The sequence below is a fragment of the Manis pentadactyla genome, chromosome 13 (assembly GCF_030020395.1).
Source record: "Manis pentadactyla isolate mManPen7 chromosome 13, mManPen7.hap1, whole genome shotgun sequence".
Taxonomy (NCBI): domain Eukaryota; kingdom Metazoa; phylum Chordata; class Mammalia; order Pholidota; family Manidae; genus Manis; species Manis pentadactyla.
In genome coordinates this window covers 10,739,425-10,870,795 of record NC_080031.1, presented here as the reverse complement: position 1 = coordinate 10,870,795, position 131,371 = coordinate 10,739,425, and the positions used below count along the sequence as shown (strand labels likewise).

Sequence of the window (131,371 nt, the reverse complement as noted above, 5' to 3'; positions counted from 1 at the left end):
AAAGAAGAGTTATATGCTCAGTCTTAGACCAGAGGGGCCCAGGTGGACAGCCAACTTGGCGACAGCAGCCATCAGTGAGGTGACTTTAGAGGAAGCTGGCTCTAGTGGATCAGAGTCAGGCATTATGGTCCTGCTACTCTGTTCCATCTGGAGATTCTCTTTCCACTGATAACCTTGGAGGGGTTTATTTTCATTTAAAAAAGTTGGAAGTCTCTTTCCCTGAGTGGTCTGATATGGTTGATCCTAATTCCCTTGAGGAAGTTTCTGTGTTAATGACTTCTGCCTATCAAGCCAAACCAGTGGCCTGTTGGGTGGATGAAGATTAGCCTGCCACTGTCATTATATGGACGCAATACAGATCAGCCATCTGGGTGGAGATGGTTTTACTAACAATCGTCTTCCACTGAATTTCCATATGAGCTTCTGTGAGGACAGTAAATGTTAGTATGGGAAGGTTTCTTTCCCTTAGACTTCAAAAAGGAAGGAGACATTGACAGAATTGTCCTGGTGGACTGTGATCCAATTTGGCCAAGACGTAGGTGAGTGGGTATTAGAACTAAGCCACTGTAGGGTCTGGGTAGCAGGCCATCTGCAAGAGAACACTTCCTCAAGGGCACCACCCCACATGAAGGACATGTCTTCTACCCCTGGGGTTGGATCATGACCCAGGAATTTGGTCCTTTGGTCAAATGTCTTTCCCTAGGTAACAATGGGAATAGTTCTGTCCAGATTAACCCGGATTATAGCCTTGGGAAGCGATGTTTCTTCTGTTTGACTTTCATCCCCTTTCTGGTCAGAGTGAAGTCCTGGAAAGTAAAGGATTATTAACGACAAGCTATTGTTATTGTGTGGTTTGGGTGGAACGTTTAAGATTAATGAGGTAAACCCTGATAGTTATTTGGATTGATAGACTTGTGTTTTTTGCTTTGCCTACTGTGGGACTGTGTGTTGGAGAGGAGTGAGGGTGGGGAGCTGTTTTTGGATTGGGTTGTCTGTGGAAATGCTCCTGCTGCTCGGAGCAAAGGCATGCTGGATAAAACCACTGTGTTCTTTTGACCCCGCAGCCTTAAGGGATTTACATAGTCTTTCTACAGGTGCTCCGTGTTCACAGGCACTGAGAAGACAGAGACAAAGGAGACACAATCTTATGTAGTAGATGTTCCTCAGAAGTGAAAGAATATAAAGCTTGGCCCTTAAAGAGAGGGAGCTCTTTCTGTTCTATTAGGCACAGGATGGTGGAGCTAAGCTGTGTTACGATTTGCTAAATATATATCAGATGATAACAACAAGAATGTCCCACATTTGGCTACGTTAGGATGTGCAGATCTTAATAAAACCATCATGGCAGACATTATTGCTTATCTAGCCAATATCCATGCATTCCCCCTTCTGGTTTGCTAACAGAGCTACAATTTTGCTGGAGCGGGCACAGGTCTGGGCCTGATGAAGTGTCACAGTCAGTCTAAGCCTGTTTCTACTTTCTGTTTTTATGACAGCTAGGGCTGGTCGTTAAGACCCAGATATGGCCAATGAAATGCAAGCAGATTTCTGCTGAGAAATCTTCTGGGAAAGCTTTTGCTTTCCAGATAGGAGGAGGCAGATGCCGTCGGTGCCCCTATCCCCCGTCTTTCTGCCTTGAATACAGACTTGAAATCTACAACTGCATCAGCTACCTTTCGCCATGTTGTCAAATGCTAAAATCATTAGGGAAAATCTATATATTTAAGTGGTTATCATTCAGGCTTTCCTTAAGATTTCCACAAATGAGTCCCTAACATGCCCTAATAATACACGAGATATTTGAGCACATCAGATCAGTGTACCTATCATTTTGACATGATGGGGACTGTGTGAGCAAGTTATTTCCAGGGATTCTTTGATGACAGACCCTGAAAGTTCTAAATTGGAACAGCTAGTAATTCACCCAATCCCGTGATTCATGAGTTTATGCAATCCCATGCAGCTTGACTTCCTAATTGGTTGCCCTAGATTGGCTCTGCTTAATTGAAGGAACCATTGTAGGATTCTAAGCAACCACTTATAGTTCCTGTCATCACGCTCAAAACCATTGTGCCCTGGTCTCTCTCAGCATTTCTATCACATCAACCTCTCCCAGTGGTCCCATGTCTGGTGTGTGGGCTTGGTATAATTAGAAACACTGCTGATTAAAGAAAATTCCTTTAAGACAGAGACGAGAACCCAAAGTTACCTGAGGACAGGATGAGTATTTTATCTCCAGCCAGGTGGCTGCTCTGTATTGCTTTTAAAAAGTGATGGGTAGTTGGCCCTCAGTTCCTTACAAATGGCAGCAGCAGGCCTGTCTTCATCCACCCAGCAGCCCACTGGGTGGCTTGGTAGGGAGAAGTCATTTACGTAGAAACTTACTGAAGGGAATTCAGATCAACCAACCATATCAGATCACCCAATGAAGCAACTTCCTATCTCTTTTAATAGAAATAAAACTCTCAAAGGTTAACACTGGGAAAAGATGCAAGACAGAGCAGATATTTATCCTCCTGTCTGTGCTGCCTTTAGAGTTTTCAGGGCCTGACATTTCTGCAGACAATACGGTGGTCCACATGCATTTGCCAGTCTGGTTGTGCTGATATTCTGAGGGGTTAATTAGATATCCTTAGGACAATATTCTCTACCAGTTGTTTGGCTAAAGTAGGCTTGTTCCCTTTAAAATGGGCATCACTTTTAACTCCTACATGGGAAGGCTTGTCCCTCTAAGCAGAAACCTCTGGGGCACTGGTAGGGAACTCATTATTATTATAATAAACCAATACCTATGTACAAGAACTTTTGAATTTTCCTTAAAGATTTTTATAAGTCTGGAAGGTCTCAAGCCATTTTCCTGGGAGCACTTCCTGTGCCAAATATTACGAGCATTTATTATGTGCTATCAGCTTTGTACTAAGGGCCTCACATGCTGTATTGATCCAGACCCTTAGCATAAACATCAGTTCTCTGCAAGGGCAGAGGCAGAGCTTCAGGAACGAGCAGCTCCACCAATACAGTCTCGTCAAGACTCTTCTCCCCTTTTTATCTCGTCTCTGCTTCCTTCTACATAATACTGCCATTCTCATAATCTTGGAACTGTGGCCGCAGGCAGCTCTGGACTGGGGAACAAAGAGGAAATGTCACTCAGCTATCCAGACTTCATTAATGATAATTTAAAATTTCCCAGGAGAGGTCTCTGATAAACCAGACTTGGGCAGCATGCCCGTCCCTGCACCAACCCCTGCGGCTAGGAGGATGAGCCTACGGCACAACCATGCGGTCAGCTGGATTTTATGGTTGGCAGTGCCCTCCAGAACCATTTGGTTAGAGCGGGGGAAAGGGCAGTTCCGTGAAAGAGAGGCGGTTGTTCCAGGCTGTGCTGACTGATATAATACACGTCCATCTCAGCACATCATGCCATGAAGTGCTCACATAGTCCGATGAAGCAAATGCTATTGCCCGTGTTTTACAGGCAAGAAACCTGAGGGGGAACAGACAAGCTAAGTAGCTTGAACAAGGCCACATGGCTGGTAGGCAGCAGAGCTTCCAATCAAATCTGTTTAACTCCAAAGCTACTCCATTATCTGCCTACCTCTCCAGCCTAGATGAGTTTCTTCTCAACTGATGTATCTTAGAGTCGAGCTGCCTTAAGACAAATTTTGCACATTAGGCAACCACCTTCTACCTCCCTGATCCCCTCCAGGATCTTGGTACCGAGGGCTCTTTGAAGACCTCTGCTGCATTCTGGAGTTATGAGCTTCAACAAAAGCAAGGATGTACAGGGCCATGTAACTGGGTTGGCGCGGCTCGTCCGGGGGCTTAGGACGGTGCTGGCAGGCCTCTTTCCCTCCCCATCTTTCAGCAGTGCTTCCTCAGTCTCTGTGTGTGATTTACCCTCAGACTGGTGAGAAGGCTGCCGACAGGCCCAAAATCATGAAAGAAAAATTGATCATCTCTATGTACCTGTATGCCAAATTTTGTAAAAGGGTTCTGCACAGTCCTTCCTGGGGAGCTGGCAGTCAGAAATGCGCCCGTGCCACACCTAAAAAGGTGGACTGAAATCAGGAGTTTCAGTCAGTCCCTCCTGCGCACTCCCGCAGCACACTGTGTGTACTTTACTAGCAGTTATCACCCTGCTGAGTAATTGTTTCCATTCTCTCTTCCTCACTAGGCTGGCATCTATCATCTTGACATTTCAGCATCTGGCTTGGTGCCTGACACATAGTAGGCATTCAATAAACATGTATTGAATGAATGAATACAATCTAACGCTGTGGTTTGCAATGCTATGCTTAAGAAAAGCATTCTCCAGAGGTCTGGCATGCACACATTCATAAAAGCCACCACTTAGATGCCATTGCATAATCTACCAAGTAAATGATAACTACTTTGCTGAACAATTTTATATATGCATCTCATTTAAACCTAAACAGGATGAAAATGAATGTACTACTTCTCATAAGCTTTGCATTTAGCTGGGTGTAGAGGAAGTGGGGAGGGAGTTTACAGAAGCAGAGGATGCGATAGGTAAGGAGACTTTGGTCTTGTGGAGAGGCAAGATCACTAAGACCACTAGAAAACCCCTCCCAAGACAGAGCACAGTAAGTTCTTCCATTCAGATTTGTATGCTGGTGTCGCATGGCAAAGGTCCAGCATCTGTTCAGGTTCCAAGGAGGAACTTGGGGATATATGCAGAGCAGGGTCACAAGAGTGAGGAGGAGATGAGCTAAAATACACGACCCGTGTGGAACGGTTAAAGGAACTGGAATGACTCAGGGTGGAGAAGAGAAGGCCGATAGGAAACTGAATCATTTTCTTCAAGACAAAGAAGGGCTCTCTGGCTGGGGGATGGTGACCAGCTGTCCTCCTTTGCCTCTGTATGCAGAGCAAGGGGAGCCGGGCTTAGACCGAAGGCAGGGCTAAGATTAGAGAGAAGGAAGAACTTGGCAGTGAGGGATGTTGTATAACTTACTTTTCGAGACACTCGGGGACTGAGGAGACTCCCACACTCCTGGTCCCGGCCCAGTGGACATGTATTTGGGGATGGTCTGGGAGGCTGGCTGGGGGCGGAGGAGGGGGTCCTGCAGGCCCTTGGAACATGGCCTGATCTTTCTCTGTGTCCTCAATTTCCCATTGGAAGTCGGGTTCCCAAATTTTGGAGCTGGCAAGGCAGCACCTCCCCCCCGCCACCACGCACTGCACCAGTGTTCCGGGCTGGGTAATAATGCCTGTCATTTCCTTTCCCGGGGGAGTGGGGCTGCAACCGCCCTGACAGCCCCGAGGGATTGAAGGCAACTAAAAATAGGGCATTAAATATAATCTGTTGAGGGGCACATTTGCATTGCTTCTCTTTCCCCCTCGCCTGTCTCCTCAGCTTTCCAGACGGGCCAGGCCTGGGTCTAGCTCTGGGCACTGAGAAGCAGGATCTAGGCTCCAGCTGCTCTCCTGTGGCAGAAGCATTGTCTACACAAGAGATCAGAGGGAATAAATCCATAAAGTTGAACTGAGGGTCCTCCAGGGTGTCCCCTGCTACTCCTCCTCACTCTGTCCTGGGTCCTCAGCCCTTCAGGGCCTGAAGGGATGGCAGGAGAACCTGGAAGTGGGGAGAGACGGTGCTGAAAAGGAGAGCCAGCTCGGGCTTTGTTCTCCCATCAGCCGCTTCCGTCTGCTACGCAGTCTCTAGGAGGTTAAATATTAATTAAGAGCAGAACGACAGCGAGAGAGCTGAGCAGTGTCACTTTCTGTCCCACCACAAATGCTAATCTCCTTCCTGGTTTAAAGTGACTTTGGAGTGGGACTGGCAGTCCAGGGAGGGAAGCTGAGGATGGAGAAGGAGAGGGGATGAGGATAGATGGGCAGCCCTGCCTCAGAACCACTAAGCGGATGAGGCAAGGGAGGTATTGGCGCTGGAAGTCGGAGGGAAGTAGAGGGGTCGCCAGGCTGCAGAGGACATGGTCACCGTACAATCCTAGGCTTTCCCCGCTTGAATAATGATCTAAGACTTGGGGCAGAGTGGACTCTCCCCACATCTCTAAGGGGTACTTGACCTGGGGTCCATGCATTGATTTCAGGGATCATCAAACCCTGAAAATTGTTTGCAAAACCATGTGTGTGTGTGTGTGTGTGTGTGTGTGTGTGTGTGTGCACATAAACAGCTTTTTGGGGAGAGTTGTGAATTTCCATCAGAGCTAGTGTGATGTCACACGGTGGACTCCTCAGCATGTGGTACCATCTTTGAGGCCATCTCATGGTTCAAGGTGGCTATGAAAGCCTTGGCCGAACACCCGTCTCCTAGGAAGAGGAGAAAGGTGGAGTGGGGGAGGGGGGCAAAATAATCTCCACTGCAGGTTTCTGTCCTCCTATTAATGAAGGTGTTCCAGAAAGCCACTGCCATCTTACTGTCCACACCCACCTGTGAGAGAGGCTGGGAAATAATGGTCTTTCAGAGGACCGTATTGTGTCTCCATATAAAATCTGTGCTTCTGTTAATAAGCAAATAGGAGAGACAGCAGACAACTAGGAATTTCTGCTGCAGTCTTGGTCTTATTGAAGGTCAAGAAGTTCACATTTGCAGGAGGAGATGTTCCATCTGTCTGGAGTTTTATGCCCACTGCACAGACAAAGCTGACTGAAGAGAGGCCAGGCATCCAACTGCCTACTTTGTTTCTGAGTCCCATCAGCTGCTCTGGAGTTCACAGTTGGTCTTCAGAGGTGGCCCCTCCCTAGTGAGGTTTAGCCTCTCACAATGGGGGCTATTTGAAAGGAGGCTAAGTAAATGGGTGTCTGCTCCTTTGAGGAAAGCGGAGTCAGAGGAGGCTTTATGGTGTGTGTCTAGGAATGGCTTTGTGGTCTCTCATGATTATCTTCTTCCTGGCAGAACTTGCTCCCCCACAGCCTGGAATAGGGGGCTGAGGAAGGGAAGACATTTTGACTTCCTAAGGAAAGACACAAATGGGGATGCATCTTGGAGTGGGTGTCAGAGAGGTGAACTGGGCCAGGGTGAGATTCTGCTTATTAAGGACCCGGATGCTGTACTCAGTTTGATCCATTTCTCTTAGGTCTCTGTGACTTTGCAGAAGCCTGTCCATCTGATTGGAGTGCTTAGCCCACAGTGGACTGTTCATCCATCTTCAAGTGTCGGATCCAGGGAACGGTCCTAATTTCTCTTGCTCATATTCTGCCTACCACCACTCCTGCCCCAAGGAACTGCAGTCCTGAATATATCTTCATTACAACATTCACTGTTGTTTAAAATGGTTTCCCTGGAGGAGAAAGACAAATACCATATGATCTCACTTATTTGAGGAATATAAAAACAAAGCAAAACAGAAGGAATGAAACAGCAGTAGACTCATAGACACTGAGAAGTGACCAGTGGTTACCAAGGGGGAAGGGCTGGGGCAGGTGTGGGGGAGGGTGAAGGGGTTAAAAAGGCACAATAATTCACAATCACAATGTAAGTTCATCATGGGGACAGTAGTATAGCATAGAGAATATAGTCAATGATTCTGTAATAGCTTTCTGCGTTGATAGAGAGTACTGCACTAGAGGAGGTGAGGATTTAATACTATGGGTAACTGTTGAACCATTGTGTTGTATATTTGAAACCAACATAAGATTGCATATCAATGATACTTCGATTGAAAAAAAAATGGTTTCCTTGTCTGGTCTTCCTCCACTGGTCTAAGAGCTCCTTAATGATAGAGCATGTTTTTTGATTATGTGTGGTATACAACTCTTGCTAGGGCTCAATGCATGTTTGATAAAATAAACAAATTTAGAAAGAGTTGATGGGCATCTACTGTGAGCAAAATATTCTAGAGGCAAGAGGGGACTAAAAAGTAAAAACTGCCTGGACACTGGCTTCTAGGAGTTCACAGTCTAGTGGGGGAGACAGACAGTATCTTACCCTCCTGAAGCAAAGGCAATGGAGATAAGCTTCAGGTATTGTTAGCATTGGGAGGGAGAGATGAACTTACCACTGCAGGATCTGGGGAGTAACATTCGTCTGTACAAGGCCTTGGAGGAAAAGCCAAGCCCCCACCTTTAAGGCAGAGCCTGGGAGAGAAGTTGAGGGGAGGAAGGAGGGCTATGAGGAGACCTGGTGTTCTGGCAGGGTTGGAGAAGCCCCATGGGGACCCACAAGTGTTTCTATTTCCTTGTTTGTTTTAATAAGGGGAAACTGGTGCTCTGTGTGTTAGGTTGAGCATAAGCCTTACCTTTATCTGGAAGAAGGCTGTGTTTTGTTCCCATGTGGAACAAAGGTGCTTATGAAGGGGTTGGGCGTGGGAGGCAGTGCAATTCAGGGAAGAGGAGTCAAAAGGGCCTTTGGGGTTGGGGCCTGGGGCAGGTGCTGCCTGTGCTGTTCTGCATGTTTTGGAGGCCTTTGGAAGGAGGTCCCATACTAGGTCTTCCCCTCACCCTTCCCTTTTCTGTCTTTCTTAAAATACCCTGTGTTCCTGCAGCAGTGCGGCTGCAAATCTAAAATAAAAACAGCAGGAAATGCAAATGGTCAGGTTCTCCTAGCAACAGGCGCCAACCCACGCAGGGCATGTGGAGCAGAGGAAAACTGTCCCAAGGCTCAGATGTGGTGGCTAGGCGGCAAACGAGCCTCTTCTTACAGCTTTGCCTCTCTGACTTCAGGGAGGGACTGTCTCGTGGGCAGCCTGCTGTGCAGAAGAAAGGCTCCACAAAGGGCCTGGAGTAAAAGGCTGAGGGCTGGGGAGAGGGTGCAAGGGCAGGGGACACAGCAGCCCTCAGCTAAGCCATCTCCTGATAGCAGTGGTTGGGATGATGCCTCTCAGAACCTGACACTAGGGATCTAACAAGGTGCATGTTTAGGAAAGTCCTGAATCTGTGTGTTTGTGTCTACTTGTCTGTTTGATTCCACCCTCTGAGCCTTGCTATTCCTAAGGTTATGAAATAAAGGATGTACAGGTTTCCCTCGATATCTAAAAGTATAGTGAAACCTTTCCTAAGCCAAAATGGCAGGATGCAAAGAAGCAATTGCCATTAATTTGTATGGAAATCTTTTTTGAACGTTCCCAGACCCCAAAAATAACCTCCTTTAGGCTTTTCTGATACCTTAGCACACATCTTGCTAACGGATGCACAAAATAAATTGAGATAAACCGCAGATGCTCACAGACACAGTTCTTCAAAGTTATGGCAGCTTGAGACTGAGATACGAGTGTGGTTCCTGGGGAAGGAGCCTGGCGGGGCCATCCTCACGCTGCCGCCATAGCGGCTCAGCTTGCCACAAAACAAATGCTGAAGCTATTTTTGCTTTTCACCTTTGTAAAAGTGAAAATCCTTTTCAGATTTCTTTCGGTTAGCGAAAACAGGTACTAACGTAGGTCTTTTGTATGAGCAAAGTGGCACAATTTGAACTTATGAAAAGTGGGTATTAGGAGAGGGTACTGGTATAGGACGGCTCAGATTTCTAGGTAAGGGGATCAAAATCAGGAAACTGCAGACTCTTGGAGACATCTGGTTCAATCCCCTTCTGTTACAAATGAAGAAACGGAGGTCCAGAGTTGTTAGTGACTTTTGAGGACACAAATCTCCTTAGTGGCAGAGGTGGAACTAGAAAAATGGATATTCAGGCCAAGACTCATTCCATTTTAAGCTGGAGTTGCTGTTGGCCGCCTCTATATGTTACAGCTAGACGGTTAGAAGCCATGATAACCTTACTGGGCCCCTGGAGAAAACCAGTGGTTTTTAGGTACAATAAGTAGGTTTGAAGACATTTGAAAGACCAATGGGTGCCCCAATCTCTATGGAACGCCATAAACAAGTGAGCATCTGAAGTGGAGAAAGGCACTGACTGGGGGTTTGAAACAAAAGGATGTCACTCGGAGTGCCACATGGCTCCTGGGGAAGAAGTGCATCACCCTGTCAAGGCTGCATGGGAGGACACTGGAGAAGGTGGTGGTGACTTGCTCAAGGGGACAGATCCCAGTGTGTAGAAGTGAGAACAGAACCCTGAAATCCTGGCTTGATGGCCCGCAGAGAAGTCCGTGTGCCCTAGACAGTGTGGTTTCCTGTTATATAAGCAACTCTTTTATTACTCACACTCTGGCTTCCTCCTGCAAGTCTCCTACAGTATCTTCCCAGAAAACACAGTGGAAGAAAAGGGTTCTTAGTTCCAGCAGATCTCAGTGACCTAAGTACCTGCTCACTCAGGAGGATTCTGGGCAGGTGGCAGGGGATTATAGCAACAAGCTGTGTCGGGGTAAACAGCTGGTGTAGTCGATATTGACTGCAGAACCACTGACCTAGGAATGATCTGTACATCTGCCTGCTTCCCTTCCCCGTGGCCCTGGGGCACTCTCCGTCCTCACCTTTCCAAGCTTCCCCACCCTTCTGGGCCAATGTCCAAACCGAGGTAGTCAGTTGATGAATAGAGGGAAGAATATGGGCTTTGGTGTCAGCAGTCTGGGCTAAAATTCTAGCTTACTAGCTAGCTAACTGTACGACCTTAGGCAATTTACCTAGCTTCTGAGACTGGATTCTTTATTTGCAAAATGAGAGCATTTGTGTCTGTCTCATGGAGTTATAGCTCATAGATGCATGTGAAATGCTAGCACAGCCAGACATCCAGTAGGCACTCAACAAATATGGGATTCAGCACTTCTTGCTTGTGGTTGCAGTTGCTCAGGGACCAGGTGGGAGTTTCAACTGCTACTGCCAAAGCAGGGGATGCTATTTTCCAGGTAGTCCAAGATGGGGCTCAGAATGTAATTCTCCCACACATACAAATTAGTTTGCCTTTATTGTCGATGAAATAGGTCTTTATGGACTGATCTGGGAATGTAACCTCTGTGTGTGGTTTTCACTGTGGTGTCCCCAGCATCTGGTACAGGAGGCACTCAATGAGCAATTGCTGAGTGAATAAAAAATGTGTTGTTTATGTGAGAAAAGGCATTTTAAGTGAAAGAAAACCAGCTTACAAAAGAATATTTGCAATATAAGGAGTTTGTAGGTTTAGTCTGCTTACAGGATGTCTTTAAAGCCAGGCGCAGAGAAGACAGGTCAGGGTCCAGGGTGGGTACCTGATCTGCTAGTGGGTCTTCCAAGCCATGACCTAAGCCCTGCTCTGGACGGCTTCCCGGCTCAGGTAAGACAGTAAGCTGCAGTAATTCATAGGAATGGGTTTTCAGGGGGAGGGTCTTCCCAGGAGACCTCTGAGGGGCTGTTGGGGCAGTAAAGTGGACAATCAGTCCTGAGCAACTCCATCTCCTACTCCACTTGCCCTGCAGGTCGGGGGCATATTCAATGGAGGTCTCCTCCAAGGAGAGGTGGCTGTTCCCTCTTATTTATGAATCTTCCCCCACCTCACCCCACCATCATCTGTCTCTGTTTCTCTCTCTCTCTCCCACATACACACACATACATGTATATTTGGATATTGATTCTACCATTTTAACTCCAAATTCTGTTTTAAATATGTGGATATTTCGGCTGCTTCATTGTTTCCTTGTGACTGGAGTTGCTGTAAAAATCACTTTACGTTACTGAGAGAGCAGTCCCCTGTGTCTCTTGGGGACTCAGCAGGGACGATGTGCTCCCCATTGGACCTCTGGGAAATCACAGAGGCTGTTAAAGCTGCGGCTGAGCATGTGAGGTCCCAAGGGAATGAAAGCACCCTCCGGGGAAGAACGCACCTGCCGGGGTTTATTTGCAACCTCCTTGAGTCCCAGGCTCATTGAAGTGTTCAGATCCTCTTCTTCTTGCTTCTTACACCGAACACATTATAGACCCACAGGAGGAATCAGAATTCCAGAATCCCGAAGCGAGAGGCAAGGTGTTTGGCTTTAGCATTTTCTTTTCTGAAATAAGGGTCTTCACTCCCTGGAGTCAGGTTGCCCGATAATCACAATTGGTGAAACTGGTGAAGAGTGAGAAAATCGTATTTCTCCCCACGAGTGGGAAATCAGGTCATCCTCTCCAAAGGTATAAAATACACCCCCAGGGACTGTGGAGAGCAGGTTCTGGTTTCTACCCAGAAAAACTACAGAGGAAAACTGTGGCTGCCTACTACTGAGTATCAGGGGAAAAAGCAGAGATATTTTTAACATACGGAATATCAGTGAACAGAATGCTAGGGAACTAGGAAACTTATTCCAATAAATATGAAGCATATGCTCTGCCGAAAGCAAACCCAGCTTTTGCTATATACAAATTTCAGGAAGGAAAAAAATGTCGGAAATGGCAGAAATATCTGGCCGTAAGTGGGCCACAACCATTTGCTGCAGTAGGCCTGGAAGGGCTGCCCAAATGGCGCAGGGAAAGTGCCTTGCTGGCCAGGGGTGCGAGGGTCCTTGGCCATCTTGTCATGCAGGTCTGGGGACTGTCCGGAGCCCTCTGGAGTCCTGGGAGCAAATGGTCCAGATGGACATTCCCACACGCACAACCCCAGTTTGTAATGTCAGGGTGTGCGTCACCGACAGCCGGCGGCCGTCTCCAGCTTCCCCACCCTGAGTGCTTGAACATGGAAAAGGCCCGTCGCTGTGGCAGAGATTCCAGCGAAAAAATGGCACTTTGGGTTTTATGCGACAGGTTCTTTTTCCTTTTGCAACCAGGAGAGGCAATCTGTATCCATCTCATTAGTGAGGTTCTAGTAATTGGGGATATTAATTGTATTGCTAAACCTGACAAATATTTTACTCTCTCCTGTAGCGGCTAATTGCGTCCCCAAAAGCTTCTCCTTTTGTGCTGCCAGATGGAAAGGATGTGCGTTTGCCATTTTCATTAACACAATTAGTACCTAGCATCGCGCCTGCCCCCTCCCTGGGATGCGGGGCAAAGCGGGAGGCCTGCCTGGGGGGCCTGGGCCTGGGAGGCGGTGGAGGGAGGCCAAGGGCTGCCGAGCGCTGAACTACCGCAGTAACACCACCACCGCTAACCAACGTGTGCTCGAGAAGCAGCAAATCGTCACGCTGCTGTAAACTCCGCCTGCGTCACGGGCCCAGAGCAGCTCCACGCACAAAGGGCACCGCCGCCAGCGTGGGCGCGCCGTCCGCCCTCCGTCCCCGGCAGCCCGGCTGTGACACCCAGCCGCTCCGCCTCCAGGTGACCCCACGCTTCGGGACTCGCGCTGCTCCAGTGCCGCAGCTCCTGCGAGGTGCGGAAGGCTCCTCAGGGAACTCGGAGAGCTGCATTTTCACAGACAGGCACTTGGAACCGGTGCCTTCCCTCCGGAGCAGAAGAAAGAAGGCGCAGACTGCCTGGGCCTCCATACTGCTCTCTGCACCATTCCCTACTCCATACCCATTCTGAAAACGGCTAATTTTGCAGATATTTACTGTGCTCTCGGCCCACCTCCCAGCGCTCAGTGGACTCTGAAGCACAGCTGCTGGCTTCTGATACATTTCCCTTCTGGGTGCATGTTGGCATTCAGACACGGTGGGGGCGGGGGTGAGGGTGGGGGGCGCGGATGGACTTCAGCCTGCCTCTCAAGATTCCTTTCTGCTGGTCTCACAAATGAGATGCATGATTCACTGATTTCCACGGCTCGTGCCTTTGCCCGGCTGTCAGAGCGATGGGTGCATGCTGCCACTTATTGCCAACCCAGCTAAAGCCAGAGGGAAGGCCAGATGATACAGGGCACCCTTTCCCACTCTTCCCACTTCCTCTGGCTGATTCGGAGACTCTTAGGGAAAAGTCCCAGAGAGAAGCCACCTCTAGGACAGTATATTCTGCTCCTAGGAAGGGGTCTGCCTTTAAAGGATTGTGGTTGTTATAGAATGGAATACAATTTTTAAAAATCATCCTCGGATAGCCACCCTGCCCAAATCAATCTAGAGCTTCATGCAACCCCCATCAAAATACCAATGGCATTTTTCAATGAACTATAGCAAAGAATCCTAAAATTGATATGGAACCACAAATGAACCTGAATAGCAACAACAATTTTGAGAAAGAATAAACCTGGGGGTATCATGCTCCCTGATTTCAAGCTATACTACAAAACTACAGTTATTGAAACTGTATGGTGCTAGAAAAAAATAGATACACAGATCAGTGGAACAGAATAGAGAGCCCAGCTATAAACCCACATGTGTGTGGTCAATTAATATAAGACAAAGGAGGCAAGAATATACAATGGGGAAAGACAGTTTCCTCAGTAAGTGGTGTTGGAAAACTGGACAGATACATGCAAGAGAATGAAACTAGATCACTGTCTTACACCATACACAAAAATAAACCCTATGTGACTTAAAGACCTAAATGTAAGACATGACACCATAAACCTCTTAGAAGAAAACATAGGCAAGGATCTTGTGAACATTAGCATGAGTAAGTTTTTCTGAATATGTGTCCTCAGGCAAGAGAAACAAAAACAAAAATAAACAAGTGGGACTACATCAAACTAAAAATCTGCACAGCAAAGGAAACCATTAACAAACAAAAAGGCAACCTTCTGAATGGGAGAATACAAATTGGCAAATGGTATATCCAATAAGAGGATAATATCCAAAATGTATAAAGAATTCATACAGCTCAAAATCAGAAAAACAAATAATCCAATTTAAAAATGGCACAGGACCTGAATAGCTACTTTTTCAAAGAAGACATAGAGATAACCAACAGGCACATGAAAAGATGCTCCACATGGCTATTCATCAGGGAAATGCAAATCAAAACCACAATGATGGTGTGATCACCTCACACCAGTCAGAATGGCCACTATCCAAAAGACAAGGAAAAACAAGTGTTGGTGAGGATGTAGAGAAAAGGGAACCCTCTTGTACTGTTGGTAGGAGTGTAAAATGGTACAACCATTATGGAAAGCAGTATGGAGGTTCCTCAAACAACTAAAAATAGGAATATCATTATTGCTATTATCCAGTGGATCCAGTAATTCCACTACTAGGAATTTACCCAAAGAAAATAAAATCACTAATTTGAAAAAATATATCCACACCTATGTTTATTGCAACATTATTTACAATAGCCAAGATATGGAAACAGCCCAAGTGCCCACTGATAGATGAATGGATAAAGGAGATGTGGTATGTATACACAATGGAATATTGCCCAGTCATAAAAAAGGGAAATCTTGCTGTCTGTGACAACATGGATGGATCTAGAGGGTATCATGCTCAAAGAAATAAGTCAGACAGAGAATGACAAATATCATATGATTTCACTTGTATGTGGAATCTGAAAGACAGACAAAAAAGAAATAGACCCATAAATACTCAAAGCAGTCTGTGTTTATTAGAGGTGATGGGGTTTGGAGGATTGGTTAAATAGGTGAAAGGGATAAAGAGGTACAAGCTTCAAATTATAAAATAAATTAGTTATTAGAACAGAAGCACAACCATAGAGAATATAACCAGTAATATTGTAATATTTTGGTATGGTAACAAGGGATAACTGTGCTTACTGTGGTGAGCATTTAGTAATGCATATAATTACTGAGTCACTATGTCGTACATCTGAAATCAATATAATATTGTATATCAACTATATCCAAATAAAAAAATTGTCTTTGGATGTATCAGGCAAGAGTGGCCACAGCCACTATACTGTGCAGATTTACCCAGAGATATCACATTCTTTTCCCCCCATTTTGGGTCAAATCCTGATGTCATCTTAAGATGGCATTGATGGCAAATACTTTAAAACAGTCAAAACTATTTCTTTGGGTTTTAGAAGAACGTGGATAGAGAGGCAAGTCCACAATCACCAACCCTGTTACGTCATCAGAGGATACTCTGAGCTTCATGTGACCTTTCTAACTTAAGAATGATACTTTTTCCTGAGATTGACTCTTGAAACAAAGTTAAATGGAAATACTGGAGCCTTTTAGCTGTTTTCCCTGACTGTGGTGGACTTACCCTTCCTTTCCAACATACGATCCCATACCTCTCCTTCCCTCAAGAAGCTTTCTTTGGCCACAGCTGTACAAAATACTCCTCATGGAGAATGTACTACCTGCCCCATTCACTTACCACTGATCAGTGTTGTCCTGTACAATTAAAAGTGGCAGGATAGCTTGCTCAGCAACCTGCTGCAAAGTCTTTTCTTGTTTAGGCCTCAGTCAAAACTGACAGCCTTATTATGAGTTACCTGATAAATGGGAAGGAATAACACACTCATAGTGGTATATGTTGCTTCTAAAATCCAGAGAGTCCTGCCAAGCATCATGCCTCATTTTTTTTGTGTGGGTAGACACAACCAATTGTCTTTTACTTTACAGAGTGTATCCTGACATGAACTAAACCACTAGATCCTTAGGAACTTCACTAATGTGGCAAGTCTTTGAGCTTTCTGTCATAGTACTAATGTAACAGACCAGCATGATGCGCTACAGGGCATCAGGACAATCCAGGTTTCTCCAGACTGTGTTATGACAAAGAGCAGGAGCATTAGTAGTAGTAAGTGTATACAGTTGTAAAAGTCATCAAATTATCTTTGGTGATAGGAACGGGAGTGGGAGATTTTATTAGGCTAATATCTGCCTACCAGCTTCCAAGAGCTCTGTTGTTTTGCTTCAGCAAAGTCATTACATCCAGAATCAGCTGCCAGTGGTACTGCTGATTAAGTGTATGATAATCTGCAGCCACCTTCCAAGACCATCTGGACTTTGCAAGAGCCAGGAAGAAAGTTAAATGGGGATGTGGCTGGAATAACACCGCTGCCTCTTTCAAGTCTGCGGTGGTGGCACTAACTCTGTAATTCCTCCAAGATGGTGGGTTTGCTTTTGGGTTACTCTCTAGGGAGGGGAGAGTGGGTTGGGGTAGGGCATTTCGAGGGCCTTCTACTTGGCCCTCCCTTCTGACCATAATAGCTGTCAATCACTCTGTGGGTCAGGGAGGCTCTATGAATACTCTTCCAGTTACTAAGTATATCTACTCTAAATATACCTTCTGAGACCTGAGAACTATGAGACAGACCCATGGTCCCACTGGGTTTGGGCAAAACTCCATCTTTTGCTGGACTTTCATGAGCACAATCTGACTAGTAAACCAAGGTGTCATTTCAAGTCTTAGGATTAGGGTCAGTTCAATTAATTTCTTTTTTTTTTAATTATTTAAATTTTATTTCCTTGTAACTTTCCTTTTTTTAAATTAGAGTATCATTGATCTACCATCTTATGAAGGTTTCACACGCACAACGTTGTGGTTTCACATTCACCCATGTTATCAAGTCCTCACCTCCCACCCCATTCAATTCATTTCTTAATATCCTGAAAAACAGACTGTCCTCTGGGATCTCCTGAGGGAATATGGCTAGGGGGTGGCTGGGCAGGTGGCATATAATTGATCCATTTTTGCATTCTCATGTTCTTTAGCATTTAGACTTCTTCCTCTATCTATAGTATGCCAGGGAAGTTTTGGCTTTTTGGCCTTACTGGCAGCAGCTTACTGTTGAGACAGGCCAGCCTAGTTGACAATTGATGCCATTTCTCAAGTGCTCAAACCATGACATGAAATCCTAATTCCCAAATGTGCACTAATTAAAAAAATTTAGCTAATCAAGCCTCAGGTTAGGTTCTTTTTGGTCTAATAACCTTAGAATCCTCTTAAATACATGCTCCCCAGACTCCTGTTGATACAAGTTAATGAAGTCCTGCAACTCTTTCAGCATATTGTTGACCTCCTTTAGGCCCAGATTTTATACTTTACAATCTGTACTATGCTTCCATTTAACTCTTCTTGAGGATCTGTAAGTGATGAGGGTAGTGGAGGTGGGTCCTGAGTAAATCAAATTTCCTTGGTGCAGTCATTGGAAGGTTTTTGCTCAGTGGAAACGGGTTGCAGGACACTCAGGGAGGTTTAGGAGGAGGTGCACATTTAAGTTCTCAGTCTCCTCCATGTCTGCACAAAAGTCTCTCTCCCCTACCTTGGGGTCTCACTTCTTTTCCATCAGTACCCTCAGCTTATTGTAAGAGGTTGAAACTGAAGGATTTGCATATTTAATTGGGTTTGCAATTCTGCGGCCATTAAAATAATTTTCTAGACTCGGTCCTAATCTGTATCAGTCCAGAGACAATAGGAGAAGGAGTCCCGTTAGAGACACTTTATGAGTTTTCCACCTGGTTCTGAGCTGGGTATTAGAGATTTTCAATAGAAAACCTGTCTTTTCCCTGTTTACTGTTTTTGGAGCCATTAGAAACATCCAGCTGAATCCACACTCTTTATAATCACTGTTGTCACCATGGTGACTAAGTACCGCAGTCACTGTACTTCTGTTGCCTTTTACCTTCCACCTCCAATGATAAGCTGAGGGGCCACCAAACGCCACAGATTACCAGTATCCCATTTCCTCCTAGTGAGGAGATGAGTCGTGTGCTTCTTAAATACAAGAGCAATAGAATATCAGAATCCTGTTTTGGGGGGCTGTTTTCTAGGGCCCTTCCTGGTATCTATTCTTATATCAGTGTAGAGCCTGAAAGGCGACACATGACACACTCGAGTAACATAACTGAGGTGCATTTATTAAGGGGACTATTTATAAAGATGAAGGCAGGGTTGGTAGGTTGAATAGTTGAGTTCGATTCTTCATCCCTACCTTTATTCACACCCTTTCATATCCTCAAGAAAGGAGTATATTTCCTTGCCTCCCATCTTTGGGTTGGTCCTAGAACTTTTGGCTAATGTCATGTGGGTGGAAGTGAGAGCGTGCCAGTTCCAAGGTTCGGCCTTAAGGGAAATCATATGCTTTTGTTTGCTCTAATGAGCCTCTGCCATCACCAGGAGAGAAACACACCTGCTGGTCCAAGGAGGATGAGAGATGTGTGTGTACTCCACACCGCGTAGGTCTACAGCGTGGGGCATAACTGCTCTTGCTATCAAAGCATGATGTAAAGATGTGCAATGAGCCCAGGCTAAATCAGCCAAGTTCTAGCTGATGAGTTCTCTAGGGGTGAGAACAAACTGACTGTTTTAATGCATTATTAGGCTTTGGAGTAGTGGAGATGCAGCATAAGTTTAACAGTAGCCATCTGACATACTAGAATAAATAAAAACCAATAGGAGATGGGGCAAAACCTCAGAGATTTGATGGTAGGCTTAAAGGACCAAGAGAAAGAAGAAGTTACTAGGGCCTGGAGAGAGCAACTATAGGTGATGATGTTGGAGAAGAGCTACGGCCTTTGGTAAAGGAATGTGGGCAATCCATAGAAACCAAGGAGGGAAGTGAGAGGAATGATATCATCCCCTTGCTCTCCTGCACTCTCACCTCCTGCTGGTGCCTCTTATCATCACCCTTGGAAGGCAAGGGAGCCCACTGACACAAGCCATTTAAACTGCCCAAGGCAGGATGGTCTGCAAGGGAAAATGGAAAATATCCAACACACTTTGCATGTCTGAAAATGTCTTTGTTTTATCCTCATTTGTACGATAGTGTAGCTATTGAGAGGTTTGATTCTTCTCATCTCTTACTTCATGTGTGACCTGTTGCTTCTTTCTCTTTCTTGAAATTAATAGAATCTTCTTATCATCCCCAAATATTCAAACACATTTTCTCCATGTGCCTTGCATTGGCTTTAACTTTTATCCAAAAGATCGTAGATACTCAAAAGATCTTTTGAATTTCGAAATTTACATCCTTCAGTTCTGGAAATGTTTCTAGTATTACTTCATTGGTAATTTACCATATTCCATTTTCCTACTCTTTCCCTGAATTTCCTATTTTCTTCTGTGTTCCATCTTCATATTTTTTCCCTTTTTTTTTTTTCTGGGAGATTTCCTCAACTTTTCCTTTCAATCCTTCTATTGAGTTTTATTTCAGTAACATTTAAAAAATTGAGATAGGTCTCATTTAACATGTAATTCACCACTTTAAAGTGTACACTTGAGGGATTTTAGTATATTGACTATGTTGTACAATCCCCACCACTATCAAATCCCAGAATGTTTCCAACATCCCCCCCAAAAAACTTGTCCCTATTACCTACTAGTTAATCCCAATTCCCTCCTACTCCTATTCCCTGGAAATCACTAATCTATTTTATGTCTTTATGGATTTACCCGTTCTGGACATTTCATATAAATTGAAGCATATGCTATGTGGCTTTTTGCGTTTGCCTTATTTCACTTAGCGTAGTGTTTTTAAAGTTCATCTATGTTCTAGTATCTAACAATACTTTATTCTTTTTATGGCAGAATAATATCCATTGTATGAATATACCACATTTGTTTATCCATTAGTAATGAACAGTTAGGTTGCTTCTATTTTGGCTAATATAATAATCATATTAATATGAATAGTGCTGCTATGAACATTCATGCCCAGATTGTTATGTTAACATAATATATCTGTATGTGGGAAATAGTCTTACTATTTCTGAGCTATATTAGTTACTGATCACAGTCCCATCTGAACATTCTGTTTCTAAACACTGTCTTTTGATTCTCGTCTTTGTCTTTAGTTTTCCTCAGTTGGTTCAGAATTTAGGTTGGGAAGAGGAGGGGTGTTATATTCTGACCTTGAGCACTAACAGGTATGCTTTTCGTCAAGTTTATTAGCAATTGTGCCAGTTTACAATTATTCCCAAGAGCAATATGAATTCCAGTTGTTCCAAATCATTCATTTAGTATTGTCAGACTTAAATTTTGTCAATTTATAAATGAGAATTTGTATCTCACGATGTTTAATTTACATTTCCCTTATTGGGGAGACTGAATGTCTTTTTTCCAGTGTTTATTGGACTTAGGTTTCCTCTTCTGCTCATATTTTTTGCCCATTTTTCTACTTTTTTCTTCTTAATGATTTGCAGGAATTCATAAAAATCTTTTTTTTTGAAAACATATTCGAAACATACAAGAATAGAGGCTAATATAAAAATATTCATGTTCCTATCACCCAAATTACCTTGTCTTCATTCATTGTCTTCTCAGCTTCAAGTTTATGCTCTTCCATCCCCCCAACAATAATCACTATGGTGAACTTAGTGTTTACCTTTCCCATGCAAAGCTTTTTTTTTTTTTTTTATTTTTTATTTTTAATAATTATTTTTTATTGAAGGGTAGTTGACACACAGTATTACATTACATGAGTTTCAAGTGTACAACACAGTGGTAGAACATTTATATACATAATTCTAGATTCCAGCTATCACCCTACCAGGCTGTTACAATATCTTGACTATATTCCTTATGCTATACATTACATCCTGGTTACTAATTTATTTTACCATTGGAAGTCTGTCCTTTTTTTTTTTTTTTTTTTTTTTTGTGAGGGCATCTCTCATATTTATTGATCAAATGCTTGTTAACGACAATAAAATTCTGTATAGGGGAGTCAATGCTCAATGCACAATCATTATTCCACCCCAAGCCTAATTTTTGTCAGTCTCCAATCTTCTGAGGCATAACAAACAAGTTTTTACATGTAGAACAAATTCTTACATAATGAATAAGTTACATAGTGAACAGTACAAGGGCAGTCATCACAGAAACTTTCGGTTTTGCTCATGCATTATGAACTATAAACAGTCAGTTCAAATATGAATACTGATTTGGTTTTTATACTTGATTTATATGTGGATACCACATTTCTCTCTTTATTATTATTATTTTTAATAAAATGCTGAAGTGGTAGGTAGATACAAGATAAAGGTAGAAAACATAGTTTAGTGTTGTAAGAGAGCACATGTAGATGATCAGGTGTGTGCCTGTAGACTATGTGTTAATCCAAGCTAGACAAGGGCAATAAAACATCCAAGTATGCAGAAGATTTCTCTCAGAACGGGGGGGTGAGGTTCTAAGCCTCACCTCTGTTGATCCCCAATTTCTCACCTGATGGCCCCCCTGCGACTGTGCCTGTCTTAGGTTGTTCCTCCCTTGAGGAATCTTACCCGTCTCTGGCTAACCAGTCATCTTCCGGGGCCATACAGGGAAATGTGAAGTTGGTAAGTGAGAGAGAAGCCTTATTGTTTGAAAAAGTTAGCTTTTTACTTCTTTGCATATTTATGCCCTGTGGCTTCTATGCCCAGCATTTGTCTTGAGGTATCTTTACCACTTGGAAGAATTATGATACTCGGTAAATTTGATATGAGGCACGAATTCTATTTAAGGGTTGTAATTAGGAAGGAAGAAGAAAAGCTATAGAAGTAGCAGGCGGAAGAAAACATGGGAAGATTGATTATTTCTTTGATATATCTTCTTGTAGAGTAACTTCAGCATGTATAGGTTTTAAGCTACTACTTAAATTGCACACACACATTAACATAATAGGAGTATAGTTACATAACCAAAGCATATCTGTAATTACCAGCCATCTGCAGTGAAACCAAGAAAACCAGTTAGGCACCTTAGGCATTTGTGAAAACTTATCTATGATATGGTGGATATTGTCCAAATGAACTTGAACAGTCTGAGAGAAATCAGACAAATTAAAACAACCCATTCCTGGGGACTGTTCACATGCCATATGTTCTTTTAACAGTAAATAGTTTGTAGTTGTAAGACTTTGGAGCGCTACAATTTGCACTTCTCCAAATTCTTGGTTGAGTTCCAACAGTATAGATCCAGTCCAATTTTGTTGTTTTACTGTATGCACAGGCCAGCTTAGATATCTCCTTCCTCATTCCCATGGCAAGTCCAGGAACGGGTGGGATGAGTGCATCTACAACTGTAGCAGTGCGTGGATCATTGTTGGGGTTTTTTGATGATCATCTTCTGGCATGAGTCTTCCAGAGGGTGCAGATGTTGGAAGTTCTTTTTCATATCGTATCTTAGTTCATTTTCGGGGTAGCCCAATTAGGCTTTGATCCTCTGTATAAACACAAACAGACCCTTTGCCTACACTTTTATATGCCCTTTATACCCTTGTGTAGAACTCGTTGGAGGTTACCACACAGGAACTGCCCTTTTTTTTTTTTTTTTTTTGCTATCACTAATCTACACTTACATGACGAATATTATGTTTACTAGGCTCTCCCCTATACCAGGTCTCCCCTATAAACCCCTTTACAGTCACTGTCCATCAGCATAGCAAAATGTTGTAGAATCACTACTTGCCTTCTCTGTGTTGTACAGCCCTCCCTTTTCTCCTACCCCCCCATGCATGTTAATCTTAATACCCCCCTACTTCTCCCCCCCTTATCCCTCCCTACCCACCCCTCCTCCCCAGTCCCTTTCCCTTTGGTACCTGTTAGTCCATTCTTGAGTTCTGTGATTCTGCTGCTGTTTTGTTCCTTCAGTTTTTCCTTTGTTCTTATATTCCACAGATAAGTGAAATCATTTGGTATTTCTCTTTCTCCGCTTGGCTTGTTTCACTGAGCATAATACCCTCCAGCTCCATCCATGTTGCTGCAAATGATTGGATTTGCCCTTTTCTTATAGCTGAGTAGTATTCCATTGTGTATATGTACCACATCTTCTTTATCCATTCATCTACTGATGGACATTTAGGTTGCTTCCAATTCTTGGCTATTGTAAATAGTGCTGCAATAAACATAGGGGTGCATCTGTCTTTCTCAAACTTGATTGCTGCGTTCTTAGGGTAAATTCCTAGGAGTGGAATTCCTGGGTCAAATGGTAAGTCTGTTTTGAGCATTTTGATGTACCTCCATACTGCTTTCCACAATGGTTGAACTAACTTACATTCCCACCAGCAGTGTAGGAGGGTTCCCCTTTCTCCACAGCCTCGCCAACATTTGTTGTTGTTTGTCTTTTGGATGGCAGCCATCCTTACTGGTGTGAGGTGATACCTCATTGTAGTTTTAATTTGCATTTCTCTGATAATTAGCGATGTGGAGCATCTTTTCATGTGTCTGTTGGCCATCTGTATTTCTTTTTTGGAGAACTGTCTGTTCAGTTCCTCTGCCCATTTTTTAATTGGGTTATTTGTTTTTTGTTTGTTGAGGCGTGAGAGCTCCTTATATATTCTGGACGTCAAGCCTTTATCGGATGTGTCATTTTCAAATATATTCTCCCATACTGTAGGGATCCTTCTTGTTCTATTGATGGTGTCTTTTGCTGTACAGAAGCTTTTCAGCTTAATATAGTCCCACTTACTCATTTTTGCTGTTGTTTTCCTTGCCTGGGGAGATATGTTCAAGAAGAGGTCACTCACGTTTACGTCTAAGAGGTTTTCGCCTATGTTTTCTTCCAGGAGTTTAATGGTTTCATGGCTTACATTCAGGTCTTTGATCCATTTTGAGTTTACTTTTGTATATGGGGTTAGACAATGGTCCAGTTTCATTCTCCTACATGTAGCTGTCCAGTTTTGCCAGCACCACCTGTTGAAGAGACTGTCATTTCGCCATTGTATGTCCATGGCTCCTTTATCAAATATTAATTGACCATATATGTCTGGGTTAATGTCTGGATTCTCTAGTCTGTTCCATTGGTCTGTGGCTCTGCTCTTGTGCCAGTACCAAATTGTCTTGATTACTATGGCTTTATAGTAGAGCTTGAAGTTGGGGAGTGAGATCCCCCCTACTTTATTCTTCTTTCTCAGGATTGCTTTGGCTATTCGGGGTCTTTGGTGTTTCCATATGAATTTTTGAATTATTTGTTCCAGTTCATTGAAGAATGTTGCTGGTAGTTTCATAGGGATTGCATCAAATCTGTATATTGCTTTGGGCAGGATGGCCATTTTAACGATATTAATTCTTCCTAGCCACGAGCATGGAATGAGTTTCCATCTGTTAGTGTCCCCTTTAATTTCTCTTAAGAGTGACTTGTAGTTTTCAGAGTATAAGTCTTTCACTTCTTTGGTTAGGTTTATTCCTAGGTATTTTATTTTTTTTGATACAATTGTGAATGGAGTTGTTTTCCTGATTTCTCTCTCTGTTGGTTCATTGTTAGTATATAGGAAAGCCACAGATTTCTGTGTGTTGATTTTGTATCCTGCAACTTTGCTGTATTCCGATATCAGTTCTAGTAGTTTTGGGGTGGAGTCTTTAGGGTTTTTTATGTACAGTATCATGTCATCTGCAAATAGTGACAGTTTAACTTCTTCTTTACCAATCTGGATTCCTTGTATTTCTTTATTTTGTCTGATTGCCGTGGCTAGGGCATCCAGTACTATGTTAAATAACAGTGGAGAGAGTGGGCATCCCTGTCTAGTTCCCGATCTCAGAGGAAATGCTTTCAGCTTCTCGCTGTTCAATATAATGTTGGCTGTGGGTTTTTCATAGATGGCCTTTATTATGTTGAGGTACTTGCCCTCTATTCCCATTTTGCTGAGAGTTTTTAACATGAATGGATGTTGAACTTTGTCAAATGCTTTTTCAGCCTCTATGGAGATGATCATGTGGTTTTTGTCTTTCTTTTTGTTGATGTGGTGGATGATGTTGATGGACTTTCGAATGTTGTACCATCCTTGCATCCCTGGAATGAATCCCACTTGGTCATGGTGTATGATCCTTTTGATGTATTTTTGAATTCGGTTTGCTAATATTTTGTTGAGTATTTTTGCATCTACGTTCATCAGGGATATTGGTCTGTAGTTTTCTTTTTTGGTGGTGTCTTTGCCTGGTTTTGGTATTAGGGTGATGTTAGCTTCATAGAATGAGTTTGGGAGTATCTGTTCCTCCTCTATTTTTTGGAAAACTTTAAGGAGAATTGGTATTATGTCTTCCCTGTATGTCTGATAAAATTACGAGGTAAATCCATCTGGCCCGGGGGTTTTGTTCTTTGGTAGTTTTTTGATTACCTCTTCAATTTCGTTGCTGGTAATTGGTCTGTTTAGATTTTCTGTTTCTTCCTGGGTCAATCTTGGAAGGTTATATTTTTCTAGGAAGTTGTCCATTTCTCCTAGGTTTCCCAGCTTGTTAGCATATAGGTTTTCATAGTATTCTCCAATAATTCTTTGCATTTCCGTGGGGTCCGTCGTGATTTTTCCTTTCTCGTTTCTGATACTGTTGATTTGTGTTGACTCTCTTTTCTTCTTAATAAGTCTGGCTAGAGGCTTATCTATTTTGTTTATTTTCTCGAAGAACCAGCTCTTGGTTTCATTGATTTTTGCTATTGTTTTATTCTTCTCAATTTTATTTATTTCTTCTCTGATCTTTATTATGTCCCTCCTTTTGCTGACCTTAGGCCTCATCTGTTCTTCTTTTTCCAATTTCGATAATTGTGACATTAGACCATTCATTTGGGATTGTTCTTCCTTTTTTAAATATGCTTGGATTGCTATATACTTTCCTCTTAAGACTGCTTTTGCTGTGTCCCACAGAAGTTGGGGCTTAGTGTTGTTGTTGTCATTTGTTTCCATATATTGCTGGATCTCCATTTTGATTTGGTCATTGATCCATTGATTATTTAGGAGCGTGTTGTTAAGCCTCCATGTGTTCGTGAGCCTCTTTGCTTTCTTTGTACAGTTTATTTCTAGTTTTATGCCTTTGTGGTCTGAAAAGTTGGTTGGTAGGATTTCAATCTTTTGGAATTTTCTGAGGCTCTTTTTGTGGCCTAGTATGTGGTCTATTCTGGAGAATGTTCCATGTGCACTTGAGAAGAATGTATATCCCGCTGCTTTTGGATGTAGAGTTCTATAGATGTCTATTAGGTCCATCTGCTCTACTGTGTTGTTCAGTGCTTCCGTGTCCTTACTTATTTTCTGCCCAGTGGTTCTATCCTTTGGGGTGAGTGGTGTGTTGAAGTCTCCTAGAATGAATGCATTGCAGTCTATATCCCCCTTTAGTTCTGTTAGTATTTGTTTCACATATGCTGGTGCTCCTGTGTTGGGTGCATATATATTTAGAATGGTTATATCCTCTTGTTGGACTGAGCCCTTTATCATTATGTAGCGTCCTTCTTTATCTCTTGTTACTTTCTTTGTTTTGAAGTCTATTTTGTCTGATATTAGTACTGCAACCCCTGCTTTCTTCTCACTGTTGTTTGCTTGAAATATGTTTTTCCATCCCTTGACTTTTAGTCTGTACATGTCTTTGGGTTTGAGGTGAGTTTCTTGTAAGCAGCATATAGATGGGTCTTGCTTTTTTATCCATTCTGTTACTCTGTGTCTTTTGATTGGTGCATTCAACCCATTAACATTTAGGGTGACTATTGAAAGATATGTACTTATTGCCATTGCAGGCTTTAAATTCGTGGTTACCAAAGGTTCAAGGTTAGCCTCTTTAGTATCTTACTGCCTAACTTAGCTCGCTTATTGAGCTGTTATATCCACTGTCTGGAGATTCTTTTCTTCTCTCCCTTCTTGTTCCTCCTCCTCGATTCTTCATATGTTGGGTGTTTTGTGCTGTGCTCTTTCTAGGAGTGCTCCCATCTAGAGCAGTCCCTGTAAGATGTTCTGTAGAGGTGGTTTGTGGAAAGCAAATTCCCTCAGCTTTTGTTTGTCTGGGAATTGTTTAATCCCACCGTCATATTTGAATGATAGTCGTGCTGGATACAGTATCCTTGGTTCAAGGCCCTTCTGTTTCATTGTATTAAATATATCATGCCATTCTCTTCTGGCCTGTAGGGTTTCTGTTGAGAAATCTGACGTTAGCCTGATGGGTTTCCCTTTATAGGTGACCTTTTTCTCTCTAGCTGCGTTTAACACTCTTTCCTTGTCCTTGATCTTTGCCATTTTAATTATTATGTGTCTTGGTGTTGCCCTTCTTGGATCCTTTCTGTTGGGGGTTCTGTGTATTTCCATGGTCTGTTTGATTACTTCCTCCCCCAGTGTGGGGAAGTTTTCAGCAATTATTTCTTCTAAGATACTTTCCATCTCTTTTCCTCTCTCTTCTTCTTCTGGGACCCCTATAATACGGATATTGCTCCTTTTAGATTGGTCACACAGTTCTCTTAATATTGTTTCATTCCTGGAGATCCTTTTGTCTCTCTCTATGTCAGCTTCCTTGCGTTCCTGTTCTCTGATTTCAATTCCATCAATGGCCTCTTGCATTCTATCCATTCTGCTTATAAACCCTTCCAGAGTTTGTTTCATTTCTGCAATCTCCTTTCTGGCATTTGTGATCTCCTTCCGGACTTCATCCCATTTTTCTTGCGTATTTCTCTGCATCTCTGTCAGCATGTTTATGATTCTTATTTTGAATTCTTTGTCAGGAAGACTCGTTAGGTCTGTCTCCTTCTCTGGTGTTGTCTCTGTGATCTTTGTCTGCCTGTAGCTTTGCCTTTTCATGGTGATAGGAATAGTCTGCAGAACTGGGACGAGTGACGGCTGGAAGGACTTCCTTTCTTGTTGGTTTGTGGCCCTCCTCTCCTGGGAGAACAGCGGCCTCTAGTGGCTTGTGCTGCGCAGCTGCGCGCAGACAGGGTTTCTGCTTCCTGCCCTGCTGCTATGGAGTTAATCTCCGCTGTTGCTGTGGGCGTGGCCTGGCTCGGGCAGCTACTCCAAAATGGTGGAGTCGCGTTGGAGCAGGAGCTGCTGGGAGGCTATTTATCTCCGTAAGGGGCCTCCCTGCTCCCTGCAGCCCAGGGGTTAGGGTGCCCAGAGATCCCGGATTCCCTACCTCTGGATTAAGTGGCCCGCCCTGCCCCTTTAAGACTTCCAAAAAGCACCCGCCAAAACAAAACAACGACCACAAAAAAAAACAAGAAAAAAAATTTTTTTAATTAAAAAAAAAAAAAATTTTTAATTAAAAAAAAAAAGGTTGTCGTTCGTTTTTCTTTATTCTCCGGTGCCAGCCTCAGGCCTCTGCTCACCGGTCTTTCTGCCCTGTTTCCCTAATATTGGGGTCCCTGTCCCTTTAAGACTTCCAAAAAGCGCTCACCAAAACAAAGCAGCAAAAAACCAAAAAAAAAAAAATGGTCGCGCGCTTTTCTTATGTCCTCTGTCGCCCAGCCTCCAGTGCCCGCTCACTGTTCTTGCTGCCCTGTTTTCCTAGTATCGAGCGCCCTGCACTCTGGCCCGGATGGCGGGGGCTGGGTGTTCGGCAGCCCTGGGCTCCGTCTCCCTCCCGCTCTGCCTGCTCTTCTCCCGCCGGGAGCTGGGGGGATGGGCGCTCGGCTCCCGCGGGGCCGGGGCTTGTATCTTACCCCCTTCGCGAGGCGCTGGGTTCTCTCAGGTGTGGATGTGGTCTGGATATTGTCCTGTGTCCTCTGGTCTTTATTCTAGGAAGGGTTGTCTTTGTTATATTTTCATAGATATATGTTGTTTTGGGAGGAGATTTCCGCTGCTCTACTCACGCCGCCATCTTCCGCCCCACTCGCAAAGCTTTTATATCGGGTAAAAGTTATATTCTGGATACTAATCCTTTGTTAATTTTATGCATTTTGAATTGCAAATATCTCCTCTCATTCTGTGCTGTGTTTTTCACTTTGCTTATGGTGCTTTTGATATATGGAAGTTTTAAATTATAATGTGATCATATTCATCAGATGTTTATTTTATGGTTTGTGCTTTTTGTGTTATATTTTAAGAATCCTTTTTCTGTCTTTTCTGTACTCTTTTTGTGAATATATGTGTTATCTCCTTGATGAGTATCTATGCTCCCTTGAGGAAAGGATCATGATTTATATCCTTTCATCCTCTACAACGTTAATTCCAGTGACTCCCCATTGGCAGGTCCAGAAAGACTCCCCTGGTGGACCCTGGCTTGTCGTCTCACTCTGCACACCTCGGTCTAGCTGCTGCCCCTTTTCGTCACAACCTTGTGTCCTTTCCTCTCTTTTACTTTTTCTTCACATTTATATTTCTCCTTGCCATAATTTTATGTAAGACTTACAAGTTTAGAAGAATATCAGTTACATCTGAAGACTATTAAAAAATAAAGGGGATTAATCAGTTTAAATAAGTGGAAAGTAGGTGGACTTCAGCTTTGAGTCAGCAGGTCATTGCTATGATCACTGAAAGAACAGACACGGTGTCTACCTTTCAGCCCTACTTCCTGCTATGTCAGTTTTATTCTAAAGCTTGTTCTCTTTTGCAGCTACATGATATTTGTATGCCTAATACAGGGTTCCTCAACCTTGACACTAGTGACATTTGGGCTGGATAATTTTTTGGTTTTGTTTGCAGGAGCGGTCTTTCCTGAGCATTGTAGGATGTGAAGAAACACCCCTGTTCTACCCATTAGATGCCAATAGCATTCCCTTTCCCCACCCTGAGGTGTGACAACCAAAAATGTCTCCTGGGCAGTGAAATCACCCCTGGCTGAGAGCTTCTATCCTAATGAGATGTGCCGAAATCACATGTCTGGTTCTGTAACAATGAAGCCTTGTTGAGGGATGAAAGGTATTCGTTGGCTGAAGCCAAACTGGACTTACCTGCAGAGCTGGTTCAACTTTGGTCTGTATTAACGAAGTGTAGAAACATAAAGAAAATCTTGGTACTAGTAAAAAGCGGGAACGTGGAAATGAAGCTGGTTAGACAAGAAATGGCCACCCACAGAAAAATGTGGTATGTGGTCCAGAGTAGCAGCTAAGTGACTATTGCAAGTCTTTTCTCATTTTAATATCCAGTAATCAACCAATCCTAAACCCTCACCTTTAGTACTTCCATTCTAAAGAGAAAAAGAGATATTGAGGGGCAGAGAGGGAAGGGGAGAAGTATTCTGGTGTTTCTACTTACAAGGGCACTAATTCCAACATGAGGACCACGTCATCATGACCTCTTCCAGACCCAGTTTTCTCCCAGAGGTCCCATGTCCAAATACCGTCACAATGTAGGTGAGGCTTCAACGTATGAATTTTGGAAGGGAGACCGTTCAGTACTTAGTATTACTACTTGGAATTTTGGTAATTGTAATGCATTTAAAAAGGACATAAAAATGTATATTTTTCTGTTGTTAATTAGCCGCCAATGAGCAGGTATGCCCACTGGTGAATTTTTGTGCAGATAACAGTAGAGGAAGCAAAGACCTTTTAAATGTACAGGAATGTCAAAGATTCTCCACTTCTCCATCATGGACAGGTTCCCTGGGAATGGTTTTTGAGACCAGTGTTTCTCAATGTTTCTGTGAGTTTGAGCAGAGGTTGGGTTTATTGGAGAATGCATTCAGACAAGGCTGTAAAGATGGTATGGAAGCAGGATGAGACAGAGGATGAAATTGAACTGTGATCAAGTCGCAAGAGAGGCTCGGCCAATCCTAGCAGAGAGCTGGGATGGCCCGCAGAGCTGTCTCACTTTGAGGCAAGAGGTCAATCCCTTGTTCCACTGCAGTGACTCAGCATTAGATGCAAGATGCCTCCTGGGAGGGGTGCAACCTAGGGTGAAGCAGCCCCTAATGCTGAAGGTAAGCCTAGAAAGAAATAGCCTTCATTCCTGAGCACGTGGGGTTGGGGTGGGGGCTGGCCTGGAAAGCACAGCACAGCCTTCATTTCGTTACTCAAGCAACTGAAAGCAGGTGACTCTAGGCTCATTATTAGGATGGCACTGCAGTGATGGTTTTCCTACTAATTGCTTCAGTCTCCAGGCAAGCATGTTTCAAGGATTTCAAAAACAAGTTTTTCTGATAGCTTCCAAAATCAGTTTAATGCCCAGTTTATCAAATTGAGCCCTACTTCTTAGTAATGTAATTTCAATAAAGTAAGATGCCTTAGGACTTGGTCAGATGCCTCTGAGACAGGTGTCTTCAGGAAGGCAGACTTTCACACCTTCTCCGTTATATCTGAGCCTGTTGGGATAGTATGTTTATATAACTGCCATGGTGATCTTGGTCTTGGAGTGTTGACCATCGTTTGCCAAGTTGCTCAGTGATGAGTGTAGTAGCTCTTGAGATTTTAGTTATAATAACATCACAACCCAGCAGGCTCTTCGTTTTTGGCTCTACACAATAGAGACTGCTTACTTCCAAGCACATTTCATTCACAAACAGTTTCGCTTTCCAAAATACTGTATTTTGTGTGTTCTGTCTCTGCTGAGAGCCTCACAGGCATAAATAATCATCACTTTCAGTAGCTATAGTTGTACAAAGCACTTCAGATAGGTAATGAGTCGATCAACATCATAAATTGATAGAAAATGGGTCATTACAGATATATGGGAGAGGGAAAACAGGGCTAAAATTGAAGAACCGAAGTCTTAACCTCCTCTTGAAGAATATCCTCAGGGCAAGAGAGCTGCATGTAGGAAATTAGTACCTGGCTCCTGTATTACCTCCCCTCTAGCCCATAAAACAAGAACATGGGAATAATCTCATAGGAGAAAACCCACAGTTTGAGGGAAAATGTGGTACCAGCTGAAATGTTTCCAAATGTTAGAAAATTCAAGGTGTTTTGAGGTATAGAAGAAACTAATTCAATAAGAAGTTGGGGAAGTCACAGTTTAGTGACTTACAACAAGAGTGAATGATGTCATATGTTCAGAGCAGAATGATAACAAGTCAGGTTCTCGGGCTCATCTCTCACTCACTGAGACACTGACTGAGCTCTGTACCACAGTGCAACAGAGAGCAGCTCTCTCCAGATGACGCTGGACTTACATTCATTAAAAGGACTGATGATCTTGACAGAAGACTCTTTTCTGTAGGTAAGAAGGTTTAATGAAAAGTTCATGTTCACAAGTTCTCACCTTATTTTCTCACAGATAAAATTTTTGCATATATTTTAAAATCATTTTAAGTTCTTTCTCTCTCATGATTTTTTCATATCTTCCTAAATTCCAAAGCACCTTCTTTTGGGAGATTTCCCTGTTGACATTGCACAAGTCCAAGGAGCATCATTAACATTGCAATTTATGGGGCAAGGTACTCAGATCTCTACATTCCCATGTTTGTTAACCCTTCATTTGCTGATTTAAGGTTTTCCTTTCATTCTTGATATTTCTCTTGCCTTTGGTTTTGACAAATAATAAACAGTGCAGTGTAGTGAGAAGGCATATGGTGATTAAAGCATTGTGTTGGGTGTTTGTTGGGTGCCTGCCCAGCATCCGCTAACCCTCCCTCCTGACAACATTACTGCATTTCCTACAAGGGACTTCAAATTTCCTGGACTTTCAGCCAGGGTTTTTTGGTGGAACTGGCCCGCTCTACTCCAGGGGTGGGTTCTGATTTTGTTTAGTATAAGCCAATTAGCATGTTCTTTTCCCCTGTCCTCAGTGGTTCACTCAGGGAGGCATGTATAAACCAGTCAAAACTAACCTGATGGAAGAAGGTATTTGTTAGGGCTTCTCATACCTCTGTACAAGCCACTAGAAATTATTCACTCTTTCCTGCTGCATGGGAAAAAGGCACTAGGCAGTGAACAAAATAGCAAATCTCTATCCTTATGGAGCATACATTCTAGTAGGAGGAAGCAGGCAGAAAATAAGATTTATTAGATGGTGTTTGGAACAAAGGAGAAAAATTAAAAAGATGAGGAGAAGGGGTTATTGAGATAACAGGGGGCAAGATCCACACAGAACTGTCTCGACCATTAGGAAGAATTTAGTTTTCATTCTGAGTGAGATGAGGGTTTTAAGCAGAGGAATGATGTGATATGAATTAAAATATGATATTGGCTGCTGTGTTTAAAGGGGAAAATGGTGGATGCAGGGATACTAGACAGTTATGAGGCTTTAGTATATTGAAGTATTAGTTCCAATTCTTTACTCTTCTTAATGGAATTAAGTTGAGAGAGGGGGAAGCATATTTTGAAAGAACATGTGAATGCAGCTTTTGGCACATGGGATTGGCTGGAGTCAAACACAGAAAACTCACAGAGTTTTTAAGAAAAGTCAATTGACAAAAGCACTCCCAACAATGAAAAAAGTCTGAGGATGTGCAAGATCTAAGCAGAGCTTTGGACTCTCACTTCTCTACAGGCAGGAATCAGGCTGAGAACTCACTTATCTACCAAGAAGGACATATTTTCTAATGTCCTTTCCAAGTGACTAGGGGAAGTGATGGAAAAAGAATGATTTCTTGGACTGTAGACCCAGGAGTTACGGAGGCCAGGCTGGAGAGTCATTCTTAGGGAGCAGAAGCAGCGCCTAATCATGGAATCATGTTGTCCCGTTCCCCAAACTGAGGGGCCTGACGACCTTCACTCTGTGGGAGTTTGTAAGTTATGGATCAGAGACTGCTATTTGCTTCCATTACTCCCCTTTCTGAATGACAGTGATTTTTTTTTTGTAGTTATATTTTCTCTGCCCATCATTTGTTGTATGTTAGGTATATGAGAAGATACCTGTTCTTTTGATACATGGTCTCTACAGGAAGAGCCGTATCAGACCTGATGCAGATCCTGGATTTCAAGGATTTGATGGGCTTTTTAGGGGCTTGGAATAGGAGTGGATTATTTTTGCATGCGAAAGTTATAACCAAGAGAGCAGACTGTGGTAGATTGAACTGCTGGTTCTTCACAAGTCTTCCCCACCAAGTCTTACACACACACGTGGCCTCTGCTGTGGTCGCTTTGTAAGCAGGGTGCTTCCTCACCTCTGGAATTCGGGTTTGCTCAGATGATTTCCTTTGGTCAGTGGGATGTCAGTGGAAGTGATATGAGCAAAAGTGTAAAATATTCTTCCATGCTGGCTTTTCCTGCTTGTGCTCCTGTGAGAACCATGAGAAGAGCACCCCTGGGAGGCGTTTTCAGCATGAGCTCTGAATAGGACACACGGAGCAGAGGCGCTACAGTTGACCCCTGGGCTCACTGTCTGAAGCCGACCTTGCCCAGCAGCCCACAGACCTTCAGCTTAGAGCAGACCTGAACTTAATATCAAGCCTGGAGTCCAGCCAACCTCAGCTCAAGTGCTACTGATCCACAGACCCACGAGAAAAAAATAACTTTTAAATTGTTGACTTTAGGATGGGTTGTGCAGCATCAAGGCGGCAATGACTGACCTATACAGAGATAATTGAGATAAGAGAGAGATGATGAGAATGAGGCAGGTGACAGGGGGACGCAGGCAGATAAAGTTCAGGACCCTTGTAAGTTTCAAAAAAAAAACCCCAGGCCAACTCAGCCACTTAGTTAGATAGACCTCAGCTGCTCTGACTGGTTACGCCCGGTGAAAATGAAGCATTGTGCTCTCAGCCAGTGAGTTGTGATGTCATTAGCTCGGTTCTCTATTAGGTCCAGGGGATGGGGTGGGACTTCCTCCTCTCAGGAGGCAATATGAACCCTGGACACCACAGCCTGACAGCATCCTTCCTCGGAGCCCCTGCCGAGTAGCAGGAGCTCTCTTTTCACTCATTAAGAGAGCTTTGCTGGTTGCTCCATACGCTTGTCTGCTGGCTTCCTTCTTCGTCACCTGAGACATGATCCTGGGGAAAAAACACCATTCCAGCCAGTAACAACAATAGAAGTGGTCAGATTCTGGACATATTTTATAGGTAGAGCCCACAGCTTTTGCTGATTGTAAAAGGGGTGTGAAAGAGAGGAATTGAGGATGAATTATAGGTTTTTGCTTGAGCAAATAGAAGAACGGAATGAGAAAAACGGAGTCAATTGAAAATTTGAAGGGTAATATAAAGAGCTGTTATCAGGAGCAATAACATGTTATTGGACATGTTAGGTATGAGTTGCCTATAGCCATCCAAATAAGGATGTTAAGTAGGCAGTTGAATATACAAGTGTGGAGTTGGAGTGGAGAAAGGACCAATGTATGCAGTATACATCTGGGACTAATCAGTATATGGATGACTTTTAAAGCCATGAGATGGGATGAGATCGACAAGTGTGATCACTTGAAAAATGGTCCAAGGATTGAGCCCGGGGCCACTTTAGCACTCAGCGGTCGGGAAGTTGAAGAGTATCAGCAAAAGAGATTGAGAAGGTAGCAGCCAGAGAGAGCAGAGGAAAGCCAGGTGATGGGAAGACAAGGTAAGTGGTAATGAAGTGTTACGCGTATGGGTTGTTATAATATCACACCCAGTCCTCCCTACCTCCGCCCCTTCCTTTTCCTCTTTCACCAGAACTATCATGGCCGCTAAATAGGTGTGTGTGTGCACTGACTACATGGAACACATACTGTTACTTTACATGTATAGCGAATTACTGACAAAAGTTGACTGGTATCTTTTTTTTTTTTTTTTTTTTTAATAACTATTTTTTATTGAAGGGTAGTTGACACACAGTATTGCATTACATGAGTTTCAAGTGTACAACACAGTGGTAGAACATTTATATACATAATTCTAGGTTCCAGCTATCACCCTACCAGGCTGTTACAATATCTTGACTATATTCCTTATGCTATACATTACATCCCGGTTACTAATTTATTTTACCATTGGAAGTCTGTCCTTCTTTTTTTTTTTTTTTTTTTTTTTGTGAGGGCATCTCTCATATTTATTGATCAAATGGTTGTTAACGACAATAAAATTCTGTATAGGGGAGTCAGTGCTCAATGCACAATCATTAATCCACCCCAAGCCTAATTTTTGTCAGTCTCCAATCTTCTGAGGCATAACAAACAAGTTCTTACATGTAGAACAAATTCTTACATAATGAATAAGTTACATAGTGAACAGTACAAGGGCAGTCATCACAGAAACTTTCGGTTTTGCTCATGCATTATGAACTCTAAACAGTCAGTTCAAATATGAATACTCATTTGGTTTTTATACTTGATTTATATGTGGATACCACATTTCTCTCTTTATTATTATTATTTTTAATAAAATGCTGAAGTGGTAGGTAGATACAAGATAAAGGTAGAAAACATAGTTTAGTGTTGTAAGAGAGCACATGTAGATGATCAGGTGTGTGCCTGTAGACTATGTGTTAATCCAAGCTAGACCAGGTCAATAAAACATCCACGTATGCAGAAGATTTCTCTCAGAACGGGGGGGTGAGGTTCTAAGCCTCACCTCTGTTGATCCCCAATTTCTCACCTGATGGCCCCCCTGCGACTGTGCCTGTCTTAGGTTGTTCCTCCCTTGAGGAATCTTACCCGTCTCTGGCTAACCAGTCATCTTCCGGGGACATACAGGGAAATGTGAAGTTGGTAAGTGAGAGAGAAGCCTTATTGTTTGAAAAAGTTAGCTTTTTACTTCTTTGCATATTTATGCCCTGTGGCTTCTATGCCCAGCATTTGTCTTGAGGTATCTTTACCACTTGGAAGAATTATGATACTCGGTAAATTAGATATGAGGCACGAATTCTATTTAAGGGTTGTAATTAGGAAGGAAGAAGAAAAGCTATAGAAGTAGCAGGCAGAAGAAAACATGGGAAGATTGATTATTTCTTTGACATATCTTCTTGTAGAGTAACTTCAGCATGTATAGGTTTTAAGCTACTACTTAAATTGCGCACACACATTAACATAATAGGTGTATAGTTACATAACCAAAGCATACCTGTAATTACCAGCCATCTGCAGTGAAACCAAGAAAACCAGTTAGGCCCCTTAGGCATTTGTGAAAACTTATCTATGATATGGTGGATATTGTCCAACTGAACTTGAACAGTCTGAGAGAAATCAGACAAATTAAAACAACCCATTCCTGGGGACTGTTCACATGCCATATGTTCTTTTAACAGTAAATAGTTTGTAGTTGTAAGACTTTGGAGCGCTACAATTTGCACTTCTCCAAATTCTTGGTTGAGTTCCAACAGTATAGATCCAGTCCAATTTTGTTGTTTTACTGTATGCACAGGCCAGCTTAGATATCTCCTTCCTCATTCCCATGGCAAGTCCAGGAACTGGTGGGATGAGTGCATCTACAGCTGTAGCAGTGCGTGGATCTTTGTTGGGGTTTTTTGATGATCATCTTCTGGCATGAGTCTTCCAGAGAGTGCAGATGATGGAAGTTCTTTTTCATATCGTATCTTAGTTCATTTTCGGGGTAGCCCAATTAGGCTTTGATCCTCTGTATAAACACAAACAGACCCTTTGCCTACACTTTTATATGCCCTTTATACCCTTGTGTAGAACTCGTTGGAGGTTACCACACAGGAACTGCCCTTTTTTTTTTTTTTTTTTTTTTTTTTGCTATCACTAATCTACACTTACATGACGAATATTATGTTTACTAGGCTCTCCCCTATACCAGGTCTCCCCTATAAACCCCTTTACAGTCACTGTCCATCAGCATAGCAAAATGTTGTAGAATCACTACTTGCCTTCTCTGTGTTGTACAGCCCTCCCTTTTCTCCTACCCCCCCATGCATGTTAATCTTAATACCCCCCTACTTCTCCCCCCCTTATCCCTCCCTACCCACCCCTCCTCCCCAGTCCCTTTCCCTTTGGTACCTGTTAGTCCATTCTTGAGTTCTGTGATTCTGCTGCTGTTTTGTTCCTTCAGTTTTTCCTTTGTTCTTATATTCCACAGATAAGTGAAATCATTTGGTATTTCTCTTTCTCCGCTTGGCTTGTTTCACTGAGCATAATACCCTCCAGCTCCATCCATGTTGCTGCAAATGATTGGATTTGCCCTTTTCTTATAGCTGAGTAGTATTCCATTGTGTATATGTACCACATCTTCTTTATCCATTCATCTATTGATGGACATTTAGGTTGCTTCCAATTCTTGGCTATTGTAAATAGTGCTGCAATAAACATAGGGGTGCATCTGTCTTTCTCAAACTTGATTGCTGCGTTCTTAGGGTAAATTCCTAGGAGTGGAATTCCTGGGTCAAATGGTAAGTCTGTTTTGAGCATTTTGATGTACCTCCATACTGCTTTCCACAATGGTTGAACTAACTTACATTCCCACCAGCAGTGTAGGAGGGTTCCCCTTTCTCCACAGCCTCGCCAACATTTGTTGTTGTTTGTCTTTTGGATGGCAGCCATCCTTACTGGTGTGAGGTGATACCTCATTGTAGTTTTAATTTGCATTTCTCTGATAATTAGCGATGTGGAGCATCTTTTCATGTGTCTGTTGGCCATCTGTATTTCTTTTTTGGAGAACTGTCTGTTCAGTTCCTCTGCCCATTTTTTAATTGGGTTATTTGTTTTTTGTTTGTTGAGGCGTGAGAGCTCCTTATATATTCTGGACGTCAAGCCTTTATCGGATGTGTCATTTTCAAATATATTCTCCCATACTGTAGGGATCCTTCTTGTTCTATTGATGGTGTCTTTTGCTGTACAGAAGCTTTTCAGCTTAATATAGTCCCACTTACTCATTTTTGCTGTTGTTTTCCTTGCCCGGGGAGATATGTTCAAGAAGAGGTCGCTCATGTTTATGTCTAAGAGGTTTGTGCCTATGTTTTCTTCCAAGAGTTTAATGGTTTCATGGCTTACATTCAGGTCTTTGATCCATTTTGAGTTTACTTTTGTATATGGGGTTAGACAATGGTCCAGTTTCATTCTCCTACATGTAGCTGTCCAGTTTTGCCAGCACCACCTGTTGAAGAGACTGTCATTTCGCCATTGTATGTCCATGGCTCCTTTATCAAATATTAATTGACCATATATGTCTGGGTTAATGTCTGGATTCTCTAGTCTGTTCCATTGGTCTGTGGCTCTGCTCTTGTGCCAGTACCAAATTGTCTTGATTACTATGGCTTTATAGTAGAGCTTGAAGTTGGGGAGTGAGATCCCCCCTACTTTATTCTTCTTTCTCAGGATTGCTTTGGCTATTCGGGGTCTTTGGTGTTTCCATATGAATTTTTGAATTATTTGTTCCAGTTCATTGAAGAATGTTGCTGGTAGTTTCATAGGGATTGCATCAAATCTGTATATTGCTTTGGGCAGGATGGCCATTTTGACGATATTAATTCTTCCTAGCCACGAGCATGGGATGAGTTTCCATCTGTTAGTGTCCCCTTTAATTTCTCTTAAGAGTGACTTGTAGTTTTCAGAGTATAAGTCTTTCACTTCTTTGGTTAGGTTTATTCCTAGGTATTTTATTTTTTTTGATGCAATTGTGAATGGAGTTGTTTTCCTGATTTCTCTTTCTGTTGGTTCATTGTTAGTATATAGGAAAGCCACAGATTTCTGTGTGTTGATTTTGTATCCTGCAACTTTGCTGTATTCCGATATCAGTTCTAGTAGTTTTGGGGTGGAGTCTTTAGGGTTTTTTATGTACAGTATCATGTCATCTGCAAATAGTGACAGTTTAACTTCTTCTTTACCAATCTGGATTCCTTGTATTTCTTTATTTTGTCTGATTGCCGTGGCTAGGGCATCCAGTACTATGTTAAATAACAGTGGAGAGAGTGGGCATCCCTGTCTAGTTCCCGATCTCAGAGGAAATGCTTTCAGCTTCTCGCTGTTCAATATAATGTTGGCTGTGGGTTTATCATAGATGGCCTTTATTATGTTGAGGTACTTGCCCTCTATTCCCATTTTGCTGAGAGTTTTTAACATGAATGGATGTTGAACTTTGTCAAATGCTTTTTCAGCATCTATGGAGATGATCATGTGGTTTTTGTCTTTCTTTTTGTTGATGTGGTGGATGATGTTGATGGACTTTCGAATGTTGTACCATCCTTGCATCCCTGGAATGAATCCCACTTGGTCATAGTGTATGATCCTTTTGATGTATTTTTGAATTCGGTTTGCTAATATTTTGTTGAGTATTTTTGCATCTACGTTCATCAGGGATATTGGTCTGTAGTTTTCTTTTTTGGTGGGGTCTTTGCCTGGTTTTGGTATTAGGGTGATGTTAGCTTCATAGAATGAGTTTGGGAGTATCCCCTCCTCCTCTATTTTTTGGAAAACTTTAAAGAGAATGGGTATTATGTCTTCCCTGTATGTCTGATAAAATTCCGAGGTAAATCCATCTGGCCCGGGGGTTTTGTTCTTTGGTAGTTTTTTGATTACCTCTTCAATTTCGTTGCTGGTAATTGGTCTGTTTAGATTTTCTGTTTCTTCCTGGGTCAATCTTGGAAGGTTATATTTTTCTAGGAAGTTGTCCATTTCTCCTAGGTTTCCCAGCTTGTTAGCATATAGGTTTTCATAGTATTCTCCAATAATTCTTTGCATTTCCGTGGGGTCCGTCGTGATTTTTCCTTTCTCGTTTCTGATACTGTTGATTTGTTTTGACTCTCTTTTCTTCTTAATAAGTCTGGCTAGAGGCTTATCTATTTTGTTTATTTTCTCGAAGAACCAGCTCTTGGTTTCATTGATTTTTGCTATTGTTTTATTCTTCTCAATTTTATTTATTTCTTCTCTGATCTTTATTATGTCCCTCCTTCTGCTGACCTTAGGCCTCATCTGTTCTTCTTTTTCCAATTTCGATAATTGTGACATTAGACCATTCATTTGGGATTGCTCTTCCTTTTTTAAATATGCTTGGATTGCTATATACTTTCCTCTTATGACTGCTTTTGCTGTGTCCCACAGAAGTTGGGGCTTAGTGTTGTTGTTGTCATTTGTTTCCATATATTGCTGGATCTCCATTTTGATTTGGTCATTGATCCATTGATTATTTAGGAGCGTGTTGTTAAGCCTCCATGTGTTTGTGAACCTCTTTGCTTTCTTTGTACAGTTTATTTCTAGTTTTATGCCTTTGTGGTCTGAAAAGTTGGTTGGTAGGATTTCAATCTTTTGGAATTTTCTGAGGCTCTTTTTGTGGCCTAGTATGTGGTCTATTCTGGAGAATGTTCCATGTGCACTTGAGAAGAATGTATATCCCGCTGCTTTTGGATGTAGAGTTCTATAGATGTCTATTAGGTCCATCTGCTCTACTGTGTTGTTCAGTGCTTCCGTGTCCTTACTTATTTTCTGCCCAGTGGATCTATCCTTTGGGGTGAGTGGTGTGTTGAAGTCTCCTAGAATGAATGCATTGCAGTCTATATCCCCCTTTAGTTCTGTTAGTATTTGTTTCACATATGCTGGTGCTCCTGTGTTGGGTGCATATATATTTAGAATGGTTATATCCTCTTGTTTGACTGAACCCTTTATCATTATGTAGTGTCCTTCTTTATCTCTTGTTACTTTCTTTGTTTTGAAGTCTATTTTGTCTGATATTAGTACTGCAACCCCTGCTTTCTTCTCACTGTTGTTTGCTTGAAATATGTTTTTCCATCCCTTGACTTTTAGTCTGTACATGTCTTTGGGTTTGAGGTGAGTTTCTTGTAAGCAGCATATAGATGGGTCTTGCTTTTTTATCCATTCTGTTACTCTGTGTCTTTTGATTGGTGCATTCAACCCATTAACATTTAGGGTGACTATTGAAAGATATGTACTTATTGCCATTGCAGGCTTTAAATTCGTGGTTACCAAAGGTTCAAGGTTAGCCTCCTTAGTATCTTACTGCCTAACTTAGCTCGCTTATTGAGCTGTTATATACACTATCTGGAGATTCTTTTCTTCTCTCCCTTCTTGTTCCTCCTCCTCGATTCTTCATATGTTGGGTGTTTTGTGCTGTGCTCTTTCTAGGAGTGCTCCCATCTAGAGCAGTCCATGTAGGATGTTCTGTAGAGGTGGTTTGTGGAAAGCAAATTCCCTCAGCTTTTGTTTGTCTGGGAATTGTTTAATCCCACCGTCATATTTGAATGATAGTCGTGCTGGATACAGTATCCTTGGTTCAAGGCCCTTCTGTTTCATTGTATTAAATATATCATGCCATTCTCTTCTGGCCTGTAGGGTTTCTGTTGAGAAATCTGACCTTAGCCTGATGGGTTTCCCTTTATAGGTGACCTTTTTCTCTCTAGCTGCCTTTAACACTCTTTCCTTGTCCTTGATCTTTGCCATTTTAATTATTATGTGTCTTGGTGTTGCCCTTCTTGGATCCTTTCTGTTGGGGGTTCTGTGTATTTCCGTGGTCTGTTTGATTACTTCCTCCCCCAGTGTGGGGAAGTTTTCAGCAATTATTTCTTCTAAGATACTTTCCATCTCTTTTCCTCTCTCTTCTTCTTCTGGGACCCCTATAATACGGATATTGTTCCTTTTGGATTGGTCACACAGTTCTCTTAATATTGTTTCATTCCTGGAGATCCTTTTGTCTCTCTCTATGTCAGCTTCTATGCGTTCCTGTTCTCTGATTTCAAGTCCATCAATGGCCTCTTGCATTCTATCCATTCTGCTTATAAACCCTTCCAGAGTTTGTTTCATTTCTGCGATCTCCTTTCTGGCATCTGTGATCTCTTTCCGGACTTCATCCCATTTTTCTTGCGTATTTCTCTGCATCTCTGTCAGCATGTTTATGATTCTTATTTTGAATTCTTTGTCAGGAAGACTGGTTAGGTCTGTCTCCTTCTCTGGTGTTGTCTCTGTGATCTTTGTCAGCCTGTAGCTTTGCCTTTTCATGGTGATAGGAATAGTCTGCAGAACTGGGACGAGTGACGGCTGGAAGGACTTCCTTTCTTGTTGGTTTGTGGCCCTCCTCTCCTGGGAGAACAGCGGCCTCTAGTGGCTTGTGCTGCGCAGCTGCGCGCAGACAGGGTTTCTGCTTCCTGCCCGGCTGCTATGGAGTTAATCTCCGCTGTTGCTGTGGGCGTGGCCTGGCTCGGGCAGCTACTCCAAAATGGTGGAGTCGCGCTGGAGCAGGAGCTGCTGGGAGGCTATTTATCTCCGTAAGGGGCCTCCCTGCTCCCTGCAGCCCAGGGGTTAGGGTGCCCAGAGATCCCGGATTCCCTACCTCTGGATTAAGTGACCCGCCCTGCCCCTTTAAGACTTCCAAAAAGCACCCGCCAAAACAAAACAACGACCACAAAAAAAAACAAGAAAAAAAATTTTTTTAATTAAAAAAAAATATTTTTTTTAATTAAAAAAAAAAGGTGGTCGTTCGTTTTTCTTTATTCTCTGGTGCCAGCCTCAGGCCTCTGCTCACCGGTCTTTCTGCCCTGTTTCCCTAGTATTGGGGTCCCTGTCCCTTTAAGACTTCCAAAAAGCGCTCGCCAAAACAAAGCAGCAAAAAAGCAAAAAAAAAAAAAAAATGGTCGCGCGCTTTTCTTATGTCCTCTGTCGCCCAGCCTCCAGTGCCTGCTCACTGTTCTTGCTGCCCTGTTTTCCCAGTATCGAGGGCCCTGCGCTCTGGCCCGGATGGCTGGGGCTGGGTGTTCGGCAGCCCTGGGCTCCGTCTCCCTCCCGCTCTGCCTGCTCTTCTCCCGCCGGGAGCTGGGGGGAGGGGCGCTCGGCTCCCGCGGGGCCGGGGCTTGTATCTTACCCCCTTCGCGAGGCGCTGGGTTCTCTCAGGTGTGGATGTGGTCTGGATATTGTCCTGTGTCCTCTGGTCTTTATTCTAGGAAGGGTTGTCTTTGTTATATTTTCATAGATATATGTTGTTTTGGGAGGAGATTTCCGCTGCTCTACTCACGCCGCCATCTTCTGCCCCTCTACCTGACTGGTATCTTTCTACCCCATCCCCTGCTATACAAGGGGGAAAAAATCTCTTTATCTCTTTTCTCTTCTGGTCTTCTCTCCAGGACAAGGAAGCTAAGTCTTTGCATTAATTCAGGGTCCCCCTGATAATCCCTCAAGCAGGATGGCTTGTTCGAGAAGAAAACCAGTTGGAAGCTGGTGCTTTGAATGGAATAGGGGAGTGAGCAGTTGGAATCCCGGGGAAGAGTTGACTTTTTTTTTCTCTGAGTCTGGAAGAGGGGAGTTAAAGATGGGAGGAAAGGGTCCACTGCATAGTAGAGACTTGCGTTTAGCTAGCGTGCAGCTCTCTGGGGGCAGCAAGAGCTCGGAAGGGTGACAGCGCCTGGGGGTGAGTAGAGATTAGAAAATGAATGCTGGAACCTTGAGAGCATTGGCTGAAGTGGAGGATATCATGTGGGTGACTTAGGTTGTAGAGTCTGATAAAGGCTCAGAGACAGGGGAAGGGCAATGGGCATCTGAAATAAAATTGCTTTGCAGAAAGAGAATGTCTGAGCTTAAGGACAAGGATCTAAGTGTTTACAGGAGAGCATTTATGCATAACATATGGCTGGTTTTAGAGGCTTTTCAAGACGGAGCCACCCAGCCATGCTACTGACCTTTCAAGAACAATGGCTGTGTGACTGTGGACTAAGGGAGGTGTAATCCTAGAATGAAAGCTTGGGACACCCACTGTGGTGCAGACAGGAATCTGAACAGGCCAGGACCTCCGTCTACTGGGCTCTGCTACATCATTGTGGTAGAAGGCAACAGCATTAATTAAATGGTAAGACTCCACTTTCTCTCCATTTTGTATTAGGAAGGGGAACTGCATCTTTTGGTTTGAGATACGAACCCTCAAACCAAAGAAACCCTGAGTTTCTTGGATATTCAAGTGTGGGGAGGCCTTAAAAAGGAGAAAAGGAGGGAGTGAACTTTCTAAAATTAAGGCACTGGGGGCTTCAGTGGTTTGCGGAAGAAAATAAAAGACCTAAGGCCTCTGAGTGATACAGGTATTATTTCTACACTAAAGAAACTGGGAAATTTTAGCTCAAGGAAAGAGTATTTATAAATTTAAATATGATGTATTAGTCTTACTCCATGTGGTTTTGGAGAGGAAGACAAAGAAACTGTCAGCTACACGAGTGTAAGAACAGATATTGACTAGTAAACCCTACCACATGTATTGTGCTTAATACATTTTTCAATAAATACCTGAATGCAAGCATGACAAATGAAAAGCAATGGGTGAAATTTATAGGGAGGCAGATTTTTGACTTAGCTTATCTTTCTTATAATCCAAATTATTAAAACATTAAATGGACTATCCTTGGAAGATACTGAAATTATCACTAGGAATAAAACAGGAGCAAAAAGGACTATTTTTCAGGGATGTGATAGAAAGGATTTATTCATTAGATAATGGTTAGGCTACAAGCTCTTTGAGGTCTCTGAAAACACAGATACCCTAGTTCTATAACCCTAAAGTCCGATCTCTATACATAGACTTGGGAGAAGTATAAATAAGACTCAGGATCTCAGAGAAATCTTCAAGAGGCATGTGTTCAATGGCATGTTTATTAAACAAACGCTCATGACAGATTTTCACAACAGCAACAAATGTTATTTCGCTACATCAAATCTCCCTCCCCAAAGAAAGGAAATGCCAATCACAGCAAGATTGATGGATTTGGATTATTTTTCATGTTTTCTGGGGGTAAAGCCAATTCTCTCACTTGTTTTCTCCTATATTCTCTTCTTGATGATCAGTTGATTTCATTTTCTTCACCTGCTTTCTGGCTAAGTGCCCCCGGAAGGCTGCTTGGATTTTGACAGCAGCATTCTCCTCTTCATCCTTTTCTTCTTCAAAAGATTCCTTTATGAGAAGGAGAAAAAGTAAGAGACTCGTTAAACATCCCATATTTCTATGCCATAAAAATAAGTGCATAAATTTAATCAATTTAGGGATGCAACAAACAAGACCTGTTGCTTCCTAAGGGGATTTTACATACTGTCTCATTGTATAGGTACCAAAATAGCAGGCGTTTTGGGGTCATTCTTTAATATGTCTCTGCAATAAATGATCATTGCCAACATTTTTTTGCCCCCCAAATAGCTCCTATTTGACAGTTTCCCAAGCAATCACATTCTGTATGTGTCGGGGGATGGGGGGGTGGATAAGTGGAACCTTTGAAACATGGTAAAAATATCAAGAATAGCAAATGTGCTGTTTCAAAATAATCATGATTACATAAAATGAATTAGACTGTTAACTTCTTAATTTCTCAATGATTGGCTAATCTAAACCATACATTTAAAGTAGAATAACAAAGAGAAATTCATTTAGTCCAATAATGTCAGTTTTAACATGGTTGGTTGAACTTCCCTATATAGCTTTTTAAAACAATTTAGGTATAACTTACAGGCAGTGAAATGGACAACCTTAAGTGTACAAGTCAATAGATATGTAGCTTTTAACATATCTTTTAAATTATAAAAGTGATACATATATGTTTAAAAACTTAAAATGTCACTGGTAATGAAAGTTTTCTCCCCCTTTCCAAATCCTACTCCTAAGAGCTAAACATTATTATGGGTTGAATATATATATATACTTCCAAAAGGAAGTATATACACATATATATTGAATATATATATCCTTCTCTATATACAAAATATTCATATGGGTATGTATATGCCTTTTTATTTTAAAAATGAGATCATGCTAATCATGCTTTTCTGAAACTACTATTTCAATATAACAATATATCTTGGTTCTCTTTTTCTATATTATGCAGTATATAATTCTCCCTTTTTTTATGACACCACTGTATTACACTAGTGTACTCTTAATTATTTACTCTGTGTCCTACTGATGGAGCTTTGGGTTGTTCATGTCCCCCTCCCCTGCCCCATTACAAACAACAAAGCAAATCTAGCTCAAATTTTAATGCAAACAGAATGGCATAAAATCCTCTGAGATGATGCCCCAATAGGGGCAAATGAATTTTGCTGAAGTTGGAAATCAATGGGATCTCAACTCAAACTCAAGAAAATCTGTGTAAAAGCAACTATTAAAGATGTAAGGAAATGCAAATCTCTTCCTCTTTCCCTGACCTCCCACTGCATCTAATGCCAATGTTAGGCTGATTGAGTTGTATTGATACAATTCTGGAATAATTTATAAAGATTATAGGGACAAATTATGCCCCACTGGGTAGAAAGTAAGGTATTACTTGAGTGGAATGTCCATTTTGGGTGTCAATTTTTGGGTAACTAACTGGGCCATTAAGACACGAAGAGGAGCTCAGAAGTTTGGCCTTTAACATTGCAGACAGTGGGTTCTTTCTCACTAGGCCTGGACCTCTTGAGTGTGGGCTGTGAAGAATACGGACAGTGATATGTTTAAAAACTGGCTCTCCAGATAATAAACGCTGATTTGTGGTACTTGCCATAATCTTAATACTCATACCATGGCTGATTTCAAGCTACCAAAGTGGCATTACTGAATTCAGGGTATTGTGGAGATGTGCACAGTTGACCCTCGAGAGCTGAATACAGGTATCTTTGAGGGTGGACCCTGCCCAGGTCTTTATTGCTTAGATGTAGGCTGTCAGGCAGGAAGGCAGTTTTATAGAGGGCAATACATGGAATGTAAGACAAACTGTCTAAAGCCATTTAATTTGGTTGTATGTAATTCCCTGTGAGTTTTCTTTTATCTCTGAACCTCTGCCATTGTGCGTTGATCACAGCATCAATTAGTGAAACATTCCCGAAGTGGAAAATGAATCTGAAAGATCAAGACTGTGAGTGTGAGTTCTGTCTATTCTTCCCCTTGGGGAGATTTTCCCATCCATTGACAACCTTAGAAAATAAGATTTTATTTTTAAAGGAAAGAACAAGTTTTCCTTTATAGGAGGCATAGCTAAAGATGATCCACCAGTTAGTTTATCACAGATATTAATTATCTAGAAAGCAAAATCCTAACTTTAGCAGTATGGATAACAGACTATATTCACATTTGGAGGACAATTTTAAATTGAATGATATAGTTTGTAGGAATCCACTAATGTATGGAAAATTTAACTTACTAGGGCTGTGACTGGTGTCTCCTCTTTCACCAGTGAGTTTTTCCCAGGCTCACATTTCTCAGGTGTTTCTTGCTCCTGGAGAGGGGAGAGGGTCAAATAGACAATGTTCCAAAACAGAAAAGTCTTGGATCAAACGCTTAAAGGTAACTATGTATTCCTTTAAGTTACTGAGAAGTAGTGGGAATTAAATACATACTGAGTTTTTAACAAGGAAAGTAGTCTAGAAAAATAAATAAATGAATATTACCAGGGGAATATGAATACATATTCACACAAAGGAATTGTAAAAACATTTAATCTTTTGCTTTTGGAATGTGTGTGATGTTGTTTTATATTAAAAACAGACCATTGGCTTATACTATAAGTTTATAAGATGTTGTAATGAATCCTAACAAAGTATAAAAAAGAGGGGCCAATGGTTTCTAAACTAGGAACAAAATAAATGCCGTTATATTCCATAGTATGAGGTCAAGTGGATTTAAAAATTTTTTTATTAAGGTATGATTGATATACACTCTTATGAAGGTTTCACATGAAAAAACAATGTGGTTACTACATTTACCCATATTATCAAGTCCCCACCCATACCCCAATGCAGTCACTGTCCATCAGTGCAGCAAGTTGCCAGAGATTCAAGTGGATTTTTTAATGAAGATTAGGAACTAAGTCAAAACAATAAGTTTTGCTGTTGGGAATGACTGATTATTAACTAATCAATTTATTATTTATTATTTGAAGTGTCATTGACATATAATTTTATCCTGGTTTCAGGTATACAACATAGTGATTTAACAATTATACATATTGCAATCATACTGTAGAAAAATTAATTATACACATTGCAAAGTGCTCACCTATTATAAGTGCAAGTAGTTAACAACTGTTGCCATACAAAGATATTACAATATTATTGACTATATTCCCTATTCTATATTTTTCATCCCCATGACTTGGTCATTTTATAATTGTAAGTTTGTCCCTCTTTATCCCCTTCACCTTTCTCACCCATCCCCCTACCTCCTACTTCATGACAACAACCAGTTTGTTTTATGTGCTTCTGTGGTATTTGTCTTTCTCTGTCTGACTTATTTCACTTAGCATAATACCCTCTAGGTCCATCTATATTGTCACAAATGGCAAGATTTCATTCTTTCTTAAGGCTGAGTAATATGCCATGTATGTGTGTGTGTGTGTGTGTGTACACACCACATCTTCTTTATCCATTCAACTACCAGTGGACTCTTAGGTTGCTTCCATGTCTTGGCTATTGTAAATAATGCTTCAGTAAACATGGATGTGCATATATCTTTTTGAATTAGTGATTTTATTTTCTTCCAGGTAAATTCCTGGAAGTGGAATTACTGGGTCATATGGTATTGCTATTTTTAGTTTTTTTGAGGAACCTCCATACTGATTGCATAGTGGCTACACCAATTTACATTCCAACCAACAGTGCAAGAGGGTTCTCTTTTCTTCACATCCTTGTCAACACTTGTTATTTCTTGTCTTTTGGATAGTGGCCATTCTGACTGGTGTGAGGTGATACCTCATTATGGTTCTGACTCACATTTCCCTGATGATTAGTTGATGTGGAGCATCTTTTCATGTGCCTGTTGGCCATTTATATGTCTTTTTTTGGAAAAGTGTCTATTCAGGTCCTCTGCCCATATTTAAATTGGGTTATTTGTTTTTTCGCTGTTGAGTTGTATGAATTCTTTATACATCTTGGATATTAGCCCCTTATCGGATATACCACTTGCAAATACAGTCTCTCATTCAGGAGGCTGCCTTTTTCTTTTGTTGGTTTCCTCTGCTATGCAGAGGCTTTTCAGTTTGATGTAGTCCCACTTGTTTATTTTGCTTATGGTTCCCTGGCCTATGGATACCTGTAGTAGAAAAAAACTACCAGTGCTGACTTTCAAGAGTTTACTGCCTTTGTTTTTTTTTTTTAAGGAGTTTTATGGTTTCAGGTGCTATATTGAGGTCTTTAATCCATTTTGAGTTTATTTTTGTATATGGTGTAAGACAGTGATCCAGTTTCATCCTTTTGCATGTAGTTGTCCATTGTTCCCAATGCCATTTATTGAAGCAACTGTCTGTCCCCCTTATATATTCTTGCCCCTTCTGTTTTACACTAATTGACCGTGTAAGCATGGGTTTATTTCTGGACTCTCAATTCTGTTCCATTGACCTATATGTCTATTTTTTGTGACAGTACTACATTGTTTTGATTACTATAGCTTTGTTCCATAGCTTGAAATCAGGGAACCTGATACCTCTAGCTTTGTCTTCTTTCTCAAGATTTCTTTGAATATTTGGGGCATTTTGTAGTTCCATACAAATTTTAGGATTATTTACTCTAGTTCTGTGAAAAATGCCACTGGTATTTTTATAGGGATTGTATTGAATCTATAGACTGCTTTGCAAAGTATGGCCATTTTAACAATACTAATTCTTCCTATTCATGAGCATAGAATATCTTTTCATTCATTTATGTCATCTTTAATTTCTTTTATCAGTGTCTTATCACTTTCAGTATACAGGTCTTTCACCTTCTTGGTTAAATTTATCTGTAGGTCCCATTTGCAACAACATGGATGAAGGGAGCTAGAGGGTATTATGCTCAGTGAAATAAGCCAGGTGGAGAAAGACAAGTATCAAATGATTTCACTCATATGTGGAGTATAAGAACAAAGAAAAACTGAAGGAACAAAACAGCAGCAGAATCACAGAACCCAAGAATGGACTAACAGTTACCAAAGGGAAAGGGACTGGGGAGGATGGGTGGGAAGGGAAGAATAAGGGCAGGGAAAAAGAAAGAGGGCATTACGATTAGCATGTATAGTGTGTGTGGGGCACAGGGAGGGCTGTGCAACACAGAGAAGACAAGTAGTGATTTTACAGCATCTTACTACACAGATGGTCAGTGACTGTGAAGGGGGGAGCCTAGTAAACATAATGTTCTTCATGTAATTGTAGATTAATGATACCAAAAAAAAATTTATCTGTAGGTCTTTTGTTTTTTTGATGCAATTGTAAATGAGATTGTTTTCTTCTTTCTACTAGTTTGCTATTAATATATAGAAACAACAGATTTCTGCATATTGATTTTGTATCCTGTGACTTTACAGAGTTCATTTATTAGTTCTAATAGTTTTTGGTGGAGTATTTATGTATATATATATACACATACGTAGACACACACATACATATATATATATATTCATGTCTTTTCTATATAATATCATTAGTAAATAGTGACAATTTTACTTCTTCCTTACAAATTTGAATGCCTTTTATTTCTTTTCTTGTCTGATTGCTGTGGCCAGGACTTCCAGTACTGTGTTGAGTAAAAGTGGTGAGAGTGGGCATCCTTATCTTGCTCTTGATCTTAGAGGATGTTTCAGCTTTTCACCATTGAATATGATGTTACCTGTGGGTCTGTTGCATAAAGCCTTTATTATACTGAAGTATGTTCCTTCTACACCCATGTTGTTGAGAGTTTTTATCATGAATGGATGTTAAATTTTCCCAGATGCTTTTTTGTATCTTTTGAGATGATCATACAGGTTTTATCCTTCTTTTTGTTAATGTAGTTTCACATTGATTGATTTAGAGATATTAAACATTCTTTGTCCCTGGGATAAATCCCACTTGGTCATGGCGAATGATCCTTTTCATGTATTTTTAAATTCAGTTTGCTACTATTTTGTGGAGGATTTTTGCATCTACATTCATGAGGGATATTGGTAATTTTTTTGTAGTCTTTGATTTTGGTATCAGGGTGATGCTGGCCTTGTAGAAGGAATTTGGGAAGCTTTTCTTCTCTTCAGTTTTTTGGAATAGTTTGAGAAAGATAGGTATAAACTCCTCTTTAAATATTTGAAGAATTCACCTGTGAAGCATCTGGCCTTAGGATTTTGTTTTTCGGGAGTTTTTTGGTTACTGATTCTACACTGTTACTAGTAATTGGTCTGTTTTTGGGAGATTGTATATTTCTAGGAATTTATCCATTTCTTCTAGGTTGTCCAGTTTGTTAGCATACATTTTTCATAGTAATCTCTTATAATCCTTTGTATTTCTGCAATTGTAACTTCTGTTGTTAACTACTCCTCTTTCATTTCTTTGTCTTCTTTTTTTCCTGATGAATCTAGCCAAACATTTATCAATTTTGTTCATCTTTTCAAACTAAGGTTTACTGATCTTTTCCATTGCTTTTTTAGTCTCAATTTCATTTGTTTCCACTCTACCCTTTATTATTTCCTTCCTTCTACTAACTTTGGGCTTTGTTTGTTCTTCTTTTCCTAGTTGTCATAGGTGTAGGGTTAGATTGTATTAGAGCTTTCTTTCTTGTTACTTGGTAGACTTACATTGCTATAAACTTCCCTGTTAGAATTGTTGTTGGTTTTTAAAAGATTTTGAACCATTGTGTTTCTATTTCATTAGTCTCAAAGTAGTTTTTGATTTCCTCATTTATTTTTTTATTGACCCATTGGTTGTTTAGAAACATGTTTTATAGTATCCATGTGCTTGTGTTTTTTACTGTTTTTTTTTCTTGTTATTGATTTTCAAATTCATACCATGTGGTCAGAAAAGATATGATTTCAATCTTTTTATATGTAATGAGACTTATTTTGTGGCCTAACATGGGATCTATCTTGGAGAATGTTTTATGTGTACATGAATATGTATTCTGCTGTTTTTGAATGGAATATTCTGCCTGTAACTATTAAGTCCATCTGGTCTAATGTGTCTGAAAGTTGCTTATTTTCCTTAGTGGTTTTCTGCCTCACTGGTCTGTCTATTGATGTAAGTAGGGTATTAAAATCCCCTACTACTATTATGTTACTGTCAGTTTCTCCCTTTATGTTTGTTAATGTTTATTTTACATATTTATGTGCTCCCTTGTTGGTTCTGTAGATATTTATGATTGTGTTTATATCTTCTTGCTGGATTGAACCTTTTATCATTACATAACGTTGTTCTTTGACTCTTATTACAGCCTTTGTTTTAAAGTCTATTTTGTGTTCTACCCCAGATTTTCTTTATTTCCATTTGCATGAAATATCTTTCACCATCCCTTCAGTGTCAGTCTGTGTGTTTCTTTAGGTCTGAAGTGAGTCTCTTGTAGGTAACATACAGATGGGTCCTGTTTTTTCATCCATTCAGTCACCCTGTCTTGATTAGAGCATGTGGTCTTGTTTACTTTTAGAGTAATTATTGATACATATGTATTTATTGCTATTTTGTTATATGTTTCCTGGTTGATTTTGTAGTTCTCTGATTTTCTTCCTCTCTTGCTCTCTTCCCTTGTGCATGATGATTTTCTTTAATGTTATGCTTAGATTCCTCTTAATTTAATTTTTCATATATTTATTATAGACTTTTAGTTTGTGGTTACCATGAGTTTCATATATAACATTCTATTATATAACAGTATACTATATATGTTTCAGTTGATGATCACTTAGGGTTGAATACATTCTAATAGCACTACACTTTTTATTTCTCCTCTTCCACATTTTATGAGTATGACATCTTAATTTACACTTTCTTATTTAGTGATTCCTTTAATTTTTTAGAAATAATTGATTTTTACTATTTTTGTCTTTTAACCTTCCTACTAGCTTTTAAATGATTGATCTACCTTTATTATATCTTTGCTTTAACCAGTGAAAAGTTTCCCCTTCATGATTTTCTTGTCTCTACTTTGGCCCTTTCTTTTCCTCTTAAGAAGTCCCTGTAACATTTCTTGTAGGGCCAATTTAGTAGTAGTAAACTCTTTAAACTTGGGTTTACCTGGAAAACTTTTTATTGCTCCTTCAATTCTGAATGATAACCTTGCCATGTAGAGTATTCTTGGTTGTAGGTTTTTTTCCTTTTAGCATATTGAATATATCATGCCAATTCCTTCTGGCCTGTAGAGTTTTGGCTGAAAACTTAGTTCATAGCCTTTTGGGGTTTCCCTTGAATGTGATTATTTGTTTTTCTTTTGCTGTTTTTAAGATTCTCTCTTTATTTTTAATCTCTGACATTTAAATTTTTTTGTGTGTCTTGGTATGGATCTCCTTGGGTTCATCTTGTTAGGGGCTCTCTGTGCTTCCTGGTAAAGGTTAGGCAAGTTTTCAGCTATTATTTCTTCAAATAACTTTTCCACCCCTTTCTCTTTCTCTCCTCCTTCAGGGACTCCTATAAAGGCAATTGTGTGTTGATGCTGTCTCAGAAGTCCCTTAACCTATCTTCATTTCTTTTTATTCTTTTTCTCTTTCTGTTGTTCATCTTGAGTGCTTTCTATTACTCTATCTTCCAAAGCACTGATCCATTCTTCTGCATCCTCTGATCTACTATTAATTTCCTCTAGTATATTCTTCATTTCATTTACTGTACTTTTCAACTCTGATTCTTTTTATATTTTCTATCTCTTTGTTGAAGTCTTACTTGAGTTCAACCATTCTTTTCCCAAGTCTGGAGAACATGTTTATAACTGTTACATTGAACCCTTTATCAGATAGATTGTTTAACTCCATTTCATTTAGTTCTTTTTGGGGGTTTTGCCTTGTTCTTTTGTTTGGAACATACTCCTCTGCCTCCTCATTTTGTTTGACTTCCTGTGTTTGTTACTATGAATTAGGTGACATGGCTATCGGTCTTGAAGAAGTGGACTTGTGTAGGGACAACTTATGGGTAGACGGGGGGTACTTGGTGGTTTTGGCTAGCTGGCTGGAGGCCCTGTGGGTACGGGCTAGGGGTGTCCCAGTGACTTCCAGCCAGGGGTATGTGCCAGATTGTCCAGGGACCAAGGGGGTTTGGTCCAGGGAAGTCCTGGTGAGTGCTAGCTGGGTAGCATACAGCTGGGGATGAGGGGCATGGTCCAGGGGGTACCCTGGTGTGCTGATGGTGACTGTTAGGGGTAGAAGGGTTGCAGGCAGATGTAGTCCAAGCATGTGCCACATTGGTACTACCATGGTAGGACTGCTGGATCTCAGGCAGGTGCTTTTGGGTACAGATGGGGATGGAAGACCATCTTGGGATATGCCTGGAGCTGCTGAGTGCTCCCAGACCCTGCTACCATGAGTGCTATCAATGTTGGGGGGAACATAAACAATGGTGCTCTGATTCCAGAGAGAGTTCTAGATGTTGCTTGGTAGGTGCTCTAGTTCTGAAGCTTAGCTTCCTTCACTTACAGTGTAGTTGCCCTTTAAACCACACTCTATTTTCTGTGCCCCAGGGCAGATGAACCTGAGCTCAGATCCCTCAGTGGTATCGATCTCTACTGCAAGTTGTAGTACTGGAGGTGGGGTTGGCACTGTCACTGTGTCTTTGTCTCTCCTACCTTTGTAAAATGTGGGCTCTATCCCTTATTGTGCAGAGCTGTTCACTCAGCCCTCGGTTCTTCCTCAGGAAGGAATTTCTCTATGTGTAGGGGAAGATTCAGTGTGTATGTGGGAGGATGTAGATTCAGGCTCTTTCTACACCACTATCTTGGACCCCTCCTCTTGGGAATGATTTAAATAGAAAAAGGGAAACCAGCTCTGCTTATTTTGACATGGTTATTTTAATCTTCCTCCAAAATAGTAGCATTGTTAATTTACAACTTATTGGAAGAACTTCTTTAATTTATAAAACAAACATTTAAGGACATATAAACTAATCAAATAAAGCCTTCAGAATTCAAAAGAGAAGGAAAAAACACCTGAATATTGCTATGTGACATAAGGATCTAAAGATTTTCAACATTATTCCTTTTATTTCAATAAAATATGAACACAGAAATCTAGTTAGATGGAAAATACACACCTCCATATCTGGCAGACACAAATGGATGGAACTTCACTTTGAATTCATGGAACAAGTGACAGATATTTCCCCAGGAAATTCCCCAAGTCTACTGTGGAATACCACCAAAACTTGAACTTTATTAATTCCTTTTAATTCAAGTATCTGATGGTTTTTTATGGCTAATGTATTATCCCAGTTGTCTAGAGTAGTACTTTTCAGACTTAAATGTATCTACAAATTTGGGGATCGGTTAAAGTACAACTTCCGATCTGCAGATGTGGGGCAGGGCCTGAGGCTGAATTTCCACCAAGCTCCCACTTGATGCCAGTGATGCTGAACCACACACAGCCCTTTTCAATCAGTGTTCCTTATCTGGACCACAGAACACAGAATGTTTTGAGTATGATTGCTTCTCAATTCTCACAAGGATGGTACATAAGTAGAATCATTCTAGATAAAAAGGAGACATTGATTCCTTAGATGCAGTGGCTGCCTTCAGCTTAGGGCTTATTTTAAGGGAACTTGGTTGAGAAAGGTTGGTTCTGAGAATGCCACTAAAGAGAAGACAGGTTCAGTCTCTGAACAGATTGGTTTTATAGAGAAAACTCTATACTATTGCCATCTTCAATTCTAATCAGTCTTTGTGCAATGTCAATGATAATGAAATCATCGGATGAATAGTGTTTTATGAAATGACATTCATTAATTTAAAAATATTTATCGAGTATATGCTTGATAAGCACTGTGAAACTCAACAAAATTTGAATATATGAGAGTAGTTATTCTATAATTTTCAATTACATTCTTGTTGATCATCTTTAAATTTAAGCTAAGTAACTGTACATGATTCAGATGATCTGCTTTAGAAAAGAATTTTTCATCAAAGAGAATAGCAAGATTAAGAATGTTTAATATAATATCTGTGATGCCTCTCACAATTTTCAAGATTCTGGGAAGATCCCAACAATCTCTGTTTTGATGAGAAGAAGAAATAATGAAATCCAGTAGCTCCACAGGGCCATACCTTGAATGCATGGTTGTTATAGAAGCGGTCGTCTAATTTACTTCCCCATTCCGCTGGATCAAAGTTGGTTTCTAAATAATAAAAATGTAATAATTTCAGACTTATTTTGAGTTCATTAAAGTAAATCTAGAATTATAACCCAAAACACATGCTCTTTTATGCCACATATCACAGGCTCTTTACTGCCAGTTGTAAATCTTATTGACATTGTACATAGCTTAGTGCTGCAGACACAATCAGTGATCATTAAATACATGACAATGAATTCTGCATTAAGTGAGCCCTTGGGGATATTTATAAAGGCAGTAAAAAAACATAATTGCTCCTTTCATAGAATTTATAATAAAATTGGGAGAGAGATATAACAAATGTTATTACTTAAATATAAGTATAGGAACTTACACACATATTAGCAAACACAGGAAAATGTGTAAAAATAAATGTGAAATAGTAAGGAAGTATCGAAAAGTGAAGGATGGAAGATGTTTTTAAAAAATGAGACATATAGTTGGTTGACAGAGACAGGAAGAAGTATTTATATTTAGACAGAATTTGAAATTTTTCATTATGAAGAATTTCAAACTTAGAAAGTAGAGATAATAGTATAACAAATTCCCATGTGCACATTACTCAGATTCAACAGTCATAAACTTATAACTTATCTTATTTTACCTCTAACTTCACTTTTCTGCCCTTTCTTCTGATTATTTTCAAGCCAGTCTTAGTCATTCTGTTATTTTATCTATAAATATTTATTTCAGTATGCATCTCTAAGGTATAAAGCCACAATAACATTATCATACTTAAAAATACAATAATTCCTTAATAACATCAACTATCCAAATTTCTCCCAATGTCTAATATATTATTATATGTATTTTTACTGTTGGTTTGTTCAAAGCAGGACCCAAACAATAGGCACACAGAGCCTTTTGTTATGTCTTTTAAATCTCTTTTAATTGAAAGCTCTCTACCTCCCACCCTGCATTTTTTTCCTTGCAATTTATTTGTTGAGGAAATTAGGTCATTTTTCCTTTGGAAATTTCCACAGTTTAGATATTTCTGATTCCATTCCCGTGATGATTTTTAACAGGTTCCTCTGCCTTTGAATTTCCTGTAGCCTGCTAGTTAGAGTCATAGATTCAATCTGATTCAGGTTTGATTTTATTTTTTGCAAGAATACTTATAGATAGTGCAGTATACTTCTGTTGGGAGATATATAATATCTGATTGTTTCTTTTTATTATTTTTAGGGCCCATTTGATGATGATTTCTTAGATAATTTTCTTAGGGGTTGCAAAATGGTAATGCTTTAATTTGATCATTACTTCTTTATTTCTGGAATACTCAGTAGAGAAAAATTCTCCCTCATCAACTATTTGGCCATCTTGAAATATAGTTCTTGAAGAAAAGGAAGGTTAAAGGTTTGATTCTTTCCCTTCATTCATCAGTTTTCAGAATAATCCATTGGTTCCTTAAAATCCTTTTAAGTGTTTCTTTAAAAATCATTATGATGAACTCAAGAATATTTAACAAACTGGATGAATTTCAATCCATTGCATTTATTCTTATTGATGCTCTAGTTATCCAAAATTGACTAGTAGGAGCTTACTCACGTGCTCAGATGCTTCTGAGTTCTTTGGAAACAATTTTAGTAATATTTGACAGTTTTCTTGTTCTCTGGTATGGCAAGATGTTCAGATTCATCTTGCATGTTTCCTGCCCAACTCATGAAATTAGCTAGTTCACCAAGAAGCCCTGGTTCCTGGGTACTGTTATTTAGATGCCACAGTCTAGGAGCTAGGTGCTCATTGGTACTGGGTTGGTCATTTTTTTCAGGCCTTTAAAAAATGTGAAGAGCTACAGAACACTTCTTCGATTTTTTAAAGAGAAAATATGTCATGAGGTCATACTGATATTTTTCAGTTACAAATTTTGGATTGCAGGGTTTTAACTTCTTTCATTTTTATATTTCTATGTCATTTTTCTTACACTAAAAATCTTATTCTGATTGACAATAGAATAGTTACTTATTTGCTATGCCCTACATATACATATATATATATATATATAATAATTTCAGAGTAACTATACCATATTATTACTAATAATTATTACTGAAAACAATTTAAGGTTTTTTTAACTTCATTTTGTTTTGGGGCTGTATACACTATGGATGTATAGTCAAATCACTGTATTATAAAGTCACTTAAAATAATTCCTTCTGTGTGGTTATGTTACCCATTCACTACTAGTTAGGTTTGTTTATTTTTACCTTGCTTCTACATTTTAGAAATTGCATTACAATGTTCTAATTTAATTATATTTTATAACTATGTTAAACATCTGTGATTTTGAATTCAAGACATATTCAGAGAAGTCTAGCTTCTGTTCCTTCCACTCTGTTCCTTCTACTCCTAGAGGTAAATGTTACTTATAAAAGATTTATTCTTCCATTGAATAAATATAAATGAACAGTTATGTATTCATATCAGTACCCCTTTGTTAGATAATTGGTAGCATACTAAGCACACTTTTTCACCTTACTTTTTTCATTTAGTATATCCAGAGAACCACTCCATAGCATCATACAGAGATCTTACTCATTCTATTTATTTCTTTTACAGCTATATAGTATTCCATTGTGTGGATGTATTTATTTATTCAGTAAATCCCCTATAATGGATATTTGGTTCCTTCCTCAAATAAAGCAATGAAAAGCAAAGTAGAATTTCTGGGTCAAAGGTTAAAAATGTATATAATTTTGGTAGTTATTGTCAAGTTCCCCTCCTTGGGGCGATATCGCTCTGTATTTCCTCCAGCAAGGTATATGAGTGCTTATCTTCCCCCTCACCTTGCCTAGAATAAATTGGCAAACTTTTGGCTTTTTGCCGATCTTATGGGGTAGGTGGTGGTGGTTGGAATTGGTAGCTCAGTGTGGCTTTGATAAGGCTTGTGTATGGGTTAGTTTGAGTGTGTCATGTATTAAGAGCCATTTGCATTTATTTTTAGGTGAATCGTTTGCTCTTATCTCATACCTATTTTTTAAAATAGGGCCAATCGTTTTTTCTTTATTATTTTTATAAACTCTCTATTTATTAGGTTTATTACCCATTGTGATATAAACTGCAAATATTTTTTCTCTGTATTTGTAGTTTTATTTTCCTTATGGTGGTTTTTGCCATGTTAAAGTTTACTTTTATGTTGTTTTTGATTACTTGTGGATTTTTAAAGTAATTATAGTAACTTAGCCAGCAAATTTTTCCCTCTTTTATGTTACAGAGAAATTCATAGATGTGTTCTTCTAGTATTTGTATGGTTTCATTTAAAAAATATCTAAATCTCCAATCATTTTGGAATTTATCCTGATAAATGATGTAAGAAATAGGTCCAATTTTATCTTTTTTTTCCATCTTTATCTCAACACCATTTAATAAAAAGTCAACCTTTTCCCTAGGGATATGAGATACCACTTGTATATAATATACTAATGTATTTGTGTCACAAAAATAAAAATTAATAATTACCAGTGAGGCACCCTGGCAAACAAATTCTTGCATTGTGTGAGAGACTGGGCTAGTGGACTTTTTATTCCCTTTTGTAGAGACAAAATTCTGATACTCTTATCTGTTGGATAATTCACCTTTGGTTTACATCAGCAGAAATGGGTGTGGTGCTTAAATTTTTTCCAGTAGTTGTACCCATTTTTTATTAGCTAGGATTCTGAGACCATTAATCTGAATCATCAAATGCTTTAATTATCATGATTTGGTAACAATGACTCAAACCCATTTTTTTAATGGGATGTTTCTGAGGTCTAAAATTAAATAAATGACTAAGGACTTTTTACTCATGAGTTTGTTAAATTAATGTTATAATAACAAATTAATGTTCACTCCAATTCACCTCTTACCCTAAAAGATTTCTCTTAATGGCTTCCTACTGGCATTTAAGTTTCAGCTTGTGTAACAAATACTCACACTGACTGGATATGGAAAAGACCAGCAGCATTCAGGAAACTGACAGAGATTTTGAGCTTTGCCAGGGTAGAGCAAAGAAGACAAGGGGGTGGAAATGTGCAGTGTATATTGGAGTTGTTACAATTTAAACCTTGTGGTAGGTTTCCTCCCTCTGTAAAATGATTTAAAATGGAATGTTTATTTGCCTGTTGCTATTTCTAGTCACCTTTACCACCCTGTTGGAGTACTGTAATCATAAGTAATGATGGTAACAACTGATGCAAAATGGTTGCTCTAACAGAGGATAAGTTTTTAATAGAAACATATAGCTGTAATATTTCCCATTTTGACCACTGGGTCAGTCACGAACCTTCAAGCCTGGGAATTTGGAACCTTTATTTATGGAAGTAAAGAAACCCTACCAGAGTCACTATTAGCACGAATCTTTGTGGGCAGGATGGGACCTTGGGGGTACAGAGAAAGAATATAAATTACCTTCCCAAGCTGGAAGTTTACTTTTCAGAGTAGCTTTTCTCTGTGCCTTTATTGCAGAACTGCTTCCTATACTCCAGCAAATACCAGCTTATTTAATCTATGGAGTGTAGAACTATTTTTTACAATACTTATAATATGTTCAGGTAAGAAGTCAAAATGTAAAGAAAACCACAAACTGTCCTCCCAGGATGAACAGATAACTGCCTGGCATGCATAGGAACAGCCTGCTGGAAAATGGAGAGCTAGACTGGGTGATGGCTTGAGGTCCCCTTCTATCCAGTGTGTCCATAGGAAATACAGTGTAGAAGGTCTGGGTAATAAACTGGTAATCTTCAGTAATGTGAAATCATGTTATTTAAGAGAACCTGCCAAAAAGGCACGTTTCAAACAGCAAGAACAGTTATTTGAATTGCCTGCCTCATAAAAGCTTTGTGTGGAATTGGGACAGTCTTAAGCAAGTTGCACCATAACCAAATGCTTAGTCTCTTATTTAAAAAAAAAATCCTATTTTTACAAAGCTTACTCTCTCTCTTCTCTAGCAGATTTTCAAAATAGGCTGCTGCAAAAGCTGGTATATTGTCCGGTTGCTCCCTCAGAATTTCACATGTCAGCCTTTCAAGAAGATTCCCAAATCCTTGTGGAATTCGGCAGTGGGTGTTGGAGAATGGAATCGACATCTCCTTGGAAGGAACCGGCCTGTGGTACCTATAGATTCATTAAAGAGTACCGTCTTTAAATTTGTCTGATTGTGTTTGTGTAACCACAACTAGGATAACAAATTACTTCTGAGGCCAAAATTTTCTGGACTTCAATTCTTTCACCCCCAATGCAACCCAAGGCCACCTATTTTCTTCCAGAATTTTGAATTCTCCATTATCAGTTAGAATATTACAAATACAGACCCATTTGATAGGCTGTCATTTTTTAAAAATTACAAAACACACAGATTTTTTACTATTACACTAACTATTTTTCTCTCTGTCATTTTATCTTTCTGTCCTTAAAAGGAGGGGTTAATTTTTGCCATCCCATAGGCTTTTAGAGCGAATGACTTATTAAAACTTCATAAATTACCAAAAAAGTCCTTTAGGGTCTAAAATTAAAAAAAAAATCAAGTAAGAACTAGTCCTGGTTCTAGAATTATTCTAATTTGTTTGAAGTCTTTTTTGTAGTCTAATTTGCAGTCTTTCCCTTAGCTTCCACGACTGCAGCGTGCCCTACAAGGCCCCGAAGCATACTCTGCTAGGGGTGGCAGGGGAGGGTAGGGTAGGGGCAAGGTCATGATTTTGCAATCCTAGATTAACGACCCCTGCCCAGCGGCGGGTTGGCCCACTGGGCATGCAAGCAACACTCAGGAACCTGGCCTGTTTCTAAGTGTCAATGTCTAGTAAGGCCGCACGCCGTGGTGAGGCAGTCAGGGACTAGACGTCTTAATGAGTCCCAATCTGTGAAAGGTTTTTTTTTAGGGAACAGGAGATGAGGTATAAAATCATTCGAGGGTTGTGAAAAGGACTGGTGAGACCCTGGAGCCATCCCGGGGCTGGAGGGTGGCCGGAGGTGGGCACACAGGTCCAGTCGGGGCGGGACGCCGAGGATGTGAGACCTCAGACCCTCGCAGAATGGCCGCCTTGGCTCCTGATTAACCCGAGGGCTCCCGGAATGTGTCAGGGATCCTGAGAGAACACGAAAGGCGAAGGGACAAGCCGAGGTGTCGGTTTTGGAGAGGAAGTGGGGTAAACCGCCTCACCTCCACTCAGCGATGGTGCCGAGGCTTCTAGTTGATTTTCCTCGTTGCTGGGTAACCGTTTATTTCCCCCCTCCCCCCGGGTCCCCCTTAAATCAACTACGGCGGCCGAAAAGGGGAGGTGCACGGCCTCGCCCGCGGCAGCGGACAGCTTCGAGGGCGGAATGGCCGGGGAAGGGTGGGGTCGGGCCGGCCCCGCCCCGCGCAGGCCCCGCCCCGCGCAGGCCCCGCCCCGCGCAGGCCCCCGCCCCCGCCTGGATTCCGCGTCCCGAGTCTCGCTCGCCCAGAGGCGACGGATCTTCGCAGACATGGTGGGGCCGCGACTGGTGTCTGTATGGGTGTTGCCATTAATCCTGCGGGCCGGCGCAAGTGCAGGTGAGGCGGCCGGGCGCGGCCCGACCCCTGCCCGCCAGCCTGCCCCGGCTGCGAGGTCCACGGTCGTCCACCCAGGCCTCCGTTGCAGGTGTCTGCTGGCCCGAGCCCCGACCTCCCTCTCCCTCTACACCCTTCCGCCGTCCTGGTGATGCAGCGTGGTGGGCAGAGGAAGAGGAATTGTCGGAATCGGGAGGCCCAACTGTATCCAACCGAAGCCCTCAGAGTCTTTGAATAACTGCAGGCGAACTCGAAGGGGAGGGGGCGAAGCTAGTTAGATAATATTTGGAAACAGGTGCCTGAGTCATCCAAACATTTCACTGCTGCCCCCTCAGTGGTACCCCTTGGGGAGGCTGGGTTCCTTGGGGGAATTAAATTTCACTAGTTTAAGTGGTGATTAGGGCTAAGAAATACAACCCCCTCACTAGCTCAGAATATTTAAGCCTCAGCTTTGATTCTCTTGCAGCTTACAGATGCTGCGGGTGGGTTAATATGCGTGGCTCTGGGGAGGAGGGTGACTCACTCTGACTCTTGTCCAGGCCAGAGCCTGTCGTTTGAATTCCCCAAACCGGACAGGGTCACACCCATGGAGGAAGCGAAAGGTGAAATCTGTCTGCTAATGTGAAGTAAGGTGAGAAGGCTGGACCTTTATTTTCCCTCCAAACTACTCATATCGTGGGCAGAAATATCCCTGTTAAGTAATGAAACTTGAGGTGGGAGAATGGACAGAGTACAGAGAAATGACTGCTGCTCTACTGCCGAACCCAAAATGTACCCAGATTCAGACAAACTGTCAGCCCGTAAGTGGATTTTCAGGATTTAAAAATGTAAACTAGCAGCACTTGGGTATCATTTCCTGACTCATCCCCACTCCATGACCTTTGACTCCAGCACACGATGTGGGGAGAAGATAAAGAGAGTAGGGCCATTATTTGACTGGTTTTCCTGTTTCAGGCTAGCCTTTGGGTCATCTCATCACATCACTTTGATTAACAATGACTATATTTTTCATTCATTAATGCTTTAAATTCCCCCCCTCCCCGCCTCTGATTTGGTTGCATATCTTGACCTCTTTCCTTCAGATCGTTCCCTCTCTGCCCATGTTTATCTTGTAGTGTTTGCGATGTATGGAAATACATGTAGTAGCAGTGAAACAATAAGATGCACACCCATGGGCACTTCAACTTAAGAACTAGGACATTGCCAGTTTCATTGGGAATCCTGTATGTTCCTCCATCCACCGGTTCCTCTCCAGAGGAACCACTGTGCTAATTCTGTCCACTTTTAATGACTACTTTTAACTTTCTCAGAACGCTAATTCCTGTTTTTCTACTCTTAACACCCATATGAAGGAAAAATTGTGAAGACCTCAAACAGTAATTCAAATGCCTGGTGTTTGACAAAATCACTTCCAGTGCTGCCTGATTTCTTGTTCCTGTTTTGTTCATTGCTTAATTCCTTGGTAATGTTCCACTGTCTACTCTTATCAGCTCGGAATGTGAGCTTTATAAGGTCAGGGAATGTGACTTTTCATTCATTTACCACCAGTATCTTACTGTACCAGAGTGGAAGTTGCAGTAACTTTGGAATCGGGTGGCTTTGTTTCTAGTTCTGTCCCAAACTACGTATGTGATTTGAGGCCAGTGATAAAAATTTAATGTCTGCAGCGTGTTGAGCGCTGAGCCTACCGCAAGGAAACTCCCCAGTAGAATGTAAGCTCCTGACTGCTGGCAAGGATTTTTGTGTTTTCTTCTTCTCTTTTTCTTTCTTTCACTGTTACATCCTCAGTGCTTAAAATGGTGTCTGGCATGTAGTAGGTATCAATAAGTATTTGTTGAATTAATTAATATGCAAGCTATTTAAAAAAATTACTTAATCTACTTGGATCGCAATCTGTTGATCAGTGAATAACATGATTATACCTGAGGTTGTGGAAGATACTTTCCACTGCTAAAATTCTCGAACTCCTAATAGAGCCTTGCACAAAGAGCTTCTGTAACTATGTGTTGGCAAAAACAGACTGACTTGGACAGGTATTTCCCCCAGCCTGGAAGACTGGCTGCACATCTAGAGGCTTTCATTTGCACAGGCTCATAGGCAAGTCCAGGCAGTTTTCTTCACTGCAACCCCCCATCCCCACCCTCCCATTCATCTCCCCCACCCCCTACCCCCCTGCTTAGCTCTTAGGCCTCTGGTTTTCAGTTTTTGTTCCAAATGAAGCACCTACCCAAGACTAGGCCCTCCCACCCACGTGCCTCTCTCCTCTTTGCACCAGCAGGCTGCCAACATCCTTATGCAATTCTGGGATGTCAGTCTTAGGGGATTGTGCTTGTGGTAGCTCTGTGACTCCAGCCCAGTGGGCCTTTTGGAGGAGCTTTATTGTCATGTAGGTTTTATGAAGAAACTAACTCATAAGAGACTGCTGAGGGTGTTTAGGGGCTGGGCTGTTATTCAGAGCGTGGGACAAACAGGTCACCAAGTCTGCGTAGGAGACTCAATTAGCTATGCTGCCCTGATAAGTAGAGCCTAAGGGGACATAATCATTTGCAGCTTCCAGGGAGGAAAATGTCAGTCTTGTTAGTTCTGATTCTCTTTCTTGTCTATTATTTTTGTTTAAAACCCTTTAAAAAGGTCATAATTTTGTTAATTATTTTCTATGGATTTTTATCTGTTTTCTTCAGACAAATTGCAATGCAACTTACGTTTTTTTCCCTTGTTAAGTTTTGATGAGAACTCACTGAGGCAATTTGGATAGATGCTTGTTATTAATAAAATGCTTCGATATAGGCTGGATGTTAAAAATAGGAATGATCTCGTTAAAGTGAGTTCTTATTCTGTCTTGTTAGTGACTCTAGAATAGAATCCACAGTTTCCTATGCTCTTCCTCTTGTTCTTTTTTGTATAATTTAGCTTGTGAAATGGGTAAACCTGAGAAAAAAGGCCTTCGTTCAGACATTTTGACCTTCTCTTACCCACCTTATTTTTTGCATCTTTATCTGAATTTGCCCTAGAGGGAAGCAGACTTGTCGCAGATACTTATAAATGCTTACTTAGAATTAGTGGGTTGCCAAAAAAATAAAACAACACAGTAAGGGGACTGTTTGGGGGATACTGACAGTGCAAGGCTGGCAAGGGAAGTGAAGAGGGGGGGACGTTAGGGGAGGTGTGCTGGAGAGTTGCAGGCTTCTTCATTCCCAGCCGGGAGGAGTGGGTGTGGTAATGGGCTAAGGGACAGGAAGTGGCTTGTTTTTCTCATAAATACCATCTGTGGGGTGCCCAGAAGGAGCATTTTAGTGACTTGGAGGGAGAAAGTCAAGCATCAGGGCAAAGCCTGAGAGCAAAGGAAGGTCAGGGGTTCTAAAGGGAGGAGGCTGTGGCATGCTGGTTGCCTAAGCTCTCTGAGCTTTCCTTATCGCTCCGTCTTTATGTGTCTCATGTGATGCCCATTGTTGGAAACTGTTCTTGTTATGTTGCTCATCTAATTAGGAGGAATAAGACCTACTTGTAGGACATTTAAAGGACTGGGTATGTTCAAATTCTCTTGCATAAAGACTGTATGTTCCTTGCTGTTAAACCAGATTCAGTCAGTGATGAATCTCCCCAATGATGCTCTTCTAAGCGTTTGCTCAATTTTTTAGATGTCGGTTTTCGCTTTGCTTCATACATGGATAATTACATGGTGCTGCAGAAAGAGCCTGCAGGAGCTGTGATCTGGGGCTATGGCATATCTGGAGCCACAGTGACAGTGACTCTGTGCCAAGATCAGGAAACCATCATGAAGAAAGTGACCAGTGTGAAAGGTAAGGCAGCCCAACCTCTGTTCAGCTTTTGTCTTCTTCTGCCACCTGCTGGATTACCTGAGAATGAATGCCAGTGCTCCCTCTCAGGTCAGCCCGCCAGGGGCCAGCCAGTCAGCCATTAAAGGTATTTGAGTATTTACCTTGTGCTAGGCCCCGAGGATACAAAGAAAAATGAAACAAGTCAAAGACTGTCCTCAAGGAGCTCATGGAATAATGGGAATAGACACCAAGCCATACAGTGCAGTGCAATCAATGCTGTGCTCTGAGGAAAGTGTATATGGTATCATGGGTACAGAGGAAAAACATCTCTTTTGTACCATGTAAGGGAAGGTGCCCATAGCAGGTGACATTTGAAGAGGCAGTATGGAGGAGTGGTTAGAATCCAGGCTCTGGAATTCACTGTCTGGGTGCAGATCCTCACTCTCACTTAATGGCTGTAAAACCTTGAATGTGTTATTTAACATCTTTGCATCACAATTTCTTTATTTGTAAAGGAGCTAATATTTAGGATTATCATGAGGATTAAATGAATTAACACATGTAAAGTATTTAGAACAGTGCCTGGCATACAATAAGTATTGAATAAGTGTTAGCTGCCATTATTATTATTATATTTATTATATTTAGTCAGTCTCTTATATTTATCATGTGCCTACTATGTGCCAGATACTGTGTTAGGTACTGGTGATACAGTGTTGAATGAAATAGATATGGTCTCTCCCCTCAGGAGGCTTATAGGTGTGGGGAGGGGACAGAAAGATAATAAGCAGTTACAGTTTAGGGTGATAAGTGCACAATGGGGAGGTACAGGGTGCTGTGAGAGTGCTTGGAGGGATAATTAACTTATCTGGAAAGGTGAGTAGGGCAAACCAGGTGGAGGGAATGGCGGGGCAAAGGCAGGGAGGCGCGAGTGAGCCAGGGCCCTTGGAGAAATGGCAAGCAGCTTCTGGAACACTGGGGTACATGACTTGTGGTGGATGACAGGAGAGCAGGTTGGGAATGTAGGGAGGAGGCTTGTTTGTCATTGCTGAGGAGCATATGCTCTATTTTGGATCAATGGATTCTAAGCAGTAAAATAACACAGTCAGAATTGTATTTCAGAAAGATTACTCCGGCAGAACTGAGGAAGAAGGATTGGAAATCAAGAAGACTAGAGGTAGTGGGACCTGCTGGCAGGCTGCAGTGATACTCAGGCAGTAGACCAGGGAGGCTGGACCCAAGATAGTAGCTGTGAGGATGTTCAAGAAGATGAGAATTAGCAGCTTTCATGAACAGAGAGGTCCTACAAAGGAGTCTCTGCCTAGAAGAGATAAAGATGCACAAGTGTGTGTGGAAGAGCAAATCTAGAAGCTACTAGATGCCAGAAGGCATGCTCAGGCTGGTCGAGAGGAGACGCCATTGTATCTCAGTTACACGTAGCCATGTAGCTATGGAATGTTGAGACTGGAGTCAGACAAGTGAGGAGGCTTCTCTGGGGGGCATGTGGAGGTAATATGGGAGTTCGTAGTTGGAACAGTGACTTGAATATGTGTGTGACAGGGACGCTTGTAGAGATTTTTTTGGCCCCTGAAAACAAGGATTGCCTTATTAGTTTTGTCAGTATATAGCCCTGATACCCAATTCAGAGTGATCCACACCCTGGGGCAGGCTCTCCATAATTCATTTCCATTCAGCACATATTTTATAATATGATGTTCCAGGCATAGATGCAGGGTAAGTGCTTCTTGTTCGTGGATTTTAAGACTTTTTAAGGTAAAAATGTTACTGGGTGAAACTAAGAGGCCTGAAAGGGCAGCCAAAGCTGAGAAGTTGTTTTCCGTTAGGTCTAAGCACCGTTGGTGACTCGGAGGGTGCGCTGGGAATGAAGAATCCCGGAGCTGGCAGGACTCGCTCTGCATTCTGTCCATGCTGAGATGAGCGGCACAGAGTACGAACAGTGGTATTCTCAGTGAATGATGTTGATTTAGGGATCCAGAGAACCACTGTAGCTCAAAAAAGAGGAACAGGATTTCCTTGGTGTTAACAGTTAACATTAGCAACACATATTTAGGAGGCAGATGACACAGTACTGTAGGTATAGATATAGAAAGGACAGAATACATGCATTTCATCTGTTAAAAATGTTCTGATGTATTTTTTTTTTAGCTTTTTCCCCCTTCATGGCTGTTTCAGGCTGGACCAATATTTAGAGTGGCCAGAGATGAGGCGAGAGGATAGGTAATGATTAGAAGGTGAGCCTCTTTTTTTCCTTTACAGTGAAACTGAATGTGCTCACTTATCCTAAGTTCGATTCTATAAACATCAGTCAAAGGCTTATTATGTATGAAACACTGAGCTAGAAACCCTGGAAAATTCATGCAAGAACACAAATAGTGCCCACTCTCTCATGCTGTCCTTCCACATTTAGTAGTTGAGGTTCAAGTAATGCTTCAGCTGCAAAGCGATGTGTTCCTCGGAGTCAAAATATTCAACGGCAACTTAAGGGAACCAAGTGATTGATGGACTATTGATAATTTCGCAGGAAAAGGGGTTGATGTTATTGGGGGGGGTAGATCAATTTATTAGGTTCTCTGCATTTGCTTGGCAGAGAAGAAAGGTATTTTAGTTTACATAGATCCACAAACCTACTTCAGTGAGCATCTTGCTCTGTCTTGCCCACAAAACAAAATGGATACAGTGTTATTTGGAGTAAAGGGTGTAAGCCTGGAAGAAATTTCATATAGCAAAAAAGAAAACCTTTCTCAAAGGAGACATTACAGGGTACATTGAAGGGTTGACTTCTATTTACATTTTGATGAGGACTCTGGGATTTTCAGCCAGACTACTTCACTTTGCCATTCTATCTCATTTAATATCAACATTATTTATAATCCCCTAGGTGCCTACAACGAATGGAATATGGAATATAACAACATAAAGGTTCTGTCCAGCAGACTTACTCTGTAAGCACTGGGGACATTAAAACCTGAGGGATGACTGGGAGTATGGTCAGGTACTGGGCTCAAAACATGGTATCAAATGCTGCATGATGATTTTTTCAGACACAGGGAATAAACTGGAGGAGAATAGGGTGTATCCTCTCACTTTGACACACATGGAGGGTGCATATGTAGATGATAAAATGTGGTGTGTTTGCCTGAATTTGTCGTCATGATTTTGAAGTAAATATTTTATTTTATAAATAAATATATTTTTTCTCTAACTTAGAAAAATACAAAAAAACTAAACCCCTTAAAGAAAACGAAAAAGAAAAAGCTCCTGGTTGTAGTGCTAGCATGCATACTAGTTTTCTATGCTACCTAATAAATTACCACAAACTGAGGTAGTTAAAACTACACGCTTTTATACTAGATCTGAAGCCGGGCCGTAGCATAGCTGGGTTCTCTGCTCAGGGTCTCACAAGGCTGGAATCAAGGTGTTGGCAGGGCTTCGTTCCCTTCTGGAGGCTCCACCAGCGAATGATCTGCTTCTGAGCTCCCTTAGGGTGCTGGCAGACTCATTTCCTTGTCCCTGTAGAATTGGCAGCATTTCTGCTGCTTCTAATCTCTGACCTCTAGACCTTCTTTTAAAGGGCTTGGTTTATTAGGTCAGACCCATTTAGGATAATCTCCCTTTGTATTCAGACTTAAAGTCAGTTGATTAGGGACTTAAATTACATCTCCAAAACCCCTTTATCTTTTCCATAAAACATAACCTGATCATGAGAATGACATCTCATCCCCTCTGCCATTTTCTGTTAGTTGGAAGCAAATCACAGATTCTGCCTGCACTTGAGGGGGGTGAATTATGCAAAGGTGTGGCTTACTGGCAGTCACCTTAGGGTGTGTCTGCTGTGGACACATACCATGCTATGGTTTAAGTACCTTGCAGAAACAGTTTTGATAGAAGAATATTTAAGCTTTATTTTTTGACATTCGTTCTTGGTGGTGCTGGAGATGAACTTTATGCAGAAAAATGCAGGTCAGGAAGGGACAGTTTAGGCAGCAAGGCCTTCTTTACCTTCAAGTCACTTGCACAAATCATTGAACCAGTTTGCAACTGGTTAAGTGCCAGGGTTCTGTGGGGCAAGAAGTGACGTGGGCTGCTGCCTCCAGCTCTAGCTTTTTCCTCTTGGGAAGCGAAAGGCATGGGTAAGGCTCCTATTTCTCTTCTTGGCATCTGAGATTTGGCACAATAACCTGAAAAATAATTAACATCTGATGTGAATAGCAAAAAAGAAAGAAGCATGAAAGCACTTTATGACTAATCATGTCTCCAGGCAAATTATCTCAGTTTTTTCCCTTTGTTTTTTCTTTCCATTTTGAGGTGGGGTTGGTTGGGGAGATGGAGAGAAAATGGAGAATTCTTGACCTAGGCCGTTGGCTGGAGTAGGAAGAGAATAGGGACAGTAAGAAATAGGCCACCAGATACGCTAACCATTAGGCACAATAACACGAGGGCCTTATGGGTTTGCACGGCTTTCTTGTCAGTGTAACTCCGGGCTGGGGTTTACTCTCTCCCATTTACTTGGGGAGCCCTCCCTAAGCAGCTGTTAAGGAAGGAAGGAAATGAATTTTCCTAAATGGGAGAAGAAGGAATGGGAGGAAGCAGAGATTTGAAGAAACAAAAAAGGATAATTTACAGAAACCTGGGCCCAGACTGGAAAGAGAGGTTACAAGATGGTGATTAGAGGCCAGAAGAAGGAACCGCAGCAGCTGTTGCTCGGAAAGCCAGCTGGATGGGGAGCTTCAACCCTAAAGGATCGGTGACTCAGTTTTATTACTCGGACTCAACCCAGTGGACTTGGTGGGTCCACACAGTTTCTAAAAACTGTAACTGACTTCACCAGCCTGTGGCGAGCTCCACTTTAACCTGCCCGTCCTGCACGGAGCAGCCATGGACTAATCCCACCGCTTTACCTCTGTCTGCCTTTAGTCTCAGATTAATGAAGGCTGTCTAAGCAACAGTCTTCCCAGGAGCCTCTCTGCTGTGTAAGTACTTGCAGGATAGCAGTTCTTGGGAATAAGGCTCAGGGCGTGAGGTCTAGTGTTCTTCAGACTGTGGGCCCCAGTGGGGGCCCATCCTCTGGCTATGGTAGGATACTATTGCTGTGTTTGCCCAAATGTCTCCCCATTCCCCTTATTTGCCTGTATTGCTCAGCAGCACAACTTCTCCGAAGCTCTGGTGAAGGTCGTTTTCCTCACCAGCCATAGTGCCTGGAGTGAGGCTTAAGTGTAAATACCTGAGGAACAGTAGGGACTAGGAATAGATTGCACAGTAGTAGAAGCTGAAAGATAGTTCTGCCCTCGGTTTTCTGGGGCTTGACCTCATCATCATAAATAAGTAAAGTTGATTGCAGAAGGACAGAGCTCCATTAAGATATGTTGAGTGCAAGAAGCCTGGAAAGACCTTGGCAAGACTGTAGTTGGGACAGATTGGAGCGTCTGCCTGCTCAGAAGTGTGAGCCATATGGAGCACATCACACCTGTGCCACACAATCTGTACTAGCTGCCCACTGTTTCCAAAACAGTGATTTTTTTTGCTTTAGGTGAATTCTACATTTAATATGTTGATGTCTGGCTATTGGTGGTATAAAAACAATAGTGAACGTTTGGTTCTGGGCATAACTGACCTCTTAGGGATGGGAGTATCAAGCTCAATCGGCTTTGCTTTGGAGAGGAGCCAGCATGTGTTCTCTGGCTGATGCCTTGAAGATTTTGGACATTTCTCCCAAGACTGAGCAATCCTTTGTGGTTTGAGCTGGCGCTGGTCTCCTCTCATGCATCTGGACTTTTCATGCTTCTGCTTAGCTCTTGCTGGTTAGAATTTAGCACAGTGTCTAGCACATAGTATGCACTTGGTCAGTAGTTTATGTTAGGCTGGAGAAAGGAAAAACAAGGACATGCAAACAGAACAGAGAGATGCCATAGGGAGAGAACAGACCAGACCCCAAATTCCGTGCCGTATATGGAAAGGGGACAGCTCTCCCTGAATTCCATCCTGATGTGCCAACTAAGACCCGGATGTCAGCCTCCTCCCTCTTGGAAGGAAAAAAGTTTCTAGTTGTCTATTATGTCACCTTTAGCCAATCATACCTCTCAACACCCCCCTAAGATAGCTTGCCCACTCCTCCCCCTCCTAATCCCTTATAAGCGCCCCACCTCCCTAACCGGGCATCACTTCTCCGGCTTGTAGTACCCAGGCCATGAGAACATCACCCGGGGGTATTTAAATAAATTACCTGGCCCTTTGTTGCCTCTCTTTGCCTGCTTATTCTGGCTAGAATTTATCTTACAGTTTATAATTATTATTTTTGGCAAGTGGGCATAATAATTTCAGGATGCTCCATTTCCAGCTCTTACTATTCTTTCCTTTTGAATCTACATTGATTTGATGGGCACAAATTATAAATCAGTTTGTATCCTTTGGCATTACACCAAGAATATTTATCTATTTCATGTATTTCCTCACTTTCATTCCTTCAACTTTGTTCATGTTGTTTGGTTCTCCTAGGCATCATTGGTGATTTTGAAGAGATTTTCCTTAAGTTTCTGAGTATGATGTTTGCAGTGGTGGTGGTGTAAGTGGGTGAGAGGTAGGAAGGGCGTGGTTCCTAAGAATATGTTATGAATTTCTGAAATAGAGTCTTGGGTAGCTTTTCATCTCCCCAATTAAGTCCAGAAACCTTAGATCTTGTAAATAAATGTGAAAATAATTAATTGGGCAATTTTAAATATCTTCTTCACCAACATATTAATCTATGTGCCTCCTGTAACTTCTTTGTGTCAGTTTCTCTACTCATCCATTAATCTGTTGCTTGGAGAACCCAGAACCACTGGTAGCAGTAATCCTTGGGAGCAACATGGGGAGTAGGTGGGGAAATTAATAACAAGGATGATACCATCAAATAAGGGGAAGTTCCATATTATAAATGGTTTTCTTTAACTTGCGTTCGCATCTGAGTGGGTAATTACATGTTTGTGGTGCTCTGTATATCCATTAGATCGTGATTATGTTCATACTGGTAGTTGGATAGTACAATAAGAACTTCCATTTTATGTTTTTTTATTAAATACCTTGAATTTTAATCTCTGTGTATGTTTGTCTGTCCTCATTTAGGATTATAACTGGGTAATTTATTTTTCTTATAAATGCTTCAGTTACAAGTAAGGAGGGAATGGTACAGAGTAAGGATGACAATGCTGCTGCTTTTGTTATTTCTATTCATTTGTCTGAAGTTTGGCCAACCTTCATAGCTTTGAATTCAGTTCATCACAGTGGCTGGGAACAGCCACAGATGAGTATGATGCATGACAGGATTGGGTTTTAATTTCATTTTAATTGATCAGTTAATTCCTCGGAGCCTTGTTATTATTTCAGCACACTCTAATAGCTGGATGGTGGTACTGGACCCCATGAAGCCTGGTGGGCCTTATGAAGTGATGGCACAACAGACTTTGGGGAGAACAAACATCACCCTGAGAGTTCATGATGTCCTGTTTGGAGACGTCTGGCTTTGCAGTGGGCAAAGTAACATGCAGATGACAGTTTCACAGGTAATTTACAGTCTCAGGGATAATAAATATGTTGATGATGAAGAAGAAAAAGGAGGAGGAGGGAGGAGAAGAGGAGGTAGAAGCCTTCTTTTTCACCATGTGCCAGGTTCTGTTCTAAGTATTAATTAGTAAATCAATGGAATTTTGCATTATTATAGAATTTTCATTTAACAAGTTTATGAGGTAAGTACTATCATTCACATCTCATGGATAAGGAAACTGGCCCACTGAGGTTACACTTAATAGTGGAGCCAGGATATGAGGGAAATTGACGCCAGACCCTGCTTTCTTAATGATGGGTGGTGTACTGTACGTGTGCCGGGCGCTGTTCCCTCACCTTCCGGGGCTAAGGTCAGAAGCTGATGGTAATGGGCATTTCCTGTCCAATTGAAGACGAAGTAGATTACTCTTCTTTTTTGATTGGTTTTAGAAGATGAGCTTCTGGAGAGAGAGCCTAGGAGATAAAAGCAATTAGATTTTGTTTTAATGCTGAGCAGCTCACATCCTATGTGTCTTTTGTTGTTGTGGAGGCTAAAAAGTTAAGACTGAATGTTGGCGTTGCCTTTTACTAGTTGTATGACTTGGAGCACATCTCTTGGTGTTTCTGAGACTTTGCTTTTAAAACATGCTTTACAAAGTTGTGGTTAAAATGAACATAGCATTATCTTTACCATTTTAACCACTGGTAAGTGTACATTTGAGGGACATTAAATATATTCACAATGCTGAGTGTACCTATGACCACTATCTATGCTCAAAACTTTTTCATCGCCCCTGATATAAACTCTGTACTCATTAAACAATAGCTCTCTCTTTCCCCTCTTCCTCCAGCTCCTATAACCCCTATTCTGCTTTCTGTCTATGAAATTGCTTGGTCTAGGTACTTCATGTAAGTGGAATCATAAAATTGTCTTTCTCTGACATTTTATGAAGCATAATGTTTCCACGGTCCATCCATGCTGTAGCATATATCAAAACTGTATCCCTTTTTATGGCTGAAATTGTATTTCATTGTGTATTCCACATTTTGTTTATCCATTCATCTGATGGTGGGCACCTGGGCTATTTCCACTTTTTGGGGATTGTGAATGATGCTGCTCTGAATATTGGTGTGCAGATATCTGTCACAATCCCCGCTTTCAGTTCTTTTGGGTATATACCTGTGAGTGGAGTTGCTGGGTGAAAATAGACATCCTCGTCTTGGTCCTGGTCTTAGGCAAAAAGCTTTCAGTCTTTCACCATGAAGTATGATGTTATCTGTGGGTTTTTTTATAAATCCCCTTTATCATGTTGAGGAATTTTCCCTCTATTTCTTGTTGTCTGAGAGTTTTTATCATGAAAGTATACTGAATTTTTTTAAATGTCTGAAGCTTAGTTGTCATAACTATAGTACAACAATGATTCTATCTGACCTCATTAATTTATAGGGCCATTATAAAGATTAAATTATTTTGCCAGCTTCTAAAAGGCTCTTATAAAGAGAAAACTGCTGTTTAAATATAAGACGTCATTATTTTTCAACTTTTATTATAAAAAACTTCAAACACACACAAAAGTTAAGAGACTTATAAACACCTATATATCCATCACCTAGACTGATAGTTGTTAATATTTTGCCATATTTGGTTTACCTTTTTTTTTGGTGGACTATCTCAAGGTAGACAGCAGATATCTTGATACTTTAATTAGGTATCATATAGAAAATTGATATGTATGTTCATATTAATATTTCTTTATATGTTTTCCTTTACAGAAAGAAGAAATAGTAGGCTAGTGATGACTTTTTATGCTTTTCTTAGCCTAGGATTTCTTTGTTAATTTTTTCCCTCTGTTTCAGTCATGGCCTTTGAAGATGAACTATTCTTAAATTTTGAGACCTAGCATTTTTTTTCTTTATTATAACTATATAAAGGTCTCACTGGCTCTGTTTGCCCTGCTACAGTGTTGGGGGGAAGAGCACTATGTAGGCTCCCAAGGAGGTACACAGGACGTGAGGAATCAGATGGGACCGTACAAGGGCACGCTGACTTAGCGATGTGGTCAGTGATGAAACTGCCCTTGAAGTGTTCCTGTCTCCACTGCTAACTAGAGAAGGGCCACGATGAACTATGAGCGAGGTCTCGTAAGTAAAGCTGGGTAAAAAGGACATTGAAAATGTTACCAGGGAAAGCAAACCCTAATACATCATTTGACTGGTGTCCCAGTGAGGCACCTGCGGTAGGACTGAAGTCCTGATGCTACATGTCTTTAGCCCCCAGATTTCTTTTTGGGGTCAACTTTGCTTTCTGATTAAACACAAAAACCATTTAGAATAGAGTGGATTTCTGGATGAGGTGTGATGGGGTTAGTGTTTTGGGCCTCGCAATTGTCATCGCCTACGTTTGTCTAGTGGAAGCTATCTGATTTAAAATTAAAAGTAAGGGAGACCATTGTTGTTTCATTTAAATTAAGATCAGGGCTGGACTGTGTAATAGCAAATTAATAGACATATTTAAGCCATATCAGCTTAAAATATTGCTGAAAAGCTAGTAAAAATATTTTACTCAGTTTCAGAGCTCCAGAGAAATTTCAAATTCAGAGTGATTTTCCTGCTTATCTGTATTTTCTGATTTTTCTATAATGAGCATAAAAAAACTATACTTTTTAAAAGGTTATAAAATTGATATTGACTTAACTAATCTCTTAAATATCTATCAAAGGCTCAGTTTACAAAAAGATGGTACATTTATATAAATAATATCTTATAAATTCTTAGTTATTGTTTGGCACTAATATGTTCTGTATACTCTAATTTTCTTTAATAGGTTGAGAACTTGGAAAGATTATTGTCTTCACTAGCTCTTCTTCTAAAACTCAGTTTCTTCTCCAAGTTGTTTTTTATTTTCCTGCTTTTCTTTCATTATCCTCTTCTCCATCTTTGAGAAATATTTAGAGATTCAAAAATCACTACAACAAGACCATGATCTCAATTCATTTCCTTAAAAAAATAAAATAAAATTGAGTCCTTTCACATACTTTATAATTTCTTGTGTTGCTTCTATAGTTTCTACCCTGCATAGTTACTTCTTTTTTGGGGTTAACGTATTACTAGATGATGCTACTAAAAAGATCCTGCTCTGGACATAGCTACTTCATTTTATTATTAGTTTTCTAAATCAAAATCTAAATTATTGGATTTATGTCTTCCTAGTCAATATTTTATTTACTCTTGCTTTCTGTCCTCCTTAAATATAAGGAAACCTTTTGAATTTAAATGTTTATTAAATTGAACTTTAACTCTGGGCTCCCTTTTAGCATAAGGGAAAGAAGGCAAAATTGAAGTTCAATCTCTTGATAGACAGCATGGTTTATATAGAAGTGGGAATGCTGTTAGCTCATTAAGGAAAACAGAACTTTCCTTAATGCTTTAATTGCAGTTCCCTGTTTGCACAGAAAGGCATGGAGTGGATCTGTTTGTATCTGTACAGTAAGGTTCTCAACAGCAGGCTATGCCAGGGGATCTCATCCCATTTTCTGTCAAGCTAACTCAGATTTTGATTGTTAAGGGTGAACATATTCTTTCTGCCTAGAATTTATTCTTAAGCACCTTCTCTATTGAACTAAGGCTATAAGCTCTGAGGTACAGAGACACAGAAAAACGTTCCATCTGAAGCAACCAATTGTTAATTTTTTATTCTTTTGTTTTAAATCATGCACTGAGTTTGCAAGATAACATTTTATGTACTGACACTACCAAGAGCTGTTTACTAGTCTCTTAACTAACACACTGTAGAACTTTACTATTTGATCAAAAGGATGCTCAATGTGACTCCTTTATTCCTTTTGCTCCTTTTCTCCTAAAGACTCAGAACATACACACACACCCCACATAGTGTCTGTCTATCTCCTTCCTTGCCTCTATGTGATTTTGCTAAGGAGGTAAGATTTCCACCGTAACCTACCATTCTTCACATTTAAATGCAGGAAATGGCAGATTGTATGCCCATCTTGTTAGGGTAAAGTGGAATTTTAAAATTGAATGTTATTTATAACAGTGAGTGAGATGTTTATAAATGGAGAAAAGTCTAAATGTTCATCTGTTGCCTCCGAAGTCAGGGTAGGGCTTAAGCCTTGGATATTTCTGGTTAGGCCCAGAAGAAGATGGCCAATCTTCTTAGGCAGGAAACTCATTTTTCAATATCTCTGCAATCCCCACATTCCTACTTCACAAGAAGAGAAATTAAAATCCGGAAGAGAAAGGCTGGTAACCTACAAGAAAAGATTCACAGGAGTTATGATGGCTGGCTTATTTATAGTGATTCCCTCAACTTTAAAACTGCTATATTGTACTGTAAAATAACTCACAGAACTCCAATTCTTTTAACTTTTCCTGTGTCCTTTAGTGTGCACATGTGCACACACACACACACACACACACACACACACACACATACTCACACACTTGTCTTGCTCCCCTGTGCAGACCCCACGCCAAGATTCTCTGAGGAAATAGATTCTTGCTGTTTCCTCATTAATTCAAGAATGTGGCATAAAGGTTACAAAATGAACACCAGTGAGCAGCTGCTTTGATGGTGAACTGCCAGTCCCTAGAGAGGCACTGGGTCTCTCTCTCAGCCGCAGCAGCCTTAATGACTTCAAATACCTTGGTATTCATTTACATCCTCATTTAAATACTTGGTAGAAAAATAATTACACTGAGGTGTTTGATGAGATGAAATGTGATCTCAGCAGATGGAGTAAGGCTTCCCCTTTCATCAGCAGGGAAACCGAGTGTCATTTAAATGAAAATCTTCCTGAAATCTCTTTATTCCTAAATTTGCTGCCAATATCCCTGAGGAAAATGCTCCCATCAAAAAGGCTGGGTGATATTGGGAAAGGATACCAATTTCAAAAGTCACTGTCATCAGGTACCACAAGAATTTCCCCCCACCCCCATTTTCAACAGTTTCTGTGGCTTTCAAGCGTTGGCTTGATATAATTGCTATAATACACAAATGGGAGTTTGCAAATGGCAATTTTTTTCTAGTCAGTGTTTTGGATCCAGTTCTGTGTGCTGGTAACAATCTGGGAGAACGTGAATCTGTTGGCCTTGCAGTAGTACTCCGCAGCGTTAGCAACGGGTCTAAAAGACAGGGAGCATGTTCACGCACATTGGCTCCCTGAGCTGGCATCTCTCTGTGCTGAGCCACTTGAGTTCCCAGCCAGTGCGGAAGCTAGTGTGGGTGGAGAGAGTGAGAGCGGTTTCATCCACTGTTTCCATGGAAGCAACATACGTTCCTCAGCGTCTAGGGCAGAACTGAGTTTCAGCGGAGGAGACTTTTTCTCAGGTACTTGCTGCTGAAAAATGATTTCCCTGCCAGAATCTACTGTGAGTGCGTCAGCCTGTTCTTACTATTTAATGTTTACTTTACACCAAAATTGCCAGGCAAGATCCTGAACAAACAGGTCGGGATTGCCTATGGAATTTTCCCGAGACCGTATGCAGTCTCAGTTCTGATAGTGGGAAGACCAGTAACGCTGACGGCTAGGGGTGCTGTTACCAGGAGCATTTCAGGCTGTGGCTCCCATTGTGACCTACGGAGTCATTTTATTCACATCAGGCCATCTTATTGGCCGCAGCAGGCTCAGCGGCAAGTCAAAAGGCGATTCACGGGGCAGCTTCTTTCAATGAAATGCTCTGTGGGGGCCCTCCGGCTGCCCCATCATTTCTCTTGCACTGTGGGCTGGAGGGCCAGCTGTATTCTCGGTGGCGGGTGGGAGGGAAAGCGAACCAGCTGCACACCCTGTGGCCAGCGGCCAATGGAAAGTGTCCCAGCCTCCTGTGCGTCTCGCCGTGGCAGTCCTGCCTCAGCTGGAGCTCTTGTTCCCTGAGGCCAGTGATGACGCTTCCCGATGCTCCTGTTAGCCCTTTGTTTTGGGAAAACCTGACGAGTCCAGGAGGATAGAGAGAAGACAAGAAAAGACAAACACATAAATGAAAAAGCAAAACAATATATTTATGATACATTCTTCTTAAAAGAAAAAATAACTAAAAAAATCAGGGTTAAAGGAAGTGGGACTGAACGGGTTAGCTTGCAGAGGAATGATGCTTAATAGGACTACCAAAGAAACTACCCTCTATACCACACACATTCTTGTCCAGAAAGAAACCTAACCCGTCCCTGCCATCCCTTGGCAACTGATGAGGTTTCGCAAAGTGATTTGGGAAAATGCGATGGGTCTTTGGAGGGACGCTTTTCTTTCTTTGTCTGCTTTCTTGGGACTGTTCTCTGCAGTCAACCTGAACACCACTTTGCAAACTGTCTCCTATGACCAAGATGAGAATGTGAGCACTTTGAGACTGATTTTAGAATGTTTCAGTAGCTCAAAAATCATTTCTCAGGTGTGTTTCTTTTAAATACACTTCTCCTATGGGTGTGGATTATACAAATTTATGTCTCCATGGCCTTTTGGGCTGCATTTTGAGAAGAAGTTATTGTTATGTCTTTATGTTATCAGATACTTTGTCTGAATAGAAGTATTTTAGTTTCAAGTGGTCTAATTAATAGTTGATCTTTAGCCTAAACCACTCCATAGCTCCTGCCTTCTAAATCAGACTTGCTCCTTAAGATCTCAGATTTCATTGTATTCCCACCTGTCTAGGGGCATAATTCTTCATGGTGTCTGTGGTCAAGGTGGGTGAGGGTGACTCAGACCAGCCCATCATTGATTTTGGTCATTCCTTTGACTTTGGTATATTGAAGGCTCACTTGCTCAGAGGGTTGGTAGTGTTTACTAGGAGGCATTAGGATAGTTGACCACCCACTCGGTTGGTATAATATGTGACATTCGTATTTCTTTTCTAGATATTCAATGCTACAAGGGAGCTGTCCAACACTGCTGCCTATCAGTCTGTCCGCATTCTCTCTGTGTCCCTTGTCCAGGCAGAGCAGGAGCTGGAGGACCTCAGTGGCGTTGACTTGCCGTGGTCTAAGCCCACCTCGGGTGAGTGACCCCTGGAGCATGCGCCATCTCCTACAGGGTGGGTCAGTGCCCTGGAGGGAATCTGCACACCTGTGTTTGGCTCTGATCTGTGGATTATGACTCCTCTTATTCATTTCTTACTGACTCTCCACCCCATTCCTGATGGTAGCCATTTCATACGTTTCTTCCAAAGACTCCACCAGAGAATCGTCCCCTTGCTATGAGCAGATGACTCTTCTTTCAGCTTCACTGAACACAGTGAGGCCATTCAGCACGAGTTCTGCCAGGGTCTCTCTCCAGCACCTCAGTGCTTCATTTTCCTCTTCTCTTTCTTTGTTATGGTGTCTGAACACAGCTGACTGATTGCTGTCCTTCCAGAGCTCTCTCTGATGTGGGCTCTTACCTCCTCCAGGCCCTTCTTTTATTCCGCAGGCCCTGCTCTTCCTCTCCATTGTCCATTCGGCAGGGAACCTTTATTTCATGGCTGCTGTGAGCCAGGCTCTGTGCTGGGCCCCAAGGAACCAGCATTGAGCGAGACTGACCCGGTTCCTTTTTTTTCATTCTAACAGAACAAAGCAAATCCCAACATCACAAGCACCCTTCCTGTGATGCCTCACCTCTCTCCTTTACTTTCTAGCATGCCTTTTGTTTTCGTTCTTGACCCTGCGTTTCTGTGATGGCTCCTTAGCCTTCTATAGTCTGGCTTCTGCTCCCCCTCAACACCTGCTCACCTTGAGGGTCACTGCTCTCTTAGTGATGCATGCGCCCCAGGCTCTCCGGAGCATTCAACTGCTGCTTTAGAAGCTGTGTGGTCCCCCGAGCTGGCATGGTGCTGCCTTCCCCGGGTCCTCCTCGGTGCTCGCCCTCCCTGCTGCTTTGCCTTCTTCAGTCCCTTTCTCCAGATGTGGTGCCTTGTGCTCCTTGCAGTCCCTTTTCTTTTTGTTTGTGTGTGCTTTACCTTGGTAACCTCACTTGCTCCTACATTTTCACTGTCAGTTCATTCAGGGAATACTTGAGTGCCTACTGTGCACTTGGCACTGTCGTATGTGCTGGGGGGATTGCGGGAATGCAACGGGCCGGAACCCTTGAGCTCATGGAGCTTGCATTCCAGTGCACTGGATACAGAAAGTGAATAATAAAATTGGTACATTTCATACAGAGTATCTGATACCATTCAGTATCACAATATCTGAACTCTCCCTGGAAGAACTCAAATTTTTGGATGAATCTTGGCCTATGAACGCTCACGACATGTTCTCTCAAACTCAGGAATCAATTAGATTTGGATAATGTACATACCTTGCTATCAGCTCCCTTTCACTCTCTGAACTCAGACTGAATACGGTTTTGGGTCTTACAGGATAGGTGAGATGGTGATCCATTCTAATGAGACAAAAACAAATAATACAGCATGGAAGGAAGTGCAATGGCTGTTGGGCTGGGATGGGGTTGTGGTTTCCAAGTTGGGGTGGCCACGGAAGTCCCAGCTGAGAAAGGCAATGTTTCAGGCAATGAAGGAGGTGGGGCCACGCAGGCATGTGGAGGAGCGCAGAGTAGGCCCAGTCCCTCTCACATTTGCAAGTCTCTCCTGTCTCTTCTACTGTTGTCACATCTCTGACTGCAGCAGGGAAGGTTCTTGATTTTAAGGACACCTGTAATTAGATGGGCCCCACCTGGGTCATTCAGCAGTCTCCCCGCCTCGAGGTCCCTAACCCCAGTCGCATCCACAAAAGCCCTTTAGCCATGTAAGGTAATATATTCACAGGTCTGGGCATTAGGGTGGGCATCTTTGGGGGCTATTCTGCCCACGCCACGTTCTCACTCAACTATTTTCCAGTGGCTTTCCATCTTCTTTATGCCAAGATGGGGCTCCTGCCTCCTCTCCAGTTGTGTCTTGCACTGTGCTCCTTGCCAGTCAAATACTTGCAAAATTTTCCCTCTTCTGTGTGCCTTTTGACGTGTTGTTTCTTCTGCCTGGAATGGCAGATCTGATCACCATCTCCTGTTTATCCTTCAGGGCTTCCCACCTCTCTTCCCTTCCCTATTTACCTTTTCCCTCTACCAACCCATCAATAAATTCCCCTTCGTACCAGCTGCCCACAGCCCCCCGATGCCAGCGAATGAACATTTACTGACTCTTTATTAGATCCTAGACACTGAGGACAGGGAGGTGGGTAAGATGAGGTCCCCGCCTCCGAGCAGCTGGTGGTTCAGTGGGGTGGAGGAGACACTGCGTAGAGTATTATGAAGCTTGGGGAGGGGTCAGTCTTTATTAGGCTTTTCATGGTCTGCCTTTCATTTGCAGGTCTTTCTCTTGCTGGTAAAACCCCTTAATACTCGTTTGTACCACTTAACCATATTTTGCCATATATTTTATTCGGCTGAATATTTGTCTTAGCCTGTAGAATATAAGACTATGAGGAGAGGTTCCATGTCTTTCCATATCTCTTTATTGACTGTATCCCAGCCCTCTAGAAGTGCCTGGCACCTGGTAGTAACTCGATTTTAATTGATTTGAACTTGATTTGGATTCCCACTGTCACACCATCAGCTTTCTGAGTGCCAGCGCCGTGTGGATTTGGATTTTCCGCAGTGCCAAGCCAGTGGCTTATACATCACAGTCTTCACTGAATGTTAGGCTGAGCTGACCCATCAGTTGGGTATGGGTACATGTTCATCAGCTTTTGTTTGACGTGGAAATCGCCCTAGTTTTGTCTGTGTTGAGTACTGGGCTCTATGAACAAATGAGCTAGACTGCGCTGTAAATTTAAACACTGGTCTGGTTTCTGTTGCTCTCCCTTTTGGCCCAGCTTCCCATCGCCTGCTTGTCCATGTTTGTATTACTATAGCTATAAATTGGGTATAAATCCATTTCCAAGGGGGAGCCTACCTGCCTGGCTGGAGAGCTTTGGCCCTCTCCTGTTGAGACAGCTGTCTCTCCGTCTCCCTACTTTTAGAAAGTCTTAGAAGGAACGAAATGATGGCCTATAATCATTCTTCTCACCTAGACCCACCTAGAAGCTACAGTTTGTATCCATCTACTTTTTCCCTGACTCTTTCTCTTTAACTCTTTCTCTGAACAGAAAATTTAGGCCATGGAAGTTTCACCTACATGTCAGCGGTGTGTTGGCTTTTTGGGCGCTACCTGTATGACACCGTGCGGTACCCCATTGGGCTGATCTCCTCCTCGTGGGGTGGGACACCCATTGAAGCCTGGTCCTCTGGAAGGTCTCTGAAAGCCTGTGGGGTGCCTAGGCACGGGTAAGGCAGCATCTTGCGGTCTGGGAGAGAGCCTTCCAGGGAACTCTCAGAGAGGAAGGTCATGGGGCCTTGGAGAGTCAAGTATGTGTTGACTGTCCAAGGGGTGATATGTATCGAATGTATGGAACCTATTCCATGAACAGGTAAGGTGCATTTCTCACTGCCATCACCACTGCCATCATCTGGGCATACGTCAAGAAGCAATTATCCTTTTCTTTAAGAATAGTAATAGCTAATGCGCACTGACAGCTTCCTATATGCCAGATACTGTTGTAAGGTCTTTATATCTATTAATTCACTTAATACTCATACCGACCTCTTGAAGTGTAGTACTAGTAACATACTATGGATAAAGCCACCAAGTCTGAGAGGGGTTAGGTAACTTGCTCATGGATACAGCTAGTAAGTGACAGAGTCTGGCTTCAGTGCCTACACTCTCAACCCCTGTGCTATACTGCCTGTAAGAATAAACAGCTAGCAGGAAGGGCAAATATACACGCAATCAAAGAAATATTTAGTATACTGGTTATGAAAGCACACTCAGGAAAAGCTGGATTGGGAAGAATATTTGGGGTTCAGGGAAAAAGGTCCAGTTTACAAAATCCTGATACTGATACTAATATTAACAGAGATTAACAACAGGTGAACCACATTCAGACATTGTTTCATTAATTCTGGGAGGGCATCTGGGGAGGGGATGGGCTTGGTCACTTCGGTAAAGGCATGCCTGTGGGGGAGGGAAGACATTCAACCTTGGAACCAAAAGAATGGCCTGTGGTAGAGTAGGAGGGATCTCAAGCCAGGCTTCCAGATCTCTGGGAACATGGAAGGAACAATATACCAAGGGTGTGGGGAACTGGGTTTTCCCATACACAGCTGATATAAGTATAACTCATGTAAGTGTTCTACAGAGAAATTACAGAACATGTTCAAATCCTTAAAAAAATATGCCTTTGACCTAGCAATTTCATTTCTGAGAATTTATCTTTAGGAAATAATTAAGAGTGTATACAATATATAGCTATAAGGAAGCTAATCATGGCATTGCTTATAAAATCAATAAGCTCAGAACAATCTAAGTATCCATCTACTGAGTACTACTTAAATTAATACCTGTGTGAGAGACTCACAATAAAACACTCCTCCTTTCTGGTGTCAGTGATCTTATCTGGAACCTGGGATGGCTTACTCTGAACTCACAGAAAGCTGATGATGCATTTATCCTAGTAAGAATGTGAAGGTGAAAATTCAGAGACTGTTTACATGTTTTCCTGTTAAATAGAGTGATTCAATTTAATTGTGTGTTGCTTTCATCAGTTTACCCTAAGTGCATATACACCCATCATGTGATCAACCACTAGCTCTCTCATGACACTGCATCTTATTGATTTCAGGTTCATTCCATCTGATTCTGTAACGGGTCCCAGTGAGTACTCTGTTCTCTGGAATGCCATGATCCACCCACTACATAATATGACTCTGAAAGGGGTGATATGGTACCAGGGTGAGTGCTTGATTTGCTGTTTTTCCACTGTATCAGTTAGCATTTGCTGCATAACAAACCACCCCAGAATTTAATGACTTAAAACAATAATAATTTTATCTAGATCACTATTTCATGCATTAGCAGGCAGTTTTTCTGTCTGGACTGCTTCAGCTATTTTCTGCTGGGATCTTGCATGTGTCTTTGGCCATCTGGCAGGGTATGTGGGGCTGGATGACCTAGGGTGGCCTCTCCCTCATGGCTGTTGACTGGAGCCTGTCTATGTGCTGGGGCACCATGGTCCTCACATGACCTCCCTCCTTCAGCAAGTTAGTTGAGACTTATTTATAATACCTAGCAGTCTTAGGGTTCCATGTGTATTAGGAGAGAGCAAACCCCAAAGTCAAGGTGCTTTTTAAGCCTTTGCTCACATCATGTTTGCTGATGCCGCATTGGCCAGAGCAAGTCACAAGGCCAGTCCAGAGAGACTGTAGGAAGGACACCTACCTGAGGGCATGGGTAGAGCTTGGGAGCAATGTGTGGCTGTTCAGTGCATCTACTCCAGACTGCTCTTACAATGTGGGTTGTTTACAGGGGAGGCTAATGCAAATTTTAACAGAGACCTGTACAATTGCACATTCCCTGCACTCATTGAAGACTGGCGCCAAACCTTCCACCGAGGCTCCCAGGGGCAGACGGAGCACTTCTTCCCATTTGGATTTGTCCAGGTATGTGCGGAGAGGAGGAGGGTCTGGGGCACTGGTGTGGGCATGTGCTGTGGAATGCTCTTTCCTGGAATATGTATTCCTTTCTTTGCCTTCACAGTCTGCTGTTCAAGAACAGGATGTAAGAGTTCATCTCAGTTCAGTGACAGGACAATTAAGTCTTTAAAACAAGTTAAATGTAACTTTCTTCTTACTAAAAAAGCAATATATGTTCATTAAAGAAATACTGAAATGAGAAGGAAAAAAGTGAAAACAATAATTTCACAATCTAGAAATAAGCAGACCTTTTCTGTTCATGTATTTTTGAATAGGGTCCACACCATTACACTGTACCGTAGCCTGTCTTTTCTTTTCATGTCATATTGTGAACATTTTTTCATGCCAATAAATATTACTCTTCAGCACAATTTATGATGATTGCATAGTATTCTGAAATATGGTTGTATTGTAATTTATTTAACTAGTCCTCAATAGCTGGGCACTTAGGTGCTTTGAAAATTTTGCTTTTATAAGCAGTGGTATGTTTATTTCTTTGCAGCTATATCACTGCATACATGCTTAATTATTTTCATTAAGACAAATTCCCAGAAATTAAATTGCTGGATTAAATTGAACATGTCTCCAGATTTTTATGTAGAAGTTTATGAATTTGTATAAATTTATACTCTTAGCAATGATGTGTGAGAATATCCACTTCCCCACACCCTCTCTGTCTTGGTGCTATCCCTCCCACCCCCAAGAATGCATCTTGCCTTCTCACTCCCAGCCCACCACACATGTTCTTTGCCTGGAATGGTCTTTCTCTCCCATACATTCCTAGCTAACTTGTTCCAGCCTGGATATCAGTTAGGAACCTTCCATGACTATCAAAGTCTGGGGAGAGGTACCTCCTTTCCCCAGATAGGTGGCTTTTTAGCTCTCTCTCCTTCCCCTTTTTACTTCATGTAGGTTACACACATGACCATATTTTCCTGGAGCACATATACCCAGACCTAGTTGTCAGCAATCATTAAATATGGCCTGACACCCGAATAAAAAAATACATCAAGAGAAACCATACTTACAATGAGCAGTGACTAGTCAGAAAGATTCTGTCAGCCTTGCCTAAAAGGAGTAAACATATTTTAACCAAGCTCATAACAGCATTGCCTCACCTGTTTATATGACCACTCCAAGACCTAGACCTATTAGCAGGGTGGTAGTTGACTTTTCTGGAACATAGGAAATTAAATAGTTAAGGTATTATAAAAATAAGGCCTGGCCCACAGTATAATAATGGAATAGGCTTAAGTGTTTGAATTGCATGTCCCACAGATACCTTCTCACCATCATCCCATCTCCTCTACTGTGTCCTCTTTCACCATATTCTTTTTGGAAAGAGATTTTTATAAAACTTCTTTCCACTTATAATTTGTTTATAACCATTTTATTTTTTATATTTGTTTTGACTTTGGAACTAGATTATTCTGCTCATTATTATCAAAATAGCAACTCCTGCCACCAGTTCTGTATCACTGTTGTTGGAAACTACATTTGGGCTTTGGAGGTTCATTTTTGGTTTCTCAGCCTGTGTACATGTTGATCTGAGTATGACTTCAGCCAATTGAAACAAAAAATATGTGTCGAATGCTTATATGCCATGAACTATGTGAGGTGCTAGAAGTATAGCATTAATCAGAGGGACCTAGTTCTTGGCCCTTGTGCTGTACAATACAGTACAAGTTCCTAGCCTCTGGGCTTTAACTTTATCGTCATCAGCAAAGATATGCTGGTCACTTGTAGAACAGGGAATATAAAGCAGAAAACAGGGAATATAAAAATAGAAAACAGTTCAGAGCATAATCTGCCTGGATTCAAATCCCAGCTCTGACACTTCCTTAGCTGTGTGATAGTGAATGAGCTGTGAGATAATGAACAGAGCAATTGTTATTTTAAGTATTTTTATTATCCTCTTTATTACTTTAAGCATTAAGTGAGTTAATCCATGTAAAGCCTGGCATATACCAGATAATGTTAGTATTTGTCATTTTTAATGAGAGAAATCAGCAGATCTGAGGGGCACTTGGTCTCTAAGGCACGAGGAGCTGGCTTTGTAGGAGTGCCTCTTTTGAAATGATGGTTGCAGTAACCTGAGCACATTAGAGATGTAGGACTCGAGCTCAGTGGCTCAGGGCTAGAGACATGTAGCAGAGTCATTGTAAAGAGGTGACCTGAAGCATGGGAGACAAAGAAAAGCAGGAAGCTGGGGCATGGAGTACCTAGGTGTCTGCTTTTTCAAAAAGGCCTTTGGAGGAACAGTGGAACCAACTGCAGACTACAGCATGTTATTGTAAAGTCCTGTGAATGTGGCACTTTCATATTCTTTGGCTATTACATGCCTTCATTAGCCGCAGTATTGCTACAGAGCACTGTGGGAGACTGAACGGTTCCCTACTGTACCTCAGATTAGGAAAAACAGGAAATTCACTTGGGAATGGGTGTGCTGGTGCCCCCATGTGGCTGGTATATGGTAGTGCAGGCAGTGAATTGCATTTCTCAGCAAACTGCCATTTTGAGACAATGTCTTTGGCTTGAGTGGCTGTTAATAGCATTTCTTCCTGTTGTTCTTCAGGCTAGACTTACCTGCTCTTTCTGGTCATTTGCTGCCATGCTCCTTATCATGACTCTGGCTGGTGAACGGGGTTCCATTTTCAGTTTTCTTCTGGGTGTTGTGTGGGAAGAGGTAGGGTTAGTCACTCTGGGTCTTTTTATTCCCATGTTCTAGTTTTCAGGACATTCCATTGTGAAGCTTCAGCACCTTTTATCATTTTATATCTTACAACTATTTGCATAAGAGATTTTAATAAGAAGTGGAAATGTCCCCTTAGTTCCTCTCTGTTACTATTGCAGCCTCTCTAGTGTTTCCCTAAATTTTCTGGTCTTTCTGGAACAACTCAAGAAGCAGAAAACCTCCTCCATTCAAGGCTCTGTTTGGCCACAAATGTAGGCTTATCTCAGGCATTTCCTGGGCTATGAGTGACAAGGGTGTCGGGAGGAACAGTCTATTCATATTGCAGTTTCTCTGATGGGGACAGATCTCTTTTGAAGTCGAGTCCAAAGGCAACGTGCTTGCTTGTCCAGCTATGTCCCAGGTTGCAGTTTGACTGACTGTTAGATCATGGTTTGTAAAGGAGAGATTCTAAGTAGTTCTGAGAGCTTGATGCCACTCATTGGCTGGAACTGGAGCTAAGATAAGGTGCTATCTATTTCAGAGAACAGGGTGATATAAGTATCAGAGAAGTAGGCATGAAGAACTACTGGGGACCACATGCATCATAATAGTAAAGAATTTTTCTGGGAGCCTCTGCTTTGCAGGGGTAGAAGTCTATGAACTTCCAGTGGAGAGGGAAGCAAATCCTATTCTCAGTATGGGCGCAGAATCTGACCACCTCTCACTACCCTTACTGCTTCCACGCTAGTCTAAGCCACCATCGTCTCTTCCTAGAATTGTTGTCTCCTTCCTGGTCTTCCTCCTCTACCCTGTCATCCCCTTTAGGACATTCTCAATTTATCAGTTAAATGCTCCTTTGAAATATGTGTCATATCAGAAGGCTCCAGTGGTTCCTCCTATTACTGTTGTCAACAAGGCCGTACCTGGTCTGCCCCTCCCTCCATTACCTCTCTGACCGCATCTCCTAATTCTTTGCTTTGCTTACTCATCTCAGGCTGCGCTGCCTGCCTGACTTTCTGAAGCACACTAGGCACACTCCTACTCTAGGGACTGCCATTTTCTTTACCTTCTGCCTGGTAAGTCCTTTCCCTAGTATATTAGTTTTCTGTTGCTGCATTTTCAGCAGCTTCCAGCACTACCACACACATTGTTGTCTCTCAGTTTCTAGGGGTGAGGAGTCTGGGCATGCATGGTTGGCCGAGTCCCCTGCTCAGGGCTGCAGTGAAGGTGTTGCACAGAGCTGGGGTTCTCATCTGAGGCTTGGGATTTTCCTCTCAGCTCATGTGGCATTTGACAGAATCCATTTCCTTTAAAGTTGTAGAACAACTGACTTCTTGAAGGCCAGCAGAAGAGAATTTCTGACTTCCAGACCCTCTCTTAAAGGCTTTACCTGACTGGTTCGAGCTCCCATGAGACTCTTCCTTTTGGTTATTTCGAAGTTAACTGGTAAGAGACTTTACCTACATCTGCAAACTCCCAAGTGGATAATTCAGATGTTACAGATTCTGAGGGATGGACGTTATCCTCTGTCTTGTGTCCCATATCTGGTTGGTTGCTAGGTTCTGTCAGTGTGACTTTTAGACTGTTTTATTTCCACTCATCCTATTCCCATTACTATCCTCGGTTACACCTTTGTCTTTTGTGTCTAGAATATTATAGTAGCTTCTTCACTAATCTGTCTCCTTGCTTTCAGTCTTTTTTCTCACATTAATGTGATCCCTAGATGAATCTTTTGAAACAGTCCATTTATCAGGTCACTAATCACAGTGGCTAATTTTAAATGGAGGTGAAATTCACATACTGTAAAATTAGCCATTTTAAGGTGTTCAGTTCAGTGGCATTTAGTAGATTCACAATGCTCAGCAACCATTACCTTGACAGTGGTTCCCTGTTGCTTAGCAAACAAGGTATAAACTCTGTGCAAACACTTGCCTCATTGTCTTTCCAGCCTTCTTTCCTACATAAATCCTCCTGTCCAGCCAGGTTGCTCTCAGATTCAAAATCGCCTTGCTCCTTCTTACCTTTGTAACTTACAAGGTTCTAACATGGGAAATATGAGCAGTCCTACTGTAGCGACTTCTCACATATTCTGTGCCCATCCAAATTTTTTTTACATATTATGAGGTCATGTTTTCTTATAATAATGTACTTTTTCTGTTCTAAATGTAGATCACTTGTTGTCTGTGCCACCAATGTAGCATTTAATCCACATTATTTTATACTATTGTTCATTAACATTTCTTATGTGTAGGCCTGTCCCCACAAGAAAGCTGTGAGGTGCTTGTACTGGTCAGCTACTGCTATGTAACAAATCACCTCAAAGCTCCATGGCTGAAAATACTATTCTTAGAGCTCACATGTCTGGGTAGCTGGGGGTCTGGTTGATCTTGGCTGAGCTCCAGTGGGTTCTTCTGTATCTCTGGTCAGCTGTGGGGGCTCTGCTCCAGCCTGGGGTTGGCTGGAGTGGGTTAAGGTGCGAAGAATTGGGGTCTTTGGTGCAATTTACCACATGTTCGGGGGGAGATTCCTCTCTGCTTCTCTGCAGAGCCTAGCCCTGTGTTGTATGCAGATGTGTCAGTTACATATTGCTTTTTAGTTACCTAAACTACCCCAAAGCTTAGTGGCCTAAAACGTCTGCCATTGTATTTGCTCGTGATTCCAGGGATTGGCCAGGCAGGGCTCAACTGGGGTGGTTCATCTCTGCTCCATGTGATTGTCTGCTGAGCTTACTACTCACATGGCTGCAATTTGAACTGAAGGTTCTAGAATTCACATGACTGGCCCGTTGACTGGATTGCTGGGACATTAAATGCCTCTTTTTCCTAATGATCTTACAATTTTCAAGGCCCTTCTCTCTGCATAATGTCTCCAGTAGAGAAGCTAGACTTTATCTGGCTATCTCAGGGTTCCAGGGGAATGGAACCAGGAGGCAAACACTCAGAAGCTACACAGCATCACTTCTGCTGTGTTGTTGGTCAGAGAAAAGACAGGTTTAGCACAGATCGGTGGGAGGAGACAGGGACGCTGCCTCTTGAGAGGGGTGGCAGTTACCTTGCAGCATGTGCGATGAAAGTTATTCAGCCATGACGGTAAGGAGCTCAGGAAATACTTGTGGAATGAACATTTGAACAAAGGAGAGAAGCAGAAGCAGGGTCTGCTCGTGAAAAAGACTCAGTGTAGGATTCTGATGCAATAAGTTCTGATGCAACCATCTCTACTTTCTAGTTATCTTCATATTTGTCTGGTGCAACTTCAGACGATCAATTTCCCCAGATCCGGTGGCATCAAACAGCAGACTTTGGCAATGTCCCCAACCTCAGGATGCCCAATACTTTCATGGCTGTAGCTATGGATCTTGGTGATAGGAACTCGCCTTTTGGCAGGTATGAGTCCTTCTCAGGCTTTGCTTGAGCAGTAATATGTTTTTTGCTTTGGCTTCCACTCTGATGCTCACCTGTGAGGGGCCAGAGTGGGTGGGCTAAGGATTGGACCTTAGAAGCACTGTCTAGCAACCATTTATGTTCGGATGTGCTGCAGTAACAAAAAGCTCTCAACATCTCAGTGCCTTGACGCAACCAAAAATTATTTCTTGTTCACACTGCATGTCCAGAGAAGGTGAGCAGAGAGGCTGTGCTCATCACAGCCATTCACAGGTCCAGAGTGACAGAGGCTCCGTGTTGATCTGTGCTTCCAGTCACCGTGAAGTCTCACCCTGGCAATCAATGCTTCTACCTGGAAGCAACACAAGCCACTTCTGCTCACATCACATCAGCCAAAGCCAGTCATACGGCCATGCCTAGCTTCAGGGAGAGCAGGAAATGGGACTCTCTGTGGACTCAGAGGAGGCGTAATGGAGTATTTTTGAATAGCCGTGGTGACCACCACACAGTAGCTATAGGATCTGCGGGGATTTCAAATGTAAAATGGGGCCCTACACATAGTATCTGGATCACGTTAGGAGCATAAATAGATATTTGTTTTTGAATGAGTGAATATTCACCGAATGAACAAATAAAGCCTGGAGTGGCCAAGTAAGGAACAGCTGACTCAGATGAAACCCAGGACTTTCAGCGGTTGGAATGGTTTCATGAGTTGGCTCTCCGAGGGCTGCTGCAATTCCTTCCCTCCTCCCTCTCCTGCTTCCACCCTCTCTCCCTTTATTCCTTCCTCCCAAGTCCTCTGTTATTTCAAGGTTCACGACTTACGGATGGCCCAGAGCCCCGCCCATGGTCACCATTCACCATTTCTCTTAAGCTGACAAGCCACTGAACCCTGGCTATTAGTTGACTCTATTCTCACCTTCTGAAAAGGTGCTTTGCTTAAATTATTATATATTATTTTAAAGTGTGGTGTTGAAACCAAACCCCAAATTCTCTTTTTCTTCACCCCGTAGCATCCACCCTCGTGATAAGCAGACTGTGGCCTATCGGCTGCACTTAGGGGCCCGTGCTGTGGCTTATGGTGAGAAGTTGATCTTCCAAGGACCATTGCCTGAGAAGATCGAACTCTTGGCTGACAAGGGGCTGCTCAACCTCACATATTCCCAGCAAGTCCAGGTGCAGAGGCAGGACGACAAGATATTTGAGGTGAGAAGAGTAGCACGACGGGGGTCCATCCTGAATTGGGAGGAGGCTTCCTCCACAGAGAGGCACATCTCTTTATTTGTAACATTTCTATGAGGCAGGTTTTAGCTTGTGGGAGCTGGGTTTATCTCAGAGGGGCAAATCAGCAGCTATAAACTCATTTGGTCAGAGACAATTCTGATAGGACAATCAAGGGAGGGAAAATGCGTCCATAGTCAAACGATGCTCCTCTTGTGTCTCCCTCCCAGAGCAACCACCTGTGCTTCTGGGAAGGACCTGCAGCTTTGTAGGTCACCTAGTGAAAGGATCCTTGCTCCAGCTGGGGTCAGCTCAGCATTTAACCTCTGGATACTGGATGTTCCCTTCACTGGATGGCTTTTGCCTTGGGCAAGGCTTCTTATCCAGTGTTCCTCTGTGCGCCTCCATTCCTCAGCTCCTCTGGGGGTGACAAGGAGTAGGAGAGCAGCTGCATTGCTTCACTCAGCTCCTGCCTGCTGTGCGTGTGCAGGGAGGGATCCTAACGGAATGTGCAGGGGAGCCTTCTTTATCATTATGCTGGTCTCCCTCAGTAATTTAATGTTTTACTTATTTATCTATCACATGAACATTTATTATCAACCTGTGGCTGTGCTGATCAGACCCCACTTGGACTGAGGTTTGCTGTGGTTATTGTAGGAAATGGGTCCTTGGCTAAGAAGGGCTCCTTCTCTCCCTTCTAGTCCATCTGAAAGAGCAGTTCCCAGGCTCTTGGAACATTCTTCTAACTGGCCTAACCACTCTTACTTTATGCCTCTCTTATTAGGTCTCATGCTGCAGCGACCATGAGTGCAAGTGGCTTCCAGCTCCCATGAGCATTTCCTCCACTCAGACCCTGGCCCTGAATATCCGTTCTTGTCGTGGTGCTCTGGGTGCTGTTCGCTACGCCTGGACCACGTGGCCTTGTGAATACAAAGAGTGTCCCCTCTACCACCCCAGCAGCACCCTGCCGGCACCTCCCTTCACTGCTCTCACTACAAACCGCATCCCTGGTTAGCACAGCAAGTTGCTAAGTGACTTAGTTGCAGTATGATCAGATTTTAAGACACAAGAGTGGATCCTTTAGCTTTGGGCATTTAGGAGTTTAACCTCTGTGACAACTATTGCTTTTAAAGTAAATTAACAGAAAAGCCTCATTGGACAGCTCCCAGGAACATTTGGCTGTTTCTATATTCTGATGGGCCAGGGCTGGTGGGCAAACAGCATACTTGCCTTTTGTCCCCTAGTTAGTCCAGGTGTCTGTATTGGACTAATTCCTAAGTACAAACTGAACCTCAGTGCCCTTCACTTCCCCTGTTGTCAGGAGTTCAATGTCTAACACTTTTGTCTCCTTATATCCAGAATTGTGGAGACTCAGGGTTGGAAGACATTTCAAGGTCATGTAGGTCAGATAATATTTATGTGTTCTTCACAAAATCTGACAAGTGGTTATTGAATCTCTGTATGAAGTCTCCGTTCTAGACTTCCCAAGTTTTTCCTTATGTGGAACTGAAATCTCTTCCACTATACAGCAGTGTTTCAGATGCCTGAACATAACTGTGTTCTTTCTAAGCCAGAAACAATTTTATTCCTTCAGTCTAAATTATGATAATATGAATGGGAAAACAAACCCGACCCTGTGGAGGGTGTGGGGAGGGGCTAAGCTGCCCTAAGGAAGGGAGAGGCAGTGGCCCAGGAGGGGGCCACAGGCTTGGGAAAACGTCAGTAGAGGTCACTGAGAGGCAATGGGGTAGAGTTAAATGTAAGTCTCAGGCTCCTTAAAGATAAGAGATTTAAATATAAAAAGGATAATCCAGATGGAAGGAAAAAGTGAGGCTGAAAGCAAAGCTACATGATAAGCATCTAGAAAAATAATCCAGATGGGACTGTGTGAAAGAGGACTTTTGTGTGTACTGTTAAGATCAATGCCGTTGGCTGATTAAAAACAGCTAACACCACTTGATAACTGTGCTATCTATTATAGCAGTTGGAAATAAAAGTATAATCATTAGTGATATGTATACATTTACATCCAGTCAAAACTGGGTTAGGAACAGGCTTCTGAATTATTATTGGAAGCATGAGAAAGGAGTACAACAGATCTCTGAGCAGCTCCCATCCCGTGATGTGAAACGACTACCAAAGCTCTACGCACCACTCTGTCCCTGCTGCCCCGAGTCCTGGTGCGGCTGTCGACAGCATGGAGAACTGTCAGTGCCAGGATTTTGTTTAGCAAAACACTACAACTATGTGCAAGGAGCTTTGGTTCATCTGAGGACTTCCTAGTGTACAATTAACTCTTAACACCCATGCTTTGACCTCTTATGCACCTGATCTAATGGGAACTACGAACCTAGTACGAGACAGACTCCTGAAAAAACTAATTCTACCTGTGCCCCTCCCTCCCCCACTGCACTTACACCCACGGGCCGGTCTAACTTGGAGGCAGTGAGGGAAGCCAGGTTCCCTTCACCCCACCAGGAACCAAATGTGCACGGGGTGAAAAATGAGGTTTAGGTAGTGGAGATATTGATGAAAAGTCATGTGGAAGTTAATTTATTTTTAATGGTTGAATGATTTAAAACATTCTGTGGGAATTCAGTTTATTTCCCATATGAAAGTAACTATATTGTTTGAAAAATGAAATTCATAATTCTTATAGATTTGGACACTAACAATAAGTATAAACAAACAAAAATCACCCCCAAATTCATTGTTTGGAAACAGTATTTTGGTGAACATTGACTTGTTTGCATTATATTTTAGACATTACATGCTATATTATTTTGTAATGTTTTTGACTTATTCTAGTAAAATTAATTTTCCCATGTAAGTTGAATATAGTTAGTGTTTCAATCTGTGGGAGCCCCACACCTTATTTAACCAATATCCCATTAGTGGACATATAGGTTTTTTTCCTGATTTTTCACTAGTAAACTGTGATAAATATTGCATGTGAACATCATATCACACTTCTTTAGGGTCCTTAATGTAGACTAACAGATTTAAGGAAAAAACATTTACCAATTCTGATACCTATAGCTTAACCTTCTCAGAGGATTCAACAGCTTACATTTCCACCAACGTATATCCCATTTCTCCCTCATTCTCACTGACACTGTGTATATCCAAATTAAAAAAAATCTTTAAATAGCCAGTAGATGAAAAGGTATTTTAAGTATACTAGGGCAGTGTTTTTCAAGTTTTTAAAACAATGATCCATAGTAAAAACATTTTATGACATTCCATGCATCCCCGTATATGTGTATGCATGTGAGGTATTTATATACATACATACCTATACACTACAGTTGAAACAAAAGTTTCAATTTTCAACATGCAATGCATTCAAATGTTCTAATTGTTTTAATTTTAAAAGATGCAAGTCTTAATTCCTAAGTTTAAGAACAACGGATGGGTTGAGATTTGTAGTCGGCAAAACACTGCTCTAGCAAAGCTACAAAGTGAATACTCATTAAACAGTGCACTAAATTTCTTTTAATGTCTTCTTTAAAATTAGGCCTCTCTCATTTTACTCAGACTGTAATAGAATGGAAAGATATTTGCTGTATGATAAAAGCAGCATATATCAATCCTGTGTAAATACAAATATGTTCAGGCAACTTATGCAGAGAAAGACAAAAACATTAAAACTAACAACTTTGATAATCCCCTTTTAATTCCTGATTTGCTATTATCCAAATTTTATGAATTTATTTTTGTATTGCAAAAGCTATATAAACTTATAAAAAGACTGCAATTGTCATAAAATCAATACTACTCCCTCTAGTGTCTGATCCACAGAGCGGCCAGTGGTGCGCTTAAAGGGCCCGGCCAGATTTCTCCTCATCCCGTCTGTGATGGCCCCGGTTAGCAGTTACGAGCTGGGCACAGTAACAACCCCGTTCTCACCAGCCCTTCCCCCCGATTCTTGAATCCTGGGTCCTCTTGCTCCGCTCCGTTCCTGCCAGCCCTGGCACCTGGCCGGGAGGGCAGTGAGGGCATCCCGTAGGGCAGGGGGGGTGGTACTGGTCTGGATTAGGTGATGTGATACACCTCCACCTTCATGCCATAAGCAGGGTCCAAATATTTCAGTTGCACAGCATATGGAGATCTGTTGTTCCACGGTTAAAGAAATGATGGGTGCGTCTTAGGGAGGGTGGGAGCCAATCCCCAATCATGTTCTATCTACATTTGTTTTACTATGTCATCTCAATGTATTTAGCTAAAAGCACATTCTCCCACAGGAACCACAAAGGTTAATAAGGAACCAAGAAGGGCTAAAGAGGACTTCTGGATTTCCTATGAGTGGTCTTGGCCTAAACCCTCCAGCGAGGGGATTAGCAGGATCTGGGTCTGAGGATGCTTCAGGGAAGTAAAGCAGCAGCTTTGGTTTCAGGGGCTGGGACTTCACATTCCGTGAAATAGGATCAGAATCAAGGGTAGACGGTTGTCAGAATCTTACTATGTCCCTTGTGAGTCAGCAGCCATCTCCTTCGTTTATAAAAAACTTAAACTTAAGTTTACTCTGCCTCAGGCAGAGCTAAATGAAAAAGATACTCTGATTACAAGATGAAAATCAGCAGAATTGTCAAGAGAACTTTATTACTAAAAATAAAACAGCTGAAGTTTTTCCCAGGGAAAACTGTCACCATGGGAACCTCCATAACAAAATGTGTTAATTAATTTTCTTCTTCACTCTTTAACTGCTGCCTTCTTCCATATATTCTAAGTTTTTAGCTTAAGTTAAAAAATTCATTATGATGAAAACGATGTGCTGACCCCTTCTTGTTCATTCTGAAGACTGAGTTGGGCTACACTGTGACGGAGAGCTCAGGTGCCGTAGGTGAGAACCTACCAAGGGTGTGTGCGTCAAGAACATGGGCGGGTACGAAGACACAAAGGCTGCCGGCTGAAGCTCTGGGAGATCCAAAGATCCTGGAGAAAAAACTTAAGTTCCACTCTTGCCTGGGAATCTCAGGAAACTGATCAGGCATATATATGGCCTTTCAATTCCTTAACACCCTTGCATCTGTCAGTCCAATTTTGCCTTTGTTTGGTAAGACAGGACAGATACTTACCTTTACAATGAAGAAATCTGTGGCTGAAGCAGATTAAGTAACTTGCCTAACGTTATACAGGATATTCAGAAAGACTAAGAATTTTAATTCTATTTTCTTATTTCTAGTCTGGAGTTCTCCTATATGACCCAATTCCAGATTCCCTGCCGCTCCACTCATGTGTGAGGGAATCCATGGAACACAGGCAGGACAGAGGCCATAATCTCATTTGAAATTTTAAGTCCTACACAGGAAACCTGCCCCTGGAGTCCTGCTTAGGTCTTACTTATGTTACAAAATGAGAAAGCCTAGTTTCCCAGTGGGCCCTGCCTTACCGGGATGGCAGCCTCTCTGTGACTTCTGCAAGGACTGCCAGGGAGCTATGCAGGGCAGTAGAGCCTCCCGACTCAGGACTCCCCACACTGGGGCAGTTACAGCTTGTATCACTGCCCAGATATTTGGGGTACTCAGCTATGAATGAAGAGGGGAGGTGAGTGTACAAATGGCCAATTTTCAAAACAGAAAGATAAAATTAAGAGATACCATGTGGAACGGGATCATTATGATCTTCATCAAAGGTTTGTCTCTGAAAGGCTTCAAAACTTATAGCTCCATCGTTCTCCGGCAGTCCCTGGGGTAGCTGCCCATCTCCAGGTTTGCACACATCAAATCTCACCCACTGGTAACTGTAGGTTCAAAGGGAATCGTTATTGAGAGCTGTCTGTTAGCCACGAACCATTCTCACTTCCAAAGGGATCAGGTATTTTTTTCTGTAGATCTCTTCCGTATAAAGCTACAGAACATATTAACTAACAAAAAGGCTAAAAAGATAGAAAGGCATTTTAGGTGACACATTATTCTGCGGGACTTCCCAACCAGTTGGTTGTCACACGGTGCACACAGAAAATGACAATAATTAGAGTACAGTGGGGTCCTGGCTTCTGCTTACCTGTCAGGAGGGCTAAGAGGACCAATACTGGGCGCACTGGTTGAGGACCCAGCATGCCTTACACACAGAAGCAGCTCAGTAAGTCTGAATGAGCAAAGCAGTAACTGATGGTTGAGGTCCCTGGCCCACCAATCATGGTCCTTCTCTCTGGCACCATGGATTTGACCACACTTACTTGACACATTTTCGAGCTCCTGGACAACTCTGGATCAGGTTGTGGATGGCTGGATGAGAAAACCCAAAGAAATCAGCTCCAGATGGAAGGAGGTTGGGCATTTGTTTTCCCCTAAATAGGAGAAGTAGCGTTTTAGTTTGAGAGTTTAAAAAGGAAGAGAGAATGAGTTTAGGAATGGAATGTGGCTATGAACACAGAGAATAAGCTTTCTTGACTTGGATACACTGGAGACTCTAGCTGCCAAGACATCCAAAGGATGCAGGATTACTGTCTATAAAACGAGGGATCTCCATTCACTAAAAGCAACAGAACAGATCTCGCTGTACCAGAAGTGACCTTTTTAGACTGTTCTCAACCTGTTGATGAACTTACATAGTAGCACTTATGGTCTTGAGCAGTTCTGCATGACAGGCGTCTACGGAGGAGCTCACAATGGTATTCTCGGGGTCATCCTCAGGAACAATTTCAAACTGAGAAGGATAAAGAAGCAATCAGATCAATCTTTGAGGAGGAGGTAGTGGAGAGAAAGTCACACACTCCTGTAACTACTTCACTCTGAAACGTGAAGCTGCCTTGAAGCACACTAGGAAGGGGGAACAACTTCCTAGAGTCCTGTTAAGAATCCAAACAAATCCAAGAAAACAAAGTCCTCTGACTATTTCAATTCTGTATACCTTGCTGGATTCTTCTTCAGAGGACAACAATTATTTGCATTATTACACACCTTTCCAGACCCTTTCCTATCCACTTACATCTGTAAGTACAAATACAAATGTCATTTTAAAAACAAATGAGATCACCATGTAATTTTAGGTTCACTTTATATACCTAGGAGAACAAGCCATTGTGCCTGCAAACCGTTATTTCACTTCATTTTGTTTTTGAATTGCGAAGTATCTTGAATATCTATAAAAATAAATTGTAATACTGAGGAATTTTTGCAAAGTATTTTTGTAATAAACATTAAATGGTCAATTCCATGACCAGTTTTCTAGAAAGTTTAGTGAATATTTGCAAGTAAAAATATTTCTGTAACAAGTTCTATTTAGCAATTAAATTCCTTAGCTAGTTTTCTATAAGTTCAGTTAAACAGTTTCCAGTTTTTCAATGTTTAACCGAATTATTCCAAACAGGTTTCATATGTATTTTTTTTTTAACAGTAATGTGCATTATTCATCTTTTTAAAAATTTTATACTGAGTCCAGTTTTTATCACTGTTAGTTTTCTCTTGTGGTTTTTCTTTCTTTTGATTCAGTTTTAGTGTGTCAAATTTTGGAGATCTTCTAATTTTGTCAATAATAATGTTGTGAGTAGTTTTACTCAGTGGTGGTTTTTTACTTCAACCAATGACGTGTGCTCCAAGTTTAAGATATTGACAGTTTGCATTTATTTCTCAGCTAATTCATGAAAAAACTGAGTAATATTCATCAAATATTCCAGGGCTGCTCTGTTATTTGGTGTTGCTCAAGCCAACTCCAATCTTCTATATTGTGGGCAGACCATCTTATTTGAGCAGAGCAATTAAGTGCCAAAATGTCTTATTTTGGGCTTGGAGATGTTTCCCTGTTAGAATGTATAAATCTAAATCATTTTTGTAACTGGTATATTATTACAAAGGTGGATATATCCTAATTTTTGGCCATTTTCCTATTGATAGGTATTTCAAATTTGCACATTTCTTTAGGAAATACTAGAATGCCTAGAAGTATTCTGGGTCAAAGGATACACGTTAGAATTATTGGTATTTCAACCAAGCTGCTGTGCAAAGACTACAAATCTCCACTCCTAACGCATAATTGTTTTTCCTACACCTTGGCCAACACTGGATATTATCAATCTCTCTGATGTACGCCTATGAGCAAAGTAAGATCTTTTTTTTTTGCATTTCCCTAGTTACTAGAGAGATCCACTCTTAGCCATCTGCACTGTTTCTGTGAAATGCCAGTTTTATATGATTTATTTCTTAGACCACAGGAGCACTTTATCTAGGTATTAATCCACTGTTGGATATTTCCTTCCTGTTTGTTGTTTGAATTTTACTTTGATTACAGTACCTTTTGCCATTCGGAAGTGTTTAAATTTTTACTAGTCAAATTTGTTAACTACTCCCCTTTAAAACATCTACATTTCATGTCTTAGTATAGAAAACCTTTTCACCTCACTCTAAGATTAAAAATATTCTTCTATATTTTAACATATTTATATTATAGACAAATGGATGAAATAGACCATCTGGACACATATTCAAGCATTGTATATGTTTAGTATATACTAAGGTCACTTGATGTTATTTGGAAAAAAAATTTTTTAAACTCACATTGTACTTGAAGATAATGTCTACATGGTAAGTTAATGAGACAAAAAAAGAAAATTGAAAACCCCACAAACTCTTCTTTTTCAAAAATACCTTGGCTATTTGTCTTTAAGGAAACTAATAATCAGTTTGTCAGTTTCCATTAAAATTCTTTAGGATTTTGGTTAGATTTGCATTGAATTTAATAGATTTGTTAAAAATACTGGCACACTGCTTCAATATTGAGTGCGTCTATTGGAGCCCTTTCTAAAGAGACCTGGTACATGCCAAGGTCGTGTGAACCCTCAGACATGTCTAACAGTGCTCTGATCAAGACGGGAGCTGTAACCAAGGTTCCTCACCTTGCTTCTACCTCCTTCCACCCAATTTTCTAGCCATCTGTAACATCATCAGACAGTGAAGACTGAAGTCTGAAAAAGGTCTATTTTTTTCCCAGTGATCAGACATGATAATTGGAGAAAATGGACTGCCCTGCATCATAGCACTGAGAAAGATGAACAGAGGTATTTAATAAGACTGGGATTCAGGTCTCCCAGGTCCTTAAAAGTATGTGCAGTCAGAAACGAATATGCAGTTTCCTTGCTACCTCCATTTTTGTCCTACTTGAAGCGGCAGTTTCCAGCTAATCTTCCCCCGTATACAGGCCTGCACTTCACAAATAAGCAGGCTTGCTCAGGCCTCACAGCCTCCGTACTGACAGTAGCAGCAGCATGTTTCAAGGGAAAGGGTGTGAGTATAAGCATCACACATGGATCCATACCCCAGCTCAATCAGTTGGTAACAGAAGTGTGACTTAAGGCCAATCACTTTCCTGCATTTCAAAGTTACCCAAAAGGTGATTACACAGTATCTGCTCTAAGTGTCAGAATAAGCAATACATATTTAGTAACCGTCAGAGAATGTTCTCCCCCACACCCCCAAAAGAGAGAAGCATAGTATTTGTTAGAGTGGGTACCTGAGGATGCAGACCACCATCCTTGATCTGACAGGTATACAGACTCTTCTGGCTTGGGCACGTCATGCTGGCATACAGCCGAGTACTGCAGTAGCCCACAGGGTAGATGGCACTTGCATCATGGAAGCCAGGACGGTCGGTGATCTACAAAGAAAGACTTCCTCAATCTATGACTGAGGTCACTGAGAATTTAGCAGCCCAGTGTACTGTGGTGGCCGTTAGAACCACTCTGGGGCTGCAAAGAGGAACTCAACTCATGGATAGAGTGTAGGCTGCATAGCCGACAAAACTGACCTGGTTTCCCAGGGACTGGAGATTGTCTGGGGTTGGTGTGGATCAGCAAGAGGCTGCTGCTAATGGGTACAGGGAGGCTCAACCCCATCCCGTATTTCTGCTTCTCCTCTCTGTACATCGCTGGTCTCACTCACCTCCCCCAGGCTATATACTGTTAGACCCCCCAGTCCGATGGGGAACACAGGCCGTCCTGAGGGATCCAGGGCAATGGGCTGAACCAGCTTGCGAGCACCTCCCTCCATTTTCTTTTTCTTGGATGTTTTCTTCAGAACTGAAACGCAAATCTGGGGTCACCCACTTTAGGCCCCTCCCAATGCTGAGGGGAAGGGAACAATTTACATGTGAAAGCTGAGAGTGATAAGCCATCCTAGCTCTACACACTCACTGAAGGGGCACGTGGGACTTTCCCCCAGAGTCCTGAGCAGCCTTCTAACCCTCCCATCTAGCAGTAACCAATTTTAATACTAGTGTTTTGGACATGAAAGCCTTATACTTTATAAGGCCTCTTACTTCACTTAAAAGATCAGCAAATTCCCAAGCCATCCATGTGCTCAAAAGGCCCCCCGCCCATTCCGCTGCCTCTAGGAAAGACTGAACTGAAGGGAACCCAGGGTTGGGGAGTGGGAAAAGGCGGAGGCCTCCTTTGCACTTAACCAAGTCTAACTGGAATTCCCCCACCCAAAGTGGCCCTAATACAAGGGCTTTTCAAGAGCTATTAGGGCTGCCCAAGGAGTAGGTGACAGTTTGAGTGTATCTGTGGCCATGTGTATCCGTCCGTTAGTACCAGATCTTTGTCATTAGTGACTGTGCCAGCCACTGGGGCAACTGATACCCCCTCAACAAGATACCTTCCAGTTTGTTGTTCTCTTTGCCTTTTTCTTTTTTCTCCTTCTTGGATTTCTTCCCAAATGGTTCCTCAGCCCCAGTGCTGGGCCCAGAAGTGGGCCCAGCTCCCTGTACAGTTCCCACAGAACTGGCCACACCGTAAGTCAGGGGCAAAGTGGAGCTGTGGGAAGGCGCTGCAGCCTGTACTTCCCCTTCAGTTAGAGCCTGAAGCTGGAGGAGCTTCTTTAGCAAGTACCTGAGGTTGGGAAGGAAAGGGAGCAGAGGTATGAACTTCTATTTTATCTCAATTCAATGTTTTACTCAAGTGCAGGATAAAGCTAGAATATACAAAGATTATTACACTCACAAAAATAAGGTGCTTAATTGGACCCTGGGAATAATGAAGCTTCAGAGGATTAAACCTCCACAAGCCAAAGAGGAGGATTGTAGCTTGTCTCTTTTATATCTGGAGGGTTCCTCTACCTTGATATTGGAAGGTGTTAGGCTTCTGAAGGGCACAGACCATGATTGTATATATACCTACTGTGCTCTGCACAGAGTATTACATCCCGAATAAATATTTGTAGAAGGAGAGACATTCTACAACCCTTTTTCATCCCTAGTCTGTTATTCCATGGCTTTTATAATTGGGGAGTGATAATAATAACTTATTAGATGTGGCAAGAAAGATGAATAGTGTTGCTGTTTTGTCACCGCGGTCCAACACACTTGGGTAAACAGGAGCCAGTATCAGAGGTGGTGAGCTTCTCCTCACTCGGTCAGTAGCCCATGGGCTGTATAATGCACAAAAATTCCACTGGAGAAGAATCCCCAGAGCGATAAGACCAAATCACTCACTAAAATGTGGTTCTGAACACAAAATGAAGCCAGCTCACCGTCTTTCTTCTTTTGCTTTAATAAATTTTTCCTCAAGACGAGCAATTTCATCACAAATAGCAGCATTTTCCTTTAAGAAAAATTTTGAATAGAATCACATAAAAAAATAAAAGATCAAAGTATTATAGAGGGAAGAGGAGCTACATTTCAAACCAAAGAAGACTGTGTTGCTGGATGAGAAGGTAGAGCTAGTGTACCATATAGACAAACTATAAAAAAAACAGTAGACAAGGGTGGAGGCAAGTTCTACTATGGGTGCTGTCATTAATTTATGGAAACTGGGGTACTTTTAACTGCAAAGGGGGTGCTATTAAGGATTATGCCAGAACAATATGGTAAACTTGGGCTGTCCTAGGCAAACCAGGCCATAGCCACCCTAATTCACGTAGCCTCTGGCAGATAAATGGGTAAACTGCTTAAATCCATAGATGCTTAAATTTAATCCTTATCAATATAACAAATATCCATTTCTAAGCACCCTGACTCCCGTGGCACTGACAAAGCTAACCTAACCCAAAGCATTCCACACAATAAAAAGTATCCGTGTAGTTTTCTTAAAAACAAAAACTGGATGGAGCAAACTCAACCCTAGTATGCAAAATTCTTAACTTCATAATCTACTTATGTGTATTCAAGCATCATTGTTCTTTATGGATGACTCTATTTCCCAAACATCAGCCCCGGTGGGAATGCTCTAATCCAGATGTTCCATTGGTGGGACCTCAAACTCTGAATATTCAAAACAATATCCCTTTTCTTCATGTACCTGATGGACCCAGCATCCTTCTAATAACATAGGTTCCAAGCATTAGGAGCCTTTGCCACGTAGAGATCAAAAGAACGTTAACAGTTATTTATATACCAAGTTCTCTTACTTCTACTTCTCTTCAGTGCACATAGCAAGTGCTAAATAAACGTTTTTTGGAATTTACGTTTTAATTTCCAAACCTTTCCTTATGCTTCCAAAAAAGTTGAGAGATGTTCAAGCTCTTGGTAGAAAGAGGAGGTAAAGTGGAGGAGATTCAGACGTGGGTGGACATCTGAGGACTCCCCTCCCATCCGCAAGCACTGGAGCAAGCTTGAGCAAGCCAGAATATTGTAACAGAAAGTTGTGGCAGGCAAACCAGTTCATTCACTCAATAAATCCAGTGCCTCTACAATTAAAGGATGGCAGAAACACTAGGGAGACTCAAATGAGGTCAGCAGGTGGTAAATTATTCAAAGCTTCACGTGCCTATTTAGGGAAGGAGTCAGTTATGGGTACACGAAGTGCTTGGGAAACAGGCTGTTTAGTTAAAGTAATAAAGAAACCAGACTCAAGAAATATAAGCTGGAGGCAGGGCTCTGACATAGTGCCCTCGGGCAAATTCTCTTTCTGGGCCTCACTGTGGTCATTTAAAAAATAGTGCCTCATTCTCAGGGTTCTCTGGAGAATCAACTATTTTCCAAGAGCTCTGCGGTGGTAAAGATAACGACTAAAACTTCCTGGCACATCTTCCAAGTACCAAGCACTTTACTTTCCCCATCTAATCTTCACACCTCTGCAAGGATGTTAGTAGTTTTCATGCACATAAGTAAATAGTTACAGAAATTACCTAATTAGTCCAAGGACACAAGGCTAACTAGAAGTAACGTATGCTGCAAAAGCTAACTCTGTTTATTACTTCTGTCATTCTGGGAAGGGGTACAGTTTGGGGAAAGCTTTCGCGAATTAGGAGTCTCGAGACGGAGAAGGGCTGAGCGGTCGGACTCACAAACACCGTGGCTTTGGCCGCTTTGCGCAGCCGCAGGTACTTGAGCCGGTACTTCTCGTTCTGGCTCTTCTTCGGGAGCTTTTTCATCCTGGCCCTGCTGGACTGCGGCGGGGCCCGCGGCGAGGAGGCCAGGCCGCTCAGCAGGCTCATGGTGCGGCCCCGCTACGGGGGCTCAAGGGCGCGGCCGGCATCAGTTCCCGGGCCTGGCAGCAGGCGGGGGCGCGGCTTCGTGTTGTCTGGGCCGGCGGAACCGGGCCTCTAGGAATCCATCTTTCCAGAACGTTCCCAAAGCGGACAGCGGGGTCACATACCCCCACAACGGAGCACCGGCATCGGGGACGCCCGGCACTTCCGCGTCTGCCTCGGAAGTAAGTCCTTCCCGGAAGTTACGTAAGGATGGCGGCAACATGTAACTTCCGGGGGCGTTTGGTTTGGGTGGCTGTGGCGGGGCGGCGGGCCGGGAGAAGGTGGGTGTGGGCGATGGGCGGTGGTAGGGTCGGCGGTAGAAACCGGCCTCAGTCGTCCGCGTCCGTGCTTTTAGCTGGGTATTCTTGCCCAGCTAAGGCACGAACAGCAAAAATCTTCCCAATGCCAATCTCATACCCGTTCTCTGCAGCCCACTGAGGCTCAGCCCAGGTTCACACTTGAGACCGCTCTTCCCGGACTCTGGGACGGGCTTGCCCGCGAGTGCTGGGACTGCCTGCCGCTCTCCTTTAGGAAGCTCACATATTTCTCTAGAGTCTGTTAGTGCTGTTTTTAGTAGGATCTGGGATTATGCTGCTGAATAGAAAAAAGGCCCCTGCCTCTCAGGTTAGAATCTAGTAGGGAAGATAGAAGGTTTAACAAGCAGTTTTAATAACATGCTAGTCCTAAGTAGGCAGTGGTAAATGTTTGCTTAGTGAAACCCCAAGTAAGTTTCTATACCTATACCTCTAACTTTATAATCTAGGTCTATCTAAAATCATCAAGTAAGGAGGATAGACAATTGTTTAGAATTATTGGTAAACGTGCCAGTCTGGAAGGTGAGAGGCTTATATTTATTCTTCAGTAATGCCATGACTAGCTGAGCAAGCCTCTGGGTCACAGGTTTTTCCTCTCAAAATTGAATATACTCTTTGGAATAATGCGGGTGAATGAGAGTTCTTAACTGTAAGGTGCACTACTGATAGAATTACTGTTATGTATTCAAAACTTACACTTCTAGAATTGCATATGGAAATTAAGGGAAATACATATTTAGGTAAAACTTTAAGTTGATTGAATTAGTGGAGAAAAATTAATGCTGATACTGTATAAATAACTTACAATCTGAGTTCAAAAAAGGGTTTAGAATTGATGACCCAGGTACTTCATTTCTGAAATTGTAAAAATAGTGACAAGGTCTTGACAAAATGGTGTTAACACAGAAGTTTTGTGAAAGTTCTTTTATGTCTATATCATAAGGTGTCCTTGTTGGACCTGGTTGGGTTTTAATAGAGCACCTTCTCATGTTCGTGGGCTTTCACAAACATACTCTAGGCAGCCTGACAGATTCATTTTTGGAAACTACCAGAGGTATTTCCAGCCTAAAAATTATCCACACTCATGCCTTTGATAATATAGATTGGCACTTTACCTTGGAACTTGAGAAGAGCGAGATCTGAGTGACTGGAAGAGATTTTAAAAAAAAACTTAGTTGCTAACTGCCTTATTTATTTGCTGTCCTGCTGTATTTTGTCCTTGCAGGCTTCGTGTCTGACTTTATTTTCATTATTCCTCTTCATGCACACATATCATGCAGAGTGGAAGGGAACGTGCTATCACTACCTTAGTTTGTAAACTGCTCTGGCCAATGGATTCCAGTGGAATTTGCATTAAAATGTTTATTGTTTCTTCTTCATTAAAAACATTTCCTTACAATTTATGAAACATTTCATGCAAATTTAAATTCAGAAAACACAGTACAAAGCAGATTTAGAAAATCTGTAATGCTGCCATACGGAGTGATTATGTTTAGTATATTTAATGCATTTTTTACTAGAAGAATACTTAGTATATACCTTTTCATTGAGAATATTTAATTATGATACTACCTTTAGGAAACTTAAGAGGAAAAGATAAGCAAGTAAACGGGCAGTATTAACACAACAGTTTTCTCTCAGAGGTAGGTATGGATGATCCGGTAGCACCTGATTAAGGAATCTGGGAGGTGACAGGGAAAGCTTCTTGAAGGAAATGTGCCTGGGCAGATTGAAAAAGACTGGTGGTGGGCACAGGGAAGAGCAGAGGAGGGCATTTGGGGTAGCAGGGACAGCATATTCAAAGGCACAGCATCATGAGACCCTTGGGAACTGCAAGTAGTTGATGAGAGTGAAAGATGTATGTGGAGAGAGTCTAGAGGAGAGATTGAAGAGGTAAGGCAGGATTTGGGTTGGGAAGGGTCTTGTGTACCAATTCAAGAGTTAGACTTTCCCCCAGTGACAATAGGAAGCCACAGATGAATAATGACATATCAACTGCTTGTTTTAGGTACACTTCTCTGAATTTGTCAAGAGCAACATAATTTTTCCACTTAACCTGCATGGAGAAGGGTCTAAATGGCCTATGTAAAAATTATCTCTGCATAGACAATATGCAGCTCTAAAAAGAAATACCAAATGAGAGCATGGTCTTGTGGACTGGGCATGGCCTTTGGACTCAGATCAAGGTTCCATTGAATCCAGGCATGGAAATGGAAGTCAGAAGCTAAAATGGGATGATGAGTCAGGGAAGTCAGAGAAGGGGCTCAACAGCACACAACTGTCTTTCCTGTTTGGTTCTAAGAGGTTGCTATTCAGTGACTGGCTGTCAGTGGAGATGTGGCATCCCCCTGGGGTATTAAAAGCATACCTGGTTCCATTGAGAGTTATGAAGGAGTCTGCAGCTGGTGAAGTGAGCCCCTGGTGTGTCTGCACATCTTAAGACTCCTTCCATACCTGAGGCATGGCCCTGGCCTTCCTCAGTGCTGTCCTCAGCCCCAAAGGCAGATTACAAGTTCCTGCCATCAGTACCTCCTGGCCTACTTTGCAGGCCACAGAGGACCTGACAAGGTTGATGACTTCCACAAAGCTAGCTGGGCAAATTCTTGTGGTTTCAGGTAACAGCAGAGTGTTTCCAGGATTTTTACATTTTTATTCTCTTAGCAGATTGCCCCACTTGATCTCTGGGGTAATGTGAGTGTACATCCTACAAGGGCCATGAAGTAAATACAGTGAGAAGAATCTGCCTCCATAAATAGCTTTTAGAACCTTCTTTCCTTGTAGGGTGTCTAGACTTTAATTTTAATTTTAGTTTTTTTTTCTCCTGTCCTCATAAATGCACTAGGCCTAATTTTTTAGTTCTTTGACTCTTCAGTGTCAACTTTCAGATTTGTTTTTGTGTGTGGTTAATACGTTCTTGCTTGAGGAAAACATGATTCAGGATGCCTGATTCAGCTGAATCCAAGCGTAGCATTTCTAAAGTGGGTATTTTTGTCTATTTTATGAGGCTTGTAAAAAAGGAGAGAAATTTTCAATTTCCATAAAATTTCTTGCTCCATGGTTTCTTGACTATGGGTTTTCATCACATACCCGGTGGCCGAGATGTTTAGGTTTTGAGGGTTCTAAGCCAGCCAATAAAGTCATGAAATCGACCACGGTGTCAATGTTGTGCTTCTGGGTGGTTGTGTCCTTCAACACGCATAAGACACTCAACCAGCTAAAAGAGATGAGCTCAGAGATGTTGGCTCGGAGGAAAAGAAGGATCACATTGAGGTCATTGATGGGGCAGCCCAGCATCTTTCTGCTGAGGAGATCGAAAGCTGGGAGCATCTCATAGATGGACAGGAGTCGTTTGTCCCACCGACATAGCCGTGTGAGGTTGTATATTATGACTGGAACCAATATGGTGTATATGGCTACGCTGGAGATACTAACAATCTGGAAGACGGACAGGGAGGTCAGCCTGCACGTGATCAGATCAGGGATGTGGGTCTCATCACTTAGCAGCCCAGACTTGATGGAACAGCTGAATTCTTCTTGGAAGAAAACATCCAGGTGGAAGTGGCCAAGGTACAAGTAGGTGGCTGAGGTGAAGAGGAGCAAGAGGGAGTTTCTCAAGATGTAGGTAGCCACTAGTGAGTGTGAGCGCTGCTTACACGCCAGGTACCGCTCTAGCAAGGGGAATTCAAAGTATCGTTCTTTCCGAGCCCTGGGCAGGGGGAGAAAGGAGGCGAGGTTAGGAGGGAGCATTTGGAGCCATGTCCTGAGAGAGCCATGTGGGGACAACATGATCTGTGTATCTGACGTGGCATTCCTGGCTCACAGAAAAATCTGCCTTTCCTGAGCATAACTGCTCTTCTCCCTAAGAAGAGGTGTGTGAAGTTACCTTAATTCTCCAAGCAATGAGTGCACTGCGGTAAACCTAGTGAATGACCAACGAATAATAAAAAGTCCCCCTGTAGAAAGGCAGGCTACACCTCTAAGCTAAAGTAGAATCCTTAGGAAGCAGTAGGGTTATTAAATTAGCACTGGACTGGGAATCTAAATGATCCTTTCTGGTTCTTGGTCTATATTCTCTGTGTATGATTTTTAGGCCAATCCGTCCATTTTGTAAAAATAAATGTGCTAGCAAGGATTTGTTGAGAACTGTGGTGTTCAGGTACATGAAGCCAGTCTCTGAAGCAGTTTACGGTCTGCCTTGTGGGAAAGGGGCATGAAAGATATACAAATCAGAAATAAATGCTCAACTCACTTGATTTGTTGCCAAAGTGAAGGACACAAACCATGGTAGATATAGAAATTAGGAGAGAAATTGGGCTGGCATGTTCAGAAAACTTTACGGTGAATATTATCTTAGAGTTGGCCTTCGAAAGGGAGACAGGGTTCAGAAAGATAGGAGAGGAGCTTTTTCTCAGAGATAGAATATGTGCACAAATGTGAGACAGGATATGGTTTCAAATTTTAGCTCAACTCTTCTCTTGGTGGGGCCTACCCTGGCTGTCCTATTCAAAACTCCACAGAACTCCACAACCTTCCTGCTTTCCTGACCCCCCCTGACCCTGCTGTGCTTTTAAAAAAAATTCATGTCACTTAATTTCAGCCATGTAATTTGCTTATCTATTGTGCTTCATTGTTTTCCCTCAACAGAGTGTAAACCCTACATGAGAAGCTGTAACTTTGTCCCCTCTCCACCTGTGACCCCCCAACATACTCTCACGAATCCAGAGCAGCCAGGACAGTGCCTGGTACCCAGTGAGTGATGGGTGAGTGCTCACATGAGTGAATGACTGTTCGGAGACAAGGAGGACACTGCCTAGGGAGAGTGGAAGGCTCCTGCCTCTCTGTAGTTAGAAGTTTGAAAAAGTAGTCAGTGACAGTGTGTAGAAGGCCTTGGAAAAATATTTGGGAGAATTGGGGTATTTTTCTGTAGGCATGGGGGGAGCTAGTCAAGGTTCTGAGAAGGAGAGTGGTGTATGAAAGTGGGATTTTAGAGAGATTAGCCCCCCTGTGACCCATTGTGCTCATCTGTAAACTAGAAATCGGCTCCTTTCTCTTCTCCCTGGCAGAAATGATAGAAAGTTAATGAGATGATGTGTTAAGCACTTGGAGCTCTTGAGAAGGATGGTACAGAGTGTAAGTTTCCTCGGCAAGGATATCATTTTAATGCTCGACTGAGTCCTTCCGAAATGAATGGAAGACAACTCACTTCTCCAGCTCATCCCAGAAGACGTGGGGGTCCGAGCTCCTCTGTCGGATCTTCAGCACGTGCTGCACCAGGCGGATGGAGCGGTTATAGGACTTGTCCAGCTCGCTGATGATGAACAGCAGATCTGAGCTGAGGGCTGGCGCAGCCGCATACTGCCACAGCAGAGCCGGGAGGTACATGGCCACCGCCAGGGCCAGCAGGGAGTAGGGAAGGGCCTGTGGGGTGGGAGGAGGCTGAGGTGGGAGCCCAGGAGAGAAAGCACGGTGGGTCTCCATGCTCCCCAGTCCCGCTTTCCAGATCTGGGGTCTGGGCAGGCATGTCGGGCCCCAGGCAGCCAAGAGGAGAGAGAAGGGGAGGGTGAGAGGGGAGGAGAACAGGGAGGGGGAGAGAGGAGAGAGGAGAGGGAGAGGGAGAGGGCTGGGGGTTTCCTGTTCCCCACGTGTAGCTCGGGTAGCCCACTGGCCATCATGGCCAGCAGAGCCACGGTGTCTGGAGGGAGAGCGTCTTCGTTCTCAGCCTTCCCAGGTTCTTATCACCAGACATGCAGAGTGTGTTAGCTTTCAAAGGCCAGCCAGGGGTCCCCACATGCTGGCTTTTCCTAAGACCTTCCAGAGAGGAGGTCAAATCCCATTTCCTCACATAACCTTCCTGGGCTCTTGTGCGCTGTGGGCATTTCTCTTCTCTGGATTCTTAGTAGTGCCGAACTGTCAGAGCGCCGTCTTGGAATTCTCTGGGGCGATACCTGGTATGTGCGTGTGTAAGCTGACACCGAGGTCTGCACACGTCTTGTGTCCTCAACTACACTATTCGCTACCTGAGATAAGGGACTTTTCCTTACGTCTCCTCCTCATGTTTAGCACACCTGGTGGGTTGGGCCACTGTTTTGTCCACAGTAAAAACTCTACTTGTAAAGGCCTTTTAAAGCTACATTTGTGCCAGGTGCTTAACATGTAATTATTTCATTTATCTTCATAAGGATGCTATCAGATAGGTATCATTACTATCCATTTCAAAGACAAAGAATGTGAAGCATAAAAAGGTAAAGTAACCTGTGCGGGGTGATACATCTAGTGGGTAAGTCAGCCGGGCTGGGAGCTAGGCAGTCTGGTTTCGGAGCTTATTCCCTTAAGGACTCTGTGACATCAGCTTCTCCCAAAACAGGGACGCTTTTTACATTAGAGGAGAGTTTGAAGGAAAAGGGGAATGATGCATATTTGGTTGCATCCAGGTAGAGGAGAAAGGTGGTGTGCGTGTGTGTGTCTGAATTCAACAAGAGAGACAGGTCAGGAAGGGTATACTAGGCTTTGAGAGAAAATTAGAACCTTTTCACTTCTCTTAAAGAAATGACATTTCTTGAAAATACACTCTTTGCCCCCACAGATTCTGTTTCAGGAGGTTTGAAGTGGAGCAGGAGGATCTGGGTTTAAAGAGTCTCAGGCAGTCCTCATGATCAGATACTCTTTGCAGACTCTTTTCTGACAGTTGAATCCCCTCTGCAGTATCTTGAATTTGTTGCCATTTATTTCCTGCTTAAACACTTCCAGTGACAGAGACCTTATGAACCCTTTCCGGCAAGTCTCTGGTTTTGTCTGGGCCCTAGAACTGTGGCACTTTGAGGCCTTGTAAATTGTCGTAAACTAGAACATCTTATGAGTGACTTCTGATTAAACATAGGGAATTGGACGTGTGTATAACTTCTCTCCCACGTGAAACTGCACTGGAATGACAGTAACGGGATAAAAAGACATGATCCTACCAGGACAAGGAAAGCAGGAGATGAGCAGCAGCATTGTTGACAATGAGAAAGCAGTTGCGTGATGGAAGATAGCAGCCTGGGGACAGGCAGGGGACTGGGTCAGGGCCAGCAAGCTGTTTCATGCCGCGGAACCAGGAAGGCTCAGAAATTGAAGACACCTGCTACCTCTGAAAATGGGGGTGCAGGTGGTGCTGAAAGCAGGAATATCGACAAAACAGACCTGCAGATTCTTTCTCTAAGATAATGCACTTAGCAAGTGACTACCCTTTCCCTCCCCTTGCAGAAGGCTTGTGTTTTACTTTTTGGAAACATTAAACCAGAGAGATTCTGCCCTTGGACCTATTGAGGGCAGGGCAGCCATGGTGAGAACATGGAGGTGAGCTGAATAAATACTGAATGCTGTGACCCAAAGCTGGTTCCTAGAGGGTTGGCAGCTGAGCTTGATACCAACTCCACCCCTCTGCACAAATTAAGGATTGGATGATTCTTCTTGGGAAAACTGACCACCCAAAGAAAAGATTATAGATTTTGATAAGTTTTCCCAGTGAAATGGCCTAAAGCAATCACCTAAGCTTCTGGTCAACCAGCCTCACCCATAGGCACAAAGCTTCCAATCAGATAAAAACGGGGAACCAAAGATCACTAGACATTTGAAGAATGCCTGAAACATGAGACAAGAAGTCAGTGATTCAAAATGAAAAAGGAGGTGGGCAGTGGAGAGGCAAGGAGCATGTGACGATGCCATGAAGTGGCTTGGAGAGCCCCAGCCCACTTTACCTTGTGAGGCCACAGGGACTTCACTTTGTGCTCGCCAGCCTCGTCCTGTTCGTGGTGAGCCAGTGAGTCCCAGCAGGAGCTGTCCACATAGGCAGCCTGCTGGGCGCTGAAGTTGCTGGGGGAGAAGCAGCCGATGGGGGAACCTGGAGAAGGAGTGAGCTCTGAGGTGGCCCTGCGCTGGTGTGCGGGCCCGGGGTAGGTGTCCGGCTCATTCAGCTAAGAGCTTTCCTGGGGTTGCCTCCACGATTCTGCCAGTGTCTGTCTCTGGCAGGCAGTTTCTTTTACCCATGCCCCAGTTTCTGGGGTTGGCACTGCCATGTCACTGTTTGGCCCAGGCCTGCCAGTGTGCTGACTCGCCCTTGATGTCTGGGCCTTCTTTTCTCTCAGAGCACCCCCTGGACACCAGCAGTTGGGTAGTGGGGCTCCCCACACTCCTGCCATTTGGCACCAGAAGGCTTGCGCTTCGATGCTGATGTCTCCTTCCTAAGAAAGCTGGCATCTTCTAGGTTCTAAAACCTCAAGGATTAATTGCCTGAAGAGAAAGGGTGGGCAAGTGGTGCAGGAAGGGAAGTGGGCTTGGGAGAGAGTCTCTGGGGTTTTGTTTTCCTGTCATTCTCTAGAAAAAGGCAGGAATGGGAACCCATGGTTCTCCCCTTCTCGTGAGTGAATGAAGGGACAATGAGAAGCTGACACACCTCCTTGGGAAGTAGAGTAAGTGAATCACACAGCCAGGAAAGAAAGCCTGGAATCCCAATTCTCAGGAAGTCCATATTCTCTTTTACAGAAGTAGCACAGTTGCTGAGTTAATTCAGCACCTAGAACACCAGATAGGTGTATTTGCTAATGTTTGTGTGTGTGGCTGGAGTTTGTGGAGAAGGGATGGATTTATTCAGCACCTGTGATGTGACAGGCTCCCCCAGTCACTTAATATGTTCTCAAATCAGCAGCCCTGGAGGTGGGGAGTAGGAAGAAGTCTCCCAGAAGATAAGAGACTTGCCTAAAGCATGGCTGATTAAGACCTTTAGAGGCCCTAGGTCCTGAAAGATTATGGGGTCCCAATCTCTCTCCATATGAAAATCAAAACAGAAGTTTACTTATTGCAATGACATAAAGTATATGAATGCTGAAATTAAAACTACATAGAAGGGGATTGACAGGTATTATGATTAGTTTACATGGTGTGGGGGGTTCATGGGGAAGGCAATGTAGTACAGAGAAGACAAATAGTGACTCTTTGTCATCTTACTACACTAATGGACGGTGACTGCAATGGAATATGGGGGGACTCAATAATATGGGTGAATATAGTAACCGCATTGTTTTTCTTGTGAAACCATCATAAGAGTGTATATCAATGATACCTTAGTAAAAAATAATTAAAACTAAATACTTCTCATTGCAAAACTTTAGAAATGCCTTTCAAAAAATTTTGTGTCATGGATTTGCTGGTGCTCTAAACTCATGCATAATCAGCCTTTTGAGTAATGCCCAGGCCAACGTTATGAAACCTAGACAATGTGGGAGCTGTCTGACTTCAGAGCTCATGCAAAGAGTGAAGCAAAGTGGAATCTCTTATATGCTGGGTCTTGGGAGCCACTTACCGGAGGAGAACTCCTGAGCAAACGCCAAGGACATCAGCAGCAAGGGGAAGCCCACTGCTACGAACTTGAGCGTGCGGTCCAAGGGAAGCTCCAGGCGCAGTCCTTTGAGGCGGGGGCCCCTGCGGTCAGGCAGCAGGGCATCTGACAGCATGTACTCTGCAGCCGTGTGTGCGAGAGACATAGTGCTTCTGACCTTTTAGGTGCAGAAGAAGCCGAAAGGGTCCCAGGATAGTGGGGTGAGGAGATGGCCGCTTTAGGCAGCTCTTTGAGCAGACAGTGCCTGCACCCCAGCCTCGTGGATATCTGTGCTAAGAGCAGGCACCGCTTGTCTAAATAACCGGGCAGGCCCTGAGCCAGGCACCTGGTAATTAGAGGGAGGTATAGCTTAGTGGATCCTCGCTGGAGGAGGGTCGGGTGTCATCTGGGCCTGGTGCCAGGCTGCTCTCTTTGGATTGTTCCTGAGCAGAAAGAGTCCTGTGGCTTTATGCTGCCCTCTTATTAATAAAGTATTTTTGGTGGGGCAGTGGAGAGAAGGAGGGCTTCAGAGCCAGGCCCCCCCATGTAATTGGTGTGGAATTTGGGTGGAGATTGCTTAAATGTGTTGAGAACTCTCATTTTGTGGTTTGGGTGGGAACAGAGCCCCCAAGACTCAGCAAGGATCGCTATTCCTACACAGAATTCTTTGTTGCAATGATGATTTTTGCTTTGGGTCCAGGCTCTTTCCCAGAAATGACTGTTTTTGGTGTTAAGTTTCCTTCTCTGCCTCTGGTCTTCTTCCAAAATGTTTCTACCACCTACTTACCATTTCCATATACTTATAAAAATTTTAAAGCTCCCATCAGTTCTCTAGGAAGATGAGTGATGGGTGGCAGTGTTGAGTAGTAGAAAGAAAATGACCTTCTTTAGGGAAAAGTCTTCCCCTGGAAACCTGGTGGTACTCATTTTTTTTTTTTTTTAATCGAATGACTTCAGACAAGTCACTTTTGACTCAGTATTCTCATCTATCAAATGATATTATGTTGTAATCTTACAAGATTGTGGGGATTGATTCAGGGTATTTTATATGAAGGTGCTTTGTAAACTGAAAGTGCAGGGCAAATGTCAACTCTTACTTAAATTTGGTGGGGTTTGGGGGGTGTGGAAAAGCTGATACTAGGACATAGGGCACTCTTGTCTCTAGTACTGACTGTCCTTGGTGAGGAGGCCCTGACCTTGGCCTTCACACTGGTCCCCTCTGACCATGTCCTCACCAGCAAGGAGTCCACGGGGCTAAGGGCTTGTGCCCATTCAGATCCTATGCACCTGCTGTGCACCGCTCTTCTAGCACCTGGGGCATTAATTCCCTGCCCAGAAGTCCCCAGCCTGCTTTCTTGCCCAGATGGGGCTTTTCATCAGGTGCATTCCTCCAAGGGTAGATCATGCTGTTTGTGTGAACCCCTGGCCCTCATTGTGGAGGTTTAGATGGAATATGAAAGCCCAGAAGTACCCACACATGCAATTGCAAGGCTTATTGCAATGTGGAACTTAGCTGGGCTGGGAAGAAGGGGACTGGGCATCTGAGGGTTCTAAACACAAACTCCTGATCATTATGAAGGAGGGTGTGTGTGTGCGTCCATGTATGTCAGGGTAGGCAGATAGAACATACATATATTCTTTTAACAGGTTGTTAGCTTGATTTACAACTTTCAATTTTTTAGATATATGGTATGTGGACCTGTATTTGAACAGTTTTTCCTGGACTCCCAGATGTTTGAGCTGGGCCTGCCTCTCTCCCTATCCCCAGGCTAGAGGCCAGCTCTGATTCAGAGCTACCCTGGGTGTGCTAACGAGTGAATCAGGCCTGGGAGCAGGAGAAGCTGCTATTCCATCATCAGCCTCTCCACACGTCCATTTCTGTATCTTTTCATTATGTGTGTTTTGGCCAAATGTATATTATTGATTTGTATGTATGGATTTTCTTTTGCCTAAATTAGTTTACATTTTTTAAAATTTACATATGTGCACATTAATATGCACATATATGTGTACAGCTCAATAAATTGTATTCTGATCAAGATATAGAACCTTAACATCCCAGAAGCCCTTTGCACTCCTTTCTAATAATTATCATTTCCCAAAGTATAATCATCTGAACTTCAAATAGTTTAGATTAGTTTAATCTTCTTTATACCTTTATCGAAATGGAATTATATATATGTACTATCTTGGGTCTGACGTTTTTTGCTCTATATTATATTTAGAGAATCACCCATTTGATTGCCTGTTTTTGTGCTTCATATAAATGGAATCATACGTAGGTATTTTTTCATGTCTGGATTCTATGCCCAACATATTTTTGAAATTCATCTATGTTGTTTTGTGTATCACATTTCCATTGCGTTTATTGTATTAGGCTTTGGCTTAAAGGAATGCAGTGTCTCGTTTTTATCTATCCAGACCGCTAAAACCTTCTATCAGCAGTAACGCTGTTTCACTTTCATATCATTCCTGTGTTCACTGAGTAGCACTTTGAATTTCCTTCAAGAACTTTACCTTTGCATTCACAACCTGGCCACCTGTTTGGCCCGAAAGGCCTAGCCCTTCAGCCTGCCTCAGCTTTTGACGTGCCTTCCTTACTAAGTTTAATCATTTCTAGCTTTTGACTTAAAGTGAGAGACGTGTGACCCTTCCTTTCACTTGAACACTAAGAGGCCATAGTAGGGTTATTAACTGGCCTAATTTCGACATTGTTATGTCTCAGAATAGGGAAGCCCAAGAGAGAGAAGGAAAGAGAGATGGGGGAATGGATGGTCAGTGGAGCATTCAGAACACACACTGCATTCATTGATTAAGTTCTTATGTGGGTATGGTTTGTGGAGCCCCCTAAACAATTACAATGGTGACATTGAGATCACTGAACACAGATCACCATAACAAATATAGTGATAATGAAGAAGTGAAATATTGTGCGAATTACCAAAATGCTATACACAAAAATGAAGTGAGCAAATGCTGTTGGAAAAATGACACCAATTAGGCTTGTTGGCACGGGGTTCTACAGCCTTCAGTTTGAAAAAATGCAGTATCTGTGATGTGCAATTCAGCAAAGTGCAGTAAGAGGAAGTGTGCTTGTATTATCTTCTTGATTTCTTGGTGACTTCAGTTTGCTAAGGATTTTTGCATTTATATTTACAAAAGACAAAGTTTGACCTAATATTCTTTTTTTGTAAGGATTTTAGCAGTTTATGTTGGCCTCACTAAAAGAGAAAGTATTTCTTTTTTTGTCTGTTCTCTGGAAAGCTTGTGCAAGATTGGCATCACTTGTTTACTACTTATAGGGAAGAATTCACAGATGAAGCCACCTAGGCTTGGGGTTTTCTTTGTGGGGAGGTTTTAGTGAATTCCATTTCTTTAATATTTGACTCTTCAGTTTTGCCACGTTCTCTTCTCTTAGTTTAAATGTAGTAGTTTTCCTTTGCTGCATAAAAATTGCATTAAAACTTACAGCTTAAAGCAACAAGCATTTTATTATCTTAAGGCTTCTGTAGAGCAGAAATTTAGAAGGAGCTCAGATGCGTTGTTCTGACTCGGGGTCTCTCATGAGGTCGTAGTTAAGATGTTGACTGGGGCTGCAGACATTCAAAGGCTTGACCAACACTGCAGGATCTACTTCCAGGCTCACTCATTATTGGCTGAGAGTCTCAGTTTCTCGTTGGGTGTTGGCAGGAAACCTTAGTTCCCTATTATGTGGGCCTCCCGGTAGGGCAACACAGCAGCTGGTTTTCCGAGACAGAGAAAACAGGAAGCCACAGTGCCTTTCATGATCTAAACTCTGAAGCTGCATCTGCTATTTCTATTGTTTTCCCATTCAATAGAAGGAAGTCATGAAATTCAGCTTTTATTCACAAGGAAGGGAATTTGGTGAGTTAAATTTTTGAGGAAATTGTCCATTTTTCACCCAAACTGTTATTTGCATACCAGTATTGATAATATTCTCCTATATAGTATCTATTTTACTATGAAAAGAGATCATACAGTGACCATCTGTAATACTTAATTCTATCATTAGCATTTCATTCTGCCCGATTTGTTACAAATTTATTTATCTATCCATCTCTCTGCTCAGCCATCAATCCATGTTATTTTTCTGGATACATTTCAAAGTAAATAGCAGATATTGATATATTTCTCCCTAAATACTTCAGCACCTATGTCACTAACTGTACTTCAATACTTTGTTAAAGTTCGTTTCTTTTAAGGTAAAATCTACATCCAGTGATGCACAAAGCTTAGGTGCACACACATAGGATTTGACAAATGCTTACATCTGTATAACACAACTCATCAAGATTAGAACATTATCATCACTCCAGAAAATCCTATTTTATTCCTTTTTAGAGATCCTAGTTTTCTGGTGAACATCTCTATACTTTCATCTAATTCATCCATTTTCTAGTTTTTTGACCATATTAATCAGAGTTGTTTTAAAATCATTGCTGATTCCAGAATTGGGCTCACCTGCAGATCTGCTGCTGTCTACTTTTTTGCATATGATCTTACCTCTGATTTTGCACTATGTGCCTAATATAAAAGAACCATATTTAGTTAGTGGATTCCACTAAGTTAGTTAGTGGATGAAAGAACCATGAGAACAGAGATGCTCTAGATGGTGTTTGCTAAAGATGTTTCCCCTTTCTTTTGTTGGGCATATGGGCTGAGTTGCTGATCCATGAATTCAATCAGGAGCTGAGCTGAGTTAGGTCTGTGCTGGTATTTTATTAAGATTCATTCTACGCTGAGAATGAATTTTCATTTTCCTCTTCATAGAGTCTGATCTTCCCAGATTTTTGGTTAAGACTCTGTTGGGTCTTTGTCTCTTAAGCTCTGCACAACTGCAAGATTCTTTGTTCTCTTCAGAGCATATCAGCTTAGCTCTTTGGCTTCCCACTCCATGCAGTTTCACCATCTGGCATGTGTTGTGAAGGGGTGACTGGCTCAGTGAGTTTGTATGGTGAGTTCAATGCAGGCTCCCCACCTCTGCTGTCTCTTTGTTTCCTAATCATCACAGAATGTAGGGGATTTCACTTAGCATCTTAGAAGCTTTTGGTCTACTCCACACAAACCCAGTACTCAGTAAGTGTCCTGTGCGGAAGACAGGCAAGCATTTGAAGTCTCTCAGATTCCCAGTTGTCACTTTGCCTGGTAACCACTGAAAGCTTTGATGGTTCGTTTTTCCCCAACAGAGGCCCTTTTGCTTGGACCACGACCAATGGTGAGCTGGCACTCAGAAGCAGAGAACCTTTCCAGGGTAAACATTCCTGGAAATTGTCATCTTACCCCAAAATGGTTCTGTGCCCTCTGGATTTTAATTCATCTTGTCCTCATTTCTCCTGTAGTGTCTTGATATTCACAAAACATAATTTTTGTAATGAACATAGCCTTCTGTATTTGTGACTACTAGATTATTTGTGTGCCAAGACATACTGCACCTTATCTGAAAGTCTGTGCATTATAAACTTAATATTCATAAGTGATTTGTGTTTTTATCTCATTCCATTTCTTACTTTTTTCTTACTCATGTTTTTTGACTCAGCCCTGTACCTCTAAAATTGGCCCATGTTGTTATGTTCGCAGCTAATCTGCCATTACTACTCCTGCCAAATATTTCATTTTACCTACTCACTTACTGTTGATGAACACTCATTGTGTTTGTACTCCTTGTACCACAAAAAATGCACATTTCCGTAATGGTCCTACAAGAGAATTCAACTAGGATATATATATATATATATATCTGGGACCTAAAATTGCTAGGTTGCAGGGTTACTTATCTTAACTAGTATCACATTGTTTTCTACAATGGCTGTGGTACATGAATTTCTCACTATATTTTTGTTTTATTTTGGAAAATACAGCCATTTTTCACAAAAGTATTTATATTAACATGTAGTGGGTTTATTCTTTTATTTTAAAATAAACAGATAAATATTTAAAGGTTTTCAGTTTTAAGTTCAAACATGGCAAATGAGAATTGATGTATAACCCACATATACCAATGCTCTCTGGGGTCCTTGATTTTTTTAAGGGTGCAAAGGGGTCCTGAGGTTAAAATGTTTGAGAGCTGTTGGTACAAAGTGATATCTCATTCTTTTTTAATCTGCATTTCTTCTGATAATTAATGAGTTGACTGTCTCTTCATACGTGCATTAATTACAATTATTATTTCTGTGTAACAAATTACTTCTGTAAACAACATTTTTTATCTCCTAGTTTCTGTAGGTCAGGAGCCTGGTAGCAGCTTAGCTGGGTTCCTCTGGTTCAGAGCCTCTCACAGGGTTAAAGCCAACAGATTGGCTGGGTCTGTGGTCATTGGAAGGCTCGACTGTGGTTGGAGGATTCATGTTCCAGATGGTTCACCCACATGGCTGTTGGCAGAAAGCCTCAGAGCGGCAGGTAGCCCTACTTCCTCACCACATGATTCTGTCCATGCAGCCGATTGAGTGTTCTTACATGGCAGCTGGCTTTTCCAAGAGCAAGCAATCTGAGAGAGAATAAGGGAGAAGTATGAGTACTTCAGACCCATAGAAAAATCCCAGAGCTTCTGCTGAAGGCTTTGGACTTGCCCTCTGTGAGGCTAATGTGGAGGGTGCTGGAGAGAAAAAGGCATGGGAAGCAAAGACAGTTAATCTAGTGACTGCAATGTTGAATCAAGCCAAAAAGAAATTGTCTCATCAATATTATATATGTTGGTACACAGGGCTAGTAATGACTGACAGATATCTCACAAAAGGACAATTTTAGTATGAGGCACAATGTCTGTTGTTGAACCAATCAACCCCATTACAAATACTACAACTGCCAGCAGGGAGCTGACTTTATGAGAGCTGAGGACATAGCAGTCATTGGTCAGCAGAGAACCCTCAGCTGTGACAAACAGGCATGAAATAGAGCCGTGACATGCTGCCCTCAGATGGCGTTCTTCTCTGACACAAAGTTCATCAGTGTTTTTGGGGTAACGATAGAGCAATTGCAGAGATCCACATAAGATGAGTTTCTGATGGAGTCGAGTCGTATGTGGGGATATGAAATGGAGAATCAAGAAAGATTAGAGCAATCCAGACCAGGTCCTCAACTGTGGCTCCCTAGAAGAGGGGAACCTGGAGCCCTGGCCTCTTTGTTGATTCCCTGAGAACAAACTTTGCTATGATCGAGTGATTTTCTGCAGCCTTCTTTGCCAGGTGGAGGCCTGTGGCAAGGCCAGGTGTGAGTATCTCCCCACTACTGAGCTGTTTCCTGTGTTTGGCTCAGCTCACCACTGCTAATGTTCTGTAGGAGTCAGACCAGCCAGGCAGTGTGTCAGAGACCAGCATGGTTAGAGGAAATAGGCAAGACCTGGAGTTTTTACTGCCTACAACTTTTGCATATATTCAGAAACATTTTGTGCTTCATTTCTTGGGTTCTGACATGTATTTTGCTTCAGAAATTTCATCTCCCTTTCATATAGGCAATCTCCAAATATTCCCTAGGGCATGGTAATGTAAAGCTGACACTATCCCAGATCCAGGGAGTACAGTGTGGTGTGGTTATAGATACACTATTTACTGAATGACAAGCCATGCCTTTACCTATAAAGTAAGGAGTAAAAATATCAATTTGTAAGATGTGTTGTAAGCACAAAACTGGATAACGCATATGGAAATACATTTTTTTTTCAAATGCTCAGTTGCTGTAGAAATGTGAGTAGTCGTTAGGCATCTGGAAATTGACCTTAGTTTTCCCCTGGACTTGTGGCTCTAGGATCCAACACAACAGGTGGCCTCCACTTTGGGGAGGTTAGCTACCAGGTAAGTCAGAGGGCAGTAGTTGGGTGACAGTAATAAGTGATGGTTCCCAATAAACCATTTCAAAAAGGGTTACAATCTGCACCCTGACAGGCCATGCATATCAGTATTAACAGACCTTGGCTAATTGAATTTTAATGCACACAGATGCTAGAAGACCATGAAGAAACTGTTTTAGGTTCCTGCATGTGGCCTGTCTGTGTATGGTGCAAGTAGTCAAAGAGGTAAGAAAGAATAAAGAACAAGGAATTGTACATGGCCAGGAAAAATGTTCATGTCATCACAGTTATGTATTTATGAAACAGTTTATACACACACACACACACATATATATTTATTGCTATATGTATTGACAATAAAAGTGGAAAAGAACTCAAGTCCTCTGATGCCTGAAAAGCCAACATCTATGACTTTAGATAGGAGGCTGTGATCTACTAAAGAAAGGTTAGATTATATCCACTGAGAGTTTTGTAGCTTGAAAAATTGGGGAATCAGAATAATTTTGTAGCTTAAAAATATTGGGCGAATTAGACTTGGAATGTAGTTTATAGTAAAAGAAGGGAACTAAGAAATAAAGATGAAGTCTGTTGTTCCTTCTGTGCTCAGAGGAGCTCAGGAAATTCAGGTTAGGCTAAGGTTCGGAGTAGGTGAGAATGCAACATTCTCACAGATCAAAGCCACAGGCTTTGAGTGGGGAACGAGATCCCCCTCCTTTGTGTGCCCTTTATTTTGGGATCCCAAGAAGTTTGTCTGTCCTTCACTTCCTCTTCTCATGTCATGTTCTTCCCTTGAAAATGGGGAATGTGGAAATACCCAGAGACACACATAAAGTGATGGGGACAGTATTCACTTTGGAAAAAATAGAATAGAGCAAATAAACTTAATCAGAGTACAAACAACAAGCATTGAGAAATGAAATTGTGATGCCGCTCTATCGGGAGGATAAAAGAGAAGAATTGTGGGCTCAGGGAATTTAAGAAAACTTAATCCAAATTGGATCTAACTGGCAGTGATTCCCTTAGCAAGTAACTCAAAAAACTATTATGAGTTAGATGCTATTTGAGGCCCTGAGTCAACGAGTAGTGTCTAAATTAGATGAGTCACCACTGGCTCTGTAAGCTTATTAGTTATTAACTCTGATTCTGATCTTCACTGTGTGACCCTGAGCAAGTTATCTGACCATTGGAAGCCTGAGCTTCCTTAGCTGCAAACTGGGTTATTATAGCAGCTCCTTCAAGGATTGTGAAGTTTAAATTACCCCGGTAGTAAGTAGTACATGTTCAATACATTTTAACTCCTGTGTTGTTTATTATTATGATTTACATGCTCATATCACCATATTTAATCAAGACACTCTTATCTCAGCAGTGGTCAAATACTCAAATTTCAGACATGTTTTCTAGAAGCATGGATCTTCATTGCTGGGAATCTGACAGACATCTGTGTCTGAGATGTACTTCCTAAAATAAAAATAATTTAAATTCTAGCTACTTAAGTTTCCTAACTTATATAATTAATGCTATTTGCATAATTCAGTAGAGCTTCTGCATGCCTTTCACAAGTTTAAATCATTGAATCCTCATAAAAATCTTGGGGGCAGATGGTATTTATTAGCAGGAATTATAATATATATGTTTTTTCTATCAGTGAAGTGCAGATAAATGAAGAGATTTGTGCAGGGTCACAGAATTAAGAGGTGACTTGGAACTTGAATCGGAAGAGCCTGAGCCTTTTATCTTTGCCTCTTGTTGGGTGGTTCTTAACATGTGGTTCCCAGACTAGCATCATCACCACCACCTGGGAATTTATAATGTAAATCCTCGGGCCCCACCCACATCTATCAAAATGCAGAAGATGTGGCCCAGCAATCTGAGTCTTAAAAGCTTTTCTAGGTGATTCTGATGCACATTCACATTTGAGAATCACTAGTTCTAGTTGGCAGCTACCTGTGTCTGTCAGGCATTGTCAGTACACACACTTTACTCATGATGTCTTATTTTCAGCATGGTATAGGGGAAAAGGGGAATGATGTATTATTTTTTTCATCTTCTAGGAAACTTAAGCTCAAGAAGTTACTCAAGTTACCAACGGCACATAGTTACAGAGAGGCAGAACTGGGCCTAGAACCCAGGACTTTTAACCACCAGCTCATCCTGAGCTACTGTAACAGGCTATTTTGTTATGGCTTACTTTTTGGGTAGGACTTTATTTGTTAAAGTAAAATTGATTTATTGCATTTCTAGGGATAAACAGGAGAGGGGTCTTATTAGTGTATTTCATAAGCATTAAAAAAAATTTTTAAAGCCATATATGTGCCCAAAGAAAATAGAAAATATGAGTAGGTAATAGAAAATGAGAAAGTGAAATGTAGTGATTACCATTCTTAGTTACTTAATGTCTAGCCATTAGGCAGGAAAATAGATATGAGTGGGGTGGAAAGAGAAGAAGGCCTGGAGAGCCCACTAAAAAAGATCCAGAGTTAATGAGTTAATCAGTTAAAGCTCAAAAAAGCCAGGAGCAACTTGGCCTAGAAGTTTGAATACTCCCCAGATAAGGAAAAATATCTCAACATAGCCTATGTTTTCACCATGTCAGTTAGAAGATACTATTGTAAGATTTACTTTAACACCTGTTAAAAGGCCCAGCTTATTCAGGAAGAATTCTATCTTAAAGCTAAGATTGCATTTTAATCAAATGGACAGTGGCTCAGCCCACCTTGGAGGCAGGGCAGACTGTCTTGACTGATATGCTTCCAGACAGAAGCTGATATCCTGGAAAGGAATCAAAGCAGTATGTTTCTTGTGTTGAGTTAAAAAAAAAAAAAAGAGACTTAATGTCTTATCAAAGATGAACATTCTGAGACCGTTTGGCAGGTCCGCACCTGGCCCTGTGTCACTTTCCTGAAAATCCTCCACTGCCTATAAAACCCCAGACCCTAAACTTTTCAGTGCGCTCCTCTCTCTGAGGTCGTCTGCACTTTCAAAGTGCATAGCCTTAAAAATTTATCTCTACCTTTCAGCACGCCTCTTCTGTGAGGTCGCTCACACCCCCCTTTCTCCAAGTGTGCACTTGCTCTCTTTAAATAAAGCTTCAACCTTTCAGGGCACCTCTCCTCCTTGAGGTCGTCCGCACTTTTTCTCTCTTTAAGTAACTTTAAATAAAACTTGTACTCTGCTTCACTACTGTGTCTCTGCCCTTCAGTTCTTTGTTGCGGTGGGGACAAGAACCGAGGAAAATACACAACGCTCCCCCCAACATAGCCTTCCAGATATTTTTGTATGGACACATATGCCTTTTTTTTTCCCCCTGAAATGAAACATATTATATGTATGTTTATAACTTGCTTTTTTTGTGTTTCATTTAAAAATACATGGTTTCATATGGTTTCACCCTACCCTTCCTCACTCTCTACTAACAAGACCTGCCCTAATCATGTTCCTGCAGGCTTCAGATTGCAGTAGTAATGACAGGTTAAGCTACATGCATCTTAAGCTTTATACCTTAAATTATGGTTCCAGAAGCAGTACCATTTGTTCAAACTACAACTCTTTGAGTTGTATTTATCATCCCATTTGAAGTTCAGAGAGAGGTTAAACAAATTTACCACTGTCATCTAGCTGGGAAGTGGCAGAGCCAGGATGTGCACTGAGATCCCACGGATTCCGAAGTTGATTTGTTGAGTACTTAGTGCAAAAATGTAATTTTTTAACTGGGATATATTTAAGAGTGAAAGGGGTTGATTCGAGAGTGATACCAGCAAAAATGGTAGAGTAAGGAACTCCCTAATCCTTTCATCCCCAAAAGCAATAAAACTGCAAAAAGTTTCAAAATGAACTCTCTTAGAACTCTGGATCCTAATCAAAAGCTTGCACATCCAGGGGAACACAATCACGGGAAAAAAGTTGAATCTCAGTAAGAGAGCTCTGTGGCATTTAAACCGTATCCTGGATGAGAGTCTAGCTCCCAGCTGGGTGTTGGCCTTAAACACAATAGCCTGCATTCCTGGTCTAAGTACCAGTGTGGGGGGAGCATAACAGGCTCGGTCTCCAAGAACTGGGATAGTTTGTTTTGACCTGTCTGGTGACTCTCTGAAAGACTGGCTCAAAGGCTTGCCTCTGTTTCATCTAACCTGGAGCTCTCCTAGGGCCGAGGTGGCTTCAGGGGGAGGAGGTTTGTGTGGAGAAGGTTTAAAGGCAGATATATTAGTCACTGCCACCTGGGTCAAGGGAAAATGGGTAGGGCAAACAGATTAAAAAGCTTGGGAAAAAAGGCTAAAGAATGAGATACTTTGGGAAATAAGGGCTTTGAAAAGCTCCCACATATTACTGGGAACCTAGAAGGCCACACATAAGCTCAGGGCTGGGCACATTTTCAGAAAAGACCTGAGAAGACCCTAAGTTCTCACCTCTGATTGACCTTCAGGCAACATTATTTGTAAAGTGGGAATAACCTAAATGTCTACTAACTGATGCATGTATAAATAAAATGTAGTACACCCATACGGTGAAATATTATTCAGCCATAAAAAGGAATGAAATTTTGACACATGCTAACTTGGGTGAACCTTGAAAACATGATGCTGAGTTAAAAAAGTCAGACACAATAGGTCACATATTGTATGATTCCATTTATATGAAATGACCAGAATAGGCAGAAAGCAGATGAATGGTTTCCAGGGATTGAGGGTAGGAGGGAATAGGGAGGGACTGCTTATGCTTTGGGGCTTCTTTTTGAGACAATGGAATATTCTGGAATTAGTGCTGTAGGTTGTATAGCATTGCAGACATACTAGAAATGATAGTATACACACTTTAAAGTGCTTAAAATGGTGAATTTTACCTCAATAAAAGAAAAACATAAAATAAGAACAAAGTAAATGAAACAAAAACAAATGAGGAGATGCTCTAATAGCTTTAAAATGCATTTGAAATGAAGCCTCCATGGCAGCAGTCTCTGAAGAGCCATCAACTCAGAAGAACTTTCCCTGGTATTACATCATCAAGATGAGAACCCTCAAAGGTTCTTAGAGAAAAGTCAACTTTTAATGAAGCCCTGAGGTCTTATTTATGCTCAAGTCCCAAAGAGAATCTGCCTTGTGGGGCTTAATTGAAGTTTGTGATAATGAATTGTTTTTCTCTGTTTAAAAATTTTGTGCTACATGATTAAGGACAGGGTTTGGGATTTATTAATGATACTGAAGGATGTAGAAAAATTCTAAGGGAAAACTTATAAATAGAGTGGCATCATTGTTGAGCCTTGTTTGAATATGGACCACAGAGAAAAATAAGCAATCATTGATAAGTGTATACATAAATGCATAAAACAACAAGGCCTTTGGGGAGACGGGTTTCAGCGCTATGGTTTCATAGCTTCTCCAAGGGAACTCCAGTCCTTAACTCTGACCAAAAACACATCTAGCCCACCCAACTGCTGAGTACTGAATTTTCCCAAATTGAGATTTGTTGCTTTGACTAAGAAGTCTGTCCTCACTGAAATTAAAGTGTCCCTAATCAGGAATGTTGAGTACAGGTGGTCACATACCTGCTTTATTAGTCCTTGAGGGAATGAATTACCAGGTCCCTTTCTGAAGCCAATTACATAAGGAATGGAATTTACAGTAGCCAGGGCTGGGTATTTGGAGAACAGAATGGGAGGTGCACAGGTACTATCATTATATGACTTGTGATAAAATGCTCGGAAAAGTTTTCTGTACCTTTAAACTCTTCCTATGTCTTAAATTTTCTCACTTAGAACCAGTGCTTTGCATTAAGGTGTGGTTACTGAAATGCATGATGAAAATGTGTTGGGCTTTGAGTTATTGAGCCCAATATTGAGATATTACCAAGCACACTCTGACCATATCTTTTTCAAGTATTTGTGCAAAGATCACCTTCACAGTGCGGCCTAGCTTTACTATCCTACTTGAAATTACAGTCCTTACCTCTTCCTTTATACCATTGTTC

At 41.9% G+C, this 131,371-nt stretch overlaps 4 protein-coding genes across 6 annotated transcripts; 1 reads left to right on the top strand and 3 right to left on the bottom strand.

Annotated features, from left to right (window-relative positions):
* Positions 1–45,548: 45,548 nt before the first annotated feature.
* SPA17 (sperm autoantigenic protein 17) lies at positions 45,549–63,241 on the bottom strand. Its single transcript, XM_036930083.2, has 5 exons — positions 63,085–63,241; positions 61,861–62,042; positions 56,884–56,954; positions 48,081–48,155; positions 45,549–45,865 (listed from the first exon to the last, which is right to left on the bottom strand). The coding sequence occupies exons 2-5, from the start codon at positions 62,012–62,014 to the stop codon at positions 45,722–45,724; spliced, it is 444 nt and encodes a 147-aa protein (XP_036785978.1). The 5' UTR covers positions 62,015–62,042; positions 63,085–63,241; the 3' UTR covers positions 45,549–45,721.
* Positions 63,242–63,322: 81 nt separating this feature from the next.
* Positions 63,323–97,360, top strand: SIAE (sialic acid acetylesterase). 3 transcript variants are annotated; one of them, XM_057491186.1, is made up of 11 exons: positions 63,360–63,456; positions 63,993–64,084; positions 67,092–67,253; positions 74,613–74,788; positions 81,634–81,772; positions 84,835–85,012; positions 86,407–86,516; positions 87,090–87,223; positions 93,156–93,313; positions 94,324–94,516; positions 95,316–97,360. In XM_057491186.1, the coding sequence occupies exons 3-11, from the start codon at positions 67,118–67,120 to the stop codon at positions 95,544–95,546; spliced, it is 1,455 nt and encodes a 484-aa protein (XP_057347169.1). In that variant the 5' UTR covers positions 63,360–63,456; positions 63,993–64,084; positions 67,092–67,117; the 3' UTR covers positions 95,547–97,360. The 3 variants fall into 3 exon arrangements, with proteins under 3 accessions (XP_036785975.2, XP_057347169.1, XP_036785976.2); XM_036930081.2 differs by having other exon boundaries at positions 63,362–63,456; positions 63,927–64,084; XM_036930080.2 differs by lacking the exon at positions 63,993–64,084 and having other exon boundaries at positions 63,323–63,456.
* Positions 97,361–99,107: 1,747 nt separating this feature from the next.
* TBRG1 (transforming growth factor beta regulator 1) lies at positions 99,108–108,128 on the bottom strand. Its single transcript, XM_036930084.2, has 9 exons — positions 107,752–108,128; positions 105,997–106,067; positions 105,124–105,356; positions 104,410–104,546; positions 103,982–104,125; positions 101,085–101,182; positions 100,713–100,823; positions 100,132–100,274; positions 99,108–99,466 (listed from the first exon to the last, which is right to left on the bottom strand). The coding sequence occupies exons 1-9, from the start codon at positions 107,899–107,901 to the stop codon at positions 99,321–99,323; spliced, it is 1,233 nt and encodes a 410-aa protein (XP_036785979.1). The 5' UTR covers positions 107,902–108,128; the 3' UTR covers positions 99,108–99,320.
* A 2,613-nt stretch (positions 108,129–110,741) lies between these two features.
* Positions 110,742–117,769, bottom strand: PANX3 (pannexin 3). Its single transcript, XM_036930028.2, has 4 exons — positions 117,589–117,769; positions 115,988–116,130; positions 113,455–113,669; positions 110,742–111,957 (listed from the first exon to the last, which is right to left on the bottom strand). The coding sequence occupies exons 1-4, from the start codon at positions 117,767–117,769 to the stop codon at positions 111,318–111,320; spliced, it is 1,179 nt and encodes a 392-aa protein (XP_036785923.2). The 3' UTR covers positions 110,742–111,317.
* Positions 117,770–131,371: the final 13,602 nt, after the last annotated feature.

Coding starts and splice junctions, on each gene's coding strand:
- SPA17 (XM_036930083.2), bottom strand. CDS start 62,014: ATGTCGATTCCATTCTCCAACACCCACTGCCGAATTCCACAAGGATTT. Junction 56,955..61,860: donor TCTGCTAGAGAAGAGAGAGA/GTAAGCTTTGTA, acceptor TTTATTATTTAG/AAACCAACTTTGATCCAGCG. Junction 45,866..48,080: donor AGACACCAGTCACAGCCCTA/GTAAGTTAAATT, acceptor CTTCTCATAAAG/GAATCTTTTGAAGAAGAAAA.
- PANX3 (XM_036930028.2), bottom strand. CDS start 117,769: ATGTCTCTCGCACACACGGCTGCAGAGTACATGCTGTCAGATGCCCTG. Junction 116,131..117,588: donor TGCTCAGGAGTTCTCCTCCG/GTAAGTGGCTCC, acceptor CTCCTTCTCCAG/GTTCCCCCATCGGCTGCTTC. Junction 113,670..115,987: donor AGTCCCTGTGGCCTCACAAG/GTAAAGTGGGCT, acceptor CCCACCCCACAG/GCCCTTCCCTACTCCCTGCT.
- TBRG1 (XM_036930084.2), bottom strand. CDS start 107,901: ATGAGCCTGCTGAGCGGCCTGGCCTCCTCGCCGCGGGCCCCGCCGCAG. Junction 104,126..104,409: donor CAGTATATAGCCTGGGGGAG/GTGAGTGAGACC, acceptor CTTTCTTTGTAG/ATCACCGACCGTCCTGGCTT. Junction 100,275..100,712: donor GGAGCTCGAAAATGTGTCAA/GTAAGTGTGGTC, acceptor TTGAACCTACAG/TTACCAGTGGGTGAGATTTG.
- SIAE (XM_036930080.2), top strand. CDS start 63,390: ATGGTGGGGCCGCGACTGGTGTCTGTATGGGTGTTGCCATTAATCCTG. Junction 85,013..86,406: donor TGTGGGGTGCCTAGGCACGG/GTAAGGCAGCAT, acceptor TATTGATTTCAG/GTTCATTCCATCTGATTCTG. Junction 87,224..93,155: donor TCCCATTTGGATTTGTCCAG/GTATGTGCGGAG, acceptor TCTACTTTCTAG/TTATCTTCATATTTGTCTGG.